Genomic DNA, 144179 nt, shown 5'->3' with positions numbered 1-144179 from the left:
CCCGCTGTGTAGCCAGCACGGTCTCTATGTCTCATGGTCCTGCAGACTACACGACACTGTGTGTGAGGCATCATCCCTATCTGCGCAGTGCTCACCTTCAGCCTCTGGAAGAGAGCACCTTTAGCCTCTGGGAAGAGGGCACCTTCAGCCTCTGGGGAGAGAGCACCTTCAGCCTCTGGGGAGAGAGCACCTTCAGCCTCTGGGAAGAGAGCACCTTCAGCCTCTGGGGAGAGAGCACCTTCAGCCTCTGGGAAGAGAGCACCTTCAGCCTCTGGGAAGAGGGCACCTTCAGCCTCTGGGAAGAGAGCAGCACAGCACATGTGCAGCCGCCCGGCTTCCTCTACATCCTGCCCCCGACGCCTGCTGTCTAAGGACACTGCTCCTCTCTTGGTTTGTCAGCACAGACGCCACCCCTTCGATGGCTCAGGTGACATTCCAACAGGAGGTAATGGCCACATTAAAATTACAGCCGCGTGATGGCCCACAGAAGTCCAGTGGAAACAAGGGACACGTAATTTTTAGAAAGACGAATAGACATTTGGTTGGCAGGTCGAGTGCCCTGCCAGGTGACAGGAGCATGAGGACGACGGGGAGTCTGCTCGGCTCGCCGGCTTTGCAATGACAGCATGCCAGTCTCGCTGGTATGTTAAGTGGGGGAGGACCCATCCCATTGGAGTGAGATTTTATGCATCTCTTCTATCCCATTACTTTTACTTTACACAATTTAAACACACAGAACAGAGATTTTCAACCTTTTTAATCTCCTGGCACATAAACTAATTACTAAAATTATATTTTTTGCCGATCTGACCAAAAAATTAGCTATAATTTTGATTCATTCATACTGGACGGCTATTGTTGTGTTGGCGGTTGTCATTTTTTATTTGACAATCTAAGGGAAAAGAGGTCAATGCCCCTCACTAAATAGTCAGGTATTGCATGTTTTAAAAAATCCCTGCAGCACACCGGTTGAAACTCGCTGACCTAGAAGCACACTGTGTGGGATGGCTTTTCCTTTGCAGCATAAAGGTGGTGAAAGCAAGTGAGGGGGTTCTGGGCAAAGTCTAAGGTAGCTTGGAACCAGACCCCAACGAGGATCCAAAATGGGTGGGAGGAGGCGTGGGTTCTGCCCAGGTAACACAGAGCGAGGGAGCCAGAGATGGGCCAGCAGCCCGGCTGAGTGCCCCCAGAGGAGCAGCCTCGCCTCCTGCCACCATCTCCCACCTGCAGTGGGGCCAGCAGGTGGCGCAAGAGGGGCTGGGCCCATCCCGCCATCTGCTCCCTGCCCAAGAGGGACCCCCGGCTGACGTCCAGTGGGGACATCTGCGTTTATATCACCCAGGACCACTACCATCCAAACAGAGGGGACCGAGGGAATGACCTGAGCAAGCTCGAGAACAATGGGCCAGGCAAGGCCCCTTCCCTCATGGCAATTTCACCGTTCTGAGCCCCGACAGGGAACGCTCTGTTCTGATGTCACCTGCAACAGCAGAGCCACTTTGCGTGCGACGTTGGCACCTTTAGGAGAGGTGCCTTCTGGTGAGCAGTAGAGGCAATTAGGGTCAAGCTGGGGGTGGGAGGCATACTAGAACACTCTGTTGTGAAGGGAGAGGGAGGGGCTGAGATCCGGAGATAGTTATTTGGAGGAATTGGCTCACACAGTTGTGAGGGCTGGCAAGTCGGAGACTCTCAGGGCAGGCCTGCAGGCTGGAGCTCTGGCAAGAGAGGGTGCTGCCGCTTGAGACTGGTGGCCGTCTGGAGGCAGCATTCCTTCCTGCTCGGGGAGGTCAGTCTTCACTCTTAATGCCTTCAACTGAATGGACGAGGCCCACCCACACCGTGGAGGGTGGTCCGTTTTACTCAGAGCTTACTGACTTCCCTGTTCATTCGTCTAAAAAATACCTCACAGCAACATCTAGACTGGGGTTTGATGAACACACTGGGCACCGGAGTCCAGCCACGTTGACACATAAAATTAAGCATCATGCCAAGCAAGCCACTTTAAATTTTAAATGGAGTGAGTCACATAGTCTCTGTCTGGATTTTCACAAAATTGGGAGGACGTGAGTAAAGAATTCTGGAAAGTACCAGAAGGGCTGGAGCACTTTAAGATGGGCTTGCTCCGGGCGGCGGCCTACTGCGGCCGTCCTCAGATTTCCATTTCCAGAGAGCGAAAATAATCCATTTGCATCTTATCCTGCACACCAGAAGGACGCTGCCACCCCCAGGGAATGAAAGGCCAGGCTCGGTTTTATTATGGTCACAAATCTATGCTGGCAGCCGAGGCCGAAATGCCTCTACTAAGGAGCTGGGAATGCTCTGCTGGGAGAGGGCTGCCCTGCAGTGGTCACAAAGAGTTTTTCCTCCTCTGAGCACACACACGAGGCTCTTGTGTCCAAGAAACACGCCGTCTGCAAGGCCTGGGTTGGCGATTCCTTCTGTCTCACTCCTCCTGCGGGCTAGAGTTCCTCCCCAGACACGAGGACCTCACGTCACAGGCAGTCCATTGGCCGATGCCTCCTTCTCCACTTACAGCTACAGTGACCGCAACGCAGGAAGGAAACTTTAGGAAAAACCTAACATCCTACCACTGCACACCTGTTAGAACCATGAACATCCAGAACACCGACACCACCAAATGCTGGCGAGGACGTGGAGCAACAGGAACTGTCCCCCACTGCTGTGGGGACGCGCAATGGCACGGCCTCTTGGGAAGACAGTCTGGTGGTTTTTTACCAAACTGAACACACTTTTACCATATGACTCAGCCATCACGCTTCTTGGTGTCTACTAGAAGGGGTTGAAAACTCATGTGCACACACACACACATGCACACGGGTGTCTGTAGCAGCTCTATTCATATATATATATGTTGAAGAGTGGGGGAAACCCAAGGGCTGAGTTGGAGGTCTTTGCAAACTTGGGCGTGCACGTTTTTCTCAGAAGTCATGGAAGGATCCAAATGAAAGGATCCCAAAGAAATGCCATGGAATGAGAGTCTCTGCAGGCCTGCCCTGAGAGTCTCCGACTTGCCAGCCCTCACAACTGTGTGAGCCAATTCCTCCAAATAACTATCTCCGCCCAGAAATAGGCTCAGAAATATATATATTTCTTTATTGATTTCAGAGAGGAAGGGAGAAGGAGAGAGAGAGAGAGATAGAAACATCAATGATGAGAGAGAATCATTAATTGGCTGCCTCCTGCATGCCCCTACTGGGGATCGAGCCCGCAACCCAGGCATGTGCCCTTGGCCGGAATCGAACCTGGGACCCTTCAGTCCGCAGGCTGATGCTCTATCCACTGAGCCAAGCCAGGTAGGACAGCAGCTCTATTCTTAATTGCCCCAACTTGGAAGCAACCAAGACGTCCCTCAGTAGGTGATGGGTAATTAAGCTGTGGTGCATCCAGATGAAGGAATTTTACTCGGCGCTAAAAGGAAATGAGCTATCAAGCCAAGAAAAGACAGGGAGGGAGCTTACATGCATATTTCTAAGTGAAAGAAGCCAATCTGAAAGGAATACTGTGTGATTCCAACTATATGACATTCTGGAAAAGGCAAAGCGATGGAGACAGTAAAAAGACAGTGGGGACGGGGACCGTGGTCTCTTCTTCCAGCTCCACACCGGCACCACTGTCGGCCTCATAAGAACGCTTTTAGATGGATGAAAGCGTGAACAGATGTGTAAAGTAGTAGCAAGTAGTTTTTTAAATTGTGTTAAAATAGACATAATCTAGAATTTACCAACTTAGCCATACTTAAGTTACAATTTGGTGGCCTTCAATCCATTCACCACCACCACCTCCCATGTCCAGAATTCTTCTCATCTTGCCAAACTGAAACTAGATTATCAACGTAGCATAAAATAATCCAAAATGTTTGGATTTTATTGTATAAATTACCACCCGCGTGATTTCCACCACCCCTTAAAGCAATATCAGGATTCATAGAGAATTGGTTTCAGCGTCACACGTGATATATCTAGAGCTACATGTAGTGGTTTCATAGTGAAACGTGTTCCTCCACCACCATGCTCAGGTGCTCAGAGAACTCTGCTTTCCCTGGGATGTTTCTGGGGTCAATGACAGGAACAGACAGTAGGAAAGCAATGCTGGCCTCACTGGGCAGTGCAGTCATGCAGCCACGCTACCTGCAAGAAACAACCGAACAAGGGGATTCTTTTGTATTTCCTCTTTCCTAAAAGCTCACAGCGCCGTGGCTGTCTCTGACAGGTGCAGCTGACAACCTACAAACCTGCACAGCTCAGGACAAAGTCACCTTTGGTCTCCAGGTGGAAGACCATGACCTGGACGGTGCCGCTCAGGAAAGCAGAAGGTTAGGCTTTAGGACAGTGGTTCTCAACCTTTCTAATGCTGCGACCCTTTAATACAGTTCCTCATGTTGCTACTTCATAACTGTAATTTTGCTACTGTTAATGAATCGTAATGTAAATATCTGTGTTTTCTGACGGTCTTAGGCAACCCTGCTAGCGGTTCTCAACCTGTGGGTCGTGAGAACCGCTGCTGTAGAGCCTAAGACCATCAGAAAACACAGATATTTACATTACGATTCATAACAGTAGCAAAATTACAGTTATGAAGTAGCAACGAAAATAATTTTATGGTTGGGGGTCACCACAACATGAGGAACTGTATTAAAGGGTCGCGGCATTAGAAAGGTTGAGAACCACTGCTTTAGGATCACTGGGTGGCAGCACCAAGTGCCAGACCCTGAACAAAGGGGAGCCTGTGTTCTTTAATATATTTATTGGGGGAGTGTTTCTAATTGTTGGCCCCTTTGCCGAGACCAATGGCAGAATCCATTAGCAACTTTGCCCAAGATCCAGATGGGGGGTGGGAGGGTGGTCTTGGCACAGAGACCCAGGGAAAAACGTGGGCTGCCTGTGCCGACAGGTGGCACTCGGGCTCCAGTCCGAGACTCTACTCATTCTCTATGAACTGGATGGGCTCTGTGGGTGCAGCATTGCTCTCCCGCCCAGAAATAGGCTCTGTGGGTGCAGCATTCTTAGTGAGACTGGGCTGGAGCGGGTGGTGGGGGGAGAGGGGATCTAAATTATGACCTAGTTTGGATCGCTGCTGGATTGCACTGCCGAGAGGCTGCACCGTGCCCATGAATCTCCCAGTGGCTTATTGTAGGAGGAGCCACACCCTTCAGGTTCACTTCTGTGCCGCCAGAGATGGGGATCGGCCTCAAGTCCTGTGAAAGAGCCCAGGTAGGAGACCAGGGTCCACAGGGGCCCCGGACAGACAGGCAGGAATAAGGACCACGTGGGCCTCAGAACAGGTCTCCCCGAGGCCTCCCTCAGCCCTGTCCCACACCCTGTTATCACCATCCCTCTGTACCGGTGAGCTCACCAAGCTTCCAGAAGCGTAGGACTTGGTCCAGTGGCTCAGGTGAATCCAAGCCTGTCCTCTTGACGATGAACATTCTCCTGAACAAAGGCGGGGGGAGGGGAGGGGGAGAACCACAACCAGGGCAATGCCAACAACAGCAGCGAACCCATGAGAACAAGCAATGGAGACCTCAGCCTGGGTGGTGAAAGGCTGGCTGATGGGAGCTAACCCCACCAGTCCCCACCAGCTTCCCCAGAGAAACTCCAGTCCACACCAGAAACAGCTAGAAACGAGGAGTGGGCTGCAAATACAGCGTCAGGCCAGTCACCCACCCAACCCTTCCAACCCATGCTCTGTCCCCAACCTCGGCAGTCACCCCTGGGCAGCAGGTGGATGGACCTGCCCCTGGAGTGGCAGCTGGCCCATAACTCACACGGCAAAGTGGACCCCATGGCTCACGCAGGCCAGGTATGAGTATAATCCTCCGTGCACGTGACGCGCATGCGTACATCCTCACAGCAAATTTCCAGGGACCCCGACAACGCACCTGCACAAACCCAGAGGCAGGAAACAAGCCCATTAATTGCCTCCCGGTTCTGTGGGTTCGAAGTCTGAGTCCAGCTGTAGGAGGTGAGAGTGGCCCCAGGCCGGAAGCAGGCTGTGGGAAGGGCTGTGAGCCTTTCTGGAGGCTGGGGAGAAATGAGCCCCACGCCCATTCAGGTTTTGGACCAATTCTGTATCTTACGGGACTGAGGTCCCCATTTCCCTGCTGGCTGCCGGCATCCTTCCGTGCTTTCCATGTGGCTCCCCCTCTAGCAGCTAGTGTTTTGAACTAGAAGAAAACGCAGGAGGCCATGTGGCTGCGCTTCCTCACTCGCAGGGTCTAGAACTGGCCTCTGTGGTGATGAAGTTACTGGTCCAGGCTAGCCTGCCAGGGAAGAAGGAGCCAGAATTAAACAGTCTGACTCAGGCCCAGCACTCTGCGTTCTAAGGGATGCACCGAGGTTTCTCAAGTTTTTAACCCAACCCCAGCAACCCTCTGTTCTCACAGATGCATGAGTTCTTTTTAAAAACTCTTGCTAAGATAAATTATGCTGACTTTCTGATAAGATCTGTATTCATTTTCCCTTGTTGTGTAACAGATTGACACACAGCGGCTTAAAACAGCACATTTATTATCTTGTCGGTTTTGTGAGTGATGGCTCAGCTGGGTTTCTGCTCAGGTGGCACCGGGCTGCACTCAGGGTGTGGCCGTACGTTCACGGCGCATTTCCACCTTCCCCGCTGTGTTGGCAGAATCCAGCACCAGGTGGCGGCAGCCCCGAGGCCCTGCATTTGTCCTGCTGGCTGTCAACCAGGGGTCACTGTCAGCCCTAGAGGCCTCCCTCGGGTCCTAGTGATGTGGCCGCTCACCTCGCAACTGTGCTTCTCTTCTGCAAGGCCAGCGGGCTCCACAGGTCAGGTCAGATAATCACAGGAGTGTTGTCCCTCATCTTGTCACACCGTGTAACCCCATCATAAGAGCAACAACCCTCCCTCCCCAGACCAGGCACATTCACTAGGAGGGGATTACACATGGGGTCTGCACCGGCGGCTGGAACCTTGGGGTCCCTCAGGGCTCTGCTCCCACACAACCTTGTACACATCTCATTTCCATGGCATTTCTTTGGGATCCTTTCATTTGGATCCTTCCATGACTTCTGAGAAAAACGTGCACGCCCAAGTTTGCAAAGACCTCCAACTCAGCCCTTGGGTTTCCCCCACTCTTCAACAGTATTTCATGCAGATATTCTGCAGACCCCACTTTAAACCTGGCTTTGCTGAGTATATTTACTCTCTGCTGGAAATGGTATGTTTGGAATGTGATTTTCGCTTTATATCATCCACATCCCACTGCCAGGCCAGCAGGGATATCTCCCTAGGCTGCCAAAGCTCCTATTTCCAACCCCTCCCACCTTTGCCTGAGCCCCCACCCTTCCAGGTCATGGGGGCTCCTCCTCGTGGGTGACCTCAACCCGCCTCCCTGGCGGCTGCCCTGAGCAGGAGGAAGATGCTTAGAATCAAAGAGCTTCTGAAAACTTATTTGTTCACTTTGATGTTCTGGAAATTCCATGATTAAAGAAGACAAAGTTCTTTTGTTTCCAGAGCCTTAATTAATGAAGACTCACTAGGAGGCTAACGGTGGGATTAAGTCAACAAATCCCCCTTCTCAGAAGCAGGTGCCTGGGCCACCTATTTATTTGTTCAGCACGTGGGGCTTGTTGGTGATTTGGTCCCATAAATGGCCTTGCGAGAGGGGAAATCCTCCTCTGAGAGGTTTCCATACAAGAGAAGGAAAGAAATGTCTGTTTGTCCAGGCCTTGATGGTGTTGCTTTGATGCCCTCCCTGTGGCTCCAGGTCCCACAGGTCTCTTTGTCCCGCAGGGCGCTGGCGCCTGACCTTCAGCTGATGACGAAACTTGTCACAGCAAACCTCCAGAGAGTATCTGAGGCCACAAACGACTACACTCCGGGGTGCGTGTGCTTATCTGTGTGAAGAAACAGTATTTCTCCATGAAAGAAAAATGGCCTTGTGCTAAAAGGTCGCCGTACCAGAAACTATCTCCAGATAAATTATCCGAATAATAAGGAATGCCTTTGGAAAGTTTAAGGGGTTGTGGGGGAAGCAGCTTCTACATATCCATACAAGAATGATCTTTACTTGCATAAATTTGGATTTATAATAAAATAAAACTCTGATTCTCAGACTGGGGATTTGATGTTCCGGTTAATTTAATTTTCTGGTTTCCTAAAAGCCAGGCTAAGTGCTAGTCTCAGCTCTTGTTGAAAATCTTTCTAAAATGTGATTGTCAGAAAACATGAGAATCCACTCTTGAAAGAGGAAATGTGGTTCATTTTAATGTCCCAGTAAGTGTATTGGGCTGAATAGAAGGCGCTCTAAGGACTTTTGTGATGGGTACATATGGGGATGTCTGCCCAGCTCAAGATGCCCCCTGAGACTGTCACACTCTGGAGAGCTCTGGCCACTTGTGTAAAATGGCCCTGCCCTGTTGGCCCCGACGGGAGGGCACCAGCCTAGGAGACTTTTCCCTGGGAGTTTGGGGTCAGTTTCTCCCAGGGGCTGGACTCAGGTGCTGGGAGCAGGCCTGGACTGAGAGAGAAAGCCAGTATATTATGGGAAAATAAAGGTGAAAGATGGAGTGTGGTCACCCTGGTCCCAGCTCTAACTCTTCCTGAGGCTCAACTGCATTTCTGCCTTGAGCTTCAAGGTCTCCCTGAAAGGCTCCTAGGAAATTGCCCGTTTCCTCATAGGCTAGCTCCAGCTGCCCCGCGTTACTTGCATCCCAAAGAAAAACACACTTCCAGTCCCTCAAGCCTTCATGCTGACCACAGTCCCCTGGTCTGGCCCCTGGGGTTAGCTCCTCCCTTCCTGCCCCTGCTGTTTTGTCCTGGTTTCCCCTCCTCATCACCTGGGCTTGGAACTTCCCGGCCTCCTTCAGTGTCTCTCTGTCTTGCAGCCAATCAGACGCCAGGACCTGTGGACTCCTCCTCCCTCAGGCTCTCCCTCTGACAACATTTTTTTGTTTAACAAACATTTGAGATCATTATATATTCATATGCAGTTGTAAAAATCAAACAGAAAGATCTCATAAACCTTTCACACCATTTCCCCAAAGGTAGCGTCATGCATAATTATAGTTCAAAATCACAGCCAGGAAAATGGCACAGAGACATACAGAGATAGAGAAGATGGCCTTGTGCAGACACAGGGGAGACTGGAGTGATGCGGCCACCAGCCAAGGAAGGCTGGAGCCACTGAGGCTGGAAGAGGCAGGAAGGACCCTCCCCTAGAGCTTTCAGGGGGAGCCTGGCCCTACTGACAGCTGGAATTTAGATTTGCCCTTCAGAGCATGAAGGAAGAAACGGCTGCTGCTTCAGCTGGGTGGTTGGTTTGTGGCCATCGGTCATGGCAGTCCTAGGAACCGAATGCCAACCTGACCCGGCTTTTGTCACTTGGGAAATGCAGCTACTTTAATGCCCCCATTAGTCTCTGGGCACGTCCTTCTTCCTGGCACTGTCGGGTGTCCCCGGCTGACCTTGGGCCCTCCCCGCTCCGGGCCTGGGTCCGCCACCTTTCCCTCTGGTGGAGAAAGGTATTTAGAAACCAAGGTCTGGGTGCTCTGTGCGCTCATTACAGTCGGATGTCATTGTTCCTTCAACTCTTCAATGGACAGAGATTCAAATATGTTTTTTAAAACATCATGAGTTCATCCTGACGATGCCTTCACCTCCAACCCAATATCAGGGGGCTTGTCCTCACAGTCCCATGCCTCCTGTGGGACCACCTCCTCCCACAGCAAGAATCTGGGCTTCCGACATTTGAATAGTGACTCATGTGCAAAAGAATACGCATAAAATAGTCTTATTATCACTACACCAATATCACTACTGAAAACAAACCTATTATGTACATTTCAACATTTCTTTGTCCTTAAAAATATATCCCACCAGAGGCAGTATGGTCCGTGTAACCTTTTCAAGCTCAAATTAACTGTTATTTTTCTATGTGATATGATATCAGTTTGACACAGAGTGAGACCCATCTGTTCCTGCCTGCGGTCTGTTGTGTTTGATGCCATATAAAGCATGTGCACAGCACGGGGACAGCGAAAAATATCACTCAGGAAATTAAAATGCAAGCTTTAATTAAACAAGATGTTCCTAAGCGATGTGGTGATGTAGGGTTGACTGGTCGTAGGGGATGGTGGCCATCAGCTGTTCCGTTGCTGCTCTTTGAAGCAATAGTCAGAGCCAGGACTTCCTGCACAGGCACAGCAAGCAAGGGCAAAGGTGAATTTCAGAGGCGGGAGCGGGTCCTGAGAGGCAATCACGAACCAACTGAGAAAGGAAAGGAACTTGCTGCTGACGGGAGGCAGAGGCACTGGGTGAGCTCAGTAGATGCCAGAGAAAATGAAAAGTTAGCAGCCGCTGGGAGGTCAGGCTTGCTGGACGCTTTTCTGAGTGTAAGTGGGGAGCAGTGATGGTAAGATGGAGCCACGGTGAGGACGGCCTGGTGGGACACGTGGAGGGCTTGGGCCACCTTTCACGGAATTCATTGGTGGTCCCACTGTTTCTTCTGGGGACACAGCTGCCATTTGACTTACAAACTGTTCTGATGGAAATCTGGCCGCTGAGTTGGTCCTTTAAATCAGGTTTTCCCCAAAGTGTACTTCATAATATTAATTAAAATTTCTATTCTCATGGGATTCACAAATGCCATAATTTTTAAAACTTAAATTGTGATCCAGGCAATGCTGACCTCCCCAAGGAGTCACTGGATGTCAGACTGAACAGGCACAAACATTAAATGTCAGATGTGAGTGAACTCTATACTTCTGCCTTAACAAATGGCTGAGTGCTTGCGTACTGTGAATTCAGACCTGCTCCCCTATGCCTCTCCTTAGAGTTACCTAGGAAAGCCTGGGTTTCCCTGGAAACCATTGATAAGGTTTCAAAACATTTCAAAACAATATAACCCTTCTCTTGAGATGTTTCCTTGGTTGCCGAGGAAACCCATCTTTTATTTTGACTCAGCCGTGAAAGCAGAGGTATGCCTATGCCGAGAGCTGACCGGTATCTGAACATTCTTGAAGGGAAGATCAGCCCTTAGTCTGGGGGTCCTCAGTTGTTTCCATCCCTCCACCCACTGTCCACCTCCCTCCTGTTGGGGGCCCTCAGGCCCCAGGATCGGGCAGGGAGAGATCTCGGCTCCCAAGGCCACATCCCTCATTCACAGCCTCCTCCGGCACAGCTGGTGGACGTTGGGAAATGAGTGTGTGGTAGTGTGGCCCTCACCCCTGTTTCTTGCTGCTGTCCAGATAATGAATAGACACCAAGCAAACCAGGTCCCACCCTGTCTTTCTGCCTCCCTGGCCGTGGGAAAGGCTCTGGGGTGGGAGGCAGAGAGTGGGCAATGCCACCGGGAGGAAGTGACCTCAACCAGCCTCTCCCACACCTGCCCCAGCTCCCCAGGGAGCCCTGAGGTGTCCTCTCCTCCGGTCTGTGAGATGGTGTAGTGAGGCTGCAGCGGGGGCTGGGGTGAGGCAAGTTCACCAGGGGAGTGGGATGGGAATGGGGCCGGGGACTGGGACGAGGGGGCAAGCGGAGGGAACGTATGGAGGCCTACCTGGCCTCCAGCATCCAGGACTGATTGGGCATGGCTGGGTGAGACCTGAGGTAGAGAGGTCAGTCCCCACTTGTGGAGGCTCCATGGGGGAGGGAGGAAGGAGGTGTTGAAGAGGGTGTTCCCAGGAATGTTCCAGAAGTTGTTGGAGGAATCAGGGTCCAGCGGCAGGGTGAAGAGCCTCCCCACAATGGGGAAGTCCACTTTTTGGAGAAATCACAAAGTTTTTCAGGAAAGTGAAGCAGTGTGTCCCTCGGGCTCAATTAGGAGGCCTGGGGTTGACTGGGGTTAGGAGTGATTCCTGGCCCCCACCCTCCGAGTGTCAGGGCCCTGTGGTCCAGTGAGGTGGTAGAGGGCTTTGGGAGCCTGGCTGCTTTGGCTGGATGTGACTGGAAGTGACCGGATGTGACTGAGTCCTCGGGAGACAGGGGCAGCAGGGGAGAGGTAGGAGGGGCAACAGGGGAGGTGGCTTTGGAGCTGAGCTGGAAATCATAGCTGTGGTTGGCCAGGAAGGAAGCTCCAGGTGCAGCATGCGTGCCTGGCTGTCTGAGCTCAGGGTTTGTGAAGGGGAAGAGGCAGGTGCGTCTGAGCAGGCCCAGGGAGACTCGGGGCCCTCTGCAGACAGGTGGCACCGCCCACAAATGGGCAGTGGCTTAACGGATGCCACCTAATCCCCCTTGGAAAAGTGGGCACCTTCCTCTCCCAGGAGAATGGGACAAAGGCAGGATGCTGAGGAGCCTGGGGCAGGTGGAGGGGACAGGGGGGTCTGTGGCTTTTCAAACCGCTCCAGGTGGGAAGCTGCCTCCTGGGTGAAGTGGGTGGTTGGTAAGCTGGGCCGCATGTGTGCACCGCTGACGTGTTAACTCCTGGCACCGGCGCTCTTCTTGCCGAAGACAACATGGTCAGGTGGGCTTAGGCTCCTGCAGGGGCCCTGGGAGGGGGAAGAACTTGTTTCTCCAAACAGGGAAACTCGTCTGGTGCTGGGTCACATTCCCTCTCCCTCCTGAAGGACGTCACTCCTGAATCCCCCATCCCCCCAACCCCGCCTTCCTCTCTCTAAAATCAATAAACTACTAAAAAAATACACCGAACTCCAAAGCATGTCCTTGATCAGTGCCTGTGGCTCCAGGGAGTCTCTCATGGGGGGTGGGGACGGAAAGGCGTGCCTTGTGCGTGTCCTGCGTGGTCCCCGGAGGGCTGGCCAGGCAGCTGTCACGTGGCGTTTCTCAAGGTGGCCTTGCCTGAGGAATGCCTGGGGAGATTTTCAACATTTTCACAGAGATACCTGGATTGTGAAAGTAGTCTTTACATTGTTTGCCTTGAAAAAAACATCTTTTGGAAAAACATTCTTTGGGGGCACCCTGCCCCTCTCCGAGGGTACGTCCTCATAGCTTCCTGTTACTGGGTAGGCGGGGGCAGATTCCTGCGGGTCAGGCTAACCTGTGCTCATCCTGGGATTCAGACAGATCTGGGCGTGTCTCTGTGGCCTCTGGGCTGACCCCACTGAGGAGTATTTGTTTGCAGCCTTTGGCTCTTCCTGGGAAATAACTCAGTCTAAGAGGAGGGAGAGTGGACAAGCACAGAGTGGCCCAAAGCCAATGACCCCACTTGGCAGGGGAGGAGCCTTAGTGACTCAGGACAGTGTCTGTGCCACAAACTGCTCATGGCTCAGCCCACATGGACTCACGTGTCTTAGGAAGAGGATCAGGACATTGAAAAGTGACTAGGATTGAGCAGACTTACTGCTGCACTTACCTTCCCCCATTCTGCAGCACTGGCCATGGTAGAGAAAGGATGTGCCATTGGGGGCTGTGCAGCCTGTCCACGGAGGTTTCACGGTGACCTGGGCCACTTTCTTGTAGAGCCAGTGGCTTCAGAAACATCACCGACCTCGCCATGCAAAGCAGTCGTTCCAGTGGGGAGCTGGAGTCAGGGCCCGGTGCCTGGTACCTAATGTGGCTTAGAATGTGGAGAGAATTCCTGGGCTGTGCATGGAGTAGTTTCTGCATCAAGCCATCCACAGAGCTCAATGAGACCGGCAAGACTAGGAGTGCACCAGAGATAACCGAGACCCGGTGAGGAGGCCTGGCAAGGAAGGAAGTGGACAGATGAATCAGAGAGGAATCCTGTGACTTGAGAAATAAGTAACAAGTTAACATTGACCAACTAGAATAGATAGGTCCAATTTATCAGCTACTGAGTTGGCAAAGACATTTTAAAATTACCACTCCAAGGGAGAGCTAAAGCCGTTAGGTGGAGTGTTGATGGGGAACGTTATAATCAGTGGATCAGGCTGACAACAGCTGATCCCTATCATCTTAATGTCGCTGAAGATGGGGCACCCAGACATGGGCCTCCTGCAGCTCCGAGACAGGAAGCCACAGCACTGCCTGTGACGTGTTACTATACCTCCAACCTGAACCTAATTGAGCCTCTATCAAGCATGTCAAATTCACAGCCAGCATGCCGAGAATTTAAATAAACGAGGCATGCAGCCCACCGGCCGCCAGTTTGACATGCTTGCTCTATATCTAACTACCGACACATAGGAAATAGGAGGCTTAGAGGAAATTTAGAGAACTCCTCAGTGGCCCAGTGGTTGAGCATCAACCTATGAACCAGGAGGTCACAGTTTGATTCCCGGTCGGGGCACAAGCCCAGGTTGTAGGTTTGATCCCCAGTAAGGGGTATGCAGGAGGCAGCCAATCAATGATTCTCTCTCATCATTTATGTTTCTATCTCTCTCCCTTTCCTTTCCTCTCTGAAATCAATAAAATATATATATATTTAAAATTAAATAAAAAATAAAGAACTCCTCTATGAAGTGAGACATTCTCTCAGGCAAATGACCTGGAAAGTCACTGGATTGTTTCCAACAAATACCTGCCCTGAAAAACCAGAGGAGAAGGCAGGAGAATGAAGAGACATATCAGCTAAAAGCGATGAGAGGAGCAAATGCACCAAAATGGCCAGTCCCAACTTCCTGAGACAATCAGGAAAAGAAGAGGAGGGATTGGTTAACAGGCAATAGGAATAAATTACTGCTAATCTTTGGGGTGTGATAATGGCATTGTGTGTGTGCACGCGTAAGCTTTAATCACTTATTTGTTAGAGATAAACCCTGGAGTATTTTGGAGTGAAATGATATGATATCTGAAACTTGTTTTAATTGCCCCACACAAAATAAAAAGAGTTTTGGAAGGACAAATGAAACTCAAAGAACAGAATGTGGGGGATTGTTGAAGTGGGGGATGGGTATTGGGAGTTCAGTATCCTATTCTCTATATTTTTGTATATGTTTAAATTTTTTTCATATTAAAATGTTCTTTTTAAAAAACCATGATAGTTCCCATGGATTGGCAAAGGTATGGAGAATTTTTATTATTTCAGATATTATATTATCCAGTTTAACAGTTTCCTTTGGTTTTACCTTCAGTGTCTCTCCTCATTAGGTTCTTGTTATCTTTAAAACTCTTGAGGGTAGGAGACTGTTTTAGAAAACAAAGTCTTTCTTGGCTAAGTCCATTATCTCTCCATCATCTGTATCTTTCCTGGGTCTGTCTCTGTGACTGGTTTTTGTCCCAGCTCCATGTTGCATCTTTCACATCTTCACATGTCTAGTAAATTTTGATGGCATATTAGACATTGTGAATATTACATTCTTGAGTGTCCAGATTTTGTTGTCTTCCTTTAATAGTATTGCAGGCTTTTTTTTTTTTTTTTTTTTGGCAGGCAGTGAAATTAATTTTGAATCAGGTTGATCTTTTTGAGCCTTGTTTTTAATGTGTTTTTTTTTTTTTTTTTTTGTAATGACAGGTTTAGACTAGCTTTTATTGTTGGGCTAGTTTTGTCTATGACTAAAGCATGACCTTTCTGAGTTCTTTTCTGCATGCTGTTTATGCAACAAGGTCTCTCCACTTGACTGGTGGGAACTGTGTGAGCTCTGGAAATTGTGAAACTTATAAATTCCAATAGTGGTTCTTTCCTTGACCTTGGAGAGTTGGTCCTATGCATGCACAGTGCAGTTTTCAACCAAAGACTCAAGACGGGAGGGGAGCTCTCAAAGGGCAATTCTTCTGTGTGGCTCATTCCACCCCATCCCTCTCCTTGGACTCCCTGACCCCTGATCTCTGCTCCTCAGCTCAAGGAGACCTCAGCTCAAGGAGGAATGCTGGGAATTCCTCTCCCTGTGCCATGGTCCAGAATTGGGGGCATATGGTAACATCAGAGGAGTTCACCTGATTTGCTTTCCTTCTCTCAGAATCCTGCACTGACCTTGGTCCGATGTCTAAAAACATTTGTTTCCTATACTTTGTCCAGTTTTCTAGTGTTCATGGTAGGTGGACAAGTTCAGTACTGGCTACACCTCATGGCTAGAAGCAAGAGTCCAACTTTCCCATTTATAAAAAAGAAAAAATCATTTCACTAAATGAACAAAGGCAGAGGTGAAGTTTGGACACACATAGGATCAGCGTTTTATGGTGAGTACGAGGGATACCTAGGGAACCCAGGACCGTGACTCCTTATATTATTTCTTCATGTGTTGTCTTTGCAGGAAGAAAAGGTTGGAAAAAATAGAGAAACAAAACAACAGTACACCAGAGTAGCAGAGGGAACTAGTCCCTATAGGCGTGAAAGACTTTGAAAGGAAATTTAATCCTTCGAGTGAATAACAAAAGAGCTAACTGGTAAGAAAACGGACCTCCCCAGCCCCAACCACCAGTGAGTCCAGAGGACCTGTCTGCTCCCCACACAGCACAGCATCGAGGCTCAGCACACGATAAACACGCACAGAGGGCTTTGAGCTCTGGCGACAGCACTCAAGTGGATAGGTGTTAGTATAAGACCACTTTCACTGAGCGTGTGAATTCAAAACTAAGGGGACTCTTCAAGAGCAGTGATCAGTTTGGAGAGAAGGGCAGTGAAACCCCACGCCTCTGCTCTTTAGAAACGGCCCACCCTATTCTCTCTCGCAGGCTCTCAGGAGCTGCTCCCCATGTAGTGGGGGCGTGGTAAGCTTGGTTGAGATCACATCGGATCTTGTAGGGTGGAAGGGGGAGTTCTGGGATGCAGGGCAGGGAGGGGGCTGGCCGGCTGCATCCATGCTCATTCAGGGACGCGGCTGCATCCCGGCGTTCTGAGCAGCCTCCTCCGTGACTCCCACCTGCCACTCTAAAAAGCCACTATTTTCCTTTGAGTGAGGTTCAGGCCGACCGCTCAGGGGTTAGACATTGTGTTGTTCCTTCTTCTTTGAACTCTAGATCTGAGTGCATAACTCAGGAAGAAAAAGCAGCAACAGAAAACATTTGTTGCAGAGCCAGAGGCAGGCAGTGCAGTTCAAGGCCCTACGTTTGCCCAGAAGACCAGAGGCGTTCCCGTGAGCTCCCAGGGGCCTGCGGCTGCCCTCCTTTGACGAAGCTGAGCTATAAAGCCACAGGTAATGATATTAGCACCCGGCGCCGGCAGGCAGTTTTCAGAAACCTACCATATATTCAGCTCTCAAGGTAGGAAATGGTTTGTAAAATATGATGGCAGTTTTGTTCCTTTAAGCGCCTCTAAGCGCCTTGGAAGACGCTGCTGAAGAGTGACATTAAGAACGATAAATGAGCAGCAAGGAGGAAATTCTCGCTTCAGGACCGGCAATGGCTGGCTGTTTGCATTTTGGACATAATAAAAGTGCCAGCAAAATAAATACGTGCTCAGCTCCTATTCGGAGCTCTGTGGGGTTGTCAGCCCAGACCCTCCCTGTGAGAATTTGGGTGACTTAGCAGTGTGACCCTCCTGTCCCCTGCCCTCTTTCCATTCTCCCCTCCCCTCCCCTCCCCTCCCCTCCCCTCCCCTCCCCTCCCCTCCCCTTCCCTTCCCTTCCCTTCCCTTCCCAGGGCAGGTGTTTGTTGTGCTGGCTACACTGGCCACCAGGGATGCAGTGGTGAGCAGAGCCAGACCAGGCAGCAGCCCAGAGTGTCCAGGGGAGGCAGATGTCCAGGAAAGAATCATATTAAAGATGGTGCAACCACAAAGTGAGAGGAACTCTCTGGAAGAAAGGCACAAGAACTTAGGGGTGTTTAACAACAGACAGGGATCAGAGGGCCCCCCCTAGAAAGAGCTGGAGGGGAAGTTACCCAGGAGAGGGCCAGGAAGGGCTGGGATGGAGGGAGCCATCTCCAAAGAGGGGCCCCTGGTGACAAGGAGGGGTCAGGGAGCGGGGAGCAGCCCAGATGTGATTTCTCAGGTCTCTGTTCATCCTGCCCTTAAGGAGGGCTCTGCTAAGGTGCAGGCCTGGCCAGGCTGCCAGGCAGTGTTTCAGTCCTCCCCCACCCAGGCAGATAAGAGCATCTGGCTCCCTCTTATCAGCAACTGGGGCGCAGGAGGAGGGCTGTGCCAGACACCAGCGAGCGTCTGCGGGCTGACCTCATCACCGCATTCACAGCTCCCCACATTTTTCACTGCATATCTCTCATTTTTCATGCTGCTCTCCCAGGGGTGGCTTCAAGCTGTCACAGAGGGCTCCACGGCTCTCTACGCAGTCAGACTAGCCGAATCTACCTCCCCAAACACTGCGGAACTGGGATGAACAAAGAATATTTATGTTAGAGAAACATGGGTTAAACTTTATCTTTGGGAACTCAGTGAAAGGGCTGGTATTTCCCCAAACTACAGCTGTTGAGTCACCTTACAGTTATTCCTTGGGGTGTGTAGAAACTATAAATCAAAGGGGTTTTGGACGATTTTAAAAGACGGTGTAACCTCGAGAGAGGAGGTACGATCCGAACGCATTTGCCAATCATCTCTCTAAAAGGCTGAGTGGCTATCTGGGTATTTTGAGCTTTCTCTTTTGGAAATGGAGAAAATCTCACTCTTTTTCTTAGTCTGTGGGTATTTCTGCGAGGACATACTTGATCGTTTTTTCCTTGTGCGTTAAATTCTGATCCAGACAAATCCACCCCGCTCAGAACACAACACCATTATGCTGTGGTAAACAGGAGGGAAATTGTGAAGACTATATTTTTCAGCAGCCTCCCCCTTAAATTACAAGGTTTTCAAATTCAACCTTCGGAGTTCATGCAAAGAAGCTGGGTCGTTTCCAAGGAAGTGGATGCTGTTAAGTTTATATTCATACTTAGTTTCTGGCAAAACGTTACTCTCAATTAGTGGGTTCTTGGCCTTCGGAGAAAGGCCACACTGCAAAAATGTCTTAGCTAAACGTCCCCAAACATGCTGCAGAGAAAAAGGCAGCTCGATCAAGGAATTCTCAAGCGGGTTGGGGGGTGCAGGTGGACTGTGGGCTGTCTGGGTTGTGTGTGACAGAGATGGGGGGAGCGTGGCATGACCCAGGACCCTGGCTAGTGTCCTATATATAAGTCAGCATTACTTCATTCAACACAAAGTCTGTGTAAAGAGGGATCTATTGCTCCTATGAGCAGTCGCACATTTACAGACCTGTTGTGTCAGTTGGTTCAGGAGTCTACATCTTGTCACCTCCAGTCCCTCTGTCTTCCACTGAAGGGCTTCCCTGGTGACCGGATCATTGGCTGCCACAGCCGGCGGCCTCGGGTCCCCTGCTGGGAGAAACCCATCCGAACCGCTCTGGTATCCGGTGGTGTCTGGGGAGAGAGCTCAGAGAAAGGCCTCCCATTGTTTCCACGTGGACTCCGTGAGCAGCAGCTCTGTGGCCAGGCTCCTGGGGTTTCCTGTGGGTGACGGAGGTGCCCTGAGTCCACTCGGGTTGGGACTTAGCCTGTGTCCCCGGGGAACCCCGCCCTGGGGCTGTTTCATTTATTCTTTTATTGCGTGTTGGTTTTATTAAAATAAATTTTGCATTCCACTTATATACATAGTAAACTCATAAACCTTAAATGTATACAGTGCTGTATGTCAATTGTATCTCAACAAAACTGAAAGAAAATGCATTCTCCTTTCACCAGGAATCCTTTGCCATGTATCAGAATTGCATGTGAAGAGTTTAAAAGCACATGATTATATTTGTCGTTGATTCCAATGGCACTGTGGATGCAGGTTTGCAAGTTAGAACCCTGGCTGCACTTCCACAGTAAGCGGACAGGCCAGTGTTTAGGCCCCAGCTCACCACAGAGAAATAGGTCCACATACACATGCTCCCACACACATGTGTGGGCCACTTGGGGCCACACAAGCTCCACTGGCCCCTACCCCTCCTCCTAACAGGAATTCTAGTTGGTTCACGGTTACATTGCAACCAACTAGGGGACAGAGAGCTCCCACTCACAAGCTCCCAGGTGACTGCAATAATTTCCGGCTAATGAAACAGTGGAATTCTATTGGGTGCAGTTGGCCAGGAAAGTTCTCCTTTGCCTTGTAAAAAGAGAGAGATTTAGCTGGCATACCCCACACCCCTTTTGCTCTCCCCTTCTTACTGCCCGGATAATGGTCCCAGCCCCTGGTGATGCCAGCCTGGCTGTGGGACAAAGCCACACCCTATAGATGGCTGTATAGGAGACAAGGGAGGCGGTCCCTGAGCGAGAGCATCACCCACCCTGGACGACTTGTCAGGTGAGAAAAATGAAGCCCTTCCTCAACAGGGCTGCTTGTGGCCCGTGTGCTGCTGCATGCAGACTAGCACAGTCCTGGCCGACAGGCAGAGGGACAGGCACGGTGCATCCGGGCAGGTGTGCCCTGGCACAGGCAGGCTGCATCTCATCACTGCCAGAGTGTCAGTCCCTCCCGCCCCCTCTGTTTACCTTTGTGCTGCAGGTCCCTCTCTAATGCTTGTTAAAGTTCTGAATAGCACAATCTTTTATACAAACACCACCTTTTTCAGAGCTCTAGGCTAGTGGCCGTTAAACTTTTGTGACTCATAAACCTGTATGAGAATCTATTAAAATGCTGGATAATCCCTTTAGAAGATGCACAGACCATAATAAACAAAAATTAGTGCACCATTGAGGGATTCATAGACCCCCCTAAGGCCTATCTGGGGGCCCTGGTGGAAACCTCCTATTCTGGGCACACAAATCCGTTGTGATTATTTGCCTGTATACGGCCATTTGGCTGATTAACAATATGCAAATTAGGTACTTGTTTTATTTTTAATTTTGCAAATGGGTATTCGTTCTGTTCCTTGGATACTTACAGCTAATTCTAAATTACTCTCATTTCATAAATTATTATCTGTAGCAAAATATATAGAGAGAATCATGAAACTATCACCAGCACAGAGCAAGAAATCCAACAGCACAAAAAGATACCCAAGGAAAACCGAGTCCTCCCCTCAATGCAGATTCCAGGCCCCAGCAACCCATGACCACGTGTCTTAGTGTCATTTTAGGAATGCTTTGTGCATGGCCCTGTTATTTAATCTTTTTTTAAAAAAAAATACTTTTATTGATTTCAGAGAGGAAGGGAGAGGGAAAGAGAGATAGAAACCTCAATGATGAGAGAGAATCATTGATCAGCTGCCTCCTGCACCCCCCACACTGGGGATTGAGTCCACAACCCAGACATATGGCCTGACCGGGAATTGAACTGTGACCTCCTGGTCCATAGGTCGATGCTCAACCACTGGGCCATGCCGGCCAGGCCTATTTTATCTTTTAACAAAATGGGAGATTTTATACGCAGTTCTAGTTTTTTCATTTACTATATCTTGAAGATCTTCTCACACCGACAATTAAGGATCTGCCTGTTCCTTTAATGGTTGAGCAGTGTTCCGCTGTGCAAATGAACTGCGATTTATCTGACTGCCCCGTTATTGATGGACATTCATGTTGCAGCAACTTTAAAAATCGTTCACGGTTCACCAGGCCTCTGTGCTATCTCCATGCCAGCTGCTGGAGTATGTGGAGAGCCTATGAGCTCATTATATCTGCTTGCCCAGAGGAAATTAAAAACGAAAAACCTATGGCAAATGGTCTCCACTTTTCAGCGTCTCCACATAAAACGTTCTCAAGGGAAAAGTACAGTTTTTGCTATTGGCCACTTTCAATTATGCAAGTCACCATTTCTATCTCTTGCTGGGGATTCTGACCCATAGAAAAAGGTCAGCTGGGTGAGGCAGGAATGTACAGCAAGGACCTTGGAGCCAGGCTGCCTGGGTTTGAACCTCAGCTCCACACTTTGTAGCTGTGTGACCTTAGGAAAGTTACCTAACCTCTCTGAGCCTTACTTCCTTATCTGGAAAACGTGGATAATGATTGTACCTATCTCACAGGGACCTCTTGAGGACTAAAGTCTTTAGGACCTTGTCAGGCATAGCGAAAGCGCTAGGTCAGTGTTGGCTAATCTTAGTCTAGATGGCCTTGGAATAAAACAGAGGAACCCTTTGCTTCTGTGGTGGTGGTGTTGTCCAAGGTAAGGAATACCAGGCCTGTCTCCTTGAGCTTTGATGCAGGCACACACATGCGCACTCCACACCCACCGCCCAGGTGCAGCTGAACCTATCAAGCTGCTCTGGTGTGCAGAGGGGCTCCATGAGGCGCTGCAAGGACAGCATTAAGCCAATGAGAGGACTGTGCCTCTGCCCAGGCAGGGCCCCCACGGGGACAGGAGGCAGCTGTAATCCCACAGCCCTGAAGACAGCACACTGGCGAGGCCCAGGACTGTGGAGCAGTGTCCAGGGGAGAGAAGCTACTCCTTCTGACCAGCAGGAAACCCCAGAGGCACAGGGTAGGTGGAGGCGTGCCTGTTGCTAAGCAACAACCAGCCCATTTACTCCTCTCCAAGGGAACGGACCAACAAGTCCCAGGGGCGCAGTGTGTATCAGAGAAGCCTCCTCGAAAACAATTGCCTGGATTTTAATTAAAGTTCAGCAGGAGGGACTGAAAGTGGGACAACGAGCAGGAGCCGGGAAGCACAGGAGAGGCGCTGTGGCTGCTGGAATATTTAGAAATCACGAAATAGAATCTACGCCCATCCCCTCCTACCTTGAAATGTAAGCCATTTATGTTTCTTTCCTGTCTAGTGTTTCACTGCAACATTAAAAATTGAGCTTGTCTTCACACTTCAGGGCACCCACGAATCAAGTGGGAAGCCTGGTAAGTGCAGGCGATTACATTTTTAAAAATGATCTTAAATAGCTGAAGTCTTTCACTTTTCTCAAGATTACTAGGCTGGTACCCATTTCACCTCCTCCAAGAGCTGTGGGTAGAGAAAATATATGGGAATCCAAAATAATAATGGTATTTCAACCAGAGTCGTGTTGTAATTTAACGGGCTTGCAAAATACCCAAATAAGAGTGAATATTATATACGTTTGAATGATGCAATGTAAAGTATTATATTTTGAAGGTATGTTGAAAATTATACTAATAAACGGCCTTATTTGAAGTGAGATACTTTGCAAAACTCATTTTGGGAGAGAAGGCTGCCTGACTATAGTAAGTGCCCAATATTTTAAACAGAATTTTTGTAAATGCTACATGTCATAGATGGAACGGGGAGTTAAGAGTTGCTTTCACTTGAGTATGCATTTCTGAATGCAAAACAAACGTATTCCTGTTTGGATAGTTTGAGATAACGTGTGCATAGTATAGTGACCCCAACTACCAGTATGTCTCTATGTGTTTTGCACAAACCTAATATTTGAAAAATGATAGCTATCTCCCAGGTCCTGGGAAGAATACATAAATCTCCAAGGTCTGTGTATATTATTTCTAACCAGGTCAAGTGTCCTGAGGCCCTCAATATGCATTAATCACCTTTTCTGTTTTTAGTTTCTCACCTCATCTGTCACATGGAAAATGTGATAATTAGGAATATAGAAAGGTGTTTTGCAAAACACCTTGGAGAACTGGACTCTGATTATTCAAAGAGGTTTTGAATCCGTAATTGTAGTCTTATGAATTCACTAGTTGCATGAAGCATACACCTTCATGTGGCACTTCCATTTGCACACACAGGTTGCATTTGTATATTTCAGTGTTACAAATAGCTGTGACTTGTCAGCATCGATTTTACCATAAATTCTTCATTCTGTAGATGTTGATTCTAACCAGGCTCAGAGTGAAGACTGAAAGTGACTCAATTGTCTAAACCCTTTCTCTTCTAGACAAGGACCATGGCCTGTGATTGCTGGCGTTGCCAGGTAAACACCCGCCTGCCCATCATCCTGCCTCCTGCTTTGCTCAGGGCACCAGGTGCCCTGGTGACTTTCCAAGGAGGCCTGTGACACCAAGACAGCTCACCTGAGGCTATAGATGCTCACCAAGTGTCTGCTATTCTCACGCAGGTGAGCATCTGCACCTTGGGTGTGAGTGTAGAAAAATAAGTGAATGTGTGAAAAATACAGCAAATACTTGTTATGCCAAAGTGTGAGCTTCAGCTGAACTAAACATATGTAAGAGTATAGTGGGGAGACCAGTGAACTAAAATGAGTAGAGATAGAACTTTCTAGGAAAAAAAATCTAGAATGGACTCCCCATAAAATGTGTATTTGATAAAAGAAAAATCACTCCAATTTCACACAAAGCTACTCAGGCACTTAGCCTCCATTCCCCTAAATGAACTGATCTGCAGTACGCGCTGGGAAGATGTTTATTCAGTCAGTCATCCATCCAGGAACTTATTGTGACTTAGCATGTATTAAGTGCGACTTTGAATGTATTGTGTGTTGGGTGTCTCCTTGCCCAGTTTAGTCTGGGGCACAGCTCTAGTAGAGAGATTTGGGTTATATTCGTGGTGAGGGCAGAGGGCTGCAGGAAAGCAAAGGAAGGGCCTTTTGCCCAGATGGAACGTCCAGAAAGACTTCCCAGAAGAGCCCGAGTATCGGGGCCAAATCCTGAAGGAATAAAAATAGTCAGAAATCAAGGTGCTTATTTGCAAGCAATGGAAATTAACAATGGCTCATTCTTCCAAAAAGGGACTTAATAAAGGATAATTAGGTAATTCAGCAGAGGGTTGAGAGATCTAAAGAACCATGTTCAATTCTGAGCTTCCAGGACTGGCTTGCTGAGGAACGTGTCATGGCATTGGGGAAATCGCCACGGTCCTGCGTGCCCCACTGAGACCACAGCCGGGCCTGGAGCTCTCCCTGCGACCAGTGCCACCCTGGGGGAAGATGCTTCTGCCACCAGCCTCTCCTCCTTCTGCAAGTGGGTGATCGAATCAGAGATCCATGAGGTGGAAGCTAGACACACCTGCATGTAGCTGCAAGGGAGGCTGCAAGTTTATGTTTTTGGGGGTTCAAAATATAGCCAGTGTTCTCAAGATTCGGAGTACCTACAAAACATGACAAAGCCACTATCTCAGTGAGGAGGGTGGTACAGGTAGAAACGCCACAAGTGGACCCGCTCAGTCCTAAACTGTATTGTGGAATTGGGATTGCCAGACCCAGGGGTGTGGGGCCAAAATAAAGGAAGCCACCCATCTGAACCCTTTGTGTGCTCTGGGCAACACTGATTCCTACTAGCCAGCGATGACGAAGACCCCTATGTTCCAAGAGCAATTACATTAATATCAAGAAAATAGATACCTGTTACCCAGTGGTCACACAGTCACTTAGGGGTGAGTGTTCGGGGAGGGAGCCATTGTTCTCTGTACAGATACTTACACGAAATTTTATTTAAAGTTTGGTTGGTATGGAAAAAAACACCCACACACTTAAGAGGTCAAAATATCCAAATAAAATTTACTGCAACTTCTGTAGAATTTAATTTGTGCTACAAGACATGTTGCATAGGAAACTATTTTAAGCCCCTGAGGAAAAATATCCATGGTTTAAGGTGCAACTGGTTTTGTTTCTTTTGGGGAGGGGGGGGGGAAGAGGAGAGAGGATCTCTGGAAAGAATGATGGTAGAGAGTTGAAAAGCTGAATTTAAGGTTATCTCGTGTGATGATTGGGGAATTGTGTGTCTCGGTTCTTGCAGCATAAAATACGTAGTGTTTTTATTTTTTGGTATCGTTGTTTTTTTCTAGCCAGTTGATCTTCAGTATCTGAATCAATAGATAGATAAGAATGTTTCAGCCCCATAAGGGACTATACATTGATTATAGTAGGTAATTATAGTGTTTCAAGAAAGCAGATTTAGAGAATGAGACTGGGATCCCAAGTGGCCCCACATGACTTCCTACGCGCCCGGCGCCCGTCCTGGCACATTCCTGGGGACTCCAGTTGTGCCCCTTGCTCCCTCTGAGATGCCACAACGACAGTGCAGTCGTAGAATTCAACCCAGCAAGTTGATCTGCAACCATAAAGGTGATCAATGCAACATTCCACCAGGCCCCAGACTGTATGTGGGAAGTATTTCATGTTCAGAAAATGTTCATCCTGCTTAGATAATCTCTATATTGTAAATAAACACAGTTTCCCCACACTATTCATGCCCAAGGAGACATGGGTATACCAAGAAGGGAGAGGGATCATGTGTGGGATGAAATGAAGCGGAGAGTTTGGCAAATGGCTGCCGGCACCTTGCACAGGCTGTCCTTGTGGCAAAGTTTCCTTCCTGACCACAGAGAGGGGGAGTTTTGCAGGGACCAGCTCGATAGGAACTGGAATTGCTCTTCTGAATGAGCAGGGGCCACAGAGAATGCCAACTTCCAGCTGCTTCCTCACCTCAAGGGCACCAGTCAGACTTAACTTTGCCCACAACATGGTCCACGTGCCCTGTGGCTGGTCACCTACTGCACCACAAGGTCAAGGTACAGGAGATAAGAAAGGAGTGGAGGAAAGGACCCAGGACGTTCTCAGAAAGAATGGGCTTGGGCGACACTCATTTACCTAAAACCACGGCTCCTATTTGATTTACGTTTGTACAGGTACGGAGTGAAAGAAGGTCCAACGCGCGAACAAGCGTCTTCCTGTTGAAATGTGAGTGTGTCTGGGAACAAGAAATGCCCCCGAGTACTTTTAAATACATATATACATCTGTAACATAATTTAAAAAGGTCTTCAGAGAACATAAAAACCTTAACAGCGTCTGCCCCTATAAGTTCTGTTTTTTCCTATATGGTCCATTAAAAAAATTAGACACCACGTTTCTCATATGTCCCCTCCTCCCCATACTTTAAAAAAGTGATTTTAAATTTGAATGTATACTTAACAAATAGAAAGCTATTTGATTGGCAATAACCTGCAGTAGAAATTCCCTTCAGGCCTCCCCTGCCCTGAGATGGAGGCGGCAGGTGGAGCACTGGGTGTGCTTGGTCCTCGGCGCGGGGCCATCGAGCGACCCTCATCTGTCTGAGCAGCCGGCCCTTCCTCCCTCCCCAGCAACACGTGGCTGCACAGGCATCTGGGCTAGATGGGGGCATACGGGGCAGACGAGGGCACGGGCCCCAGGGCAGCAGCAGGCCGGGGGCCTCCGTTCAAATCACAAAGTCGTCCTGGTCGGCAGGACTGAAGGCAGCCGCTCGCAGGATGTCCAGGGTGTTCACGAGGATGAGGGTGCCCGTGAGGTGCTTCCAGCGCTTGGTTATGGGGTTCTTCATCCTGTCCAGGCCGGTGTGTAGCTCCTGGATGACGTCCCGGTAGCTGTCCCCGATCTGGTGGCTCCAGGTCAGTAGAAAGTCGTACGCGGGCTTCCACATGGCCTGCATGGGGGAGTTGTCCGAAACGGAAGGAGGGAGAAAGGACAGAGTGAGGGACAGTCAGACTTTCGGCCGGGTCGCCAGCTACAGCTCCTCTGTGCGTTATTTACACTGCTTGGTAAGAGCAGAGCAAATCAGAGCCACAGGGGACAGTCTCAATCCTGGCCAGCATGTTGCAGAGGGAACTGCATTTTGTGCGAGTAGGACGTAGCCAGTGGTGTCTCAACTAACAGGAAGGATTTCTCTCCTTACACTCCCTGTAACACTTTCTATCGTGGCCATTTATTTAGAAATTCACCCTATTAATAATAAAGGACACCCTTACCCTAGCCGGTTTGGCTCAGTGGGTAGAGCGTCAGCTGGTGGACTGAAGGGTCCCGGGTTCGATTCTAGTCAAGGGCACATGACTGGATTGTGGGCTCAATCCCCAGTAGGGGGCGTGCAGAAGGCAGCTGATCAATGATTCTCATCACTGATGTTTCTATCTCTCCCTCTTCCTTCCTTTCTGAAATCAATAAAAATATATTGGAAAAAAAAATAAAGGACACCCTTATGCTTGGAACTTCCCCCATTCCTAGGTCTCAGGTAGCTTAAAGCGACCTCCATGAACAGGTGAGAAAACAGAACTTCTGAGCAGGAACCCAGCCCATGATGGCCCACGCCAGACATACAACATGCCAGGTATACGTGCAGCAGGGGCGGGTAGAGGCCCAGAGCAGAGCGGATCCCAAAGGGCCCAGTCACCCATCATTCCCTCTGACTGAAGGTCATTTAAGATCAGGATGAGCAAGGGACGGGCAGGCCTGCCAATGTCCCAATGCCCCAGAGCCCCACTTCACGGCAGTAAGGCCTTGCCAGCGTCAGAGCGGGAGTCACAACTAAAGACCCCAAGAAGGCGGAGACCTGCCCACTCAGTGAGGGCCTACTGTGTGCTGGGCACGTGCTTTCATGTCTAACTCATTTTATCCTCATAAAAACACTACAAAACAGACATTGCTGTGACTGAGTTTTTCAGGTTGAGAGAAGGGCTGCCCACTCACCTCGCTGTCCACGACCCCGTTCCTGTCCCGGTGGGGAGACTCATACGCGTCCATCTGCTGCTTGGACACCTTGGCGAGTTTCTCAGCCAGCTCCCTCCAGCGCTGTGCCACCTCGACGGCTGTGGTCAGGAGCACAAAGTCCTGGATGAGCCGGACCACCAGGCCCTGGCAGTCCATCTTCAGCAAGGCCTGGGGGAAGGAGCATAGCGTGAGGCAGAGGGCGGCTCAGGTGCCTGTCGGATGCAGACACAACCTGCTCTACCTGAACTTTTTAATGCCTGTAATACACCCCCTGAACCTTTGCATCGCGGCGACTCATGGGACAAAGAAAGTCGATGATGTGTGTGGGGTGGACGTCCCTCCAGAACCTCAGCATGTATCTGGGTTTAGAAGTAGGGTTTTTGCACATGTAATTAGGTAACTGAGGTCATTCTGGATTGCAATGGGCCTGCAGGTTCTGGAATATTGTCACAGAACCAATATGGACAAGCACACAGACACGTGGACAAGGGTGCACTTCCCAGAGTGCTGCAGTGGTTGGACAGAAGCTGCACACCTGTTCACAGACCAGGGACCCACGGCACCTTCCCAGGCTGAGCGCCGCAGGCCTCCACGGCAAGCACACGTGGCTGGGAGAGCAGCCTGTGGGACAGCCTGGGTGACAAAACCCTAGGGAACTGATCATAACCACAGCGCACACTCCGATGGAGGACCTACTTTCTGCCTTTGCTCTTCAGCACTGCAGAATCTCAATGCAAAAGAAGCATTCTCTGTCTTTACAAACAGAAAAATCAATGAGGAAGCAACAAAATCTGGGCGGAGCCAAGGCCACTGTGCAAACGAAGACCCTGAGGCTCTCAAGGTCAGTACTGATGGGCACGGGGCAGGAAACACAAGGAGCCTGTTCCCAGGGCTGCAGTGCAGGTGAGGGGGGAGGGAAGGGCTGCAGTGGCCCTGATTGCAAGGGGCCGCCAGACGTGAAATCAGATGCACAAGCTGTGAGGGTGTTCCCAGCCAGGCAGCCCTTTGGTTTGACCCATACCTCTTACCTTGCCTACTTGTCTTAACAAGAGTAAACCCGGGGGTGAGTATGAAAACAGGTCCTCACCCCCAGGCACCCTGGCATTCTGAAGGAGAGGCACTCAGAGCGGGCACTCCACTGCCTGCCACCTGAGTGACCCTGAGACTGAGAAGGGGCAAGGGGCAGGGACACACCTGACTTCACAAAGGGCAGGAAAGGGTCCACCTTGATTCCCCTCACTTCCACTGTGACTGAGTGATCACCCTCAATGCCCACAGGATATAGAGCAAGTGTTGTCTGGTCCAGGGGGCTCCAGGCCACTCTCCCTTTGCCCCATATACTATTATCTCTTGCCCCCGAGGCCTTGAATTCAACCTGGCCTCAGGCCTCTGCTCGACCCCATCCCATGCTCCTCTTCTCCCTGGCCCTGGCCCACAGTGTACCTAGGACCTGACAGTCCCTCCCCCTTGGCTGGCTCCTGCACCCCCTTTGGCATCCCCGTTTGCCTTCCCTTGGTCCACCCAGGCCAAGGAGGTCCTTTCCTTCAGGACCCGTTACAAGCCCACTCAGCTCTCCTAACTGTTCACCCGTCTTCCTCAAGTAACAGGCCCGAGTTCTTAAAAAGCCCAGCCCCCAGCATCCCCTTTAAGCACACAGCAGGCGCCCAAGAAATGTTTAATGCCTGTGAGTACCTGAGTACGTGGCTCTCCCTGGCTGTGTGTTAGAAGCTGCAGCCACGCACATACCACCAATTACCCGTCCTGCCTTTGACAACAGAATTTGACTTCAAAAACTCTTCAAATGTGTGGTACCCATTCCCTCATCTGCCTGACCCGTAAGTCCCACCAACACAGGGATCCCCAGGGGTCCATTCAGTGCCCTCCAACCCTCAGGGGCTCCATCCACTCTGCTGGGTCCGGCAGCACCACCCCTCCCCCGACTTTCAATATGGTCTGGGGGCCTCATCGAAATGGGATGATCACAGACAGGCATGGCTTCTGCTGGCGAGCTGGGTGGACTGGGGACAGGAGGGCCATTCTCTGTGGTCACACGCCGTGTGGATGACAAAGGGCAGGCAAAGTACCCCGGGAGGTCTGTGCACACAACACACCTCCCAGACCAGCTGAGGTGGAAAATATGCACCCAGAAGAGGGGCTGGAACAAAAGAACAGAAGCACGGTGGTCTGACCACAGGAGGCTGCATTAATTCACTCATCATTTATTCATTCATTCATTCACCACATGTCTGAGTGTTTCCTATGTGCCAGGTCCTTTCTCCTGTGGATTTTGTCTTCAATTAGGGCAACAAGACACAGGAACCCAAGTAAACAAGGCCATTTCAGATTCTGGAAAGCACCGTGGAGACAATATTACGGAGGACGAGGTGCAGTGACCCACAGGCACAAGGTGGCTTTATAGGGAGTTGTGGGAAAGCTCTTACAAGATGAGGTTTGGGCTGGTATCCGAAGGAGGTGAAAGCCCAGCCACGTGGAATCGGGGGAAAGAGAATTCCAGGCCGAGGAAACTACAGGTGCAAAATCTGAGCAGGGCAAGCTAGGTGTGTGCAGGATGCAGCGACAGGCCAGAGTGGCCAGCGAGCAAGAAGCATGCGTGCTCCCCAGCGATGTGAGATGGGGGGGACCAGGTCTTAAGGGCCTTGGGGGCGGAGGCAGGGGCCTGGACCCCATTCTGATGGTAGTGGACAGATGGACCTTTTTCCTTCCCATCTCCTGGCAAACCTGCTGTTCTAAACCTTCCTTCCTCCTAATTCATTTAATCATGACTTCCAAACCAAGGCACCATCACTAAACAAACTGTCTCACAAGGAGAGGGGTGAGGCGGGGGTGGTCTAGCTGTGAAGGGGGGCAGGTTAGATGCTTGGTTGATACTGTAGGAAATGCCACTGCTCAGCTATGTCTAAGTCCCTGGAAATGAAACACCTGGTTTGCAGAGACTCCTCCAACACCCCAACTCCTCCAACACCCCGGGATAAGCCAGCCTGTGGTTTCTAGAAGTCAGGCCAGCCATTCAGATCTGCTGCTCAGAGGTGAGGAGGGGAAACCGGTTTCACTTCAGCCCAAGCCAACCTCCCCACCGCGCCCCCCCCACCCCCCACCCCCCCCCCCCCCCCCCGTCCCGGGCACCTTACTGCCACTTCCTCTTCCTGGGACTCTGGGAGCCACGGGTGTGAGGTGGGGGGAGGGGAGGGTCCCAGACACACGGGCCCCATCTGCACACACACTAACCTCAGGAAGCCAACCGAAAAATCTATTCTGGGTTCCCCCGAGGTGAAAAAAAGGAGCCCTCACTTAAGTCTTCTGAAAAGCAATGAGGAAATGAGAGAAAAGCCACCTCCTCAGACAGGTTTCCACAGCCCGGAAGGAGCTGCCCAGGTCGGTTCATTTTCCTCCTGTGTCCCTGCCAGGCGAGCGCTTCTCAGCTGTCACTAAGACACAATCAATAGTTTATGCTCCATGAAAGCACATAATTCCCTGATCCATGGAGAATTCCAGCCTGAGGCTGGCGAGAGGGAAGCTCGGGCCCTGCCCACTGTGAGGTGGATTCAAGGAGGAGACGGGCAGCTCGAGCTGCCCGGGGACTGACTCTACAGGCGGGCCAGGGAGCTGTGCCCTGAGGGAGGGACATGGGCATCACCCACGGCCCATAGTGTACCCAGGACCTGACAGCCCCTCCCCCTTGGCTGGCTCCTGCACCCCCTTTGAGGGGAAGCTTCCCTGCAGCCACGCTCACCCTCAGCCACGACAACCGAATCCTCTCCACTAACGCTGCCAATGCCCAATGACCTTAGGGTTGCCAAGGTCGCCCCTCTACCTGCCACTTCCAGTTCCCGCTCGCTCCTGGGGGCAGTGCCAGGTTCCCATTCTGCCCCACGTGACCAGCACTTTATGCTATCGCGGGTCACTTGTCAGGGGTTCTGCGTCATGCCCCACTCCCTCTGCCGCTGCGGCCACAGCACTGTGGACTGTAACCCTTCTGTTCCCCGGCTCCAGGGGGCAGCAGAGAGACGTGTGTGCAATGAACCCATCTCAGTTGCACACTCATGTCAACGCGGGCAACTTCAGACACACCTGGTTCACCTGTTTCCAGAGGTACAGACACGGAATGGCAGGTGCTGTGGGGAAGGAGGGGGTAGAAGTGGCAGAAATGCCAGGAGTGCTGAGTCACACCTCACCAAAGTTAGGAGGTGAAAAGGCTGTATGGAGTCGGGGGAGCAAGGAAGAAAGGCATGTGACCAATCACACAGGTGTTCCCACAGGACATCACATCAGGGGGCCCGGGAGGGAACTGAGACGGCTCCTAGTACCCAAGGGAGTCAACAGGCAATGGCAGCACAGACTCGACGAGAGATGCCAAGAGCAAGATATTACTAAGCTTCTCCAAGGCCACTCCCAGAACTTATCCAACAGTGAAGAGGGGGGCTGCCTGTGGGGTGTGGGCTGGGGCTGAGCCCAGGCCTGCTGGTGCGCCGGTGTAACCCGTAGTGTGACACCAACTTCCCCCTTCTTACTTCTTCGTATTCCAATTCCTGGTTGTGCTGGCAAAACCAAGGCTGTCCTCACCCCCGACTCAAACGCACTCGAAAAGGAGGAAGAGGAAACAATACAAAGACATGGTGGAACCTTCAAGTCAGACACAGAGGGAAAAACTCATTAACATAAAGCCAGATTTGGGGGCAGTGGTTCCTAAAACATTGGAGTCAGGTGGCTCTCATAGGGAAGCTGATGAAAGCACAGACCTTCTCCCCAGAGGTTTATAGGGAGGTGGTTGGAGCATAGGCCCCGGGTGTCCACGTTCCACTGGGCATGTGGAGGTCCATTCTGAGACCTCTGAGGAGGCCCCAACTCAGAGGGAAAAGAGATCTGAGCTGTTTGGGGAATCCCACGGCCCCAGGTGAACACCTCTCTGCAGGTGCATTTCCTAAAACCCTGTCCTTGCACTTGAGGGAGCACAGATGAACCCAGTCGCTGGTCCAACGGTTCACTGAACCACGTGGCACTCACATGTGTGAGGAGAAGGCTAGCTTCTGCCCCACGCTCCCTAAATCCAAACCCGCCAGGACCTACCATCATGAGCTCCTTCTGGAAGGACTTCCGGTCTTTGTTCTCCGCATTGTTACAGTCTTCCTTCAGCTTCTCCAGGACAGACGCCACCCGCTCAGGCTCGCTGTCCAGCTCCGCTCGGCAGAAGAAGGTGAGCGGCAGGTTCCCGTAGCCCAGGGCGTCGGCGAAGGAGCGCCAGCTGCTGATGTTCTCCATGAGCAGTGTCCTGACGGAGGCGTAGATGTAGGTGAGGAACTTGCAGGGCCGCAGGATCTGCTCCAGCAGCACCGAGGTGCTGAGCTCGGGCCCTGCTAGGAGGCTGGGCCGGGCCTTGCCCACCACCAGCACGTTCTTGGCGTGCACCAGGCCCACCTTGCCCTGGTGGTAGCCTATGTACCACTCCTTGGTCCACAGCTGCCCCTTCAGCCGGATCTTCTCCTCGCTGAGCAGGGCGATGGCATCACCCTTCTTGTACTCCAGCAGGTAGTGGTTCTTGCTCTGCCGGACTACGGTCTTGAGCAGCTTGCCGAACTTGAGGCTGGACACGGGGCGGTCCTGAAAGGTCGGGTACTTGGTGGTGGCAGCAAACGGGGACAGAATGATTTTCCCGACCTCGTTCTTCTTGAGGAACCGTCTCTGCCCGGACGGCTTGATGGCACTTTTGGGGGGCGGCTGGGGAGTCTGGACACAAAACTGGGTGAGGATGGCCTCCTGGTCGTCCTTCACCTGGACCCTCAGGGTGAAGTCAGAGAGCTCGCTGGGGTTCTGGCAGGCGATGGGGAAGATGAGGCGGCTCACCTTGCCCAGCTTCATCTGGAACCCTCTCACGACTTTGGCCTGCTCGCCAGCTCTGACCTCGTAATTTGTCATGTTGGAAAACATGCAGACCTGGAGGTCCTGGGGCCTGGACAAGACGAACTGGTGCTTACCCCAGAGCTGCAGGGCCACGGGTGCGGGGCTAGGGGCCTGGCGGGTGACCTCGGTGACCAGGAGAGTCTTTGGGGCACAATCATGCCCAAAAATGGTTACCACTGTCTTGAAGGATGGGTGAATGTGTTTGGGGCCATAGAGACCCACTGTGACTTTTTTATTGATGAAGTCCCATACAGTGGAAGGGTAGAGAATGTTCGGTCCATGGGCCACAATGGCCAGGTACATACAGGGCTCCAGGTTGTCCAGGTGCACCTGGACCGTGTCCCCATAGCTGTAATTGAGTGGGATGGGGACATAGGGCCCTTCCTTTAGGTCGCTCCTCAGACACTGGAGGCCCACTGTGCTTTTGCTGAAAATGTCATTTTTCACCTCGGCTGAAACTTTCATCTCCAAGATGATGACGGTTTTCACCTCCAGGGTGCTCAGCTTCACCTCCAGCACCGGGCTGACCGTGCAGCAGCGGTCGCTGTTGAGTTCCAAGGGGGGGTCCAGCAGGGCTTTCATAGAGATCTGCTGAGTTTCCCCCTGGGCCACGTGGCCTTCCGGCACGTGGATGCTGATGCCGGTGTCGGGAAGCTGCACGGAGCCCCCGGAACTGTCCAGCTTGCACACGATGTTGGTCTCCACTGCTTGGGTCTGGCCCCACCCAGGGCTTTGGCCCAGCAAGTCCAGGTCGTGGCAAGACCGAGCCAGCTTCCGGTGGCTCAGCCAGGCTGCGCGGAAGTCCTCCCGGCTCTGGAACTGCTCAGGGGCCGGGGACTTCAAGCCCGTGAAATACCCCGATGAGTCAGGCGTATCGGACTTGGCTTGGAGGACGGAGAGTTCTGACAGACTGTAGGAACGTTTGCTCCGGAAGAATGGGTTGTCCCGCTTGACTGGCCCCTCGGCATGGAGCTGGTTTGTGGCCGGCAGCTCGTCAAGGATGTTGCCGGTGCTGTTCGTGGTGGCCGAGCTGGACTCTGTGAAGGAAGACGTGCCCGTGTCAAAGAGCAGCAAGTCCACAGTACTTCTGGGAGCCAGCTCGTCCACACTGGGCATCCCTGGCACCTTCCCATTCAGAAATGGGTTCGTTTGGACCCCATTCCAGAAAGGGTTATTACTGTAGGTTTTGCCCGATCCCTTCTTGTCATCTGTCCATCCTCCGAGCAAATCTAACTCCTTGGCTACTTCCTCTGGGCTGTCGGGAAGATTGTCGATCATCCCGCTGTCACTCAGCGTGGAGTTCCGGTAGTTGAGGGGCTGCACGTAGGAGGAGGGGATGTAGCCCATCTCCGTGGTGTTGTGAGCATACCACCACTCCCCACCGGACGTGTCCAAGACGTAGAGGTGGTCGCCCTTGGAGAACTTCAGGGTGGTGAAGTTGTTGGGGCAGTAGTCCTTGATTGCGATCACTTCCTTTGCATTTCCGAAAGGTGTGGGATTGTCTCCTAGCAAGGCACTGGGAGAAGGCACTGTAAGAAACAGAACAGAAGTTGAGGGCGAGGCCGTGGGCTGCAGAACACTGTCCAAGCTAGAGAGGGTGGCCCAAGAAACTAACACACCACATGCAGCCATAAGCCAGCAGCGTGATTCGCAGAAACAAACTAGAGTGGGTTTTGGTGTGTGATCAACACACCAATGAGGGTGCGACCGTTTCACCAGACTCAGTCACGTCCAGGTCCACACACACAGGCCACGATGGAAGTCGGTCCACCATCCACAAATGCAAATCAGCACCACGTCCCTGTGCCTCAAACATCTCATTTTGATTAAATTCTTTATCTAACTAACTGGCCAGAGAGCTGCTGGGCCACGAAGGGAGCAGACCAGGCGGTCTCAGAGTGTGCCGCTGCGGTCTGTGGACTACTCTGATTTGAAGACAATCAAGGTCCCAATGACTCAGGCAGAGCTTCTCACTTCTCTCTTCAGTGCTGCCAAGAACTTGGATGGAGAGACCGTCCCGGGAAGAGTTATCACCAGAGAACTACAGGAGGATGGGCCAGGCTGGTGGGCTGGGGGGGCTATGAAGGGAAGTTGCCTCCCAGTGTCTCTGCAGGGCAGGAAAATATTTGTTTATCAAGCATTTGCGCTCCCATCTTCCTGTGAACCGTATTCCCTCCCTCTGAAGCCCCAGTCCCCACCTCCTTCTTCCCAGCTCAGCATGGCTGCCTGACTGCCCTGGGTCTCAGTCTTATGGGGCTCCCATATGTATGCCATTAAATTGTTTTTTCTCCTGTTAATCTGTCTTACGTCTATTTAATTATCAGACCAGCCAAAGAACCTGGAAGGGCAGAGGAAAAATTGTCCTCCCCCAAAGTGGAAGGAGAAACTGAACGGGATTTGCTTAGAAAACAGAGATGCTCCGCGTTTAGGGGTCCCAGGGCATGTGATGAGGCGCGGGAAAGAAGAGCCTCCACGTTTGCCCTCAACATGAAAGACGTTCCCTTGACGCTCGGGCCCATGTCTTCCATTTCCAAGTTGAACCCATTCTTTTATATTTATTTACTTTTTTAATTAAAAAAAAATTTATGTTGACACTATTGCAGATAACCCCCATTTTCCCCTATGTTGCCCACCTCCACCTCCCCCTCCCTTGGCCTTCACCACACCATTGTCCCTGTGCATGGGGTATGCATATATGTTCTTTAGCCTATCCTTTCACCTTTCTTATCCAGTCACCCCACCCCCCTCCCCAGGCACCGCCAGTCTGTTCCATGTATCCATGCTTCTGGTTCCATTCTTTGTCAAACTGTTTATATGCCCTACGATTTTGAGGCCGGTTCTTTCTTTCAACCTCCTTGAACTGATCATTCAAAATAATACCATGGAAATGGTCTCTCCCACATACCATAAAAATCAAAGGTTTACATCTGGTGGAGCTCACATGGTTTCTGAAGCAGTCTGAAAAACCACGACACTCTAAACGGTGACTCAGCTGATGTGAGGTTCTTGGTATTCGGCAATTGGAACAGCAAAACGAAGTCATCTAAGCAAGCGGTGTGTGTTTTGAAAAAGAATAATCACACACCTAAGTGTTTTATCTGCCTCCTATACGTGACAAAGTATATTCCGCAGGAAGTGCTTTCTGAGGGAAACAAGCCCCACCCCCTGAACTGTGCCTTGTTTTACAGTGTGCTCATATTCTAACTTCCTGTAACAAACAATTGAAAGAAAGGAAACCCTTTTTAGGCTGTCTACGTAAACAAGCAAAGGACGGGCTAATTTTCTAGTTGAACTGCTCTAATATGTGATGAAGTCAACAGGCATTCTATTCTTTCCCATCGGCCCTCCAAAACACCCCACCTCCCACCCAGTTTCCCTTTCCTTTGAAAGGAAATAATGAAAATTAAATTGCATTTCCTTGGCTAAGTCTAAAGCAGGAGATTTCTGTTTTTTGGCATGAACCAGGTAACAGAGATGTGCTTGGGAGAAAGCACACCTGGGCCTCAAAGGCATGACCCACTGCCCTCCGTCTGGGTGCTGGGAGACCTGGCTCTGTATCATAGACCTCTGAAGCTGTCTGACCTCCAGAGCCCGAGATTCTTCATGATGGAGAAAAAGAATCTTTCTTCAATGGGCCCTGGTGAGGATTAAATGAAATTGTGCTCATAAAGGGCTTAGCAAAAATGTTTTGTTACAATCGACATCTGCAACCCCCTCCTAGTTTTATTTTTCTCTATAACACATATTACCAATCAATATATCAGACACGTTACACATCTGTTGAGGGTTCTTTGGGGGAGGGCTCCATCGACCATTAGCACCAGCCCCATTAGGGTCTGTCATGCTCATGGTGTCCCTGGAGAGAGCCTGGCACATAGCAGTTGCTCAATCTACATTCACTGAATTACTGTTCACCTGGTCTTGTCTGCTTACAACAGAGCGGGCATGTCCATGCTGGGTGATGGCCAACGTGAGGATTCCCCCTGGCTGTGCCCTTAACTGAATAAAAACAGCAGCATAAAAGGAAATGGCTTTGAAGGGGAGGTGGGGAGAAGGAAGAGGGGTCAGGCTGGGGTCAGAGATAATGTATGACCTTCTCTCCACTCTGTTGTCTGGTCATGGGCTCTAGTAATACAAACCACTTTTGTTTCCTTGACACATCTAATGAAAGTGTCAGATGAAAATTATAACCAAGTGAAAATTAAAGAAAGCCTTCAAGCTATTAAAATCTTGTTAGAATCCCTCCAAAGTTAAATTCCTGCCCTAGCCGGGTTGGCTCAGTGGATACTGTGTCGGCCTGCGAACTTGAAAGGTCCAAGGTTCGATTCTGGTCCAAGGTTCGATTCTGGTCAACCCACATGCCCGGGTTGTGGGCTGGATCCCCAGCGGGGGACATGCAAGAGGGACTCTCTCATCATGGATTTTCTATCTCTCTCTCCCTCTTCCTTCCTCTCTGAAATCAATAAAAATACACTTAAAAAAAAAAGTTAAATCCCTATAATGTTGCCCCAGAATAATTCCCTTACAGTGATATTTTTTAAATTAAAAGCCAAAGCTATTAGGTTGGCTTTGTACATAGCCTAAGAAAATGTATCAATGCAAATGATCAGTTCAAATTACCAGAATGGAGAATAAAAATGGTTTTGCTTAGCATTCCAAGCACTCTCCTTAGAAGGTTAGTGGTAACATTTCACTCAAGGGTCAGCTCCTTCCCATGGGGGCCTCATGGAAGTGGGCAGTGGTGTGAGCTCCCTTTCCTAAGGCCCTTCCATCAGTCAATCCCCACAGAGTGCCCTGGGACACCAGGCTGGGGCCCCATGCAATCGAATGCAGGAAAATCCCTATTGAATTCCAACCTAGTGAATTCTGGGGAGTGCTGCCCAGATTCCCAGCTACCTTGATTTTAATACAGACAAGCTCCCTGGGCGTCAGGAAGTCGGTGCACTAGGTAACACATTTCCTACCCTCCTGCCTCAGTTCCTCTGCAGGCAAAACACTCATCAGGAGCAGCAGCTTTCACAGCAGACAATTTGACTGGAATAAATTCCCACCTTGAAGTCTGCTCACCACGTGGATGCTGCCTCTGCCCCTGGAGAGTAGAGTCCAGAGGGTCTCTGACCCCACCCCCCACACACACGCGCGCACACACACACACACACACACACACACACACACACACGAGCTCACCAGTCCCTCCTCACATCCCAGACTTGTCTTGTCTACCTCCCCTCACTGTGCTATTCTTTTAGGAATAACAGCTCCTCCCAAATTATCATTATTTATTAAAATTCAGCTCTCTGTCCCTTGTTAAGAACCTGACCCAAACCCCACCGTTTATGCTCACACTTTCCAGCTCTCTCCGTGATTAGCTAAAGTAAGAAAATAATGCCCATTACCAATCTATGAAAAACGAATGGTTCAGTTATTTATAGCAACGCCCAATAACTCCGCTGCTCTTATGAATAAACTCTCAGGATTCCCTTTGCCAATCTTCTAAAGAATATTTGAAGCCATACTCAGAGCCGCCAGCCTAAAGCCCAGAGTGGAAGGAGAAGTGGAGGATGAAGTGGAAGAGAGCAGAGAACAGAAAGAGACACACATCCGCATGACTCTCAGTACTCAGTACATGGGGAGAGGGCCACGATTTTATCCGGGAGACAGCAGTTCAGTTGAGGATTGTTTATTTAGTGCTGGCTTTGTGCTGTGGGCTAAAGATATAAAGGCACAGATACAGCTCCCTGAATGGTGGGTGATTTCAACCGAAGGGAGTCACGGCAGTGGGATAGTTCATTCATGATGGTGATGGTGGGAGGGGGCACTCAGAACCAGGAGAGATGCTGACCATGGCCTATGACGTCAGGATGGGCTTCGCGGAAGAAGATGACCCACCAGTATCAACCTTGGGTCCAAAAGATAGGTTTTCTCATCAACCCAAGTGCAGGGTACTTAAACCCTACAGCAACCTGTAAACCAGGGTTCAGCAAACTATGGCCCCTGGGCCACATCTGCTGGTTGTTTTTGTAAATAAAGCTTTATTGAAACACAGCCACGTGCATTTGTTTGCTCTCTTCTATGAAGACTTTCAAGCTACAATGACAGGAGTGAGTGGTTGTGACAGATGTCATACGTCCTGCAAGGCTTAAAGTATTTCCTACACGACCCTCTGTGGAAAAGCTTGCTGACCCCATCCCAGACCACCCTTTCTCTTCTCTAGTGTTTCCAATAATTCATCCTTTTCCCCAGTTTTCTGTACCATCAAGTTTCCTACTGTAATGTCATCAAAACACACGAAAAGAGAAAACATATTCTGTATGGTTTCATTACTAAAGGGAAAATTCAAAACAACCTCCCAACACACCAGAGAAACAAAACAAGTTATTTATCGTGAATTCAGAACACGATGGAGATCAGAGAGCTAAAGTGTACTGGTCTGAATGAAGATGGCAGCTGACAGGCCTCAGACCCAGGTCTGTCCCCGGGAGCTCACCTTTGACATCATTAAAGCTCGTTTCCGAAAACCCTTCACTCAGGTCGATCAAGGTCCCCTCGGACTTGCACCGGGGGAGGCCGCTGGCGTTGGCGGCTCGGATCCGCTGAGCTGCCATCCTGACACTCTTCCTGGGTGAGCCGCTACGGTTCCATGTTCCTTCCTCCAGCTACTCCAGCGACTGCGGAAGCTTCTCCCTCAGGCAGCCATGCTGCCCGCAGTGCCCGCTGTGCAATGCTTCTTCCTGCAAGCAGAGGAAGAAAACATTTCCCTGAGCAGGTGAAACATGGGTTAAAAAGTAACTATGGGAGGTGGGAAGCCTCTTTCTTTCAGAGCCCATGCCCATAGAGTCTCTGTCATTTCCTCCGCCCGGGTCCCGTGCACCGGCCCAGCAGTGCTCTGGCCGCTGTGGGTCCCTCTCTTCCAGGGGACAGGGGGGTTTGTGAGGTTGGTTCTAGCACCTGGTTCACTAGTCAGAGGACAAAACGGATTTATGCAGTCCACACTGCTGGCTCCAGGGTTTGGGAGCGGAGGGTTAGATCTCCGGCTGCCCACAGTGGCTGGGTCCCTTGTCTGAACAGCCTCGGCAGTGACTCCGGCCCCTGGGGCAGGGCTTAGCACAGTGCCTCTGCCCACATTCTCCTTAGAGCCTCTCAGGACACTAAATAAACAGACTATCATAAGTAAAATATGCAAGTGACCACTCGTATACATAAGGTATTTTCATATAATCTACGCAGGAGAAACCCTCCATTTACTGAGCCGTGGTGTCGTTACTAAGGGAGCACAGGACGTTTCTGTGGGAAAGAGCACAGCCATCACCCCTGAGGCCTCGGCTTCTTTCGGGGAAGGCGCACACGGCTTTTAGGGAGTTCTGGAGACACATGAGATGTCTGGCATGAGCAGACCTTCTCCAGGACTCAGGAAAAGGAGCAGCTAGGAGCCTGTTTCAAAGAAGTAACTTTTAGCTGCTCTCCAACAGAAACAGGTAGACACACCACAGTGGACCACAGCTGGCCTGCATCCTGAGAGCATCCTGGGGGGAGGCGAATTGCATTCCAGTGTAACTGGGCTCATGCAACCCAGTCTGAGATCCCTTGTTTCTCTACCCCAGTGGTCGGCAAACTCATTGTCAATAGAGCCAAATATCAACAGTAAAACGATTGAAATTTCTTTTGAGAGTCAAATTTTTTAAACTTAAACTTCTTCTAACGCCACTTCTTCAAAATAGACTCACCCAGGCAGTGGTATTTTGTGGAAGAGCCACACTCAAGGGGCCAAAGAGCCGCATGTGGCTCACGAGCCACAGTTTGCCAACCACTGCTCTACCCAAAGACGCCCTTAAATGCAGCTTCTGACCCAGGGGTCACCTTTACTAATCAGAGGGAGCAAGAGGGGCCCGACACCACCCTCTGCAGCCTCTGGGCCATGGTGACAACTTAGTCCATTCCCTGGACCCCTTCCCCAAGGTTCTGCATGCGGTGGGTGCAGTGAGCAGCCCCAGGTTTGCATCCACACTGGGCATGACCTTGAGTTCAATATTTAGCTCCACTAAGCCTCAGTTTTCCTATCTGTAGCTTGGAACAAGGAGCTCCGTGGCTGTGGTCCCTGCAGCTGGGGCATCAGCAGCCCCAGTCTTGGTGTGGGGTTTAGTCTTTGCCCCGGAGACCCCGGGAGCCACAGAAGGTTCCTGATTGAGGAAGAGACCTTTGGCTACAGATGAGAGATATGGAAGCATCGATGCAGTTACCTTCGAAAATTACTGACACAGCTTAGGGGGTGGACTGCAGGTGGATGGCAAGGAGAGGAGACATTGGGAGCAGCCCCCCCACCCTCAAAGCCCACGCAGAGGGCCACGTCCTCAGCAGATGAGGTGGGTGAAGTCGGGGAGGGGGCGGGGGCTGAGTTACAGGGACTAGGAGAGTGCTGGCCGTAGCTCGCTGGGGCACCTCCAGACACCGAGGCAGCTTTTAGGGAGCACCAGGAAGAACCTGCAGGTCGGCAAGACGAAATGAGAGAAGCACTTCAGAGTGACCACATTCTTAGCTTCCTTATCACTCACTGCCCAGGAGGCAGCCTGGGTGGAATCAGGGTGAAGGGGTGGGCAGAACGAATCGCAGACCCCTGGCACTTTTGGAAACTGAGCATCGTTTTTGTTTGTTATTGATGGGAGGACAGAGTTATGACCCAGAGCCAGGGAGAGACAGAAAGTGTTAGCAGTTGTATAAAGAGATCTGCAGTCCTGTTTAAAACAAAGATACCCTCACAGAGGCTGCCATTCACGGCACAGATAAGCCACTGACTGTGCAGCCCTCGCCACTTATCAGCCAGAGCGCAGCCCAGGCACCAAGTCCGACTCCCTGGTGACCAGAAGCGCAGCGTGCACGCTGAGGTCAATGCAGCCATTCACACTGTCTTCCACGGGAGGGGCGTTTTTGTCCCGTGGTGCTCAATGCCCCGTGGGAAGTCCAGAAAGGCGACTTTTCCTCCAGTGGCAGTGGGGGACGGTCCTTAAACAGAATCCTGACACCCATCAGCACCTTCATGGTGAGCCTGGGGCACCATCACCATTTGGAGATTGTTGTTGTTGTTAATCCTCATTAGAGGATATTTTCCCATTGATTTTAGAGAGAGTGGAAGGGAGGGGGAGAGACAGAGAGAAACAGCAATGTGAGACACTTGATTGGTTGCCTCCCACACAGGGCTGTGGATGGAGCCTGCAACTGAGAATCGAACCCATGACCCTTCAGTCTGTAGGCCGATGCTCTATCTAGCTGGAGCCAAACCAGCGAGGGTCAGAGATAGGCACAGAAAGGGCGGCTGGCCCCGCTGGACCAAGCCTGGAAGGCTCCCTCTGCCTGGCACCTCCCCGACCAGATACAGTGAGATGAGGGTTCAGAGGGGAGCCCTGCACCTCCACCTACTTCAGAGCCAGGCGTGGAGGGAGCCTGGAGTCGCTTGCCCAGGTAAGGCTCCAGGAAGCGCTGCTGTTCTCCCGGGATCTCCCCAAGCCCACAGGGTCCACCCGAGCCCACAGGGTCCACCCGGCCTTCCTCATCTGCAGCCATGGGATCCCAGCGCCTTTCAGTCTCCAGTGAGGCCCCTACTTTCTGCAAAGCTCTCCTTTCCAGTCAGGTCATTCCCCGACTCAAACCCTCAGGGGATTGCCTGCTGCCTTTAAACCAGCAACGTTCAGCAGTTCAGGTGTGTGACCTCCACCCACAGCGAATCAAGGCCCACACTCACCTTCCACGGCTCAAACACCCAGACTCCAGCTCCTGCTCCGGACTCACGCCCTCATAGTACCTCCAGGAAAACCTCTCTCCGCCTCTTTCTGCTCCCCCCCCCCCCCCCCCCCCCCGCACAGCCCTGCAAACCACAGTGAATCACCTGCAGGCCTCAGCTCTGCAGTCAATGTCCCCGAGCCTCAAATTCAAGTCTCATGAGCTCATACCACACCCTTCGAATTAGTCCCCGCTTTATTAGAAAAGTAATGTCGGGAGAAATGACAGGATCTGCTTTATAAGGCGTTCATGAAGGTTCAATATACTGCATTTTACTAAACATCACACTATGACTACAAACATATTTATATGTATTTTTAAGTATCTAAATGCATCACTGTATTTACTATACATTATACTATTCCTATTTTCTTACTGTTTTCCTATATCATTATCTATTTTTATTGTTATCTTATTTTTACCATTTCCCTATTTCTGCACATGTTTTAAATATCTGCAATAAAATCTCTAAAAACTTTAAGTAATAGGAAACATTTGTCACCTGCCATCCCAGACATGTGTCAGGAGTGTGTGTGTGTGTGTGTGTGTGTGTGTGTGTGTGTCCCTTTGACTTGGGAAAACTCTAAGGAGCCATAAGCTCAGATGTCCAGGCAGCCTGAGCCCCCTCACAGCACACTTGGACATGGCGGGGGGGGGGGGGGGGCGCGGGAGGGAGGTGGTTCCTGCTCAATGGACACGTGACACCTGAACCTGGAACTCAGACCACTGAAGGCTCCCCTTCAAGACCTCCCAGGTCCCAACCCAACTCTGGAGTTTGCCCCAAACCTCCTTTTGTCATTTCCCCAAGAAAAAGCCAAGTCAGACAAAACGTAAAAGTGGAAGTGCTGAGACGATGCAGGGGCGGGTGGTGGGGGTCACTCTGCTGTCAGAACCCATCTCAGCAGCCCCCAAGGCCATGCACACCACCAAGCTCCCAGGTGTTTACATGAGTTTCCAGAATGTTCCTGCTGAGTCTGACTCCCAAAGAGCAAGTGGATCTGGAGATTTGGCTACGGAGACGCACAGCTCAATCTTCTAGTGACGCCTCAGCCACGGCGGCCGAGTGACGGGAGTCTCTGCAGTTAGCGAACGAGGAATGTGCACAGTGTTAGGGAGTAACTTTGTGGAGAGGAAAACTCAGATTGGTGAGTGGACTTCGGTTTAAAGCCATCAAATGGAGTTTAGAAATCCACCATAATAAAGACGGCTTAATAATTATAACGGAATCTTCACCATCCAGTTAACCAGGCCTAAAAAATCCAGCTATTTCTAGGAGCCCAAATCTTTGCCAAATTGACTTGAATCCTTCCATTTGTGTGGAGGTATTTTTCCTAGTGTAGACTTGGTCTCACAGCACTCGGCGTATAGTGGACAATACTGACCATCTACGTGCTCTGGACACTACCTGGGCGATTCTACAGGCCACATCAGGAGCATGTCTCTCTTCCTGCCAGAAGGAAGCTGTGTCCAGGTCAGTGGACTGTGTGTTAAATAAAATAAAAAACAAAAACAAAAAAACCCACTGATGGGTTTGCCTGGGTGGCCTGGCCTACAAGTTTGGCCACCCTCCATGAGAAACTGGACTTCATCTGCAGGACCCCGGGTTGGGTCACCTCTCCGGGACGGTGAGCAGCTGTACGCACCCTTGACCAGGGTGGCTGGCCAGCTCTGGAGCTCGGGACAGCTGAGAAGGGCAGGCTGTAGCATCCCCCATCCCCACCCCATCCCCACCTGCACCTCAACTTGCAGAAGCCACCTCTGCGCCCCTGGGGGTGGGAAACAGGTCTAGAACGATAGGAAGGGGCATTATAGCTTACTTCTATCTGACTCATTCCTAATGAGTTTTCCTTTTCTTGTAGAAAGGCCGATTCATTTAGAGAGAAAAGAGCCTGCGTCTGCTCCTCCCAGAACTGCGAGGCTGGCCTCTGAACAGACGCCATCGTTGTGCACAGACTTATTTTCAGATTCTGCTGCAACCTCGGGAACCGCACGCAGCCCCTCCTCAGACTCCAGGAGCACACACTACCCTGGTGGGCCTATCTGCCAACATCTGTCCCAGGAACAATGCAAGAACCAACCAACCAGGAAAAACAATAGGTCACGGGCATCTCTGGGGTGCAGACTACACCAGGAGGGACCGCAGGGTGTGCACCGGGACCAGCTAGCCTCTCCAGTGGCTCCGACCCACGACCCACGACCCACGTGGGTGCAGACGAAGGGCAGCCTGCAGGAGACAGGCGTGAGGAGTGGCGTGAAGACAGCTCTGGGTTCCCGCCCAGTTTAAGATGACTCATTCTCCTTGTTTGACTTCAATTTCTGGAGTAGGAGTGGCATGTTGATTAATCACATTTCCTCAGTGTTAAAAGAGCAGGCTTGAGTTTCGGCCCACTCTTGGTGATTTAAGTCACCAGGCTCTGTCGACAGAAACTCCATCATGCCTGCTTCCTCTCACTCACTCTCCAAAAGTGTGTCCCTGAGGACCCAAATCACCCAATGACACCCCTCCCCGGCTAACCTGTCATCCCTCGAGTAACTGCCTGAACCCCCAGGCACCAAGCTCCTGGCTGGCAACTCAGGCTGTGGGGGACAGCTGGCCTTCACGGAGTCACACTGAGACCGGAGGGAAGGAGGGTTGGTGGTCTCTAAATGTCTCAACACCCCTCCCCACACCCCCATGCAGACAGCCCTGGAGGAAGGCTGGTCCCGCAGCCTCCACAGCACCCCTGTTCCCCCCGCCTCTTGACCCTTGACCTGACTGGTCTGGGCAATAACCCAAGTGGAAGGCTCTCCCTCCCTCCCCTGGCAGGGAAAGCACAGGCTCCGGTTACGAGAGAGAACCAGTGCTGCACAGAGAAACTCAACCCTTCCCGGCCACCTCGGAGACTTCTCCTCCCAGCTGCCGAAGTCGCACCTCGAGACCCTGTCTGTGCCCCTGCCCTGTGTCCCCGAGGAGGGCACACCCCATCGAAGGTAACGAGGGTGCACTGGCCTCATTGACCAGGGTCGCCAGAGTGTATTTCACTTTGATTTAACACTGAGTTCAGTGTTTTTTTTTTTGTTTGTTTTTTTTTGGCGGGGGAGCACAGCAGCTGTCTGGGGCTCCCCAACGAGCTGTCTGGGTCAGTCATGAGGTGTGTGTGCAGGACCATGCACCCCGGTCCCTGAGTCTGAGAAAGGTGGGCGTCTCCCAGGCAGGTGCTGAGCATCCACCTCTAGAACAAGGCCCTGTTCTGACGGGGACACAAGACACGTGGAGCAGTCGTGGATGAAGGACCATGTCTGAGAGACTATAAAGCTCAGAGGGAATGAAGCTGTTGTGAGCCACACACGTCTAGTCATCTGCTGACCCAAAGCTGGTGGCTCGACACCTCCTATAGGCTCTACGGGACAGCGGGAGGGACCCTGGAGCTTTGGTGTGCACACGTGGTGGCCCTTCCTGCTGTTTTTACTGTAAAAAGTATGACGGCTGGCAGTGAGCACCATGACTCGAGATGTTTTCACCGGCCTGTGCAAGTAAGAAAGTCTGGGTCTGGAGAATCAGAGGGTTGTGGGTGGGGGCAGGGAGGGTTGGGAGGGTCTCTGGGGCCTGAGTGTCCTACCACCTGGCCTCCTCCCTGGACGCCCAGCTGTGGGATTGTTCCTCCTGGCGTGTGGGACCCATACCATCATCTCCTTGGGTAAAGCCACAGTCTCAGGCGCTTCGGAGGCTCCCCCATTCTGTAGAAGACTAACCCCCTCTCCACGTCTGCATCATGCTTTCTTTTGCATGCCCTGAGCTCTTGTCAAACCGAAGAACGCAGCCTTCTCCCAACTTCTGCCGAAACCTCACCATCCTGCCTTCTTCAAGACTCAAAAGGCCTCCCAATTTCTGCTACATTAAAGCCTACCATCTGAGAGGGACCCCACCTGAGAGGGACCTTGCCTGAGAGGGACCCCGTCAAATGTGCCTTTGAGTCCACTCCTTTCCAAGCTCTCCCGGTAGCACCTGGCATCTTCTCTGGGCATTGACTGCTTCGGTCCCAAGCATCAGGGCTGTGATTCTGCACGTGCTAGCTTAGCTCCCTAACTAAACAAAACATGTTTCCTTGAAGTCTGGACACTTGGCTTCTCTATCTTTATAATTCCCCAGCAGCTGAGTAGACAAATGTTTTATTCAAACAATCAGAACCAGAGCCGCAGGGACCACCAAAGACACAAGGCCACGCAGGACCCGTCCTTTCCCTCCACTGCTTGTCATCTGGCTGGAACAATAACATACATGACACCACCACGGAGAGGAGGGGCAGGGGTGGGGCTTCCACCATGTCTGTTGGGAGACTGGACGCCCAGGCATCTCGGCTGGCCTGGCACACCACGTGTGCTGTGGTGGGAGCTCCTCATCTGTCCTGCACCCTGCTGCTGAAAACGCCAAGGAGTTCAACCCAATGGGTGGCCAGTCGCCTGCTCGGCCAGCATGAGACCTGGATGGGGGGAGGGCGGCATCCATCACGATGGTGGCTTGTGGTCTGCTTCCCCGAGTCACATGGGAAGGCCGGCCCACCGTGAGACAGAGCTGGCAGCAGACAGGCTGTGAAGTGGGATCTTGTGATCAGCCCAGGCCAGAAATAGTTCTGGTCCCCAGCCAGTGACTGGAAAGAAAAAGCATGACTATCTGAAGAAGTTCTGACAGCCATGAGAAGGGAAGCCCATTCACTTAACCGGGCTGGGCAGGGGCAGCCCCGGATTGCTGGCCCGCCTGCCACATTCACCAAGGCTGCAAAGCATCAGCCCTCGAAGGATTTGTGGTTTCCAAACTTTAGTCACTGATACCCTGTGGTCCTTCAAAAAAATAAATAAATAAAATATTGTTTATCATTTCCTTTTCAGCCAACTTAAGTTTATTCAAGGCAGCTATTTTGAAGGCAGCTTTCCACCACTTTAAGGAGAAAGCTACTCCGTTGGCTAGAAAGACTGACGTCTTTTCTAGTACACATATAGTAACTCAAACTTTTTTTTAACAGTTCAGCTTAGATGCCACTCTGAGAAACACAGATCTCAGTTTCTGTAAAATAGCGGGTCCACCCATTTTATAGACGAAGAAACTGAGGCTTGTTTGGTTTTTATTGAAAGGGGTTTTCCCCAAGGTTCGTTTGTGAGACTCAGATTAAAACACGGGAGTCACACAAGCCTGAGTGGGGAGGCAGCTTCCATGTACAGTCTAATGCAGAATTGTTACTGGGCGAAAGGAGACTTGAGGAGGGACAGAAATGTGACCAGGCCACCTGGGCCTGATTTTCAGTTCTGCAAGGGGAGAGCACCCCAACCCTGCTTCTCCCAGCAGCTTCCAAATGTTGGCTGCTCTGCGTGGCAGGGCGGTGACCATCTTTACACCCATCTTCCCCAGCAATCTGGACTATTCTCAGGACTACCGAGCAGAGCAAGAAGCATGGACAAACACCTTTCCAGAACGTTGTAGCAATTTCTACTCTCAACAGCAGTGGGTCCACTTCCCACCCTTCCTTTACAGTCCACTTGTGGGAAACAGGTTATCAAAGTCTAAATTCACATTCCTTTGACCATTAACCAGCAATTTTTTCAAATATCTACCCTTCTTATTCCCTGCTTTGTGACTATCCTTTTGGATCCTTTGCTCAGTGACACTCTGAAATTCAACCTTATCAGCTGCCAATTCTCCACGCTAATCCATTTGCTAACCTGATAAAGTCTTAATTATGCAACCGTATCAACCTTTCCTTTGTGACTTCGCTGTCAAGTGCAGAGGGGACTCCGCTAATGCAAAATTTGATGGACAGTTACATCTGTTTTCCTTTATTTAAAAAAGTGGCTTGTGCACTGAGGTTAATGTACCAAGAATTTATGTTGCTGTTCAGTGAGGAACTTCACAAAATTAATTAGCAAAGAGCAGAGCAATGGCTCCCACATCATTCCTGACAAGCTGTCCCCCCCTGAGTGACGCGATGTCATCTACCCACACTGGAAATGTGTACGGACACCAGGGTTTGGATGGGGCCTCTTGGTGCCGTTTGTTGGCTATTTTTAGAACACCAGCCTTATTTAACTATAGTGGTCTGTGCCTGTTTGGCTCTGTGGAAGGACTAGTTTCTATGGCACATTCTGTTCAAAGTCTCCTATCATTTACTTTTTTCCTTCCAGAGGAACTTCAGGATAATTTAATAAAATGTCTTCCCACCTCTTCCTTCCTTAAAAAAAAATAACCCCACTAGGATTTTGGTGATGTGGCATTGGTAAGAAGGGACACCCTTATACTATTCTTTTTTCTTCCAGAAAAACAGTGGGTCTGTTTATGTAAGCGTGCGGGAGAGCAGGTGGGCAAGCGCTTTCTGTAAAGGGACAGAGAGCAAGTCAGGCTTTGGGAGCTTCCGTTCGCTGCCCTCACATCAGGCAGTTCCCGAAGACCCATCAATGCCACCCACCGCACAGTACATCCCACCTTGATCTTGGACTTTCAGCCCCAGAACGGTGAGGATGAACGCCTGTTGTTTTAAGCAACCCAGTTTGTGGTACTTTGTTGTGACAGCCCCCGTCTCACCCTCCCGTCAGACACGGGAACGGAGAGGTCTGGACGCAAGCTTGTCTTCTCAGAACCTCACCCGCCTCCTCTCCGCAGGTGTGGCCTCCTGCCTGCTGTTACACCTGTTCCCAGCTCTCTTTTCTGTCACATCTAATACAACCAGAACTCCAAGCAGCAAATGAAACAGAGGGTCAGGCCTCTATAGTAAAGTGGGATCTTGCTTCCATACTTCTGGAACATTCTTTCCTAATCTCTGCTCGCCACATTCCTGAAGGATGAGTGGGATGCTGGCAGGCAACGGGCAACTCTGCATCCAAAGCACTCTGCACAGGTCACCTCAGAGCCTTGCAAAGGCATTTCTTCGTGGCAACCAGGTAAAACTGGGGTTCCGCACAGACTCAGAGACGGAGTAGAGCCCCAGACACCAGGTTCCCGCTTGACGGCAGCGAGGATGCGATGGGACTAACTGCCTCGGCCTGGGCACTTGGGAGAGCTCAGGCCGGGAGGGCAGACAGAGGGGGCAGGCAGCCCGTTCCTTGGCTTTTAGGGCTTTAAAGTCTCTTCTGGCACAAACTGAATCTCACCCTCGGGGATTCTGGGACAATACTTCTGGGAAAAGACCAGGGAAGAAAAGGCTGTGTGGGGAACACAGGATGTTCCTGTGAGTAGACAGGTGCTGTCCTCTCCCCAGCAGGCCGACCCCCTCAGCAGCCTGGGAGCTAAGCGGGTCATTTCATCCCCGCACTGACAAAGACGAAGACACTGCCGGTCTGCATGCTCAGCATCCAGCCTCCAGTCCCCCTGCCGAGACACGGGAGGGCCAGCTCTGCTCCGACTCCCTGCCTGGTCTTCTGGCATGGCCCTCAGCGTCCTCATCTGATGCTCGGTAAATTATTAACATATCACCATCTTCTTCCTCCTCCTCAGGCTGCAGTGGGGACTGACCTGGGCAGATGACACAGCACAAAGAAGGAGACATGGGGTTTTGGAGTCAGATCTGAGCGCAAAGGCCAGCTGCGTGCTCTCGGACACGTTACTTAACCTCTCTGAGCCTCTGTTTATGCCACCTGAACCAGGAGGAAGTATAAGCAGCCAGATCAGGTGAGCACACCGTGCGCATGTCATGATCACGCCTCTTTACCGTCTTACTTGCAGAATGAGGACGCATGGGCACAGCACGGGTGTCCCCAAACAGCCGTGTGCCAGACTCAAACGAACCGAGGCCCCTACCAACCACACATGCTCTGCACTCCTGCTTGGAGGAGTCCACATTCATTCAGAACCAAAGACACCACCTTCTGGCTTAGATGCCCTCCTCTTCCGTCAACAGTGTCACTTTGCTCCAAGTTTGAAGCTCCTCAGATGGGCAAGTTATTCACCTGCGCGGCGCCTCCATGTCCTCACCTATCAAATGGGGACAACAATACTATCTACCTCTTCAAAGTGTGTGGACAGAACCCACTACCACACGCCCTGTGCTCAGTGAAGCACCAGCACCAGCTCCCAGGTCAGGGGTTCCCAGCATCGGCACCACGAACATCCTGGAGGGGATCGTTTTTGGTGGGGGCCGCCCTGTGCACTGAAGGGCGTTGGGCAGCACCCCTGGCCTCTGCCCACTAGAAGGCAGGGGCATCTCTGTTCCCAGATAACCCAAGCTGTCCCCAGCCATTGCCAAGTGTCCCCCGGGGGCAGAATGGCTCCTGCGGAGGACCACTGTCCTGGTGAGGGCCATTACCTGTGTTGTTATTCGCCCTTTAAACCTGAGCCGCTGGCTGGAGTGCCGCTGGACTCCCTGGCTCCTTTCCCTCCCATTTCCCGTCAGGGCCGGGTCAGTCTCCACCTCCCAGCCACACCCGCACGCCCATGCCCCAAAGGGCTGCCAAGGAACAGCTTCTCAACCTGGGTCTGATGTAACCATCTGGGGAAGTCTTTAAGCAATACTTTTACTTTTAAAAAGTTCTTGCATATCTCTCATTCAAAGACAGGACAGAGGATTACCGTGCAGGCTGGGCCCACTCAACCACCCACCGAGAATCTACCACCCCATTTAGAACCCAGGTCCCCTAGCCTCAGCGTAGACGGTGGTCCAAGACATCCCCCCACCTGACCTCCCCTAGACCCAACCAAACTCTCTCTGTGAGGCCTTGGCCCTTCTCCAAGGCCATCTAAACCCACCACTATCTGCATATTCTCATTCCTTGCAAAAAAGAAAATCCACTCATTCAGCAGCCAAACTGCCATCTGCTTCATCATTCCCACTGTCTCCCACCCAACCCCCAACTGCAATAGTCCTTATGTTCGCTGCTGCGGCACCGACCTAACCTCCCATCAGAAACCCAGACTCAGCACACTAGGCCAGGCCTGCTGCTCCCCTGGCCTGAGGGTTCTCTCTGCCCCGCCACGCCTGGCCAAACCCGTCCATCCTCCACCAACTCCCCCCACTGCTGTGCTGTCACTGACCCCTGACCCCAACCCCCACCACAAAACCATGAAAAGGGCAGCAGCACTTTCTGGATGTGACAGGAGCTCCTGAATCAGCACACCCACCACCCTAACTCTACAGGCCAAGTTCTTCTGTAGCCGCGCACCAAGCACACGCAGGACTCTCGAAGTGGCGAGTCCTCCATCGGCGCGGACTGAGTATGTGAGCTCTGCTCACCAATGGGCAACTTCGTCCCGAGTGAAGGCCTTGGAGGGATCCCCGGAGCCCATGCATGGCCTGGAAGGCCTTGGAGCTCAGGTCCTGGTGTGGTCACTGCTGCATGCAGAAAGGCCTCACTGCACGAGCCTAACTGAGGTCTCTCCTGGACGATTTACCAACTAGACCACCTGGGTACACAGCCGGCACCTGGAAACCTCGCCGTTATCAGGAGAGGCCCGGAGAACCCTGTGCAGAGCAACCCGTGGCACCTCGGCCGGGCCAGCTGGGCAGGGGAAGAAAACCTGAGCGTGGCTTGGGACGAGGCCAGGCCAGCAGCACACGGACCACTGGTTGTAAAAGAACACTCTTCTAGTGGAGTTGGTCACATGCCCCACTTAGAAACAGGAGGTGCAAATACATTGTGGAGCTTTCTTTGTGTAAGATACACACAGACAGACACATACAGACATACACAGTCATACACACACAGACACAGTCACAGTCACACAGGAGAGAACAATAACAAGGGGAAACCTGGCAGGGAACTCCACCTCAGCTCCCATTAAAAGACGTTCAGGGATTCCCCTATTCAACCGGCACAAACAGAGCCTCTTCCGATGAGCTGCCGCCTGTCTGGTGAGGACCCTGAGCCACTGGCTGAGGCCGTCAATCACTGAACTACACTATGACATGGGGGACCTCAGACGCACCCATCCCCAGAGGCCCAGGAGCCTCTATCCCCGCCTGCTCCCCCAGGTGCTCTCAGCAGCTGCCGATGCCTGTGACCCCATGCCCAGGCAGAGGGGAAGCTGCCAGTGTCCACGGATGTCCATCCTGACACCACTAAGGTCCCCTTTGAATCAGCACCATGTCTGTGGTCGACAGCCCTGGTGCCCCAAGGTCCCCACAACAAGACCTAACGACTGGACTGTGACTGCTTACTTAGCGTTGTCTCTCCAGCCAGGCCATACGCTTCGGGTCAGCAAGGACTTCAGTCTTTCAGCATCCCCGGCGTCCCCTGCAGTGCCTGGCACACAGAGACAATCACTCAATAAGTAGTGTTAAACCAAGGAAGGGCTCGGAGCAGCTCCGATCTCACTGTATGTGAATGAGGCTGCTTCTCCAAAGCAGGACTTCTTATGTTCGCAGCTTCCTCCTGCCCGTCTAGGGCAGGTGATCAGAAGTGGCATCTTCCTTAATTGAAGTCATTAACGACATAGGTACTGAGCGCTTGCCAAGCTCAGTTAGCTGCTGAAGAACACAAAGGAAAACAAGACCATTCCTGCTCCTTGCAGCTCACAGAAATGGAGACACAGACAGGAACGACAACAGAAACCCTCCCACAGGCAACACAGCAAGCACACCGCTGTTGTCAGGTGAGTGGTACCCCAATGACGCAATGCCTGCGAATTTGACCTTATTTGGAAGCAGGATCTTTGCAGATGTGATCAAGTTAAGATGAGGTCACACTGGACTCAGGGGAGGCTCTACATCTATACCTGTTGGACCCCGAGTGCACCAGGCACTATCCTAAGTGCTTTCCATGTGCTCATGAATTTCACTGTCACAGCCACCCTGTGAGACAGACACAATCATTAACTCCATTTTACACACTGAGGTGCGAGAGAAGCAGGTAACTTGTCCAAGGCTCCCAGCTGCTGAGTGGCAAGGCCGAGTGGCTCCAGGGCCTATAGCCGGAGCCCAGCTCCAGGACCAGATGGATCAGCTCCTATCTAGACAACTCCGAGGACACGAGTTGTCCCTCCACCTGTCTGGCTGGGCAAACGTCAGCCCAGCGGCGCCTGGAGACCAGGACCTGGGGGACCCCTAAGGTAGTGACCCTGTGGGAGAGCTGACAGGGCCCTCAGAACATTTGCCTCACTGTTTTTTTAAACCATCGCATAAATTAGCAAACCCTGGGTGAATCACCCTTCTGCTACAAGTCTGTACCAGGCAGAGATAAGATGGACTTGAACCGAAACGCCAGGTTTCCCACAGGACAGGGAGTGCAGCCTCCTGATAATTCGGTGTGTTTCCCTTCTGCCAGTGACGCCAGGAGATGCACGTGACAGGGAGCCAGTGTGACCTGGAGCCAGGGGGCACAGCCAGAACCCAGGACAATTGGGAGAGCCTTTGCTTCCACCTCCAACCACAAAGTGCCTGAGCACGATTATTTATTCAGAGAATGAGAACCAGGAAAAAAGAATTACCCACAAGTAAGAGAGGGGCGCCACCTGGAATGCTTTTTGTCCTCGGCTTCACGTTGCCATGGCTCACACCAGATGTCCCGCCCACTGTTAGTGACACCTGGTCTCAGGCCCCTCCTCCGCAGGAAGGCTGCGCTGTCTATCACCACAGTCTTGGCCTAGAAGTCAGCCGCCTGAGCTGGGGCCTCCTTCCCTGCAGGGCGGGCTGGCTCCCCAGAAGGGGGCTCGGGAGGAGGCTGGAAGCTGGGCTCCTTCCCTTCAGCTCCTAAGCATCCTCCTGTGGGCCGTCTTCCTCCGGCTAGGCCCTGACCCCAGCTCCCCTGGAAGACATGCTGTTCAGCCACACAACCTAAGGAGGAGTTCCTGTGTGGGTCTTACCTGGCAGCTTTCCAACCACTGACTGCTCTGTGGGTGTCTCTGCTGCACCCCCATGGCTGGTCCTTCCCGCCTTCCTTCAGAGATCTCTTGTCCTCGGCCTGCCTCGAGAGTCCAGTGTCCCCAGAGTCCGTCCTTGCTTTTCTGCTCCTCACTTGAGACATTCTCCTAGGGGCCGGGCCACAGTCGGGGCACCCTAGGGAACGGAGCTACAGGCTGCCTAGTCTCTGCAATGCCCAAGCCCAGGTCTCTAGGGGCAGTGCTGTCTCCCCAGCACCATGCACACAACATCTGACCCCAGGCATGGCCCCCAGACCCGGCCTCACCCCCCACCCAGCCTGCCCAAACTCCCACATCCCCATCCTAGCATAGGGCACCGCCCAGACCACTCATCCTCGATGCCTCCTTTCCCCTCACCAGTTAGTTCTCCAGCTGAAACAGCAAACTTCCCAGATAGCAAGCAGCATGTCGGAACCTTGGCACTGTTGACATTCGGGGACTGATCATCTTTCTGTGGGGGCCATTCTGTGTACCCCAGCCTCAATCTGCCAGCTGCCAGCAGCACCCCCAACCCCAGTCCTAATGACCAAAATGTCTCCAGACATGCCAGACGTCCCCTGCTGACGCCAAAGGGACAGACGGTGACTATTTTGGGCTGTGTGGGCCATTTGGCCTCTACTGGAACCAGTCGGCTCCGCCTTTGAAAGGCAAACCCAGCCACAGCAGGTGAGAGGCACAGCTGGGGTCCAATAAAACCTCACCTACAAAAGCCTGCAGCGCAGACCAGCCTCCCATCCTGGGCGGCTCACACCCTGCCTGGATGCTGGTCCACAGGAACCCAGGCCAACAGCCCTAGTGACAGTGTGGAGTGAGGTGGCCCGCAGCCGGGGTGTGTGGCTGGGAGCACCCTGCAGTCCTGGCTGCCCTCACCCACTGGCTTCCCTTTCTGGAATGTTTTTGTAACAGTTAAAAATCTACCACAACGAAAAGGGAATACATTTCCCATAAACATGTGACTCCACCGATTTCTGACTGATCCATTTTTACTAAGACCCATGAATTCAGGTATAATACCTCGAAGACAGCAAGTGGCCCTCCTGAGATTTTCTGAATATGAACAGATCCATCCCAAAAGGAGGAGGGAAGGAAGGAAAAACAGAAGGAAGGAAGGAAGGAAGGAAGGAAGGAAGGAAGGAAGGAAGGAAAAAAGGAAGGAAGGAAGGAAGGAGAAAGGAAGGAAGGAAGGAAGGAAGGAAGGAAGGAAGGAAAAAAGGAAGGAAGGAAGGAGAAAGGAAGGAAGGAAGGAAGGAAGGAGAAAGGAAGGAAGGAAGGAAGGAAGGAAGGAAGGAAGGAAGGAGAAAGGAAAGAAAAAAGGAAGGAAGTGGGGGAAGGAAAGAAAGAAGAAGGAAGGCCCTACTGGAACAAAGCAGAAGAGACAGGGACACCAGGCTGGGCTCCCGTGCCACCTGCTGTGCTTCCCTGTCCAGCCCTCAGTGGGAGGAGCCGGGCCAGCCCTCTGAGCCTGCAGGGGCAGCTTTCTCAGATTTCCTCCACGCCCGCAGCCCAGGACAGGATTAGAGGCTGGAGCCAGAGGCCTAGGTGTGAGCAGCTGCAGGGACTTGGTGGGCACTCGGCACCCCTCCCCCAACTCTCAGGGACAGAGGCAGGGGACACAGCCATGGGATTCCTAGCCCTGGAAGGCAGCTAAGTGGCTGGGCTCCAAGGGGCTCCAGGGTGAGTCGCCCTTCCAAAGCCAACAGGCTCTGTCTCTCCTCTCCCTTGCCACCCCCAAGTCTTGCCTGTAAGATGTGTGTTAAAGCTGCAGAACCCAGAGCCAGGAAGGTTCAGTAAACGTTTCTTGCTCTGACAGATGCTCCAAAAGGCAGAGGCAGGACAAGAGTGGTGGGCCCAGGTTCTGGACACAAGGAAGCAGAGAATGTCAGGGACCCACTGGCTGGTGGTCCCCCAGCTCAGCAGAGCTCGGGGCCTGTGGGGTGCAGGTTCCTGGCCCTGCAGTGGCATGTTCACTGGGTAGGGACAGGTTGAGCTGTCACTCAGAGTCACAACAGGAACGGGACCATGCCCTCAGATTAGCATCATTTTATAAGAGCTTAATAAAGGGGCAGTTTACAGAGGTGTGGATGGGGTGCAGGGCAGCAGGAGTGAAGGGAAGGGGGCAGTGGCGACCGGAGCCTGGGGAGACAGGGACCCTCAGTCAGGGGCAATGGAGAGTTCCAGGCTCCCCTGCAGGGAGAGCAGAGCCAGCCTGTTCTCTCCCTCCCTGGCCGATCCTATCAGGAGGCAAGGGAGCCCCACCTGCTACAGTCATTCAGCTCTACCCACAGCAGGTGAGGGACACAGGGACAGACCTACAGCAGCCAGCACAGAGGAGGCCCAGAGCCTGTTTTCTCAAAACAAGCCTCCCGTGTGATCCTGATGCAGGTGACCGAGGGGCCACACCTGGAGAAACACCTGGCCAGGTCTGCTGTGGACACCCCTCAGTGAGCAGCACTTCCCGCAGGTGACTCACTGTTCCTGGCATTGCTGTGTCAACATGCAGCCGAATGAATCCACAGAGACAACAGCAAGCTGGCCTCTGCGCGACAGTGACCCAAGCTGGTCCACACCAAGGGGGATGGCAACACCAGGTCAACACTGGCTTCTGGGGGTTTGAAAACACTGGGGACAGGCATGGGCGGGGAGGGGGGAGAGATAAAAAGCTAGGGGTCTCTCCAACAGCCCTTAGAATTAAAGTAGGACCCCAAAACACAACGAATCCTAGCCACACTATTCACAAGAGCCAGAAGGTGGAACCAGCCCACTGATGGGTCAGGAGACCAACAAAAGGCGGTCATGGCAGGATGTTACCATAAAAAGGAAGGAAATTCTGACCCACACTGCAACATGGATGAAGCCTGGAAACATGATTAGTAGAAGAAGAAAATCACAGAAGTCACGTATTGTATGACTCCATTTACAAGAAGGCTCTGCAACAGGCAAATCCATAGAGACAGAAGCAGGTGAGTGTTTGCCAGAGGGTGGGGCAGGCAGGGACACCGACTGCTCACAGGTCTCCTTTTGGAAGTAGGTGGAGGGCGTGGCTGCACAACTTTGTGAATATACTAAATCCCATTAATTGTGACACTTTAAAATGGTTAACTTTATGTTCAATAAAAAAAATTTTTAAAAAGAATCTTTATAAAGAAGCAAGGTCACAGGTGATATCCTAAGTTAGGCTGCATCCAGCGGAACCTACCTGGGGCTAAAATGCCGTGCATGTGCACTGTCTGAAAAGATAGCTTTATTTAAAAACTATATGCGCAGAGGCATATTATCGTTATAATCAGGTCAGAGAAGGAAGCCCACATGTAGTCAGCAGGGGAGCTGGTTCAGTAAGGGGAAGAAACCATAAAAGGCAGACGGTACCCCAGCCACGGCCAGGATGCAGTGGGTGGTCAGAGGTGCTGACCGAGACCTCAGGCACTGTGGCCCCTGGTGCAATTCACCTGGATAGAGACAGGTGCAGGCCACCTTGGCCCCCTGGAGCAATGCGCCTGGATAAAGACAGGTGCGGGCCACCATGAGTGGTTTTTTAAGACCCTAAAAGCTCAACTCAAACTCACTTAAGCACAAATGCAAACAGCCTGGGACACCCAAATCAAGGTGAGGGAAGGACGGGGGTGGGCCTGGGCCTGGAGCCATTTGGAGGCACAGTCAATGCTTCCAGCCTCTAGCCCCTGGTCACCATCCCTATGGGGTCAGCCCCATCACCCCTGATTCACTTCCCCACAACACAACAGCGCAGCTGCGCAGGTGCCACACTCATGGAACCACAGCTTCTCGCTCCCATTCTGCAGATAAGTACAGTAAGGCACAGCAAGGGTCGGTGAGCAGAGATACAGAAGTCCAGGCCACACCCCACCAGAAACACACAGGAGAAGTGGGAGAAAAAAGAAAAAGGATCCCCAAGGAAAGAGGGTCTTCTTGTCATCACCCAACTGAGGACCCTCATTTTGTTCTCAGCAACAACTGCCCCCCCGACCCCCCTCCCCTGCCATCAGTGCAGCCAGGATGCTCTATTTGCATCACCAAAGGATCTGCTTTTCTCAGATCCCATTGATAAACTGGATCTGCAGGATCTAGGCCCACCCTAGAGTCCAGTGTTTGAGGGCCAAACCATGGTTGGTCATGGGGCCCCAGCCCCAGGTTGCTCTTGGACCAGCCTCACGGAAGGACAGCCAGGGCAGGGCCACCCTGGTTCCTGCCACAGGGGCACACACCCTGTCCCCTCAGGACCTTACCGTGGGTGCCTCCCACAGGCATGCTCAGGTTCATTCAGAAGCCCACCCATGTGTGGTACCCTGAAGACTTTCCACAAAAACACAGCGTTCCCAACGTGGACAATATCCTGGACTTACAGGCAAACTGCCTCCTGACAAATGTTTGATGCCCAGTCAGATGGAGGCCGGTTCTCAAGTTACATCGAGTCCTTTTGAAAGTAAAGATCTGAGCGCAACAGAAACCTGGTGCTCAGCTGCCCGTGACTCCTTCCATGATGGAGAGTTCTAGAACCCTGCTTAGCCTCCCATCATCCCCCCTCAGGCCTTTGGCTCTGGGGAGCCCGTGTGAGGGTGCTGAGGTCCCGTCTGACCTCAGTTAATCACCGTTGAGTTTCTCTGAGGCACAAGCTCTCCCGTCTGTAAAACGAAGTACTAACTAAGATCTGGCTGGACCCACCACTCCCTAAGAAAATCAAGAACAAACCTAAGAGCGTTACACACTGTAAACCGCTGTGCAAAATGTCAAAAGAACGCACAGTTACAGAGGGGCTCGGCCAACACTGCAGGTGACATTTCTCTCCCGGAAGCTTCCTCTTTGTCAAATCCACGGCCCAAGAAGCTCGTGCACCATTCATTCAAGACCCCGCCCTCCTCTTGGAGAGCCCATTCATTAATTCCTCCTCCAATGCCACATCGAGACTTGACACCGTGCAGCCCGCACAATTCACAAGGACCCCTCTTTCCAGTCACCTACCCACAGACGGCCTGCTAGTCACCTGGAGCTGCCTGGTGCCCTGGACCCTCGGTTTCTATGAACCACCTGGCGAGCACCTTTGATTTTCAGGGCTCATTCAGAGTAGGTCCAAGTTCAATACAAATCCAAAGGAAACTTTCATAAGCTAGGTCTTCCCCACTCTGTAAATGAGCAAATGTTATTTGGACTTAACAAAAAACAGAATTATTGTATAGATAAAGGAAATAAAGAGGTTTCTGTCCAGGTCAACCTTGGTTTAAGCTGAGCACTCCAGCCTCGGGGAGATGTTCAGCCAGTCTCAGAGCCACCAGGTTCGCTTATGTCCAGGTCACCTTATCCCCACGCAGGTCTAGGCCTTCCTCCCAGTCAGGGCCTGTGAACAAATCCACTGAGGAACCTGGTAAGACCTACGGGTTTTGTCTTGAGAAAACCACCCTCACCTGTAAAGTTGTGCTGCAGACCCTCTCAAAGAACCCTGCCAGCCCTAGCCGGTTTGGCCCAGCCTGCAGACTGAAGGATCCCGGGTTCGATTCTGGTCAAGGGCACATACCTTGGTTGCAGGCTCCTCCCCAGCCCAGGTCCTGGTTGGGGCTCATGCAGGAGGCAACCAATTGATGTGTTTCTCTCACATCGTTATTTCTCTCTGTCTTTCCTTCTCTCTTCCACTCTTGCTAAAAATCAATGGAAAAATATCCTCAGGTGAGGATTAAAATAATAATAATAAATAAAATAAAAGGACCCTGCTAAGAGTCTACTAGGGTAAACACACTTATTCTGTTGTTGATAAAAATTATGTTCAACGGCAAGGCCCGGACCACTTCTCCATCAGAGGACATCCCAGGCCAACAGAGCATCCCAGGCCAAAGACCGGCGCTTTTCTAACTGCATCCAAACCAGGAGAAACGAGAGCACACATCCCAGCTCATATGTAGGCACAGTTAAGTGTAAACAGGATTTATGGGCAACGACAAAAGAGGAAAAAGAATTGAGCCGTGTTTACTGAGCGCGAAGTCCAAGGCGGCCTGGGATGGGGAGGCGGGAGAAGGAAAGGTATCCCCGTGCAGAGGAACCAGGCGAGGAGCACACCACACAGGCACAGCAAGGCAGACCCTGCCAGGCGCTGACGGCAGAGTGGGCCGACCCTGACCTGCTGGGTAGCGGATGGTGGCTTGTAATAGGAAGACACCGTGTGACCTCGGACAGCCACCAGCTCTTTAACTCGGCTTCCTCTGCTAAACGCACAGCTTGGCTCAGCGGCCTTTCAAGTCCCTCCGCACCCCTGAATCGAGTGGAGGGGGGTACTGGGTGCACCCACGTGTGACTCCAGGACCTCTGTCCGCCCCACAGGGATAGGAGCATCTCGCCGTGCCGTCCCTCCTGCAAACACCATCGGAGCACGCACGCCTGGAAGATCCTCATGCTCCTTCTGCCCAGCCCTCCCCGAGGGCAGATGTGCACCGCTAAGCAAGAGGGGCCCCGGGTAATTCACTCTGGCCAGTGGGTCGTGTTAATGCCTCTTTGGATCTTTGGGACCCCTGGGGCAACCTGAGGTCAGGAGGGCAATGTGCTTCAGAAATGGCAGGAGCCGAACTGTCAGGGCCAGGGCTGCCCCCTCAACCACATCACAAAGGAGCCACTGGACTACCATCTGGGGCCCTCAACAATGATACGAGACTAGGGTGTCCCAGAGAAGCTAAATGGCTTGCCCACAGTGATGGGGTTATGGGAAAATCAGAGGGAAGGAGGGAGCGAGGGAGGCAGGAGGGATGGAAAGCTTGCAATAAGCCCAGGTGGTTATGAGGCATGCCACCTCCTCCCTTAGCGGGAGAACCAATGACCATCACTCCCTCCTGCAGGGACACCCCCAGCCTGGACACCCAGGTGGCCCTGTCTCCTCCCCACAATCAATCAGCAAGGGACACAGATTTACAAATTGCCTGCGGACCCAGCACAACCCTCTTCTTCTGAGAGCTGGGAGCTGTAAGTACAAGTGATCCAGGGCTGCTGTGGCTGGGGCCGCAGGCCATTCCTGGGGCAGGTGCATGCTGGGTGAGCAGCAGTGGCCAGGTGACCAGGGAGAAGCACAATTCCTGAAGAGCAGCTTCATTTCTCAAATTCCAGGTCCTCCCCGGACTGCTGTGCTAGGTCTGAAGCTCTCCAGTAACCCTCCCATTTTCCTTTCTGGAGCAAGTCTGCATGCCTATCTAATTTCTTTTCATCCTTGAGAAACTTTTGAGACACTAGCTCCGTTTCTGCAGATGAGGAAACTGAGGTCCAGGAAATTAATTTATGCAAAGTGTGCCTATGTGCTCATAACTGAAATTCATTTAAAAGCAAGGCCAAAGCTTTAGGCTCTGTGCAGAGGCATTTTTTCTGACCCAAGGATGAAATGCATTCCCTCTGCCCTTCCTAAATCGCAGCCTGCCCAGTCAACTTTAAATAATGCACTAACAAAGGGGGGAAACTCCAGGCAGAGACAGGAAAACTGGGGTTTCTGATTAGACTGAAAATTTCTTTGTGAGTCTAAGCAGGTTTCAGTAAGAGACTGGAAGGCTCTTGAAATAAACAATGGTAGAATCTTTCTTCATTCACACCTTTTATCTCCAAAGCCTCAAGTATGCTAAAAATTTCTCATTGTCTTCATGACACAGCCTGCTTTAACAAGGATGAAAAGGCAGGGTAGCGACGAGCCCAAAACACAAGGCTTTTAAGAACAGAAATGCCATTTTTAGTGTAGCGTGTGGCTGGGGGCAGCTGGGGGTGCAGCTCAGGTTTCTGGTCTGTTCACATGCCCTGGGCTTCACTTCGGGGCTCATGACCTCAGTCATCCAATGGCAGCCCTTTACTTACTGAAGCAGCCACATGTGAGGCCTTTTAATGCAAAGGTTGGGAAAGGGGCTAGTAATGCCTCAGGTTCGTGCATGGCTGCAGGGTTCCCCTCTCTCAGGTCTTGGGGAGGTCGGACCTGGGAACCACAAAGGGATTCCAAAGGGCGATCTGATCTTAAATTCCTAACGGGACAGGTCATGGTGGGTAGTCATGCCCCTGGCATATAACTTCCAAATGGTTTACCCTGGCCGGAAGCCAGCCCTGTCCATTGTTTCTGTGCATCTAGGTTAACTCACTTTTGAAATAAGCTGTAACCATCAATCTGAAACCCAATCTGGCCTTGCTTTCTCCCACCTTCAAGAACTCTTCCTTAAGTTCTCTCCCAAATGCCTTAATTCTAAATGCGTAAAAGAAACTGCACACTGACATTCTAATGAAGCATTTTTCTCAGTCTGTTGAGATCTTGCTCCCAGCTGTGTCCTCTGTTTGGCTCCAATAGATTTTCATAAAGCTTCTCTACAGGTTTGGACATGCTACATCAACAGAACTGACCCCAAGCAGGGCCCAGGCAGACCTTGGCAGGTGCCGGATTGGTGCTTCTAGGTCACCTAGCCAGTGACACAGTCCACGCAGGCCTGGATGTCACCATGCCAAGAACACTGGCGTTAGCTGCTCAGTTCCCAGGACATCTGAAAGCTGGGATGTCTCCCACATACAGACCAGAGTAAAAGTGACGCCAAGGAATGAGGGGAGAGTGCCCTGGGAGTAATGAATGGCTATGGGAGTCCTTTTGGGGTGATGAAAAACGCGATGGTGGTGGATACAACACTGTGAACGCACTAAATGCCAACAAATCATACATCTCAAAATGATTAATTGGAAATATTATGTGAAATTCACATAAACAAAACAAAACAAAACAAAACACACAATCAGGAAAGTTTGGAGGTCCCCAGTCTGAAAACCCCAGAAGAGCAAAAGTTTGTTAGTTCTCCCTGTGGTCCAGACAGGGTGCCCAGCCAGCCACCCCTTCAGAGTGGGGACAAGTCTTAATCAAGTATCCTTGATTTTCAAGTAAACTTACAGTTCTGAGAACAAAAATGAATTTCATATGTTTATCTTTAGTCTAAAAGTTAGCTGTGTGGCTCACGTTTGTGGCTCAGAATTGATTTCTGTTGGCCGATGCTGGCCTTGGGGACACTGCCCACATAGCTCATGTGTCCTCCTAGGTGCTAGGTAAGGGAGGCAGCAAAGGAGTAGCTTGGGGCACACCTACTCGAGCTCTAGGCCTGGACTTTGCTACTCATTGTAATAATCCTCTGATCTTGAACTCGCTGAGCCTCATTTGTTATCTGTAAAATGGGCAGGATGCACAATATCCCAGGGCTGGAGTAGATACGACATGCAGCCAGCAGGTGCTTAGCTGGAGCGTCCTGAGCTGGAGCTCCCACCTTCACGGACAACCGCAGAGCCGTGGGAATGAGCCAGGGTCTCCCCCAAATAGCTCTCAGGGCAAGTTGTGTTATTTCCAGTTACATCGGTCACTGATACTGGTCTTAAAGTGCAGGGCACTGGAGTCGGCTACTTCCAGCTCCCTCACCTGGTTCGGCATCCCGAGCAGCAGCCGTGGACACGTGAACTAGAACACCTAAACCAACGTTGCGGAATTACATGCCAATCACAAACTGGGGACCAGCAAAACTCTGGACAGAGAAACTGAAACCCTGGGAAGCTCCATCTCACAGTGAACTTGAGACAAATCAGATCTTGACTATTAAGCACAGAGAAAGCATGGCATTTATGTTTCTGGGAGGAAAAGCCACCAATGTTGGCCAAATGTGTCAAGACGACGTTTTTTGCCATAACAAGGGATGGTCTCTTTGCATGCTGAGACACCCGTCCACTCTGCCAACTCCAAGGCGGGTAAAGGTGAACCTCCCTCTCCAGGCTCCCGGAGCCCTTTATGCTCAGGTAGAGACAGAGGGCACCGGTCTGGCTCATCTCCAGACGGCCAGGCCCCATTCTCACCCTCCTGTTTCCTCTTCTCAGAAGTCTTGCTGCTCTGGTTCGTCTGGCTCAGCGCCAGAGAAGGCAAACCACATAAATGACAGCCCGGGAGCTGTTGGAGCCAGGAAGGGGTCCCAGGCAGGGTCCCCATGAACCTCTTCCTGTCCAGTCCAAGAGGGGACCTGCTTTGGACAAGCTGTGCCTCAATGAGACCATGTGGGGTGAGACAGGAGGTCATACTGCATAACCCACTGGTATCTCTCGAGTATATCTAGAAAGTCATGCTGCATACTTGTGTTTGATTTTAAAAACCCCAGCAATCTCACCAATGCCAGGCCAGAAGAATGCGAGGAATGTGGATGCCTTTCACTGGGTTTCACCACCACCCAAACAGCCCGCAGCCTCGGGCCAAGGGGCTGCACTTATAAGGACAGGCCTGCTGGAGGCTGCTTCCTGGGCAGAAGTATTTTAAGTCCCTGGGACCTCAGTGGCAGGTCCTGGGCCCAGAATACTCCCAAATTCTTCACTAATAAAAGCCCCCCAGGCCGTAACCTGAAGACGTCCCTAACATTCTTTCTGTCCCTAATATTCTTTCTATCCTAAAGCACAGGCCGTAAGGCAAACAAAGACCAGTGATTAAAAGTGGGGAGAAGAATATGGGGGCAAAATCACCTCCCCCAGCTGAATGGAGGGTTGTGTGCTTAAAGGAAAACCTGAAATAATTCAGGCGTCCGCTTGACTGGGAGAGGATTTTAGTCTTCGAACAGGACTCTGAAAGGAAGCTCCCAGGACTGTTCCCTCTCAACTTTCCGCCACTGCCCAGGATTATGCAAATGTGCATTTGATTCTGTCCAATCCCTTCACCCAGGGAGGAAGGACTCTGTCGTTGTTTTGGCACGTTAGCTGGACGATCCCACCCCACTGGCTTTACAAAAGATGGTTTCCTTCTATTGCCCAGAGAATAAAAAGTGCAGCCAAGAAAAAACCCCAGAACATTCTACCAGGGGAAGGGTAGCAGTTTCTCTTTCTTTTCTGCTGGGAGTGCCAACTGCCTCCAGCTCTGCCTCATGAACCTGGCTCCTGCTTCCTTTTAACATTTTCTGCTATTGTATTCTCAGAGGGGGGAGGGGGGACCCGGAACCACAGGGCCACATGGAGCTCTCTGGCCATTGTTTGGGAGAGCATAATCTCTTACGTTATAAGAATAACTCCTTTGTGCAAATACAACAGGACAGCCAACCTGGGCTGTCTCATTCCGGGTAGAGCGAGAACATTCCATCGGTGGCAACAGAGGGGAAGTCGCAGAAAGTAAAGAGAAATGAGGGGCTGTTCTAGGAACTCTGCGGTGCCAGGCCCACAGGTGATGTCTGGCCTTCCTGTGAAGACAGAGCAGTACCCTGAAATGCCAAGGGCCGCCGGAAGCTTCCGGAAGCTGCTTCTCCCTCCAGAGCTGCACGTGCGCAGGGCTCCTCTCCCCACACGGGTCTGTGCACCTTGGCTAGGACACAGCTGCCTCCACACAGTGGGTGCAGGGACAGTGGCTCATTCAAATACCCTGTGTGCATGGCTTACTGCTTACCTGCCACAGGCCACCAGCTCCCGGCGTCAGAGGTGGAGTCCCAGGACCCGGCCTTCCATCCAGAGAGGAAGGGAGATGCTGCAAGACAAAAGGGAACCGTGACCAAGATTCAGTCTCTCAGCCCCAAACCCACATCTCTATTTTCCTTCCAAGACTCTCCCGAATCTAGAGCAGCTGCATTTACGTGGTCAGGCAGGGCAGTGGTAGACACAGCGAGGTGGCGCCCAGGTGCCCGTTCCATGCCAGCTGCTGGGAGTATGGCTGGTGGGACCCTTTCCTAGAACTGCCCTGTCCCAGGGAGAGAAGGCAGACCCTCACCTGCTCTCAACTCCTGAGAATCTAGGACCTCCCAGGTTGGAGCTCCTTGGGTCTCGAAGGGCTTTGCTGAGACCGAAGGGCAGCCTGCTCCCCTCTGCCCACACCTCCCGCTCAGAGCTGGTCCCTACGGTGTCCACACAGACCGAGCCCAGTCAGAGACATGGGCTTTTATTTTTCCCCACTGGTGTGCCTTCCTTCCCCTGCTGTTACTTCTGCTGCAAAGACTGGCCGTGTTCACTCAGCAGAAGAATCTTATCAGCTGAACCCTAAAGACACACTCCAATCACCTGCCAGCAGTGGGGCTCCCTCCCCGCGTGGTGGGGTCACCAGGAGGTGGTCCCGTTGCGGAGCACTAACGTGTTAAGTACACAGCCCACGCCTGTGGCAGGTTCCATAAACAAGTGTAACGATGACAGAGAGAGCGGGATTGAAGGTCACCACCCTGAGTCCCCCTTAGTTCCCTGCATCCAGGCCGACGTCTGGACCGGGCCACAGAGGCTCTGGGATTTCGAGGAGCCCTGGACCTGGCCAGGCTGTGAAAGGGGAGGCGGATTCCCTCTGCACACCTTCCCTCAATCAAGGCCTCACAGCCTGCAAACCGTGCCCGCCCCCAAGAATAGACAGCCCAGAGTAGCCCCCCTCCTTATACATATTTCACATGCAATTAAAATGAGTATCGTGAGCAGGCGAGGATTATCCTGTGAGGCTGGGACAGCTGGCTAGTTTTCAGGACACCATTTCCCCCCGGGGCTTCAGCAGTAAAATGAATTCCAGATGTACAGAATGACGGGCGGGCGTGCGGGCAGGAAATCAGCCAGAAGGAAAGACCATCTCGCACGGACACAGTGCATCTCGAGGTAGAGACAGACCTCCCAAAGGTCCAGCAATGAGAGAAATCCCACAGGCGAAGAGGACAGGCTTATCCCAGCCAGTGAACTCCACGGAAAAGGCAACAACGTGAGAAAACATACTCTAACCGGACAAGAGAGTAGATCCCCAAGGAGATGGAGAAATGGGGGTGGGAACAGGATGTTCAAGACACGGAAACAAGGGGCCATTGTCCACACGTCGATTTATTTTGGACATGTTCACCGTACTGCTCACAGGTCCAAAGAAGACTCGGATTATTCTGAGAACCTCAGTCTATGCGCCCAAGTGCTTGCGGGAGTCCGAGGATTTATGTCCGGACAGAGCTGTTGGGAACCTCATCGTGTTAAAAGGGGAGAAGGAAGTTAAAAACACACAAGAGGAAGTGAAAACCCGAACAGAGGGTCCTCTTGGAAGTGAATTTATGGGTGTTTTCCTCTTCCTCAGACTTCAGTGCTTCCAATTTGTTCGACAGTGAGGGAGAGTATGTTTCTTTTTTTTTCTCTTCTGACTTTTAAGAGTGACTCCTCAAAAGTCACTACACCAGCCTGAGAACTTCGGGAAAACTGGAAAACTGCTAAGCCTATTCCTTAAGTTTCCAAGCCACCATGATGGACGTGTATGGATCCCTTGGCCAAAGGGTCCCCACACCCTGCATCTGCTAATTTTAGGGGTGGAGTCTCTCCAGGCAGGAAGTGGTCCTCCCTGCTCCCTGCCTCCACCACGGCCATGCCCGAAAGCGCCACAGCAGTGGAACTAGAGGGGGAAGTGGAACCTTTAAATCCTTGATCTATTCTAGAAGCAAACTTTGGCTTGTGTGCCAAATCCATCCAATGTGTCAACTGTCTTTGTAAGGCCCATGAACAAAGAATGTTCTATTTTTTTTTTTTTAATAATTGGGGAGAAACTCAAAATAAGAATATTTCGTGATGTGAAAATTATAGGAAATTCAAATCGCAGTGTCTGTAAGTCAAGTTACGGGGAACACAGACAGCCACATCCGTGTGTTCACCTTCTGTCCACAGTTCTTTTGTGCATCAAGAACACAAAGCTGAAAATATTTTGTCTGGCCTTTTCCAGAAAAAGTGTGCCACCCAGGTTCTCTACCAACCCTGCTTATGCACTGGGGCAAAAGGCCTGGCCACGGTGGGCACACAGGGCTGTGGGCAGGCACCCATGGGTGCATGGTTGGACACCAAGTCCTGGCCTAGTTGGCAGATGGCATGAAGGATGGCAAGAGGGAAGGAAAGAAAACAACAGGAAGGTGTGAGGTGTGGCTAGAAAAGGAGACAGAGGTGGCCCCAAAGGGAAAACTTCATCAAGTCAAAACTGTTGTCCAGAGCTGGCTCCAAGGTCAACAGGGAAGTGCTCCTGTCCTGGGGGCCCCACCCCCATACCTGATAAGGATCAGTCCTTATGCACGTAATGCTCAAGACATTGATCTCTTGGCCTCGCCATGGACCCCAAGTTCTTCACTGTTTATGGAAGAAACTCTAAGACAACCCACTTAGAAAACCGAGAAAGTAACACTGGGGCAGACTGGCGATGGCCTTTCTAGTTAATGCTATCCAAACCAACACCTTGGAAGCTCTTCGTGGAAACAGTATTTCGGCAGGTGGAGATGACACAGCCAAGTGAGTGTTTGACATCTAACCCTATTCATGTGGTGAAATTTTCTTACGCAGAATACAGAACTGGTTTGTTTACCTTCCCTACAGTTACTTAACATTTCAAATTTCACAGGGGATGAGATAAGAAATACCCTTTCCTCTCGCCTATACTGAGTATGAAGCACAAGAGGGAGGGATTTATTGAGACAAACAATCAGACACCACAATGGATTCTTTATGTGTCTGTCCATTCACTTTACACACCTGCGGGTTCCTACCTGGCACCTGACACCTATCCAGTCAGTGGTGAAGTTCACGGACTATCCTTCCTCCTTGGGTGAGGTTTCTGTTTGCCTGTGTGGGAGACGGGAGGCCCTAGGTGTTACCTGGGCCCTCTCTCAGTTATGTGGACCCCCACAGACACCTGTGGCCAGAAGGTAGCTTTCTCCTCCTCCTTCTCCTTTGGGCTTGTGCTCCTTCTGGTTGGACCTGGTGGGCCTGGGCACAGAAATATTTATGCATTTAACTTACATAAATGATGGACACAAGTGAGGTGAGAGCAGCTGCTACGACAACCCACATGGAACAGTTCAGAAAGACTCCACAAGGTGCAACGCTAAAAAGGGGCCAGCAAACTGGGCCGCATTGAACACTGGAGGAAAGAAGAATAAAACTCTAGAACTCTGGATTCAGACGGTTTAACTAGCATCTTTAAGCGGTTGCTGGATTTTAACTTAAAAATCAGAGGACCATGCTTGTTAGTTCACATAAGACACTACTGTCCAACGACACTCAGAAACTACCTTCCCCCAATGTTAGGAAGATAAACTCCCATTAGCCTGCTTCCCACATTTAAAAAAAAAACAACCTCTTCTTCCAGGCTTTGACTAGCTTTTCCAACTCGCTGACCAGCTAATCTAGGAGTTTTTCAGCCAGACCTGGGCGGGAGGTTCAAGTCCAGGGTCGTGACCATCGCCAATTAGAAGCTGATGAAGGAGACCTTCCCGGGGGAGTCCTCAGACCTTCGCTCTGACCCATCACCTTCTCCCATGAATCAATGGCGGAGATGGCACAAGTCAGGGAACTGTGTGCGTGACTCAGGGTGGTGGGAGGCGGGCTGCAAACACAGGACTTCGGAGATGTCCCCGCATCATACCGTCTCAGCTCTGCCCTTACTGCCCTTTGCTAAATCGCTTACCTGGACTCCAGGCCTGTTTCCTCAAAGGAAAACAGGGCAGTCCATAATACCATGTGAGAGTACCCCCACTCAATGTAGCTTTGTCTCTTCTGTGCAGATCACATTGAGAGCAGAGACTGCCTTTTTCTTCGACACATAAAAGACCCTCTATTTAGTGCCAAATACATAGTAAAAACCTCGAAAAACTTCTTCTGCTTAAATAAGGCAGTGGTGCTCAACAGTGGCGCGATCCGACTCCTGGCCTGGAGCGCTTACTAAAACAGAAGGCTCGTCTCCACCCCCAGAGGCCCAGGGGTAAGGGCCAGGCCTGAGAATCTGCATTTCTAACTCACTCCAAGCAATGGCGATGCTGTTGGTCCCTGGACCACACCTTGAAAGACAGTGGTATGGACATTTTGGCAAATGAAAGAACTAAGGCTCGAGGTTTCAATGGCTGACCGAGATCAAGAAATGGGAAGCTGGGAGCACACACCAATGTAGTGGGCAAAGCCGGCACCGATACACAGAACCATGGTCAAGTACAAAGCCACAAAGGACACCAGGCAGGTGGCGGTGAGACAGGATGTCTCCGAGGGCGGGCCTAAAACGCTGGGCAGGGTCCCAATGTCGCACTTCCTTCTTCCTTTCCTTCTTCCATGACTGACGTTATGAAACTTTCCAAGTCTGTTCAAGTGGGAAGAAGTTGCGTGTCCTGCTTGGGCCCGAGGCAGGGAGTTTCTGTGTGAGTCTGGGGAGCGCACACAGAGTAAGCAGCCCCCAACACACGCTAAGGAGCTGCGAACATTTAGGGCAAGTTAGTGTGGTGAAGCCCAGAACCTCTTTGAACTGGACTCCAACCCTGGCTCCGCCACTGAATGTGTGACCACCCATATCCCCGGCGCTGGGAGGGTGGGCGACGCTACGATCCGATGCTGTTCCCATCATCCCACACATGTGGTGCTCAACAGCTGGTCCCTTTCTTCCAGAGTCCCCAGCTAACCCTTCCTCAGGGTGTCCTCGCGGGAAGAGCTGGCCCCCGAGGAGGAATGCCAACCTTCTGACCTCTTGGATTCTCCTTGCTGGGGGTCAAATCTTCACCCTGGCAACCTCTCACCTAGCAACAGTGAAAAGGGCAAGAGAAGGAAAAACGCAGCCTGGAGCGGCCCACGTCAGCCCCTGCAATTCCCTTCCACGCCTGTCTCATCCCGGACTGAGGCCCTCAAGAGCCCCCTCCCCTGTCCAGCTTTGCAAAAGGGGTACGGGGCTTCCGTCTGCCTTACGGTCAGGATCGTGGTAACCGTCACAGTTTAGAAAACGTGGCCAGCGGTGAAGTCAAGGGCGGAACACTGATTTGTAAGAGCACCAAATAACTCACAGTTTGTGAATCTGAGTACATATCACACACCAGCCGCTCAGCAAGGCTGGGCAAAGGCCACCACGGCTGCATGGAAAGGCATTTCCCTCCGGATCCCCCGAGCTCCTGAGCACAGGTGGGAATATGCTTGGAATCCGGACCCGGTCAGAACACAGCAGTCCAGGAAGTATTTAAGGGAGAGGAGAGGTAGGTTCTCACTTCCCACCAGGGCCAGCTGACCCTCCCTGGTCAGCCTCTCCACCCAGTGACTGCTCCAGATACTGACTTATTCTCACCTTCGGCACAGGCCACTGTCAGCGGGCCAGAAAGGTTCACGCAGCTAGAAACGCAGCACACACTCTGGGCTGGTGCTCGTCCAGCTCGGAGGGGACACGAGGCTGGCACCAGCAGGCACCCATCATCTCACAGATCGCCCTCGGGCTCTGCTCCTTGTGAACTAGAGGGACTGGCAAGATAACGAAAACCCTGAGCCCTGCCCTCCGGAACGGAAGGAAGAAGAAGAAGGTGCCTACCTGTAAGACAAGGCTGGAAACGAAGACGCTGCGATACAAAGCTGCTCCTATGGGTACAGAACAAGATGGAGAGGGAACGCCTAGATGGAGAAGGAGCTTGTCGGACCCGGAAGGAGCTTGGCTGACCGGGCTCACGCAGGTGTCAAGAGAGGATGCCACACACAGGAGTCAGCTCCCTCTGCGTTGGTCTCCGAGCTCCCCGCATCCCGCCAACACAGTGGAACTTCCTCTGATGATCTGAGCACCTTCTGCCTCGCGGATGGTAGACAGTCATGAAGACAGACTTGCTGCCTGAACTCGCTGGGTGGGGCTGCGGTGTCTGCCTTGCTCGTGACTCCAGGGAACAGGGAAGCCTGGACTTCTTGAAGACCACATGTATGGAACCCAGGTATGGCAGTGAGCCCCTCCCTGTCCTATCCAACACTCTTTAAGAGGGTGGCTGCAGTCTGCGATGCCCAGGGCAGCCCTGGGCTCAGTGCCCAGTCTCCCGTCCTGCCGAGGGATGATTCTCAGAGGGACCCCAGCAATCACGGGGACCATGATGAGCTCAGTCCCCCACCTGGCCCTTGCTTTCCCCCTTCCCCATCGCACTCTCCCAGTTCTCCACTCCTGCTTCGGGAGGCATCTCCCCTGCAAAATCAGCCCCCTTGCCTCAGGCTCAGCACTCGGGGGTCCCAGACCAGAGAAGAGGACAATATGAATCTGGCACCAGATGCTGGGCCTTTCGGCCAAGACACACACAGGGCTGGTGATATAAACAAGCACGTTCTCGGTCAGTTCCGCCCAAAGCCAGTGGGCTATTTTACCGTGTTAGAAATGCCCGATTTAGAAAGCCAAGGAAGTATTTTGTTCCATCAATAAAATACATTTACACTCTACTAAATCTGGAGAAAAGCAAAGGATATTTATACCGCAACTGACATTTTTACATTAAAAATACTATATAAATGCACTGTGGCTCACTTCCAGGATAGAGGCCATCGGAGCTCATGGTTCCCAAGGAATTCCTGATGCTCCACTGGGCCTGGATCCCAGTTCCGGCCCCACGGGCCCAGCCCAGTGTCAGCAGGAAGCCCACTAACCTCCTGAGAGTACCACGAGTTACGACCTCAAAGTCACTTACATGTAGGGGCTCTGCTCAAATGTCACCTCCTCAAATCCCCAAACCCCCATGTTGCTTCCCCAGAGTGGCTGCTATAACAGAATGCCAGCAACTTGGTGAATTAAAACAAATTTATTCTCCTATAGCCTGGAGTCAGAACTCTGAAACCAGTGTCAAGGAATAGGCAGGTCTGGTTCCTTCTAGAGGTTCCAAAGGTAGAATCCATCTACCTGCCTTTTTCAGCTTCTAGCAGCACCCGGATTCCTGCCCTGTGGTCCTTCCCTCCACCTGCAAAGCACATCACTCTAATCTCTGTCTCCATCATCTCATGGACTTCTCCTCGTAGTCAGATCTCCCTTTGCCTGGCTTTTAAAATGACACCTGTCAGGCCCTAGCCAGGCAGCTCAGTTGGTTAGAGCATTGTCCTGACACGCCAAGGTTGCAGGTTCGATCCCCTGTCAGGGCACATACAAGAAGCAACCAATGAATGCATGAATAAGTGGAACAACAAATTGATGTTTCTCTCTCTCTCTAAAAATCAACAAATAAAAATATTTTTTAAATTATACATCATTACATTATATTAATAGTCACAGGTCCTAGAGATTAGGGTGTGTATATCTTTGAGGGCCATCATTCAGCCCAACACATTCCCCACTTAAACCAGCACACCTTTCACTCCCCCACTCCCTCACCGGCTTCACGCATCACTCCTGACATTCTTTGTCTGTCGCTTGTTATTTCCTTTCTCTTCCACTAGAATAAGTGCTCTATGAAGGCAGGTGGCTCCCCTAGACTACCTGGAACAGAGCAGGCATTCAGTAAATGGCCATGGCACCCCCATGCAATCGTGAGGAACTCACCTGTCTCATTCACGGTTGTATCCCAGCTCCCAGGCCTGCACTGGGCACACAGTAGGATGCTCCATTAGTAAGACCCGTTCCTGAACATAAAACAAAGTCCCCAGGTGCCTGTGATCTGCACATCCGTTTGCCTCCCATGTGGTCCCAGGTGCATCTCTCCCCCAAGCCCACTGCCCTGCAAGCTCCCCTTCAGCGCATCCCTCTCTGCTCACCAACACAAACTGCCTGCTTCCTCCTGCCACCTGCCCATTTCAGGGCTCTCCCCAATCTGGCCTATCCCATCTCCAGCCTCCTTAGCCCCTCCTGCCCATTTCCTTCACTCTGGTCAGGTCAGCTGCCCACCCTAACCCTGCACACAACATCCCACTTCCTCCTGTAGGGAGGAAATGCCGCCTCGGTACCCTCCTTCCAAGCCCAGCTCCCACCCCCATGACTCCAGGCGTCGGTGACACCTCTGCCACCCCACTAAAGGACAGCACTTCTGGGCAGGCCGACCGACAGGTGAGCTCACAACCTCCGGTTCCCTGGGGCTAAGTCTCTGATGAGCACTTGCGCTCCCTGAGGAAGATGCCCTTACATTTCTCCAGTGCCCTCCAGCTCCTGGGCCTTGCGTCAGATGGACCAGGAGGTCAGGCCCTGACCAGGCACAGGACGTCCATGACTGCATGGCCACAGTCTCCACGCCAGGAAGACCAGCCGCCCAGCGTCAGCGTGATGACGGGTCCAAACACAGAAGTGAACAAACCTAGCGAAGCCACAGGTCTGCCCACAAGTACCACCAGCCCATAGGAGCAGGCGATGCTCCTCCTCACCTGAGAGGGCCCAGGCACCACAGGAAACCAAAATCCAAGTATAGCCGGGGGTGCGGGGGGATTAGGGTCTCTGGTAATCAGAAATCCAGGGCACCCAGTGAATTTGAATTTCAGATACACAACAGTTTTATTAGTGTATGTCTGCCCCATATGGTCAAATGTTCCTGGGCGTCCTACAGTTTTATTTGCTAAACCTGGCACCCCAAGGGGGGCTACAGGGGTGGCCCCCCAGATTGCCATTCAGAGAGGTTTCCCAAGACTTGCAGCCTTTAGGGGAGAGATGGGAGATGGCCTAGCCAGGGGCAGGGTGACCAGGAGCCAAGCTCACCACGGGGCTAACGTCCACTCCTTCCAGAGTTCACTAACTAAAAGGTGCTCTCCGTGAGATTTCCTTCTCATTAAAGAGCTTTTTAAAAATAAAATCTTTCTTGCCAGCTGTAAAAAGGGGTTGTTTCAATACTATTTTTCCATTCCGGCATAATTCTTCAAGAATTCACAAACAAAGCAGCGGCCCTCCAACAACAAAGATCGCCATGGAGACAGATCACCTCCATCATGACTTCACCTCCCATTCCACCAGAACCTACTGCAGATTGTTACCAGAAGAATCCTTGTGAAAACAAACACAAGCCCACGGCATGGCAGGAAATGTAGCAGCTCTTTCTAATTTTAACTTTCTCCAGGAATGCATTCGCGCTGAACGGCTGGGCACATTCTCTCCAGGCGCCACGTTCCTTCAGGAAAGCGGTCACCCCCAGAGTTCACAGCTGCTGGCAGGAGGGATGAGCCCAAGCTGGTCTCTCCAAAATGACTAAGAGGCCAAAACATGGTATTTGAACAGGAAAGCACTCCCCGACCAGAGGGTGAGCCACAGAGGGGGACACAGGGAGCTGACTCGCCACAGGAAGGCAGTGTCCAATAATTACCATAAGCAGGAGCCAGTTTCCCAGGCCCGGTGCCAAGGCGAGGGGACCACGGGCCAGAAGTGAGAACACCTCACAAACAATCCTGAGATTACCAGCCTGGGACAGAATTCGGAACAAGCCTCATTGGATTTTTGAAGCCCATGTGGCCAGGGGACAAACAGGGAGGCAACATTTGCAATGCTTACAGCCAAGAAAGGCTTATTTTCCAGAAAATTCCGAAGGACTACAATTCAAGAAGAAAAATGGGCAAACACCATGAAAAGGATCTTTGCATGAGAAGAAACCAGAATAACCAATAAGCATTAGTTTATGGCTAATGATAAGGAACGCATAAATTAAAATCGAGTCAGATACCTTCTCATATCCACCAGTCCAGACATCCCCCCCAAAGGAAGTCCGCTGAGGGCCCAGCTCCCTGACACCTGGGGCTCTCTATGTGGCTGCTTGCTTCTTCCAAGCCAGCAAGACAGAAAGTCTGTCATCAACAAGCCGGACTTTCACAGGCCTCTGGTGTAATCTAATCATGGGCATGGCCTCCATCACTTTTGATGGATCGATCCTATCAGTTAGAAGCAGGTTGCCAGGCCAGCCCCATCTGGGCAGGATCACCCGGGGTGTAAATACGGAGAGGTGGGGGTCACTAGGGGTCATGTGAGAGCTGGCCAGCCACAAACAGCACAGTTCCATTCACCTAGAGATTAAAAACAGTTTTAAGAAATGGCATTGCATAGGGACACATGTTTATTGCTATACAGCAAAATTACAAATAAAGTGAATGATAACCACAAAATTCAAGACAGGACTACCTTAAATGCTTAACGCATATTAAAGACATTCTGGGGAGGCAGGTGAGAAGAACATAGGGTTAGGCGGGGGCATCAGAACTTCAAAGTTAAGGGTCAAGTTCCACTTCTTGGCCTGGGTAGTGGCTATCCAAGTCTATAGGAGTGTTCATGGTTTTTGTGATTTTCTATTCATCTCTAATATGTTCAAGTATTATTAATATATCTCAAGACTTAGGAACCACAGGGCTTGGCCCCGGGGCACCCCATGGAATAGTCAGGACAGGTGCCCTGCGCACTTGTGGGGCCTCGGAAATGCCCCGCCTCCCTGCAAGGAAACAGGCCAGCCCCAACCTGGAAGCATGGCTCCACCTGAAGTCCCTCTCTTGCCAAACCAAATCCAGAGGCCTCCAGCGTTACCTGGCAGCCTTCTCCTCCCAGGCTGGGTTAGGACTTCCAAAACTCGCCCCACCCCTTGCAGCTCCTGCCCCTGTCAGTGAGATGTGGGCCTTGGACTCTGCAGACCTCAGCCTCCTCATTGGTCCAGGGCTGCCCTCCAAGGCCTCCAAGCGCCCTGGTGGTAGGGGCTTTGTCCCTCTCCAGGCATCTGAAAACAAGAGCCATCAGAGGCTGGAAGTGGGGAGCCACCCAGACCACATCCTGTTTGGCTGCGGCATCGGTTCAGTCATGCCAATATTGCGGAACAAAAGAACGTTCCGCACAGGCTTCAGGGAGAGACGCCACAGCAGGGAAGGAACCCAACAGGGCTCTGGCCAGGGGAACAACGGCCCAAGCACACGCCAGCTCAGCCCACACTCAGCCCACGGCTGACAGCCGGTTGGTGCCCAGGGCCCTGCGTTTGCCCACCCTCTACCCCTAACGGCTCAGGCTTTCAAATGTTGGTGAGTGAATGATTGACCATGTGCTTCTGAGCGGGATGAGGACACGACAGTGTAGATGAGTCTTGAGTGACGGGGAGTTGCTGGGAGCACAGGAGAGCAAACCCCCGTGGGGCCCGGCAGCAGTGAAGGGGCTGCTCTCTAGGGGGCGTCTTAAGCAGGAATAAAGACCCCCTGGCAGTCTAGCACCCAAAAACCTGGCCTCTTCTAGAAAAACGCTCCACAAACCAGCATAGCCGGCTCCACCTGAAGAGCTGAGGAAGGGCCCGGAGGTGTGACTTCTCCAACATCCCTGAAGCACTTCGATGGGGCATGTAGTGGGTTTTGACTGAAATGGGCTATGAGTCTCAGTCAGGGAGCAGATCTGCATGCCTGGGATTGAGAAGCAGAGCAATGAGGTGAAGAACCTTCTGGAAAGCCCAGGCAGCAGGGAAGGGGCTTGTGAGTGGCCCCTGGTGCTGTCAGGACACCAAAGTGACCATCTGGCTCTTTGTCACATCACGGGAGAAGGGCGACACCGGATGTTCACAGGCCTCTGGTGCCCACCCATCAGGACTGTAAGCTCTGGTCCGAAGAGTTAACCCATCAGCTGGGAAATGCCACCTGTCCCGCCCAAGCAGCTGCAGGTGCGGTGCTAACGCACTGTCTCTGGACTGCATGGGTCAGAAGCCCAGCTCCGACCCTCTCCTACCACCGGGCCTTGGGCAGGCAGCAGACCTGCCTCATCTCTACCAGGGGCCATTGTGGGGTGTGAGTAACATGCTGGAAGCTCTCACAAAGCTCCAGGTCCACATTCACCGTCGTTTCTTTCTGATGGTGAACCAGACGTGCACACAGATTACCGTCCACTCCCAACTCGACTGCTCCTCCCACCAGCCACACCCTTGTCACTTTCCAGCTGAATCTCCCTCCTTCACTCACATTCAGGCGTATCTTCTAATTTATCCACCTGACAAAATTCCAGCTCCAGCTCCCCAGGAACAAAGCATGAGCCCTAGTCCTCCCAGAGCCCCCCCACCTGCCCGCCCAGATCACACCCCTGATGATCATGGAGCACCTAGCTACTCAAAGTGCCATCCCGGACCAGCAGCCTCTTCCCCAGGCCGGAACCTGCACATTCGAGAGACTCCAGGCGATTCCTGTGCACACAGATTTGAGCTGGGCTGTGCGGGAACACGGCAGATGCAGTGGAGTCCTGCATTTGTTGTCCGCTCTCCTGAGCTGGGTCCTGTAAGAAAGCCTTCTCCTCTAAGATGACTAACCCAGGTGCAGGGCTGGTGCCTTCGGGCGAGTGTGACTTCCTGGGGTGGGTGTGTAACTGTGCCTGCTCCCTGTGCCAGCTCGTGGCATGAGGAGAAGACAGCTAAAGGAGCAGATGGCTCAGCATGGCCACGTATGCTCTGCACATGCTTTATTCAGCCATCTTCGGAGGAGATGTTTCCCATGCATCAATCCTGGGCCCCGTGTGGGTAACAGGACTAGCGGGGCCCTGGGCCACCACCATGAACACCTGGCCCCGCCCCCCAAGCGTAATTCCCCGGCCTCTGCATTTCGGAGCAGTTTATAAAGGGGCCCATTGTCCCCGGCTCTGCTCCCTTTCTCAGGTTCACCTGGCAGCGACGATGGCATTTGTGTTTGGAAACCCGCTCCCTCACCGGCCGGGAGAGCAGCTCACCTGTAAACGTCTGGTCCAGGAGAGAACAAAGAACGCGCTGTGGGCAAGAGACAGGCCCCGGCCTGACCCCGAGTGGGCTGGGCCCCCAGCGCCCGGCTTTGAGGAACTGGGCAGCTGCTGGCCAGGGTGTGGAAGCCCTGGGCTTCTCCCTGACAGGGGGCACCCGGATCCCGACACCAGCCGTGGTCACTGCATGAAGCAGACATGGGTGCAGAGGGCCACGCCGGCCCCAGAGCCGTATCATGAAACCCCGCCACCCACTGGCCTTCCCTGCCACTCTAAATAAAACCCTTTTAGAATAGAGTTAGAGTCATAGAAAAGTTGTAGTGAAAATGGCCTATTTGTATGTATCACATTTAGACAAACCAAATGGTAATCACAAAACAAAAATCCAGAGCTGAGACATGAAACATAAAAAAGAGGGAACTGAGAAATATGATACAAAAGTTGTGAAGATAACAGTTTTGAGCAGGTATTTGTAAGTGCCCTTCAACTGGATGTGCCCGATGTTTGATGGTTTTCTCAGGGTTACTCTGGGGTGGTGGATTTTGGGGAGAAAGACCACAAAGTGAGGTACCCTTCTCATCTCTTCAAATCAAGGGCACACACTTGATACAACCTACCACGGCTGATGCTGACCTTGGACACCTGGCCTCCTTCTCTTAACCTCTTTCTCCGGGCCCCACCTCCCTCTCTGCTGGAAGATTTCCCCACCTCCACCGCCAGCCGGAGGGTACAAACACAAGCTCCTCTCTTTTTAAGAAAACAAGCAAAGAAAAGTGCGCAGCACAAGCCCGAGAGGACAGAGCCCTGGCTTAGCTGCAGGCAGCTCTACGCGAAACATAGAGCAACCTCTTTACCACATACACACACTCCCTGTTCCCTCATAAGGACTGAGGCTAGAGAGAGACACAGACCAGCAGGAGTTTAAAACTGAGTGGCTGGATAAATAAAGCTGATGACCTGGCCTTGTTTATAAAAAGGCAATTTCTACGAGAGCCCAGAGACCAGCTGCCCTGCTCAGGCTCCTGACACACCTGGCCAGGTGAGCTGGTGCTGAGTGAATGCGTTACCTGATAAGGTCCCACAAGTCTATGGTGTCCTTCACAAGGGTCACCAGAGGCGAGCCCCGAACCCTAGGGGAGGCAGGCACATAGAAAGGATATGTAGGTCCCAGGCCCCACACTCAGCTGAGAACCCCTCACGAGTCATCATTCCCTTCAGAGAGCTCAGTGTCTGTGTGGGACTTGAAACACTGGGCTGAGGACACGTGCAGATGGAGGTGGGGGGCGAGGGGGCAGTGAGGGGAGGAGAAACAAGGGGGTTATCATGGAATGCTCCAGGTCAGACCACGTTTGTTCAATTTCTGACCTTCAAAGCTTAGGTGAACTGCTCTCTGCCTCGGTTTCCCCATATGTTCAATAAAGATGCTCACAGAGGGGTGAGTTCCCCAGGCAGGGGTAGATGAAAGCTCTGTTACCCCATGGAATTCAGGGGCCAGGTGTCTGGGTTCAGTGCTGCACTGTGACGTCAGCAGGTGACTGACTTCCCTGGGGAAGTTGTCCCACTTGCAAGAGGGAGAAGGGCAGCACGTGGGCACGCTCAGCACTGCCCCACACCCACTGAGAACCGCGATGGAGCCGCTGTCACCGCCGCCATCACTGGGAGGCCGGAGGATTCAGTCTTGGCACAACTAACTACCCAGCCAGAACCCAGCGCTTTGTCTGCCTGCCAAGGAGCCCCCAACCCAAAGCTGCCGCCTCCACTGGGAACAAAGGCTCGGCCCCTGCACCACACCAGTTCAGAGACATCCAATCCCCACCAGCCTTCACCCTTCTGGTCCCCGAGCCTTGAGAAGTACCAGGCAGCTGCTTGCTGGGCCCTGCTCGCCAGCGCCCAGGGGCAGGGCCAGGCACATGTCACACGCCTGTCATCAGGGTAAGTTTTATGATTATCCCCATTACAAATCGCCACATGTCCCGGTGGCCCCCCCCCCCCCCCCCGTGTGGGCACATTGCCTGCCTCAGACCCCCCCTCACTCCTCCCTGTCTTCTCACCATAGCCAACACCAGCTGGTGAATGGCAGGGCGCCGAGGGGAGAGGGGAGGAGAGGGGAGCGGGGAGCTGGGCCTGGCAGGGAGCCCCTTGCTGTGTCTGAGGAAGAAAGCTCCTCCATGGAGCGAGAGGAAACCCCCAGGTGCCGGGCAGCTGAAGGCCCTGGGCAGCAGGTCCAGCCACCAATGCAGAAGCCTCAAGGCCGGTAAAGCTAAAGATTCCAGAAGTTGCCGGGCTCCAAGGGGGCCCAGCATACCCTGAACTGTAACTCAGGACATCAGTGTTAGCTGAGGGTTGAGTGTCCACAGGTGAGGCCCTCCCCCATGCCCCGCCCCACTTCACCCAATGCAGCGTTTGAGGGACAGCAAAGTGGGTCAAGTTCAGGATCCTCACGAAACCTTACATGACCGTTTTCCCACGGCTGGAAAGAAGCGGACCCGCTGAGATAAGTGAACACATTCCTTCTCCAAGGTTCAGGCACTTGTGATGGGCTCAGCCCACATGGGCAGTGGCACCTACAGCCCTCCCTGCCCCCAGGCTTGAGAGGGGAGGGGCCTCAGGCAGCCTGCACCCAACAGCAGAGGAAAGCAAGAGAAAGCACTCCGGGTCTGTCCCCAGGGTCTTCACTGTGCACTCCTCCCAGAAGCTGGGTCCCTTCCACACTGGTGCCTGCCACATAATGCCAACAGATTCGGGCTGCAAGGGGAGCTGTCTGCCTTGCTGGGGGTGCTTGCTGAAATCCCATCTGAGACGTAGGACTAGAAGGAAAACATTAAACTGGAGTGCACAGGAGTGACAAGTATGTGGGCTCCCATCAATGCCAGGGTGTGAGGAAGTGAAGATGGCATTACTCCTGGCAGGCATAGCTAAGGAGCTGGATGGCACACCAGTGACCTCAGTGTGGCCTGCCCCCCTCGACTGCCGGGTGAAGTGGCAGGTTGTGGGGGAGAGCACAAATGACCCCATTTCTGAAAAAAAAAAAAACACCCACGTGACTTATCTCACAACAGAGAGTTACAGGTCGTTACATGACTTTTAATTTCTCCTACAGGGTCTATTTTCAGAATCTATGATAAGCATGGATTACTCATAAACCAAGAGAAAACACAATCAATGGGCAATCTTTAGGGTCACTGGGTGGCTTCTCTTCTCAAATTGCACGCTTACAGGGCGATGATGGTGTTTTCTATGTGTTATTCATGACAATGGACTTGAACGCCATCGACCCTTTAAACAGTGTGCAGGGGGAAGGCGGCTTTCTGGGAGTCATGCCAGAGGAGACTTGTTCCCAATTTCACGGAAGGAAATCCTCCTTCTAAATGGTCTGTTAGAAATAAGCTCCCCAGGCACATGTGAAATGGGAGAAACCCACGATGTCTGAAACAATTCAGTGGAGTTTTCATTTTTACCACAAGCAGATTTTGTACCTAAGAATCGTCAAAAACACTTCACAGACAATCAAAGTCAATAAATAGTTTGAAAAGGGCAGGCCGACCAACAAGCACGTGAAGAGATGCTTGATGTCACTCATCATTAGGGAATGCAAGTCAAAACCACAATGCGACATCACCGGCCACCCACAAGGATGAGGACCCTCAAATAACCCTATGCACTGCCAGTGGGAGCGTAAACCGCTATGGCTGCTGTGGAAAACAGTATGGAGGTTTCAAAAAAAAAAAAAAAAAAGAATTATCATATGATAAAGTAATCCCATCTCTGGGTGTGGACGAAAGGGGCCACATGCTAACCTGACAAGCTCAGGGGAGGCCTGCATGGCGGTCTTGCAAACTCAGAGACCTAAAGTAACCACAAAGGATGGTCTGAAATTAAACTTTAACTAAAAGCAGTTATGGTGGGCAGTTACATCCTAGGCTGGTATCTTCCCTGACAAGGAGCCTACGTGTCTTTTTGCATCTATAATAACATACCCTTTGAAATGTCTGGGTAACTTGTAACTTCCCTTTTTCTGGACCCCTTGGGCCACAACCTAATGTGCTGGGCAGCCAGGACAGATACCACAAATTCCTTCATTATTATTATGTTAATTGTTCCTGCACCCACCTAAGTATGTGTCTATCATTTTACTTTTTATCCAATCCCAGGGTTCTCCCCACTACCCGCTGCCCGCTTTGCTTTCTCCTGCCTCTCTAGTCTATCACCAATGGATTTCATGTAATCCACCTATGTCCCTTCCTTTCTCCAGAGAATTATCTCAATTCGTTGAGGTCCTGCTTCCTGGCATATGTTGACAGTTTGGCTCAAATAAACTCACAAAAATTCGTTACAGGTTTCAGTGGTTTTTTATGTTAACAGGGTATATATCTAAAAGAACTGAAAGCGGGGTCTCAAGGAGATATTTGCACACCCAGGTCCACAGCAGCTCTATTCACAACAGCCAAGAGGTGCAGACCAAAGGCCTATGGACACATAAGCGAAATGTGGTCTAGACACACAAGGGACTAGTATTCAGCCTTGAAGAAGAGGAACTCTTAACAGAGGTTGCAACATGGATGAACGCTGAGGACATTATGCTAAGTGAAATACACCAGTCAAAAAGACAAATACTGTATGATCCTACTTATACAAGCTATCTAGAATAGTCAAATTCACAGAAACAGAAAACAGAAAGGTGATGGTGACCATGGGTGGGGGTGGGGATGGGAGAGGGAGTGGGGTGGAGGTGGGGGAGGCGATGCTGTTTAATGGCAAGACAGTTTTGCAAGATGAAAACATTCTGAACATCTGTTGCACAGCAAAGTGAATACACTTCATACTACTGAACTGCATACTTCACTAATGGGACAGTGTAAACCCTGAGAAAGAAGACACCTACTAAGAAAGGCTCCTGGTGGCTAGCTGAACTCCAATTTGATAGATCCTCCCTTCCTCCAACTGATGAATGGAGTATGACGCAACCTGCACCTGCGGCCTGGACATTCCTGAGCACCTAACCAGGCACCTTATATGAACTATACATCGAATCACCAATCAGCACCTGCCAAATACCCTAAGCTCTTGATTCCTAAGTACCTAAGTGCCTAATCATGTGCCTTATATGAACCACCAATCAGCGAGTGCCGAGTACCCTAAGCCCCATCCCTTCCCATTCCTCCCCTCAAAAGGCGTGTTCCCCTCTGCACGTGTTGCTACTCTCCCCTTGCGAGACAGCCCGGCAGGGGTCCTTCTCCTCTAATAAAGCCTGTAGTCCTGGTTTTCGGCCCTCTGTCTCATCTTTCACAATTAAAATAAAATAAAATAAAATAAAATAAAATGGAGCCTAGTGGCCATTTGTACACAGGGGCCTCTCAAGCAAACTGCACTTCAGGGAGAAGCCTGAACTGCCTGCCTGCACTGTGTCTCTGTCATCTGAGCCAGCCCTTATAAAGGAGTTCCTGGAGTTCTATTTCAACCAATAGGACTGAGGCTTTTCCCATAAAATTGGAACTTCACAGTTCTGACCAACCAGAGCAGTTCTATTCTGACCAATCAGGACAGTCTCTTTTGGGCCAATCAAACTTTGAGGGTTTGGAGTCCTCATTTGTATAAGGACAGACCTCGCAGGGACCAGGTGCAGCGACTTCTTTCCATAAAAGCTGGCTCCCTGGTGGCTGTAAGAGGGCACGTTCCACCCGAGACTGCATTCCCCTGCTAGAGCTGGAACACCAAAGATGTCTCACTGGACCAGAGCCAAGCAGATCAGCACAGGGCAAAGTGGACCACCCATGGAGGAGTGGAGCAGAGTAGAGCTGTCTAGCCTGAGAGGGGCCTGGCCCCAGGGAACTGGCCCAAGGGCTGCCTCCTCACACTCCGGTGGTGGCTGTATCACAGCTGAGCTGTTTGCACTGAATAAAGTTTCCTTCTTCACCACACCTCAAACTGGGGATTTTTGTTGGTGTTGAATTAGTGACAATGACCATCAGTTGACAATGGTAAATCTTGTATTATGTGATTTCTTTTTTAAACACAATTAAAAATAAATAATTAAAAATCCTTAAAAAGAGAGGGCGGTCGTAAACAGTTGCTTATCCTGTGTTCTTCCAGTAGTTTCTGGCAGCACCTTGCAGCAACACACATGTAAACAAGCTTCAATTCGGGCCTGGTGCCCCAGAAGACAGATGTAAAGCAGTTTATAAAGACAAACAATCCTGTCTGCAATTGCTTGTAGAGGCAAAAAGTGATCCTGATCCCCAAAGCCAGCCATTTTCAACCTTTTTATCTCGTGGCACACATTAGCTAATTACTAAAATTTTGCGGCACACCAAAAAAAAAAAAAAAAAAAAATATATATATATATATATATATATATATATATATATATATATATATATATATATATTTGCCATTCTGACAAAAATAAACAGGTACAATTTTGATTGATTTAAAAAGTAATAATAGTAATTATCTACCCTTTTTGCTCCAAAGTGACTTTTAAAAAAAACCAGGTGCCTTTACTTATGTATAAGGATTTCTTATATACTAATAATTAACCAATCAGACACAACCTTATTATGAGGGGTGACCAATAAGATGCAACTCTATTACATAACCTATATATTTATGGTTGAAGACAGGGCATTCACACTGGATGGCTATTGCTGTGTTGGCTGTTGTCATTTTTAAATTTGACAATCTAAGGGGAAAAGAAGTCAGTGCCCCCGACTAAATAGTCAGGTATTGCATGCTTTAAAAATTATTGTGGCACACCGGTTGAAAATCGCCACCCAAAGCTAATAAACAGAAAAGGGAACATGGAAACCTACATGACACAGTGTGCAGAAGACTACCACACAGCCAGTGGAATCAGCCCAGAAGTCAAGGCCAGAGGTGAAGGCTGGGAGGTCAGGCCGGCTTCCGAGGAGAGCAGTAAGAACCCCAGATAGCCACTCCAGTGGGACGAGTGACTCACTTTTCACTTTGCAATGCCTGTCATGCTTGGAATTGTTGCAAAAGCACTCAGTATCCTTATAACTAAAAAATTTAGGCAAACCTAAAGTTTAAAACAGCCATCATCTCAGGAATGATACCATTCAAGACACGGATTCCAATGAGGTCAACTCAGAGCTGGTGATTTTCATTCTGGCTGGACAGAATCACCTAGGATGCTTTTAAAATTAGGAATGCTGGGGCTCCAGCCCCAAGCCAACTGACTCTCCAGGGGTGGAACCCGAGCAATACCTGTGAGTAACCCTCATGGGTCAATGAGGAGAATGAGAGAAGCCCTGCTGAGACTGCCCTTAAGCTCAGGAGTCATGTAAGGATGCCCTCCAGGCCAGTCCCAGTCCCATTGTCCTCAGTACCACTGCTTGTACCTGGGCTCTGACCAGCGCAGTGGGCACTGAGACAGGCAGGCCGGAGGCCACAGAATGAAGACCCAGGATTGTAAAGTGACAAAAAAATCCAACTATATCCTACAGAAAGAACAGAGATGAAGAAAACTGTTCGTGCTGATCCAGAGAGAAAATGACGAAACCAGTTGTGTTGGGAACCCTGCATCCAGCTACTGAAATCTGACAGCCCAGCAGACAAGCATATGGCACACAACAAAGAGCAGAGCATAATCAATGAGCATAGTGTCATTGATCCATATTGAACCCCATGTCCTGGAGAAGATGCCGCAGAAGGATCCAAGGATGCTCACCAGCCAACATGGGAAGCATTCTTGACACCTCAATAACATCAAAAGTAGAAATCTGTGTGGACATCCACTGGTCCCAAGGCAATGATACCCGAAGTTAACTAGAAAATCAGGTTAGAAAGAGAGAAAAATAGAAAAGGACAGCACTGATCACTGTGGCTCAGGGGTTGAGCATCGACCCATGAATCAAGAGGTCACCGGTTTGATTCTAAGTCAGGGCACATGCCTGGGTGGTGGGCTTGATCCCCAGCAGGTGGCGTGCAGGAGGCAGCTGATTGATGTTGCTGTTTCTCTCTCATCAATGTTTCTATCTCTCCCTCTTTCTATCTCTCTAAAAATCAACTAAAACATATTTTAAAAAATAAAAAAAATGAAAAGGACAAAATTAAATACTTAAAAAAACCCACTTGGGTTAAAGAAGATATTAAAATAAAAACTAGAGACTCCTTAGGAATTACAAAGACTCCTGGGGCCCACCTGGCTATAGGCACTCACCAGGTGATTCTTTGGAGCACACAGTTAGGGAAACACAACTGTAACCACACACACACACACACACACACACACACACACACACACACACACACACTATGGTTCTAGTGATGCTGTTACTTCCAAATAGGCCCTCTGAGTTCAAACATCCAAAGAGGCTATTCTAGAACTTTCCATCTGTCCATCACAGTTATCACCAGGCTGGCCTGAGTGCCGGATCTCCTGGTGGACTAGAGCTCAGCTGGTCCCCACCCACCATTCATTCCATCAGTTTTGATGGACAGGCCATAGAGGACCCAGGGGCCCTGGGCATAGTCACCCTCACTGGATGGAGGGAAAGCCTGTGGGTGGAAGAAAAACTGGAGGCACTTTGACCTTCTAAGTGGGGAGCTTCGCATATGGCACTAATTCTTCATTTAATGTAAAACGTCAAATCAGGAAAGCACCATAAAATGGAGATATTTGAGGGCAGGTTCCTAGATATGAAGATACTAGAGGCCCAGTACATGAAAATTCATGCACTGGAGGCAGGGGTTCCTCAGCCCGGCCTGCCCCCTCTCATAGTCCAGGAACCCTCAGGGGCGGGAGGTGACCCGGCGATCAGGGGAAGGCGATGCCCCCATCACACCTCTGCTGCTGCCACTGCCGGCAGCACAAGCCCCGGCCGGCCCTGGTTACCTGAGCCTCAGGCGGCCCTGGGCGGCTGGGCAGCCGATATTCGAGGCTTGCCTGCACCTCGGGCTGGCCCTGAGCAGCTGGGGGGCTGAGGGGACTAGAGGACTCCAGAGGCAGGCATGCGGAGTGGCCAGACCCGCCTGGGGGCGGGCCCGGCCATGTCGCCTGCCTGCCGCCCCAGCAGGGCTGTGGGGACTGGGCACCGCCATCTTGTGGCTGTGGGTGCTGCCATCTTTGAGGGCGTGGCAGTCAATTAGCATATTCCCTCCTTATTGGCTGTGGGCACCACCATCTTTGTGAGGGCGTGACAGTCAATTTGCATATTCCCTCTTTATTAGATAGGATATCTCTAATACATCTACCAGTCTGTGGTGAAGATCTGTAATTCTAGATTATCCTGACGAGTGTCCTGTCTGGTGCCTGGCATGGCGCAGACCTTGATTGATGACAGTTTTGATGTAGACAGCGCCACACCTCACCACAGCAGGGCTCATGTGTGCTTGCTAAGTATGAGGGGCAGTGGGGGAGGAAATGGAGCTTCCTCCTGCCCAGCTCCCACCCTCCCAGCATTAGGGCCTCTCCCCATCCTCAGCCTTGGCTCCTGATGGTGGACAGGAACTGTCCCCCTCAGACTACCCACCTTGCTGTTACCTGCCCATCCTCATCTCACCTGAGACCACACCTTTCCCCTAGCCCTGCCCCACGCTGCTCCCTGGTCTGGTGGGAAGCTCCTTGTTCACTCCGGGACGTCCCGACCCTGGGGAAGACCTGGCAGCCAATGAGGGGCAGATCAGTCTAAGAGTTGAGGAGCCTGGACTCAAATCCTGGCTGCTGCACCCACAGCTCCTCTGGTGCCTCAGTCTCCCCATCTGTTACACAGACACCACCAGAGTCCCTTGCCTCACAGGACCTGTAAAGATGGAGAGTTGACAGGTAAAGTGCAAAGACACTGGATGTCACAGAGCAAATGCTACCGACATCCTAGCTGTTACCATCAGAAGCAGAATGTATCTGTTAGATTCCGTATTTCCTGATACTTCTATTACCAAATGCAGGATTAGCTTAATTAAGCAGAGTGGTTATACGCTCTCTGCCATCAGTTTGACACCAGGACTATTTGCCAGGACTTCATTTCCAAGGTTTCTGAGTATCCTTATTATTCAAAGGAACTACGGGAGTCGAAGGCACAGGCATCTTCCATAGTAGGATGGGAAGTCAGCATAACGTTCAAAACACGATACCGTGTCTGAAACACATGTCACAGGGGATGGAGGTGGGAGTTCCTCCATGGCAGCATTGACCCGAGAAACGCTCATGAAGGATGCCCGTCAGTGAAACGCCTGGTTTCCTGTCATTTTTAATGACCTGAGTGGTTCCACCTCCTAGACCATGTATGCACCATGGTGCCACTGCCCGTGGAAGCCTAGCACTCGAGGTTTGGGGTAAAGACCCCCTAAATTAGTATCCAGGAATAAGCTCCACGTGAACAGTTTACTCCCTGGTATTTTCCACACTCACCTTGTCCATGGACATGTTAAACCATCCTCTTGGCTTCAGCTTCACCATTGACGTGAACAAGGCCACTTACCACCTGCTTTTCATGAGGGTCACCAAAGCCAAGGGACCCAGTATAGTGACTGCCTGTGGGCGCTTTACAAGTATTAGCTGTCATTTCTCCTCTTTTCTCCCCAAACAGTTAAAATTTACAGTTTACTGTGTTTTGTTACAGTCAATATAGAGGGTGGGGGTGGAAGATGGGGGGCGGGAGACACCGCCCAAACCTTGCCTGCCAATTTTCACACCCAAATAACAAGGCCATTTCTGTTGACCATCTATTTGCAATTCCCAGCAACAAAATCTGAAGGCAAAGGAAAACCACAAGAAACCTGACACATTCAAAGTCACGACTCAAGTTTTCCCGTAGAGCCTAATGTACCATCATCTAAGCCGTAAATCAGAGTCTGTCCTGAACGCCTTACCTGTTCCTGCAGCCTCCCACCCACCGCTCCCCAAGGAATCACTGCTATTCTCTCCCTTTCCCTGCTCATCGAAATAACCCCGCTTTTTCCCAGAATAATCATCAGTCTCCCAATTTAATCAGCAGCCAGTTCCTTGACATTTTCTCTAATGACAATAGAGTGTGCTTATGACATCATTTTCCAGCTCGGAGCTATGTCCTTTTAACCATGTCGTAATGATTCTACTCTGAGGACAGCTGGTTGTCCTCCCACAGCAGAGGTTCTACTGAAGTGGACATGGGATTAGCAGGTTCATGTGGGTTAAACACAGAAATCCGCTGGCCGGCCGGCAAAGCTGCCACCTCTCAGCAGCTCGAGGGGGGTCGAGGGGGGGTGGGCAGGATAGAACCACCGCCCAGCCTGGTGAGTTTCAGAACCTGACAAGGAACGCCAGGACTCATCCAGGCTGCTGCCCCATGTGCTGTGGCCTGGGGTTAGCCTCAAAGATAGTCAGGAGCTCCGGTGACCAGGGAGAGGCACTCTGATCCATCACACTGGGTCCCTCCGACATTGTTTTAACTGGAAATCTCCATATCTTTAATTATTATTATCTTTAATACCTTTCTAAAACATAAAAATGCTTTGACTCCCTTAATAATCTGACAGGTGGCTCAGTTTCCAAAGTGTCATTTTTAAATAAAGGTAACTCTTAAAACTGTGCAGAGGGGTCATTTAATCAGATGACTTCACAAGCCTCTCACAACAGGCCACGAGGGAGAAGCATCACTGTGAGACACATAGTGGGGTCCTGGGACCCCAAAGCGCCGGGGGTGTCAGACTGTGAGGAGGGGACCCAGTCAGAATGAGGTGTGGTGCATCAGGTCCCCTCCCTGGCCCCTTCCAAATCATGCTGGCACATTTCATCAAGGCTCCCCAGTGCCCTGAGATGCAAGTTCAAAGCCAACTGCAGCCCAGAGGACCTGCCATCCAGCCACCTAACTGTCCCATGGCCACAGGTGCTCCAGAAAGTGGTCACCTCTTCAGGGCCCCTGAACTTACCCAATCACTCGTCATGCCCAAGACCCCTGCCTGCACCACACAATTTCTTCACGTCCCCCCACTTAGTGGGGCTATTTTGGAGAGCCTGCCCTAACCTCCCCCCCAGCACACCCCCTGAACCCTGACCTCCCCAGTCAGAGGCTGTCTCTAGTGGTTTCTCCATCCCCCCACCTGACACACAGCGGCTCAGCGAGGGTGACGGAATAAAGGAGTTCAAGTCACATAAGAGCTAATCAGAAAGAGGAGAAGAGGACCAGGGTAGTGTCCTAGAGAGTTACAAAAGGGCTCAGCAATCAGGCCTAGTCTAGGGGCTCCAGCCCCCCAAACTCCGTGAGGTGGGCCTGGCACTCCAGAACAAATAACCAGAGCGAATGGGCAATCTCCTGGTGTCCTGATGGCCCCCAAAGTGCTGTCTCATGTGCCAATAGGTGCACAATGACTCAGGATGCCGCTGGTGCCAAGACCACACTCAGGAGACAGGCCCGAAGATCTTCCGCCCGTAATTGAGTTCCCCTCCTGCCAGAACGAAGACGTCCTGTGACACCAGACCGCAATGAGAAATAAAAATCACAACCTTGTTACCAGCGGGAGGTATTGAGCACTTTTCTCGTCACGAACCTGCAGGCTCTGAAAATCCAGTCTACGCCATTGCCCCGTGCCAGCTGAAACTGCAGTCCACAGTCACAGCCGATCAGGGACACAGCCCCACAGGTCACTCTTGCGGTCCACAGGGACATGACCTGGGAGCTGGCAATGACCGTTCCTGATGCTGAAACCACTCATGTCTTCCCAGGAGGAAGGGGGCCCTGAGGACCTGCCAACAGAAACAGTTCCCGTGTTCTAAAACACATGTTTCCCCCATGTTTCAATGTTCCTGAAACTGGAGTGTATATGTGCCTCCTAAAATTGAGGGGTGCACTCCCAACCCCACCCAAAAACTCACACTGCAGACAGAGCGTGTTAGGATTTAGACAATCAGAAATGAATTCCCCCAGTGAGTCCAAGACTCATGTACAAGTTCACCAAAGTTTATTCAAGATATGAAAAAACTCCCCACATCACTCCTTGGGCAGGGCGGGGGAGGGCTTTCCTGAGTAGTGAATATACACTCACCCAACAGTCCATATAATTAATTCTGTACAGATTTTAAGCCCAATAAAAGAAATTGTGTGTGTGTGTGTGCGCGCGCGTGCGCTCATGTGTGAGTATCATTCAAAGAAGAAACTTACAGGCATGGAAAGATATTGCAAGATGGTCACTGCAGTGCTATTTATAATTTCACTAGAGGCCCGGTGCACGAAATTCATGCATGGCGGAGGGGTGTCCCTCAGCCCAGCCTGCACCCTTTCCAATCTGGGACCCCTCAAGGGATGTCTGACTGCCCGTTTAGGCCCGATCCCGGTAGGTAGGATTCGGCCTAAACGGGCAGTCGGACATCCCTCTCACAATCCAGGACTGCTGGCTCCCAACTGCTCTCCTGCCTGCCTTCCTGATTGCCCCTAACCGCTTCTGCCTGCCAGCCTGATCACCCCCTAACCACTCCCCTGCCAGCCTGATTGATGCCTACCTGCTCCCCTGCCAGCCCGATTACCCCTAACTTCCCTCCCCTGCTGGCCTGGTCACCCCTAACTGCCCTCCCCTGCGGGCCTGGTCCCCCCCAACTGCTCTCCCCTGCAGGCCTGGGTCCCCCCACAACTGCCCTTCCCTGCAGGCCCAGTCACCCCCAACTTCCCTCCTCTGCCGGCCTGGTCACCCCTCACTGCCCTCCCCTGCAGGCTTGATCGCCCCCAACTGCCCTCCTTCGCAGGCCTGGTCCCTCCCAACTGCCCTCCCCTGCTGGCCCAATCGCCCACAACTGCCCTCCCTTGCAGGCCTGGTCCCTCCCCTGCTGGCCATCTTGTGGCGGCCATCTTGTGCCCACATGGGAGCAGCCATCTTGTGTGTTGGAATGACGGTAAATTTGCATATTACTCATTTATTAGGTTATTAGATAGGATAGAGGCCTGGTGCATGGGTGGGGGCTGGCTGGTTTGCCCTGAAGGGTGTCCCGGATCAGGGTGGGGGTTCCCTTGGGGCTTGGGGCGGCCTGGGTGAGGGGCCTGTGGTGGTTTGCAGGCCGGCCATACCACCCAGCGACCCAAGCGGAGGCCCTGGTATCTGGGATTTATTTATCTTCTATAATTGAAACTTTGTAGCCTTGAGTGGAGGCCAGGAAGTTTGGCTTCCTCCATTGCCAGGGAAACCCAAGCCTCCTGCTCTCTCCAGCTCCATGGCTGCCGCCATTTTTGTTGGGATTTATTTATCCTCTATAATTGAAACTTTGTAGCCTTGAGTGGAGTCCATGGCTGGCCAGGGTGTGCAGGAAGCTTGGCTTCCTCCATTGCCGGGGAAACCCAAGCCTCCTGCTCACTCCATGGCCGCAGCCATCTTGGTTGGGTTAATTTGCATACTCGCTCTTGATTGGCTGGTGGGCGTGGCTTGTGGGCGTGGTGGAGGTGTAGTCAATGTTCATATTACTCTTTTATTAGATAGGATAGTAACTGGAAACTGTCCATGAACAAGGACTTCTTAAATAAGGAGGGTGCATCCCCTACAAGCCTGACAGGAAGTCTGAACTTACTCACCTGGAAATATGTTAGCAGCAATTTGAGGTAAAAAGCAGTTTTTGAAAAGTGTAATATTCACTGGACAAATACTTATTGAAGGACTCCGGGCCAAGTGCACAAGGTCCTCACCACCCTGGCTTTATCTGGAAAGTCTAGATTTACATGTCAAATGTCCGAAGTGGTTATTGTGGGCAGCAGAGTTTCACTGATACAAACTTTTTTCCCTTTTGCATTTGCTAATGTTTCTAAAATGACTATTTCTTCAATAGTTAAAAATAAAAAAGACTTAAGTGGACAGGATTTAAAGAAAAGAAGTCATAAGAAACTAGTCCCCAAACAATGCATATACCTAGAAAGTACTTCTATTGACCACAACATGCTTCTCACCTCCCTCCCCCACCCTACCCTACTCCCAAGGGCAAACCAGGTCTCCTTGCACACAGAGGCCTCCAGTGAGGGGCTGGCTACTGGTCCCCACCATGCTACCAGCCAGAGCCACACCCCATCCCAGGTCTAGGGCTGGGACACACCTTGCTTACTCCATTCCCACACCTCTCCTGCTCCCAGGACTTGGAGAAACGGGGCAAGGATTGGGGATCCTAACCCCTATTTAGACACCATGCTGCATCATGCTGCTAGTCTGCGCCTGTACACTTTTTAAAGTCAAACGGAACACCTAAAAATATCCAAGTCCTGCACTCCTGTTTAATTCAGATGGCACCACATTAAAAACATAATAGTTACTCAACACTTAAGAATAATCTGCAGTGCGCACAAGGCTCAGAAGAGGCCACAGTGACGAGGGGCTCCCTGGATAAGCAGGGGTGGTGTGGTGAAGTCCATGGTCCCCAGAGTCCATCTCCCGGCCCGGAGGTAAGCAGCACCATCACCATTTCAGAGATCAGAAAGCTGAGCTTGGAGAAGCCCAAAAACTTGCCCCAGGTCAAAACCAGAAGTAAACAGAAGCACAGGTGCAAACACAGACAGGTGTGTGGCACTGAGAAGCCCTCGATGCCACCAGAAAGAAAACAGGTCCTAAGGATGAGCCACAGGAGACACCACTAAGAAAAGGAATTTCCCCGCAGTCCAGCTTGTGACAACTTTGTTCCAGCTCTGTCTGTTCCCTAACAATGGCCTGGATATAAAACACAATGTTGGAAGAACATAATGGGTGATGAGTCACTTAATTCTTAATTAGGACTTTCCTTGAATCAAATATGATGACTTTCAGTTGTGCACACGGGGTTGTTTCATATTTGACTGGCTGAAAAGAAAGAGCCATTTACAGAAGCCTCGGGCACACGGACACAGAGCAAAAGTCCAGTCAACATGTGAAGCCACAGAAACGTCCCTGTGAAAAGGTGAAGGTGAGCCAAAACCGGTTTGGCTCAGTGGATAGAGCGTCAGCCTGCGGACTGAAAGGTCCCAGGTTCGATTCCGGTCAAGGGCATGTAACTTGGTTGCGGGCACATCCCCAGTAGGAGGTGTGCAGGAGGCAGCTGATCGATGTTTCTCTCTCATCGATGTTTCTGACTATCTATCCCTCTTCCTTCCTCTCTGTAAAAAATCAATAAAATATATTTAAAAAAAAAAAAAAAAAAAGAAAAGGTGAAGGTGAATATTTCAGGTGTATATCCCCAAATAGTAACTATATTTGAGAGATTAGCATCTATCTAAATGCCAAATTATCTGAAACATGACTTTCTCAGACTCTTGAAATATTTAAGAATAAAATGTAAGTAAGGAGACAGACGAGTCCCTGGTTCCGCCTGGAGAATATGAACTCCTGGCAGCCGTCCCCTCCCCAGGACTGACTGTTGCAGCCCTGGCTGTGGAGCCGAGAAGGTTCTACACTAAACAGGCTCCGGTCTGTCTCTGGGAACGTATACTTACTTCTCCCCTAATGAACAGGCCCAAATCATGGGTGGTTATAACAAAATATAAGCCAAAAAAAAAAGAGGAGGGGGCACTAAGTAGAATCATTTTTTATATCCAGCCAGTGACAGATCTCCTGTGATGTCACTCAGACATAGTCCTGAAATGTGACCAAAATTCAAAATTCTGGTTTCCTATAAAGGTGAGCTTCCCAGCGGCTGCCAACCAGTACAAGAGCCAAATAGGGCTTTCTCCTGCGAACACCTGAAGCACCGATTTCTGAAAGCACAGGGAAAAAGAAACCCCACAGCCTCTGCCTGGGGATGTTTGGTACGGGGTAATGGGGAGGGAAAGTGAGACCAGACCACAGCAGACTACTGTCTTCACTCCCCACCACCATCCGCACACTACTCTGGTCACAGGTCCTGGACCCAACATGTCACAGAAATGACCTCTAACGAGCACTTCCAGTTCAGGCTGAACACAGTACCTTTCTTTCCCATTTACGTGCAGGACACGTGCAAATATCTGGCACCACCAGTCATTTCTTTTTGTTTGTTTGTTTGTTAATCCTCACCCAGGGATTTTTTTCCCATTGATTTTTGGAGAGAATAAAAGAGGGGGAGAGACAGAGAGAGAAACATGGATGTGAAAGACACGATTGGTTGCCTCCAGCTCCAATCAGGTCCAGGGATCAAGCCTGAAACCGAGGTACTCGCCCTTGACCAGAATGGAATCCAGGACCTTTCAGTCTGCAGGCTGACACTCTAACTGCTATGCCAAACTGGCTAGGGCAGTGGTCAGCAAACTCATTAGTCAACAAAGCCAAATATCAACAGTACAACGATTGAAATTTCTTTTGAGAGCCAAATTTTTTAAACTTAAACTTCTTCTAATGCCACTTCTTCAAAACAGACTCACCCAGGCCGTGGTATTTTGTGGAAGAGCCACACTCAAGGGGCCAAAGAGCCGCATGTGGCTCGCGAGCCGCGGTTTGCCAACCACGGGGCTAGGGCAACCACCGGTAATTTCAAAATGTTTAAAAGTACGTGCATTTTTAGACATTCCATTTCCTTCTTTGTATCCTAAACCTATTAAAATTTCAAATGCTTTCAAAAAGAGCAAAAGCGAAAAGGTGGGTAAAGGAAGCTGGGTAAGCTTGGCTGAATGAAAAATTAAATGACACAGAAGCATGGGACAGCCCCTTGACAGCAGTTCCAAGTAAGCTGATGATTATTCATAGGCCAGAAATTACGTATTGTAAGTTTTAAACTGTTAGGATGTCTAAGAAGAAAATATTAGCGCTGTTGCTGTAGGGTTCTTTGGGGAGTTGCCGCCCTAAGCTGTCACCTTGGCCAGCCCCTCTTCCCCTGTCAGCACCTTCATTCATGAGACAAGCTGTCTGCACTGAGGACTCGGAGGTAAAGGACATGCAGCGCCTGCCTGGGGGGCGACAGGCATGCAGGGAAGCAGTGGTTAGCCCTTGACCTGGGGGAACTGGGAAAGGGTTCCCCGACAGGGAGCATTAGGGAACTGGCTCTCAGGAACAAACAAGGCTCCCAGCTAGCATCCCACAAAGGGTGCCGAAAACAAGTGGCAGATGTACAACTTGAAAAGGCATTTGGGGAAGGCCTTAAACCAGTTCCTGAGGACAACCACTCACACCCATCTCTGGTCACCCACCCAGTCAGCGGGTCCATCCCAACCCTGGTCCCTCCTGGACCCTCAAATGACAACCTTACTTCTTTTATCACTAACATTCTTCTCTGTGGCCTATGCTGTGTTCTCTACTTTTTCTAGAAGCTTCCCACTCCCGCAATCACGCAGTTCTAACAATCAAACCGCAGTGGTCTCCAGTGTCTGATCATTCAGTACCCAGAACTGTCTATCTGTGTCGGGCTCCCACCCACAACCTTCTCCTCCTTGGCCTCGGGGACACACCTCCAGCTGCTTCATTCCTCCTGCCCCATCTCCAGGGGCTGACCAGAGTGTGCTCCCAGGCCCATTGTTCACACTCACATCTCCAGTGCGCTCTTCCATACTGCCGGGTCCAACTCTGAGGGGATGAGCCCTGAGTACACTCTCTCTCCATCGGTTCCTCCCTGACCAGACAGGCAGCCCCTGCATGTGTACACCTTCTTAAGTTCTGCACCCCAGGGGCCTCACTTGCCTCTTCCTAGTCCTAGATCTGTCAACGTATTGTCACTTCTTACTGCTCGGAAGTTCAATGACTCTCGCTTCCCATGTGCGCCCTGCCTCCAAAGAAAGCTTTCATATTTTAAAATAATGTTACTGCTAATTATGCAGAGAAAAAATAATCAGCTTGTGTGTGCCACCAAGCTGAAGGACTGTTACAAAAAGTCCTTAGTGTCGAGTTCCTCCTCTCTTCACTTGGGAGTTCTGGGGGGCTCCTCTAGACTCTGGCTCTCTGCTTTAACATCCAAGATCAGCCAAGCCCACCCAAGAAGCCATCTATTTGCTTCATCCAGACCCCTTCTTCCACCAAGACCCTTCTCCGTGCTAGATCAGCAGCTGCAACCGAGGCACAGCAAGTACGTGGACCAGCAGCGTGGAGGGAAAGGGCCACTGGAGTAAGACTGACAACTGGCAACTGGGAAGATCCATGTCTCTGCCTGCCTAGTCCTCAAACTCAAAGCTGGAACATGCTCCCAGGCTCCATGAGGGAAATTTCAACTTCTTGGTGTCAAATACAGGGCCTGCCATGCCTGGCCCCAAACTACCTCTTGTGAACCGAAAAAAGAGCTGTGTAATATATCTGGCCAAACTATAACCTCACAGGTTTCTCTGATCATAAACTCCTAACTGGCCAGGTCATAGTGGGTAGTCACTAACTGGCCAGGTAATGGTAGGTAGTTACATCCCAGGCATATAGAAAGCCCTTAAGCAAGCCCTGTCCATTGTTTCTGTGCATCTAGGTTAACACATTGTCAACTGATGGTCATTAGTGCCAATTCACCAACAGGAATCTCCAACTTGGGGTGCAATGAAGAAGGAAACGTATAAAGCTTCAGTCCTATTGGCTGAAACAGGACTCCAGGAAACCTTTGTAAGGGCTGGCTCAGATGACAGGAACAAGGTGCAGGCAGGCAGTCGCCTCTCCCTGAAGTGCAGTTTGCGTGAGAGGCCCCTGTGCAGAAATGGCTGCTTTGTTAAAACTGAGCCCAGTTAGCCAACAGGAGCCCTTCTTAGTGTGTCTCCCCACCCCCCACCCCCATCAGAGTTCACAACACCTTTGAAATGCCTCTTCTTTGGATCCCTGGAAGCGTAACCACCCTCAAGAGAGCACATAATCATCGTAACTATCCTGTAATCCAATCCCTGCCTTGCTTTCTTCCACCTCCACATAATCTTCCTTCCATTCCTTCCTTACTTCCAAATGTGTAAAAGATACTGCAAACTTATTATTCTCCAGAGCATCTGAGATGGTGGTCCCTGGCAATGTCCTCAGTTTGGCTCCAATAAATTCTTATAAAAACTCTTTATAGTTTGGATACTTCTTACGTTGACACTTACCCAAATTTCCTGTCAGTGGAGTTCAACCCTGGATAGACATAAGAATGGTGATTCTACCAGGGAGCTTTTGTTTTTATTATTATCATTTTTAATCCTCCAAGAATATATAATTTTTTTTAGATTTTAGAGTGGGGCTGGGGGGTGGGGGTGAGGGGGTGAGAGAGAAGCATCAATCAGTTGCCTCGCACACCAGGGACAGAACCTACAATACAACCTAGATATGTGCCCTGACCAGGAATCTGAACCCTGGTATATGGGTTAATGCTCCCAATAACTGAGCCACCAGGCCAGGGCTCTACTGGGGAGCTTTTAAATACTACTCATGTCTGAGCCCCACCCTCAGAAATTCTGATTCAAAGGGGAAGGAGGCAGCAAAGGTTTAAAATTTTTTATTTTAATTCCTAGGTGATTTTAATGTGTGCTCTGAGTTTTAAACCACTTTACTCTTGTTGGCCAAAACAGGCTACTCAATGACATCCAAATTCTCTCTCCTCTCGCACAACTAGGCTGACATGGTCCAAGCAGAAGCCAGACAACCATTTCATTAATTACATGAGGGGGCTTGGGCAGGTGGGCTAGGTCCAAGAAAGGTAAACTGAATCAGCTCTTATTGGCTCACACAGATTGTTGCATATTTAGTAATGTGCAGCCCCAGCACTGGTAGCTTGAAGTCAGCCATGGTGGGAGTATTTACACCCAGTAATTGGCAGATGCTACAATCAAGGCTCTTTGTCTTTTCCCCTCCAAGAGCAGGTTTCTCTGCAGTGGCACACGGCAGGCTCAGGACCTCCCACATTGGAGAAGCTAGAAAAGGAAACATTTGTATTCCATTCAGCCCTGCAGACTTTAGTGAGCTTCCATGTTCTGAAGAACCCAGCAGGCTTTTCCTAAATCGCACAGACTATTGAGACAGGGAAGAGCGGAAAAGGACATAAAAATTCGGAACCACAGAACCGTTTTTGCAGAAAGTATTCTTTTCAATCAGTTCAGAAGAGTTGGGCTAACAGGCTTCAGCAGAGTTCCCCGGAGACTAGTTTTTACTGAGCAGATAAGAATAATCTCAGTAATAAGTCATTTCTGAAATTGTAAAGGGGAAGGCGGAACACTTATCTTACATTTACTTATCAACCTTCCCATAATCTTATTCTAGTGACCTCATCTGCCCAGAATAACACTTTTCACGGTGCAAGGAAAAACTTCATAGCAGGTGCTGAGTTATCCCAACTTCAAAACCACAGTCTTCCAAAAAAAAAAAAAAAAAAAAAAAAAATCAAGCTTTACCCTGCAGACAGGGTGAGCACCAGCCCCCAGGAACAAAGGTTGTAAACTGGCTGTCTTCCATTCAGGCTGAAAAAATTTCACAGATTTTAAAGATTTCATCTAGCTTTAAAAAAAAAAAAAATCATGGTGTAAGGGAAGCAGGCACTCTGCCCCTTTCATGCCTAAATGCTACCAAAATATGTGATAGATAGCTGCTTGTTTAGTTTCAGCTCACTGGAAGACGTGAGCTGAGAGATCAAGCTGGCTCAGGGGTTCGTGTCCCAGCTCAAGCACTTACTGAATGGACTGTTACCTTGGAGAAGCGACTTAAATTCTCATTGTTTTGGGGAGGCTTTCAACGCGTGCACATAGGGCCTGGTACATCGTAAACCCTTACTTAGCAAGCGATACTGATTTCTTCCCCTTAAAACACCCCAAATCTCTATTTAAATTAGGCAAACTTAGTCCACCATTCTCTCCCTCAAATCACTACTGATGTTTGGGAAGGTATATGCTCACCTGATGGTCCAGAAGCTGTGCACACATATGGGACTTCACCATTCCCTCCCTGAAACACACCACACACACCCTTCATTTCTGAAACACCTTCTGCATCCTCTTGCCTTCTTCTAAAGGCTGAAGAATGACATCCTTTCCTATGAGCCGCTGGTCCTGCCCGCACCAGGTGCTGTTATATAACAGGGAAGCCCTGGGGCCCATGGAGCAGCAGACTCAGGCTACCGGGAAGATCCTGAGTCAGTAGCTGGATTGTTCCCTGGGTTTGTGGGGATTTGAATTACTTTTCTGTCACCCCTCCAGAGGGTAGTGGCAGAACATGGGGCTTCTATTGTGCGAATAGCTAGGGCCCAGGAGACCGGAGTGTCAACCCTGGAGAGCCGGGGCCAAGCAGGTCTGTGCACGCTTCTAGGAAGTCTGTTTCCCTGCTCAGCGACCTTTCCCAATCTTTGGTTGTCAGGCGGCGGCCTCGGGACAAAGAAGTCCTAGTGCCCATCTCCAGGGCCTTAGGAAATAAAATATCCCACAGACTGGGCTCCAGTTCTCAGAAGAAAAATGGCAACACGGCCCAGTTCAGGTGTCGAATTTGAAAATAACAAAGCTAAGGGAAACCCACATGGCTGGCCCAAGGCCCACTTGCTAAACAGCAGCTTCTCCTCAGTCAAAACAAGGCTGGAACCTCAAACAGGGAGCCAGGGAGGCTTGCCCTGAGCGGGGATGAGGTCATCAGGGGTGAACTGGTAGCTCTCATGCTTGTTTGGTGGAGGCCAGGGGCGGGGAGGGAGGGGTTCCTCCCCAGGAAGAAGAGTGAACACACACACCTCCCACACTTAAGTGGCAGGGATCCAAGGATTAAAACCCCACGCACCATTAGCATATCTTATTATCAGACTAGAAACCAACATTAGAATAAGAAAGAGGTCTGTTCAAGCAGCCTGCAGGAAAACAATTCCAGGCTGCCAGACCAGAAAGCAAGTTCACAAACAACAGCAAAGGAAAAAATTCCAGCCAGCCTCCCCTTCCTCCCCACACCGAGATAAGGAAGAGCACAGTACCAGACAATGAGCTTGGCTAAGGACACTATCAGCAACTTGTCCAACCCCTTCCAGGGTCCTTCCGGAAACCCCCTGTATCTGAGCTTGGATAAGCTACTAGACCTTGGGCAGATCAAAGTGCTGGTCGGAGCGACAATAAAAAAATGAAACTATCAAATGACAAACTGGAGCCCGTGAGATGTTCACAGAAAGAGGATCTCCCATCTTCCACCGTGGTTTCTGTTCTAGGGGAACAAAAGGCAACCTGTGCGGCACCCCTCCCCACTCCGGCTTCTCATACCTGAAATTAACTAATGGCAAGAGGCCCTTCTAATTGTTATAAGAGGTCACTGAAGTGTGGTGCTCTTGACTTTGGACAACAGGAAAAATATTAGAGCTCACAGAAGCTTCTCCAGCAAGGCAGAGCTGAGGTGGTCATTGTTCATTAAGTAAACAAGTGAGCCATAAAGCAAACCCTTAGGAAGTCAGGTTTGTGCACTTTCGAAGTCTCTCTCCCAGAACTAACTGTTCCCTCTCCTGCCAGGGTGGCCTCAGCAATGCACAGATGGACAGGCTTCAGGCCTGTGCAACTTGGGGCTGTTTTAGTATCAATGACCCCTCATCCTCTCCCCATTTGCCCATATGCAGAAGAAAGCAGAGGGGAGATGGGTTTGAGTGTGCTGTCTCTGTCCAAGGCCCCCATTTTCTGGGGTAGCAGGATGGTTCTCCAGGACCCAATGGACATTCCTGGAGTCTGTCTCCAGATCAGGATGGCCAGGTGGGAGGCAAACTGCTTTATTTGATGATGATGGCAACACAGAACAGCAAGCAAAATGCTCCCTAGCTCCTTAAAGTACAGCCGCTGTCCATCCAAGAATGGCAATATGCTTTGCAAACCACCCATTAATTTTTATGGTGGCCTGAGAAGCAGATTGAGAATCATTACCTTCATTTTTACAAGGCAAGGAACCAAAACCACAGGGGAGGGGAGAGGCACAAGGCCAATCCTGTCTGAGCCAGTGTTCCAAGCTGACCACTCCTCTCTCCATCTCAGGCCTCCAAGAAGGCAGGGAGCACACCGCCCATTGGAAAGGGAGCTGCGCCAGCTGAGCAGGAAACAAGGCCCATCAACCCAAACTCCGGTGTTCAGAGACCATCACATTTTGAAGGGTTCGGAGGGAAGAGCTACAAAGAGTGATTACTTTTGATTTAGGGTAGAGAGGCTCTAGTTGTAACTTATTGATGAAATCTGCAAACATGTGACCCCAATAAAGATGAATAAATATTAAAGGCTGGAAGAACTAAGGGTTGGTTTCTGTTTTATATGTCTTTATTTCCATGTTTTCTACCGAAAGCATTTATTGTTTTTGTGATCAGAACAAAAGTTGTCCTAACTTATTACTACTGATAAGCACACGGTACCAAGTTGCTGCACTAACTTGGAAAGAATCAGCACGAATAAAATCCAGCCCAGGGTTCCCTTTTTACAATCTCACCGATCCGCGAGACTCCACAATGCTCTCCGCACGTAGAGAGCCCGAGCCCGGCCGCTCCTCGGGCCAACCAACACCGCGGGGAAGGGCCAGAGAGGGCTGGACCCCCGGCTGCAGGGCCAGCCCAGGGCTAGGAGCCACCAGACTCCGAGGCTAGGATCCTACGGACCACCAATCCGCGCCGCGGAGCGGGCTTCCCCGGAAACATCACTAGAGAACAACGTGCCTCTCCCATCTGTCCCCACCCGCCAGCCGCCAGCGTTGTCAACTCGCGGCTGCTCGGTCACCGCACGGCTAGCTGAAAACCCGGGTTTTCATTTCCACCCTAAAACGAGGGATCTCCGAACTTGAAATATGCATTGTCACCAGCAAGTTTAAACCAGGACCGCGCGCCCTCCCCTCCACCCAGAGTACGCGCGAGAGGGCGCCCCGACCCTCCAGCCCTCGGGGCGCCCTATGGCCACGGGAGGTGAATGAGCAGCCCCCACATTCTAAGTAGGTAGGCCACCCCTCAGGGCCGCCCCACAAAGCGTCTGGGCCGGGAGAACTGGGATCTGCCGGGCGACGGCGGGGGCTCCGAGTGCGTCTCGGCTCCCGGAACCCCGACCCGCCTGACCTGTGCGGGTGATTCCGGGAGCCCGGGGAAGCTCCAAAATGTGCGCGAGGCTTCCCGAAGCCTCCAGGCGCCATCCCCGCCAGGGCACACGGACCCCGAACTCAGGCGGCGGGGAAACGATCAGCGCTCGAGAGGAGCGCAAACCCGCCGAGCCCCGAGCAGGCACCGCGGGAGCGAGGCCGGGCGCGGGGTTGGAGCGCCTGCAGGGGACCGCCTGGCGCGCCGCCTGCCAGCCTACCTGGCTCGCATCGCGATCCACCGGCTCTCCTCGTGGTCTGCGAGCTCGTCCGGCCGGGGACGCGCGCGGCTCCGCGGGAATCAACGCGCGGCGAAGGCGAGAGGACGGGACCTCCGAGAGTGCCCACAACGTTCGGTCCACGCCTCCGCGGGCTGAGGGTGGTCCCCGAGTCAGGGCGGGGCTCCGCGGCGAGGGCAGGGCTTGCGAGGCGGTACTCCGGGCGGGAATAGGCGGGAGCCAGCGGCAGGAGTGGTCTCCCGCAGGGGCGGGGTCGCTGGCCGGGGCGGAGCCTGACCCGAGGCCTTATGGAGGCATCGGGGCGGGCGAGAGGACCGGGAATGCGGCTTCGGAGTGAGCGGGACTGTGCGGTGGCCGCCCAGATGCTAGGGCAGGGTGTGGACCAAGCTGAGCGCGGGGCCGGACGATCGAAGAGGGCGGGGCCGAGAAGAGGGAGGTCGAAGGCGGGGCGAGAGTGGAGGGCGGGGCCTAACTCAGAGGCCGGGGGCAGGGTGTGAGCAAGAAGGGGGGCGGGACGATCGCAAAAGGGGCGGGGGTGAGCCTAGGAGGCCCGGAGTCCAGGGGCGAGGTCGAGGTGCTGCCTCCTGGAGGCCGGGGCCGGGCGTGTTACCTGGAGCAAGGCGGTGGCACTTTGCCGCCGGGAGCCAGTTGGCGCCTGGTCTCAGGATTCCCGCGGGATCCCGCCTGGGCACCTCATTCTTTTCCTCTTCCCGGCGCCGCCGACCAGGGAGCGGGCTTCAGGACGCAGGGCGCCCCTGGAATCGTGGTCCCTGGCTGTTTCATGGAGACCTTTTGGCCACACTCCCGTGCCTACGGCATCCCCATTTTCTCACCTCTTCTCCGAGGTCCCCGGAGTGAGATTCGGATCTCCAAGCGGGATCTCCAAGCGGGCGTCGGCCCGGCCTCAGAGGGTAGAGCCTAATTTTGAGACCACTCACAGCACTCTCTGTTGAGGACTGTGCAAGGCAGGCAGGTGCAGGGCTGTGGGGGCAAATGCAAAGTTAAAAGGTAAGACAAGAAAAAAGGCAGGCATTGAAAATTACAAAGGAGAACTTGCTGCTGAGCAGGATGCAGATGGAATACATACCGTCACAACCATTTACACTTGGTATGGCCGGTGCACCACTGGGTCCGCATGCCAAGAACATGCCTAACACGTAGTAGGTGCTCAATAAATGCTCAGTAAATGAACGCACCACTTACTGGGTGGTAAGCACTTTCCATGGACTGACACACTTAATCCTCAGAAAATCCCGTACTTGGCTACTCTCATTAGCCCATTTTGCACTTCAGTAGACTGAACCTTGGAGGGTTGATTCGAGGGCAGCAAAGTGATGGAACCAGAATTTGACCCAAGGCCACTCCAGAGGTTGTGCTCCAACCATTTTGGGACTGAGGTACCCCTGCAGGACCCGGGCCGCCCTGCACACTGAAACCAGGGGGAAGCACAGGTCTTTGGGGGAGAAAAGCTAACAATTGTTATGCCAGGTCCAGAGCTAGATGCCCTTTGAGTCTTTCCTCACCTTACCTCCTAAAGCAGATATTCACATGTTACAGGTTACTTTAGACCTCAGGTACTGTGTCATGATCTCATGGAACGTGTGAATCTAAATTCAAACCTCTATTTTCAGGCTCCCTCTGCCTTGGAAGCACACCTCCCTTTACCTGAGGAATCTTGCTTCCTAACTCGAATTGAAGTCGTATAATTTTCAGGAGACACGGGGAGACAGAGACATGGGTCTAGAAGAGTGGAGAATGGTGATCTGATTCTGGTGTCATCTATGTGCGGACCATTGAATTCCTGAAAATGGATATAATTAGCCCTGCTGACCTAAAAATAAAGGGGCCTTTCACAGTGAGGCACCAAGTATGTATTTGAAATCAATAAGAATAGCTATTTGGGGCCACACTGACTCAGACAGAAGCCCAGATAGTGTTCTGATTAGGAGACAGGCAATGAGTATGTATGAACAAGAGAAGAGGAACAATTACATCAAGAGAAGACAGACGTTTCTATTAGTGCAGATAACATAGCATAGTGATGTTAATTCTAAACAAATTTTTAAAAAGTTTCCAGTCCAGTACTCATCAGCCCACTGGTCATAATAATAACTTCCTTATCTTTGCAAACAGTTCTTTGGAATACGGCGTTGCTTTAGGCTCAGTCCAAAGGTTATTTTGTCATGTTTAACATTCCAAAGATTTGAGGCATCTGGCTCCATTTAAAAATGGCTCTGATCATAGTATTTTGACAGCCCTAAAATGTATACTGCAGGTTTTAAAAGGAGACAGTGCCCCTGAAGGGGCAGGTAAAGAAGCCTCAGAGAAGAGGAAGGTGTCTGGGGAGCATGTTGAGGCCCAGGGGTCCTAGGTTGTACAGGGGCACAGGAGGAGCACTGAATTGGGAGCACTGGTCTGGAATGTCTGACAAGTTATTTTGCCCCTGTGACGCAGTTTCCTACATCAGTATGAAAGATTAATGCAGCATGTGAGTGCTCAGAGGGCCTGGCACAGACTGGTGTTCAAGAAGTTTTAGCTACTAGTATTGCTACTGTTCCAAATGACTAACATCCTCACTGTTTTAAAAAAATGCTGATAAAGCATTGCAGAGGACAAGCCATAGAAAATGGACAAAGGTATGAAAAGACAATTCTCAGAGGCACCACGAGTGTTCCAAAGCATGCAAAGCTCCGCGGGCAGGCACACTGGTGCAGAGAGCAAGGGCAAAGAACAAAAATAGTCAAAGACAGAGCCCAGCCTGGAAAAAGCTGAGTTCACTGAGGGAGGGAGGAGGTGGCATTCAAATCACAAAGAACAAAGTGCTGTGGGAATGCAGGGCACAATGTGAATAAACGAAGCTCCTACCAGGTGTGAAGGGTTGGGGGGCAGAGAGTATGCCTTCTGGTGTCCACAAGTGTATGAACAATACTAGGTATCGTGGTGCCACGAGCTTCTTCAAACCAGCCAGCCCACTTCCTAGGAAAGGAATTTATGGAGGTCAGAATGGTTAAAAAGAGAAGAAAAAAAAAGCATAGACATCTACTAGTATGTTATACTCTTACTACAATAGCTCAATTGCACTTGAAGCCGGTAAGAGCTGGGAGACAGCCTGGCATGTTGAAGTGGATGTTGTTCATGGACCATTTTGTCTTCTGTGTTCTGGAAGGCAAGGAGGCCTCGAGATGCTTCCTGTTGATGGTATGGTTTCTCCTTCCGCCGGTTTTCATTAACTACCCTTCTAAAGACAGAAGGAAAAACATGAGCTACTCATAACATTCACAACATTCAGTTACTCAGTAAGCATGTCTAGTGGGAACATGTACAGCAAAATCAATAACTTGGTTTTTCAGGTACACATATAATGCATGTTTGTTTCAAAGGATCCAAATGATGAGAGAAGTGTGTAAAGGATTAAGTAAACATCGACCCCAATTTCATACCCTCTTGCAAGAGTTCATGGTTAACAGTGTGTTATATGTCTATCTAAAACCTCGTTCTTAGCATATTAAGTGTGTGTGTGCATGTGTGTATGATATGTATGTGTGTGACATGAGTGTGTGCATATATACACATATATACATACACGTGCACAAATAAAGACAGATTGGGTTCAAGGCCAGCTCTACCACTTAAGGTTGGATGTTTTCTCATCTTAGAACGGGTGCAATATTTGCAAGGATTTAATGAGGTAATGCTTGCAGATTGCTCAGTGTAGTGCTGGGCACGCAGTACATACATACATTTATAAATATAAGCTGTTGTCATTATTGTTTGCACATACACACACTTATACGGTGTTCTTTGGTTCACATAAAACCCAAGAGAATGGCCCTAGCTTTATACCAGCCATACGCAGGAATGTCCTTTTTCAAGCCACAGTAGTTACCAAGAGACTGCCCACACTGCCCTGAGGGAAAAGGGTGGATGAGACAGCACAAGGACGTGAACTTCAGACTTCACAAATTCCACTTGCCCAATCTTGCCATGAGCGTGGGCTCCTCTCTAGTGGTGTCTACCCTACACATAGGACAAATGACATTTTAGGGAACCTCCTGTGCGTAGGCAATAAAATGCAGGGGGAAGTCAGAGGAAGGGCGGGGGGTGGTTTTGGACTGTCAACTTGTTACCTCTGTTATAAAAATCAGCAATAGTTGAAGTTTCATCCACACCACTCACCACCACTAATGATTCATTCTGGAGGCTTCTCAAAATAGACACAACACTCCCAGAACAGCGGCTCAGACAGGAATAACTCTCCATGAACTCTACCAAATCTGCGAATACGGAACGGCATTTTGGACATCTATAAGGTACACTTCACAACAGAAAGTAACTACTCAGAAATCTCATGGGGGGGCTTCATAAACGGGTCTCTGGACATACAAGGGCATCCTCAACATGAAAATAAAAGGAGAAATGTTCCTTTGGTGAAGTGAGATCCGTAATGGACAAAATGCCCCTGTCAAGGGGGAAACAGAACAAGAAGATACAAAACACAGCCAAGGGAAAGGGAAGAGCATCGGGCACGAGGCATTTTTCCACTGGAATCTGCACAATAGTCACTGAATCATCAACATGGACAAGTGGAATTTCAAATGTGTTGTTCCCGTCTCAGAATGTGAAGAGGGGGCCGTTGTGAAACCCTAGCTTGGATAAATACACTCCACGGGTTTCAGTTGCAAGAGAAGGTGCTTTCCGCGTGATTCACAAGCCTGAAGAGTGACATCATGTCGGTGCACTCGAGAAATACTGGGCGGCTGCTGTGCGCCAGACCCTGGCGGCCCTGCGACATGAGGCTGGGCGGGACAGAATGAGCCCCACCCGCGTGGTGCTGCGACTCAGGTGGTGGTAGGAGAAAGAGAGGGTCAAGCCTGCCCCTGGCAAGTGCTCTAAAGGAAACCACAGGCGCCGGAATGGAAGATCACCAGAGGCACCTACCTGCCTTGGGTTTGACCCAGAGAGGGCCCTCCGGGGAGGTGATGGCAGTGTTTCTCAGGGAGTCTGAGTCAGGAGCAGCTGGCAGGCCAGGGAACAGCTTGAGTGAAGACCTTGAGGCCAGAAAGAGCGTCCACCCTACGGAACTGTGAGGACAGCAAGCAGCGTGGCTGGAGTGAAAAGAGGGGGTGGGGAACGGAGAAAGGTGAGGACAGAGAGATTCACAGGCGGGGGCCCCAAGGCCCGGTGACTGTGCAGAGCAAACGAGAAACACAGGCATTGAGACTCTGTTCCGTCCTCTGCCACTGACTGGCAGCTGAGAAAGCTGCTTTGCCTCGAATCCAATAAGACACTGCCTCTAAGAGCCTCTGTTTTAGTCAAAAGATGTTGGGGGATGTGTGTGTCGTTCTGGGAACCCCCTATCCTTCCCATCCCAGAATGCTGTGACACTGAGCCCTTTATCTTGCTGGCTGTCCTTAGTCACACACACAGGGGAGCTTAACTGGGGTGTCACGGGACCAAGTATTCTCCCATGCATTATAAACTAAAGTCTCACAGATGGGGCCAGGGCATCGTCTGGGACAGTGGTTGGCAAACTCATTAGTCAACAGAGCCAACTATCAACAGTACGATTGAAATTTCTTTCGAGAGCCAAATTTTTTAAACTTAGACTTCTAACGCCACTTCTTCAAAATAGACTCGCCCAGGCTGGGGTATTTTGTGGAAGAGCCACACTCAAGGGGCCAAAGAGCCGCATGTGGCTCGCGAGCAGCAGTTTGCTGATCACTGGTCTGGGAGAAGGCTAGGCAGTGAGAAGTTCTTTTAGCAGCAACAAGAGCACTTGTTCTGGATGTCTGGATCAAGCACTGTACCTCTAAAAGTGTATCAGGGTGTGCTGCACTGCGGAAGGCCCCCCGGGCGTCTGATACCAATTTCTGGTTTGTCCTCACGGCGGCTGTGGTGCGGAGCCTACACAGCGGGATGCTGCTTTCTGGGCTGCTTCCTAGTCCTCTGTCAACCTGATCTGCTTCTTTGGCACAGGGACCCCATGACGAGGTCCCTGTCACCGTGTCTCAGAGATGAGGACTGGCAGGCCCAAGTGATTGACACTGTTTACGCACTTGCTTAAAATAGGAGCTCTTCCTGCTCTTTATTCTGCTCTGCGCCTCCCAGGGGGCCTACCCAGCCTGAGCTTGGAGACGCTGACCCCTCGCCTTCCTGTCCAGGTCCTGGGCAGCTGCAGAAGGAGCCAGTCAGAGGCACACATTGTCTCTGTCCTCTTAGGATCCCACACCTACTCTCCAGGGGAGCACCTTCCCCCAGAAACACTGAGTCAAACTTAACTAACAAACAGTTCTCGGATGTAGTGCTGTGTGCTTTACCTCAATTATTTTCATGTCTACAAAACGTATTCTCAGGGATTACATACGTTTGCTCAAGGTCACACATAGCCCAGGAGTGGCACACGTCAGCCTTGAACCGTGGTCTCTGCAGCGTCAGAGGTTCTTCACCAGCAACCCTTGCACCTGCTGCTGCTGCTTCCTAACAAGGGAGGCCTGTGGAGCCTTAGGTGTGCACATGCTGTCTGTGGAACCCTGAACAGGTCATATTTCTTCTCAAAGTTTGGGTCAAATAAGCTGATGGGCTAGATCATCTCTGAAGTCCCCTCAAGCCCCATGATTCCAGATTCATTATTCATTTAGCAAATATGTCAAAGTTGGTAGGGCCTGTATTGTGTGTCCTCCCTCCTCCCACCCTAAGCCCTAACTTCCAAGGTGACTGCATTTGGAGAAGGGGCCTTTAGAGGGTAACTGAGGTTAAACGAGGTCATCAGGATGGGGCCCCATTCCAATGGGGTTGGCATCCTTAAAAGGAAGAGACACCAGGAAGCTCTCTTCACACCAAGAGAGGAAGGGCCATGTGGGGACGCAGTGAGAAGATGCTGTCTGCAAGCCAAGAAGAGATCTCTCGCTAGAAACCAAATTTTCTGGCATCTTCATCTTGGACTTCCAACCTGTGAGAAAATAATTGTCTGTTGTTTAAGCTCCCCTCACCCCCGAGTCTGTGCTATTTTGCTAAGGCAGCCCTAGAAAATGAATAGGTGTCAAGCAGTGTTGTAGCCATGAGAAAGATAGCCCTGGGCATGCTCCCACAGGATTTAAAATCTGGTAGAAGACACAGACATTAAATAACCATATAAAAAAGTCCAGATAAGTCATTTTCTTTCTCCTTTCCACAAACCTGACAGCCACTGCAAAAGACGATCATCACGGGTTCGGAGGGAGGAAAGAGCCATTCGCCGGGGCCGGGGGGGGGGGGTGGGGGGGGGTGGGGGGTGGGGAGGCGGGGCGGGCTGTTGTCATAAACCGAGACACCCTGGGCGGCAGGTAAGCTCCAGCAAGAGGTGGGACACACCTGGAAAGATGTGCCAGAAAGAAGGGAGGTAGGTCTTCCTTCAGGCTTATTTTTTTCATGCCCACGTGGCTCTAAGAGGATTTAGACATAGTTAAGAGCCATAAAGCCATTAAAGGGAAAATAAATGTTTAAGAGCCTCATAATATGCATTAAGGATGGAACTTTTTTTTCCCCCTGGCCCAAACTGGACTGGTCAGAGTGCTCCAGACCGGAACTCTGAGCTCCCTGGCAGCCAAAGAGAAGGAAAAAAAGAATAAGTTATGAATAAATGTATTATCACGTCATCAAGAGAGCCCGTGTGTGCCCGCCTGAGGTGCTCAGCTCACCTTACGGGAATGCTTGGTCATCTCTTTCAATGTACTCATACAGGAAGCTTCTCTGTGTGCCCACGGTTGTGAAGATTCTCGCGCTATGGTTCTATTTTTGTTTATTATAACTTGTGTTAGATAATTTAACAGCCTTTGCAACCTGTCTTTAAGCTGTGGAAAATTTTCCTGACTTAAAAAAATATATAAATTGAGAAACACCTTGTCCTTCCATTTTATAAAACTTTATAAAACTTCTTTTATTTGCATATTTGACCTCCTGGATGGATGCCCTGTTTTCCTTACCTTTTTCCTCCTCCATGTTCTCTTTCTCTGTCCTTTGTCGTGTGTGTGTGTGTGTGTGTGTGTGTGTGTTCCTTTTGGCCATCTTCTTTTAAAGAAATCCTTTGAGAATGCTGTCATCAACTCTAAACCCTTTCACCACCTTTCAATTGCCTGCATCCCTGTGTTTGCTTCCCAAAGATTGAACTTTCACATGCATTTCAGTTTCCGAAGATTTTGGAATTTCTTCAGCTTTGTTGAGTAAGTTAGGATTCCCAAAACAAAGAATTAAAATAGATTCACCATTTTGTTACTAACTGAAGATGCTTCTCCTCTTGGTGGAAGAACGGCTCCTCTTGGTACCATTTACAGAAACACTTTGGCTTCCTTAAATATTTATTAATGAAATATTTTTATCAGCAAGCATGCCTTCTAAATATTTATTTCTAAGGGATTCTTTGCTAAGTTCTGTTTATGAAATTTCCTGGAGAAAGTGAGAGCAACTATTACTTCACAGGACTAGAGTGATTTTGGCAACAACAGTGAAGGTTTGTTTGGCTACGTTGGCTTTGCTGCTATTTGATGAATGAATTTGGTTCTGTCGCGTTTAGAAACACTTACCCAGAAATAGATGCAGGCAAAGTATCTGCAGGAGGAGCTTGTCTCTCAGTCCCAAAGACAAGAGGGGAGCTGAGAGTCAGGAGTGGGGCATCCCATCTTGGGTCCACAGCAGTGCAAGCAGAAGGATACAATCCAATGCCACCTCGCTTGGCACCAGAACACACACACCTCGTGCTCACCCAGACAGGGCGGCTCCTCGGGTTTTTCTCTGCCTTTCTAGAACGTCTCTGATCCCTATGGTCCCCTTCATCCCCATCTGGGCTGAGCAGCACAGTCTCCCCTTGCCTGGCTTCCTGCCACTTCTTAGATCTTACAGGTTCGCCTTGAATTGAAATATTCAGTCCTTTTGTTGTATCATAAATCAGTGGATGGGATACAAGATGCCTTAATGAGCCAATTAATTAGGAGTCATTTATTACACACAGCCCAGGGGGAGGTGTCTCTTCCAAATCTCTGAGCAACACATATAGGAAATTTCCCATATTTATACTTTTCGAGCTTCTTTGTTTGCAGATATTACAAAGGGCTCTGTGTGAGTTATTGTTACAGACAGTTGTAACCTTGAATACATAACGAGTTAGTACTTGGCATAAGAATATGGGAATTATTATCAGTATTAGTCCATATTAATCTATTACATTGGATGGCTAGCTTGCAAGGTCAGACAGTTAAGTTTTTCTTTTTCTATTATTTGAACTAAAAACGAAGTCATTTTATAGAATAACAGACTGTCTTAAAGTGACAGAGTTTACAACAACAGAGTTTACAGGACAAGGGATTATCTAACAATAGCAGAGAATTTCAAACAGCAGTTTTTTATACAAGATGGAGGTTACTATGCTTCATGTTTTCTGATGGCACATAGCAGATTTGTTCCATTGTTTGGTTTGGAAAATGTGGTCCTCCATAACTAGGTGCCTTCCAGAATGTGACTCGGTAAGAGAGAATGGGTTTTCTTAAGCCTGCCTCCACCCAACTCTCCAAGGAGATTTGGAGCTTAAGTTTGGTATATGTAGCTGCTGGAATTTTTTCCAAAAATGCTCCCGGCTCTTTCCTTTCTTTTGAAGGTAAAGGAGGCAGTTCTGGGAAAGACCCTTGACGTCTGATTGGAAATGAGAACTTTGAGGCAGAGCGAAGGAAAGAGTTTATTACAAGATCCATACTTGCATAAGCTTCCATGTACTTTATGAAACTAAATTATTTGTGCTAATGGAGGAGGTAATGAGAAGAAAACACAAAATGGACATCAAGCCTAATGGTCTTTATTTTTAGCCTAAAGTGTATCTCTGTGACTCCGATCAATGGGTCCGCCGGTTGTTTTCTTAGGCTGCATTGCGCTGTGAGTACACGTTTCCATTCATGGTGAGCAAGCCCTCGCTAATCACAGGAAATGTTTCCTAGATGGCTGTAGAGGCAAGCCTGCAGTTGAATATTTATTCTAGAAACACACAAATTGGATAATCTACATCCCTTTAGGTGGGTGTTGCTTAAAAAAACAAACAGAAACCAACACGTCATCTGAGGAAACAGAAATGTAATGACTTATCTACTAATAAAAGAGAAACACGCAAATTAACCATCACTCTGCTACACCCACAAGCCACACCCACCAGCCAATCAGGAGTGAGTATGCAAATTAACTCAACCAAGATGGCGGCTGGCCACGGAGCTGGAGCAAGCAGGAGGCTTGGTGATGGAGGAAGCCAACTTTCTACCTGCCCTGGCTGGCTGGCCCTGGCCTCCACTCAAGGTTACAAAGTTTCAATTATAGAAGATAAATAAATCCCAACAAAAATGGCGGCAGCCACAAAGTTGGAGGCTTGGGTTGCCCCCGGCGATGGAGGAAGCCAAGCTTCCTGTCTGCCCTGGCCAGCTCTGGCCTCCACTCAAGGCTACAAAGTTTCAATTATAGAAGATAAATAAATCCCAGATACCAGGGCCTCTGCTTGGGTGGTTGGGGGCATGGCCAGCCTGAAAACCACCACAGGCCCCTCACCCAGGCTGCCCCACACCCCAAGGGAACCCCCACCCTGATCCAGGACACCCTTCAGGGCAAACCAGCTGGCCCCCACCCATGCACCAGGCCTCAATCCTATCTAATAAAAGTGTAATATGCAAATTGACCATCACTGTAACACAAGATGGCTGTCCCCATGTGGTCAAAGATGGTTGTCCCCATGTGGACACAAGATGGCCGCCAGAAGATGGCCAGCAGGGGAGGGCAGTTAGGAGAGACCAGGCCTGCAAGGGAGGGCAGTTGTGGGTGATCAGGCCAGCAGGGGAGGGCAGTTGGGGGTGACCAGGCCTGAAGGGAAGGGCACTTGGGGGGAACCCAGGCCTGCAGGGGAGGGCAGTTAAGGGTGACTAGGCCTTCAGGGGAGGGCAGTTAGGGGTGACCAGGCCTGCAGGGGAGGGAAGTTAGGGGCAATCAGGCTGGCAGGGGAGCAGTTAGGCATAAATCAGGCTGGCAGGCAGAAGCGGTTAGGGGCAATCAGGAAGGCAGGCAGGTGAGCAGTTGGGAGCCAGCAGTCTTGGATTGGGAGAGGGATGTCCGACTTCCCATTAAATGGGCAGTCAGACATCTCTCGAGTGGTCCCAGATTGGAGAGGGTGCAGGCTGGGCTGAGGGACACCTTCCCGCCCCTGTACACAAATTTCGTGCACCAGGCCTCTAGTCAATAATAATGAGTAAGGTACCAAGATTTAGTGAAACTGACCACTGTTAAAATGATTCTTAAACTACATGCTGTTGAAAAGTATGTTTTCAAGATGTCTGTGGGATTTTATCTGTAATGCCATGTTCTACAAACAGCACTATTATCTTTAAAATGGACCTAGCAGTTATTGAACTGCCTTATGGTATCCACCCAATTGTCATCTTTAGCTGCTATTTAGAATTTTAATTATTCAAGTTTCTGCAGACTTCTTTTTCATCTTTTTAATGATAAGGACTGTGTCTTTTACTAACTGGAACCCTCTGACGTGCTGAGAACTGTCTACTCAGAATAGAGTTCCAGGAAATGTTCATTTGATTTGCCTCTCTCATCTCAGAGCCACGGAGTAGATTTTAAGATCTTGTGTTCAGAGACCTCGTGGGGGCTGTCCTCACATTCTGGGTTCAGGGGATTAGGACTTTGCACATGCATTTTGAGAGGACACAAGCGGGCCCGTAACAAGTGCAGAGTGTGAATGCTCCTGGACACGCTGGAAGTAGTCAGTCAAGGTTAAATACCATCACTACCTCCCTATGGACAGGGCTTACCCTTGGACTGGGGGCTCTGAGAGCGTCACCTCATGACTGCATCACCACCCACAGGACAGCACTGGGCTGATGGAGACCTACTGTTGTTGGTGCTGTTGTTTTAGCTCCAGCTGCTCTGATGGTGTCGCTGAGGAACTTGGGTGCATTCAGGCCTCATGGACCAGTGGGAGGCCCAGCACCGCTGCTGTTTCCCTGGCTCACCCCCAGCAGTTCACGTCCCTTTCTTGGCCTGTTTGTCTCTGAACAAGGGTGAGCCATGCAGTTTCACTGTGAAATGCGTTGTGCAGTGACGGGCTCTTCTCTCTGCCGTGGATCTAGGTTTGCTATGAACAGGCCCTGCTGTTGGATGAAAGGGCTGGTTTGTCCTGAGTGGCCCTTCCATGGCTCACGCTTCCTTGGGCTTTATGGGTATTTCTGCAGGGAAAGGCAAATAATGTTGAACACTTTCTTGTGCCAGAATGGCCTCCCAGATCTGGCATGAGACTCTTGGACCGGTTCCTCAGCCCTCAGCTCAGTCCTAGGGGCTGAGTATGGGAACCTGTGAGGCCGCCAGCAGATGCCTGAGGCCTTCATGGCCTGCTTTTCCCAGTCTTCTTTTTAATTCCCCAGTGACAAAGCTCATACAGGTGAGTGCATTTCCTAGAAGACTAGAAAGTAAATCAGGCACAAATTACAAAACGCTTGGGGTTCCTCAATCTTTGTGTCCTAAAATAGGCTGAGAATAAAACTACATACAGTGGAATCTTGCTGTTTTAGTAAAGACTTTATGATCGGAATTATGTTGAGAAGCAAGTTTTAAATATGGGTCCCCTGGTACTTCCAAGAATCTGCCTCTGACATAGATGTGGACTGCATATCCCCATCCTGTTCTCTGTGGGTGGCTCTGAGTGAGCGCTGAAGAGTGCTAACACTGCACTCCCCGTTGTGTGAGATTTAAAATCCTACAAATGTGTTTGATGTGCAATCTGAGTGCATGGCCATTTGTATCTTGCTAAAATGCATTGTCAAAATGATGTACTACTCACTCAGCTGTGTATCCAGGATTTGATATCAAATGTCACAGTCCAATTATAAGGAACCTCAGAAAAGGCAGGTGTGGCTGGTGGTGCTACATTGCCATAGAAACTGGAAGCTTTTGACTAACAGAGAGTAAGATCATTAGGATCATGTTATCCCGGAAACCTGAAAATGTAATATTCTTAAGGAATGTCTGTCTGCCTGTCTCTCTGTCATAATTTTATCTGCTTAATGACCAGGACTAGAATTATTCTCAGAAAGGCAGCTATTTAAGAAAAGATCCATAAGCTACTTAATAAAAATCTAAAACCCTGGGGATACAGAGACACAAAAAGATAGCTATTCTGCTCCATTCTACAGAAATATGCAGGAAAATGGTGAGAGTAAGAAGAGGAGATGGAGGGTGTAGATGAAGGACTTCTAAGAACTGGAGTGTTGGCTGGAGGCTCGGTTCCTCCCACAGGTCCTCGACCTGTGGATCACCTGGGTGTCGACTCAGGACTCTCCACACCTGAAGTTCTTGACAGCTGGACGGAGTTGAGCTCTGTGACAAGGAGCCAACTTTCTGTGTGGACCATGACTTATGCAAAGGGACTTATGGTTCCAGTGATTTCTCTCAGCCAAATCTTGTTCAAGACTTAGGGAACCTGGGAGCCAACACTAGGGGAGCCACTGAGAACCCATTGCAAAGACTGCCTGCTTACTATCCCATCCTCCATGCCACAAAGACTGCCACGTTTTACTTGGGGGTAGGAAACATAGATCCTCAGCTTGAATCTGAGCTTTGTTCGCCTATAGCTGGACACTCAGCTACAGATCACCAGAGACACTAGAGTCTGTATGTGGTCTCCGTGAGATTTCCCTGGGGATGCCCAGTAATGACTAGGGGCTAAGGAGGGCGTGGATGGGAAGAAGGCTTGGTAACTGACACAGTAGATAGTGACTGAAACAAAACCAAAAAATTCTGTGAGTGATCATTATTGTGATCATAAACTTATCCCCAGGTGATGTTACCGGGACCTCTTACCACTTGTAGCTCTTTCAATTTACAAGGTACCTTTCATTCTGAATTGTCTGCCATACCATAATGAACACGTGCCAGAAAGCCCACATCAACACATTTTTTTTGCATCAACAAGGAATACTCTAAGTATGATACCTAAATCCGAGACCAAAACAGCATCAAAAGAAATAGAAAATGGTCACTAAAAGGGAAGAACAACTCAGAGGTCGAGGCCAGGCTTCCTCTGGTGATGGCTGTAGATTTATTTCAAGTGGAATTTGAGTTGGAGGGACTGCCATTAATCCAAGTAGAAATATGCACTCCCCCCAGAACCAGAAAATGAAACATCTGCTCATTCCTCTACTTAATCACTCCTTCTCTATGGAAGATTTAGGGACTGTTAACAGGAAGTGGGTTATAAAATATTTACAGGTCTTAGGTCCAGGATTTTATTGGCTCTGGGGACCATTTAAACTTATGACAGTGAACTTTCCCACATAAGATGTGATTTTTCTGAGGTTAGTGAATATGCTGAAAATGTGACTCTCCTTAAAGGGCTGTTTAAAATATATTTCATGTTGATTCATGAAACAAAGTGAGAGGCATAAAAAATGCAGGCCTCACATTTGAACTGAATATGGAAGTGATTGGACATTTTCTCATGGAAGAAAATGAAAGAAGCCAGGATATAATTCTCTCTGAAGACCATGGGAACATTACTGTGGGTTTGGGGCTTGTTTATACTCCTCCCCACATCTGTGTGTTGCCTTAATTTCTGACCAAGGGTGGCCCTGGCAATGACAGGGATCCACGCCACTGTCACCTTGGGACACACCAAGGTGGCTGTTTTAGTCCTTTGTGTGTCTTGAGGGCAGAACTGCACAGAGCCCTTCCTCACACCCACACCCTGTGTCTCTCATTTATTGCCTCTGGGCATCCTGTTGTCACCAAGGATTGACCATATAGGACCCCGTGCACACCCAGCCCAGAAGTACAGGGCCCCAATGCTTGGGTGAGCGAGCTGTGACCAACTGGAGTGGAAGCCAGAGGATCCACTCTTCTCCTCTGGTCCCACTGGGTGGGTAGTTTAGATTTTGTCACTTCAGAGAGTTCCTCTAAAGCTGTCCTGCAAGATAAGAACTAGCTTCTTCCCAACTGGTGGCCCACTGGTGACATGTTCTTCACACTCACACCCTTCCTTTCCTGCTGAGTTGAATCTGGGCCTTCAAATACTCAACAAGATTTGCAAATAGCTAACTTTAAAAATTTTTATAGGTATTTGGAACATTTCACTGTTAGCTGTTCTGAATATTTATTCATACATATAAATATATTTTGACTATATTTATGCACATGTATACATCTATATATATAAAAGTCTAATATGCTAAGTGTCCAACCATTCAACCATTCGACCAGTCGCTATGACACACACTGACCACCAGGGGACAGATGCTCCAACCAGTAAGTTAGCTTGCTGCTGGGGTCCAGCTGATGGGAACTGGGCGAGATGGGCTGGATACAGCCCGGAGCCCTCCTGTGGTCCCTCTCTGGCCTCGATCATGCACCGGTGGGGTCCCTCAGCCTGGCCTTCACCCTCTCTCAATCTAGGACCCCTTGGGGGATGTTAGAGAGCTGGTTTTGGCCCAATGCCAGCAGGCAAGCCCGAGGGACCCCACCAATGCACGAATCTGTGCACCGGGCCTCTAGTATGTGTATAATCCAAATGAATGGACTTCAGTTTGCCAACTCAGCTATACCTTCTCCTTCATTTCAAATTAAAGTTTGCAAGGGCTGTTACATCTGTTGCTTACTTGATTGACTAATAACTTGTGGGTCAGGATGGCTCCTCTGTCTCCTGTGGGGTAATTGCATTAAAACCTCTTCTCTGGACATTGTCCCTACTGACCACTGAAGCTTGATGCATAAGCCATGCTCCCTCTTCCCACGTACCCCTTTAAGTGATCACAGTCTGATTGCTTATCCTGGCATTTTTATGGGTAAAAATAATTTGCAGTAGTACCAATTTTCCACAACCCACAGAATTGTACTATAGTTCAAAGACAGTGGACAGGGACCCTGGAAAGGTATGCCAGACAAAACACAGTAATATTTTTATTTTACCTTTTTTCCCACTTCAAAGTCTTCCATCATTTTTCCCAATAGTAGTAGGAACTGATGGTGTGATTTAAGAATTGAGAGTCTACAGTAACAGTTTTTTAAATAAAAATTTCTTGGTGATTGTCTCCTCTTGATATATGCACTATTCACTCATCTACCAAAAATCTGATTTTAAAAGCAATTAAGTATGGGAACAAATCCTAATTAATACCACCTTTGCTCCCTGTTTTTTACAACAGGACTTTTTTATAGTTATGCTGGGTGAAATAAAATGATTTTATGGCCTTGGGGAAATGACCTCACTCCAATCTTATTTCCTATGTTGGTTCCCACCTTTTCTTTTGCCCAGTCTCAAGGACCCTCTTCTTTCCTCAGCTGAAGTTTCAGGGACATTCCTTCCTCCCTTTTCCTTCTTGGACAAATATTTAAACTCAGCCAGACCAACCCCGAGAGGCTGAGCAACGTTCCCCCTTTGCAACTAGCCCAAGTCCGATGGGGTGGGTCCTCTTTTATTTCCGAGCCCTGAGACACTGTAGCCATCGAAGGTCTGAGTGATTCTGCCAGGACATTGGCTTTGGTCCTTATTTTCAATCCTAGAATGGGTCTGGTGTCTGCCCCACCACCATCCCTGGCTCTGCCCTGCTGGGGCTGGGTGTGTCCATCCCAGGGGCTGAAATCTAACACATCCATGCGCTCATTCCCTCCAACCATTCCAGTGTCAATTTCTTGCCTGATGTCTGAGCATTTCCCATTTTACACCCACAAGCCTCCCTTTGTGATCTTTTTATGTATTATTGATTTTTGAAGAGAGAGGAAGGGAGAAGGAAAGAGAGGGAGAGGGAGGGAGGGAGGAAGAGAGAAAGAGAAGGAGGGACAGAGGGACGGAGGGAGGGAGGGAGGGAGGGAGGGAGGGAAGGAGGGAGGGAGAGAGAGAGAGAGAAACATACATCAATGTGAGAGAAACATTGATCAGCTATATGCCCCCCGGTGATAGATCCTGCAACCTGGGTATGTGCCCTGACCAGGAATCAACCAGAAACCTTTTGGTACACAGGATGATGCCCAACCAACTGAGCCACACCGGTGAGGGCTCCCTCTGTGATCTTGCTGGTAGATTTCCCGAGCCATGGTGGCTAACTTTTCGTCCTTCCACAGGTTGGTTCCCACTGGAAGGAGCATCTCTGTAAGTTTGCCCAGCAGCTGCCCCAGTGCAGGGTCTATTGCCAAAACCAAGGGCTTCTCTCCTGCAGAAGTGGCCATGAGCAGTAAGCTTACAATCCCACACATAGATCGTGCTATTTGTCAAAAACTGTCATGAAAACAGAGGACTCGTACACATGTTTTCTTTAGCATTCCTGAAACAGATCTTTAACAAGCACCTATTATGTGCCTGTTAGACAGACATGAGCAGAGCAAGGACAATGGACCGGGACAGAAAGCTCTGAATGCCTAGCAAGGGACAAAACTGGGAAAACAAAAACCTCACCCCCAGGGTAACCTTTCCTCCCCTAGCATATTACTGGCCATGTGGTTTGGACCCCTGATCTTTCATATCACTGGTCAGATGGTTTAGACCCCCTGACCTTCTTCTCCCTAAAGATAACATCTAGGCCTTAGTTATATTTCAATTCCAGGACCAGAAAAGTAGCAAAACCAGATAAGAGGCACCATGGCTGCCTCAGGATCAGCTATAGTGACTAATGACCTCCTGCCTTGGCACTGACCTATCAGTGGAGACTAAGACCCTGAAAGGGCACACCTGGAAAGATGCTGAATGTTCTATTGAGACCCTCCCATGAAACCTCCCCTAAGATTCCCACCTGCAAGAGAGAGATAAATACGCTCAGGACAAAGGATCCAGCTTATGCTCTCCCTCCAAGGAGCACGCCCAGTGGTATTTCCTCTCCCCTCTTCTTCCTCCACAGGCACGTATCCCCTAACCTCTAAGGGACCTCATGAGACTTGCAACTACGGGAGCAATGGGCAATAGCAGCTTGTCCTGGGCTAACCCCCTGAACCTGTCTCCAAGGCCCCCTTTTCTCTGATTTCTCAGTGAGCCAAAGCAGCCCAGCTTAGACTCTCATGTTGATTCTTCTATGTCTTTTCTTGTTTCACTGTCCTAAGTATATTTTTGCTGCCATCATGGACCCTATACCTTTTGACTCAGTGCTGTGTAGCCCTTCCCTTTGGGTATCCCCATCCCCCATCTCCTCTGTTAAATACATTTAATTTTTCTTTATTTACTGTCTGAGATGCCTATTTAGGCTGCTGGCACATCACTGACTTTCACCTTTCGGTGCCTTAACTCTTAGGCTTGTTATCCTTAACCCTTAGGACGTAGAGGTGTTGAGTATGGTGTGAATTTAGACCAGTTGCTGAAGTACAGTACACGGAACACCAGCAGTGTGACATGGCATGGTCAGGATTTTTTTTTTTAATTTTAGAAAAAGTTATGTAATTCAAATTATTCACTAGTCTACAAGTATTGGTAGTCTGGCTATTTTTATGAAGAGTCAGCTCTTTTTATAAAATTCTTCAATCTATCTCAGCGATTTTCAACTAGTGTGCTTCTTGCAATATCCAACTCTTTAGTCAGGGGCACTGACCTCTTTTCCCTTAGATTGTCAAATAAAATAATGACAATGACCAACACAACAATAGCATCTGGTGTAAATGAATCAAAATTATACTTATTTTTTTTTTGCCAGATCGCCCAAAAATGTATTTTCTGGCGTGCTGCAGAAGTTTAGTAATTAGTTTATGTGTGCCCTGAGATGGAAAAGGTTGAAAATCGCTCTTCTAGCTCAATGGCAGAACAACACAGTGAAAATAGTAACTATCAACTATGATAATAACAATCCTATCTAATAAAAGAGTAATATGCAAATTAAACATCACTCTGTTACACCCACAAGCCACACCCACCAGCCAATCAGGAGCGAGTATGCAAATTAACCCAACCAAGATGGCTGCAGCCACACAGTGAGCAGGAGGCTTGGGTATCCCCCGCAATGGAGGAAGCCAAGCTTTCCACACACCCTGGCAGGCCCAGGCTTCCACTCAAGGCTACAAAGTTTCAATTATAGAAGATAAATAAATCCCAGATACCCAGGCCTCCACTTGGATCGCCGGGGGGGTATGGCCAGCCTGAAAACCACCACAGGCCCCTTGCCCAGGCCACCCCACAGCCCAAGGGAACCCCCACCCTGATCCGGGACACCCTTCAGGGCAAACCAGCTGGCCCCCACCTGTGCACCAGGCCTCTATCCTATCTAATAATCCTATCTAATAAAAGAGTAATATGCAAATTGTCCATCACTCCAACACACACACAAGGTGGCTGCCCCCATGTGGACACAACTTGGCTGCCACAAGATGGCCAGCAGGGGAGGGCAGTTAGGAGGGACCAGGCCTGCAAGGGAGGGCAGTTGTGGGCGATCAGGCCAGCAGGGGAGGGCAGTTGGGAGGGACCAGGCTGGTAGAGGAGGGCAGTTGGGGGTGACCGGGCCTGCAGGAAAGGGCAATTGGGGGGGGGGACCCAGGCTTGCAGTGGAGAGCAGTTGGGGTGACCAGGCCTGCAGGGGAGGGCAGTTAAGGGTGACCAGGCCTGCAGGGGAGGGCAGTTAGGGGTGACCAGGCCTGCAGGGGAGGGCAGTTAGGGGCAAACAGGCTGGCAGGGGAGTGGTTAGGGGGTGATCAGGCTGACAGGCCGAAACGGTTAGGGGCAATCAGGAAGGCAGGCAGGCGAGCAGTTGGGAGCCAGCAGTCCTGGATTGTGAGAGGGATGTCCTATTGGGATCGGGCCTAAACGGGCAGTCAAACATCCTCAAGGGGTCCCAGATTGGAGAGGGTGCAGGCTGGGCTGAGGGACACCGAATTTTGTGCACTGGGCCTCTAGTATTAGTAATAAAACCTTGAGATGAGCTGCTAGAGGAGAGCAAAGGAGGGACGAAGGTGAGTGATTTTAGGCCTTGGAGTCTGCATGGCTCAGAGGGGGACATGGACACTCTGTGAATGAAGAGTTTGGGAGGCAGAAGAAAATGACCTTGGCCAGAGTTAGCTGCTCTAAGGGGTAACCTCCCTGCTCTACCAGACTCAAGAAGAGTTCACATCTGTACTGATCCTGCTTCCTCTAGAGAGCGCTTATTTAGCAAATCAGACACATTTCAGATGCAATCCAGAAATTCTGCTCTAGAGAGCACCTTTGAAGGTGGCAAGTGAAACACTTTTGTGTGTGGCTTGTCTGTTATTTCCAAGACCAAGTGTTATTTCCAGAGAGTTTGTCTATGAAGTAGAGATGGCGCTCTGCGGGGGAAGCCTAGGACAGGAGCAGACTGCAATAACCTATTGGATTGAAAGAGAACAGTCATTTTTATTAAAAAACAAAGAACTACACCATTTTTAAAAACTAAAATCTAGGGTGGTAATTATCTCAGTTTAGTTAAAGCTAGGATAAAATTAGTACCCCTTTCTTTAGCATAGTGTTCTAGTGAGAGTGTGGCTTTGGTAAGGATGACTTAGAAAAAAGTGTGCTATAATTTTATCTGGGCCTCTATTATTTACTATATAAATTTATGAAATGGTGGCCAATGGGGGTGGTTTCTAAGCTATTTCCTTTTAATACTGACTTATGAAGTCTGTTGTTAAATATAAAGGCACTTAGCACAGTTAATGGCAAATAAAAATAAGTTATTTTTAGGTTCACTGGCTATTTGTCCTGAAATCTAGTTAAATGTTTATTGCTAGTTTAAATTAGTAACGGTAGCAAAAAACGTTTAGCTCTGTGTTATATAAAAGAAGTGATGCTTTAGGTGCAGAGACCAAAACTAGTGGCTTTCACTTCTGTGCATGTAGAGGACATGGCTAATTGAACTAGCACCAGCTCCCTGACCGGCATTTGGCAAAGCCACCGGCTCACCCGCTCATCCTTTCAGAGGTCCCTGGTGACCTCCCAAGAGCATGAGCACTATTTTGTCTCTGGGCCAAGCAGAAAAAAGCTGTCGGATTTCAAACAGGTGCCCCCCTCCCCCCCCCGCCAAGTTCCTAGCACAGTGCTTGGCGTATAGGGCCCTCAGAGCAATGGGACAATGGTTATTCTCTATCATCCATCATCTGTTCCCATGACAAAACATATGGAAGAAAGCACAGCCTCTCTTTCCTTCTGCTCCACACTCCAGAGGTGAAGCAAGCAGGTCCCTGCCCTCCTGGGTCTCTCTGTGACCTTGACCTTCCACCATCACTAGCCTTCTTCCTGAAGTTGCATCCTTGGCCCCTCACAGTTCCCCTCCTGACACCCCCTTCCTTTGGACTCCCATTCCCGCTTCTCTCAAAAAGCAGGTCTTCTCCTAAACTTGCAAATAGCCAGCCTGCAGGCCACCCAGGATCTTACCTGGAAGGTAAGGCCTATTCATCATGTGTGTGTATTTTTTTGGGGGTGGGGGGGGTCATCTATAGTTTTTCTTTTGTCAATTGTTTGGTGTCATTATCTCTACACAGTTTACTTTTGGGGGCACTTGGAAAAATATTTACAAACTTTTTTTGACACAGCCAATGTCCCTGTGGACAGGGTGTCTGGCACTGGTACAGGGGTGTCCACTCCTGAGGAACAGCTGACTAATGTCAGGTTCCTGGAAAAAAACGGCTGCTCACCTCTTGTCCACGTCCCTGAAACAAAAGGTGATGGTGTCCCTACATGAGGATGGTGTGTGTGTCGTGCTGATGATGAGGCTGGGGAGAGCTGCCACTCCTGAGTGGGCAGGACTAGGTGACACGAGTGCCTTTATGCAGAAAAATGCAGATTGATCAAGCCCTACTTCGTGGACAGTATGAACTACATACACTCTTGCATATTAAAGTACAATTTCTTGGTTGGATTGCGTGCCCATTTTCTTGTTTCTTTGTGTGTACAAATTCTTGAATCTGGACCTCTTTTCAGATTAATGTGACATTCACAATCCCACATGGTGGCCGAGGAGCATGTCCCAATACTGATTAATTTATAGTCTCTGTCTCCATATAGTATATGTGTACATGCATGTGCCTCCATTTCTTTATATTGGCAACAAGGACAGTGAATGTTGTACTTGTAAATAGTGTTATTTTTATTAAAGTATCTTGTGAGATTTAATAAAATAAATTTAAAAGTTCAGCTCTGTATAAATAATTGGATTTAAAATCCTGATAGCCATTAATTTAAATGTTGTCTTTTTTTAGTAGGTCATCTTAGATATTTTGGAAGAAAGGTATTATTTAAACTCATGAAAACAATTTTAGATTTCTTATCGTCATTCAATCTATGTTTCTGAGGAAAATAATTCAAATGTATATATTTGTTGTATGATTTACCAAATATGGCTGGCTCAGCAACAGAACACTCAAACACAACACAATCATTAAAGTCAGTCTTTGGTATTTTGCCACTTCCAATCATATAAAAACCATAGCCTTATACAATTTTTTTTTTTTTTTTTGCTTTTGTGGTTGGTTATGACAATATATTTGTCAAGTTAGAGGATAAAACAGATTTCATTTAACAATGTGCTCAGACCTGAATGAGTAGCTCAGTTGGTTAGAGGGTTGTACCAATATACCAAGGTTGTGGGTTCCATCCCCAGTCAGGGCACATGCAAGAATCAACCAAGGAATGCAAAAATAAATAGAACAATTAATCGATGTTTCTCATTCTCTCTTCTCCTCTCCCCTTCTTAAATAAATAAATAAAATTAACAATGTGTTATCTTGACTTACAACTTCTGGATATTTTCATATGTGATATGGGGGCCACCATTTGCCCTGTCCTGGTAAATAACTGGCAGTCCTGGTCAAAACCATCCCATTGACATGTCTGTCTTTGGAGTTGAGCTAAGTCCTGATTTCACCTTGATGTAATATAAACCTTTAACCAGTATTTTTTCTATCATATGTATGGCTTTATATAAATCCTTAATCTGTCTGAAATTCTTTTTTAGTTTAAGATGAAAGTAAGGTCTTAATTCTGTCTCCCATTTTTTTTTTAGCTAATTGTATAATATAAATTTCTTAAAAAAAATCTCTCATTTCCTCACTAATTTGTCATTTTACCTTTATAATATTCTGCATTTACTTACAACACATGTGTTTGTCATTTCCACTTGGTTTGTTCAGGGGCCATCACGGTACTGTTTTAATTTTTGTGTGTCTTTGTTGTTTTTTATTTTTCTTTATAATATTTTTTATTCTTACTTGATTATCTTTATTTTTCAAAAATTTATTTGATATTTATTTCAAACATAAATTCTACAATGTTTGGCAAGTAAAATACAATTTTCTTCTTTGTTAAAACAAGAACAAAATCTTTATAACATTTTGGGGATAAAAGAGAAAGCCAAGTCATTTACCTATTATAGCACTAGAACAGTAGTCACGGACCACCAGCTGGTGGTCTGTGAGGTCTGAAAGGTTGGCAACCGCTGGTTTAAGGAAACCTTTGGTGCAGCGGTTGCCAACCCGTGGTCCACAGACTACTGGTGGTCCGTGAGGCCCGAAAAGTTGGCGACCGCTGCACTAGAGGCCCCGTGCATGGGTTGGGTCCCTAGAGGCTGCCTGCTGCCAGCTGCCGGCCGGGACCTCCCTTCGTTCTGCACCGCCCACTGGTGATCAGTGCACATCATAGTGAGCAAATGAACTCCCAGTCAGTCGAACTCCTGAGGGGACACTTTACATATTAGGCTTATATATATATAGACTAGAGGTCCAGTGCATGAATTTGTGCATAGGTGGGATCTGGCTGGACCCTCTTCCCCCGCCCCCAAGGGGGCTGATCAGGCCAGGCCAGTTGTGGGAGGGAACATGGGAGGTTGGCTGGCTGGTTCCACCCCCAATCTGGCTGGGGACTGGCGGGGGGGGGGGGGGGGGAGGGGCCTCCCCCCAATCTGGCTGGTTGGCTTTTATATATAGATTATTTGAAATGTTTCTTTCTTTCATGCTCTGGAGATGATGGAAACACATTCTTGCATATTGATGAGGTCTGTTCTGTCTTGCTTTACAGAAGAGCCTGCTGGTCAGGGGTCGAGCTCCCTGGAGGGCCCAGGGACCCTCATCAATGTCAACTGGTGAGAAATCAAAGCAAGAAGCACAGTGGGAGCCTGCTCTGACAGCCTCCTCAGAGCAATGAAAGATTCTTCGAGAAACCACTAACAAAAAGTTGGTAATGCATGCTGTGTGTCAGGGATTTGTCTTTCTAAGGGAAGGGGGTTGGAAAGAGAGAGGAGGGGGAAGCCAGGGGACCAAGATGGGCCTAAATCCTGGGAGAGTCTAAGGCAGAAGTTAAGCCAACGTGAACTCCAGACAGTGTCTGTGGGCAGAAATGGGGGACGGGGGAGACGACTGTGATGCACTGCCTTGTGGGGTATGCAGGGGACCAGGGCTGCCATGGGAACTGGAATCCTGGAGTTTATCTTTCTACAGACCTGGCGAGTGTTTCTGAGTCCCCAGTAAGAGTTGAAATGCCCCCCCCCACACACACACACACACCAACTTCCTAGAGAATTTCTTTTTGTTCAATCTTCTCTTTTTGCCATTGGAAATTTAAAAAAACATACATACTTTTGCATATTGATGAAACACCACTTTTGAGGCTGGCTGCCTAGAAACTCTTCCAAAGAGATGGATGGACTATAGGGCCTCTACTGGCTTCCTTCCATGCAAACCAAGAGGGAACTTCAGCAATACCCTGTCGGAACGTCACCTGCATGTCCTTTCTGGGTGGGCCTGCCATCACAGTGCAAAGTGTGTGCAACTGTCTCCACACCCAGTGGTTAAAGACGTGAGGGTATGGATTTCATTTTTCTTTTTAAAAATCTATCTTTATTGTTGAAAGTATTACAGATGTCCCCTTGGTCCCCATTGACCCCTTCTAGCCCTCACTCCACCCCTTTCACCACACTATTGTCTGTGTCCATGGGCTTTGCATATATGAATACAAAGTTCTTTGGTTAATTTCTTCCCACCCAGCCATCCCACCTTCCCTCTAAGATTTGACAGTCTGTTCCATGCTTTGATGTCTCTGGATCTATTTTGTTCATCAGTTTATTTTATTCATTAGATTCTACATATGAGTGAGATCATGTGATACTTGTCTTTCTCTGACTGGCTTGTTTTGCTTAGCATAATACTCTCCAGGCCTCTCCATGCTGTCTCAAATGCTTAGAGATCCTTCTTTTTTATTGCTGCATAGTATTCCACAGTATAAATGTACCAAAGCTTTTTTATCCACTCGTCTACTGATGGGCACTTGGGCTGCGAGGGTATGGGTTTTAGAAAGTGCTCCTCTCCAGACAGAACTGGCCATTTATGTGCATGGCCTAGCACAGAGCACTAAACTTGCACAGCCTGAGTTCAGAGTCCTGCATGGCTGCGAGGGTCGCACCCAGGAAGGTGTTTCTAGACAGCATGTGAGGCAGCTGCGTACATTGTGAACAGAAGCTCAGTCTACATTCCAGCTCTTCCTCTTCTTACCTACGTGACTTCCAGAAAGTTCCCAAACCTTCTCTTTCTCTCTCTTTCTTAAATCCAGCTAAAAAACATATGTGAGACACAGTTTGTTCAGAGCCCCTCCACACTGCGGTGTCCAGACCCCCATCCCTCCTGTGTTCGCTGTGTGAGTGTCCGCCGCTCTTTTCACAGGGCGCCTTCTCCTTGCCACCTTTGTTCAGTTCCACCTGAGCTGTTTCAACTGGGACTCTCCAAACGTTTAGTCTTGGTTAATTATTATTCATCTCACAATCTCAAACTTTCAAACATTAGTAAGGAGGCACCAAATATAGTTCAAGGACAAGTGTGGTGCAGGATGTAGGCTGCGTGGTCTCTGGGTCACCAGGGCCTGTGCGATGGCTGGAGACCGGAAGTTGGGGGAATGTCACTTGGAAAGAGGATTTCTATCTGTACAGCCGCTTCCCACAGCTGCCTCCAGTTCCAGGCTCGCTCTCTTTGGGTCCTTTCAGAAGGAGAGAGAAGAAAGCAGAATGAATCAGCACAGGGTGGGTAAGAAATTAATTATTAAACAAAAGGACAAGACTATATTTGAATGAATAACCAGGAAAATAGATGTATTTTTGTCCCATTAGAATATTTGAAATTCAAGATAACTGATGTTTATACATATTAATAGCATCTGTTATATATCTTAGTCACCCATTCGATTTGGAAAGACATGTGTTATGAAACTAGATATAAGTTCAAAGTGATTGACAATGGACCTGAAGTCACACACCTGCTCCCACTCCCACAGTCCTGCCTGGACTGGGGACCCGCTGTACCTGCCTTCCCATCCTTCTCAGCCGTGCCCATCTGCCCACTGGATGCCAAACTTGTATTTGACACCACTTGTGCAGGGTGGCCAGGGAAAGTCCTCTGGGCGTTACAATCTGGCCATGGCCAATCCACAAGGTTGAGAAAACACCCATAAATAATGTCACTCAGAGGTGTGCGAGGAGCCTATCTGTTAAGCAATAAAGATTACTCTTTCCAATTCATATTTTTACCTTTAAAAACAAACTTATTTCTCTTATGACAGTGTCAACATTTTTTTATGGCTTCTTGTGGCAGTCACTGAGAGAAAATTTATTTTATTTTAGTGTACTTGTGCTGGTTGGGCAATCTGTAAAAATTAGGTAATTTCCCCCCAGTGGAGTCATTGAACTTTCTGTACTTTCCCAATGTTTTCAACTCATATGATTTGTAGAGACCCTGTTGATTTTCGTCTTCTTGCATGCTGGAGGCGAGAAGAGTATGTTCAGAAAAGAACCACATTTCACATAACATTTTTGCAGCCAATAACTTTATAGGTTGTGTGCTCGTCCACCTCTATGGATCACAGACTTGCAGTTAAGGAACGCCATTCCCCTCAGCTAAACCAAGGCCCAGTATTGGCAGCACCAATTTCTGTAAAATTTTTGTTGTTTTTCAAAAACAACTTCCCCAGGTAATTAATTTCTTTGGAACATGTTGTATGGCTCCCTTCCATATGGAACGTGGCGAGGGCTCCTAGTGAGAATGATACTGATGTTTCTTGTATGAAGTTGGCAGACCACACAGCTTCTACCCAGCAGGGAAATTCTGTCGCTGAGGGTGACTGGCAGCTGACGGTGGACAAAGACATAGATCTTGATGTTGACTCCGTCAATGCTCTGCTCTCCTGATGCTCACGCCCTGATGTCCCTGGAGATTTTTCTATTCCCCCAGCATCTGTCCCAACACCACTAGGCATAGCCACTGAGCAACCCCTGGACTTACTCAGCTCTGCTCATTCTCTGGAACCTGCCCTGGGTGTTGCCAGGAGATGAGAATCAAAACGCCCTCATGGATCATTGCCAGTGGTTGGCAAACTCATTAGTCAACAGAGCCAACTATCAACAGTACAACCATTGAAATTTCTTTTGAGAGCCAAATTTTTTAAACTTAAACTTCTTCTAACGCCACTTCTTCAAAATAGACTCGCCCAGGCCGTGGTATTTTGTGGAAGAGCCACACTCAAGGGGCCAAAGAGCCGCATGTGGCTCGTGAGCCACGGTTTGCTGACCACTGGTTATTGCCATCTCTTCTGGGCCACCTCTGGCCCCACCATCTTTTCTCTCCCTTTCTCTCTCCTTATAAGGACTGCCTGAGAAAACTGCAGATGTTCTTGCTCTAAGGATACCCAGAGAACATCCACACTGGGCTACTGCCCATGGTCACGTCCATACCACAGACAAAGACTTTCAGCCTTACAGGGATAACAGACTATTTGAAAACTTTGACCGAAGAGGGTTTTCTGGATCTGACATTTCTGCAAGAACTTTCAGTTCTATAAGAATTAGGAATGTTCCGAAGCGAAAGAGTAGTAGGAGCAAGTTGAGGGAAAGCAGTGGACGCTGGGAATTAAAGGCACAGGCTCTGGAATTAGATGGGCCCAGGTCAAGGCCATTTCCCAGCTCAGTGACCTTTAGCAGGTCAGGCCGCTACACCAAAGCTGTATTTTATCTTAGAAACAAAGATAATGGTAGGCGACCCATCGCATGTTGGCTGCTGTGAGGATGAAGTGTGATTATACCTGAGGGATCCTTTGCCTGGCACACTCACCAAGAGTATAACTGTTCTTGTTTGGACTTTAAGGAAATAAAAGCATGTACTTTACTCTCCCTGTGAGATAGGACTCATCAGAGCTTTTCTTCCATCCAGCCACTATCTGGGGGAGGTGGACAGCATGGAGGTCAACAATGCACACCCTGCGAGAGCCCCTCCATTAGAATGTCACCAGCTGTTGACCAGATGGGACCTGTTGGCAGCTGGTCCCTGCAGGGCTGAGGGCACAAAGCTGCCTTCTGGTTCATCTGTCCACTGCCAGGAAAATGCTGTTACGGGCTGAATTATGTTTCCCTCAAGTTCAACCTGGGGTCCCTCAGATTGTGACTGTATTTAAAGATCGGGTCTTCATAAAACTTATCTACATGGAACATATAAACAAATGTTAATTAAATATTTTCAAGTGCAACTGTATAAAAATATAAAATAGGTATTTAGAGTAAATGCATGATCTTGTATAACTATATAAATATAGAAATAGGATATATAGAGACATACTAATAGAAAAGTATATCATACACATAAATAAATTTTCACAACCTCATTTTTTTTACAAATGAAAAACTGAATTTGTCTTAACTCAGGAAGGGAAGGGTATGAAATGCTATTTCTATGTTAAATCACATTTCCATATATGCACATGTCTATTCTGAATTCTCTATTTTGTTCTGTTCATGCATGTTCTTTCTTATGTCAATACTAGAGGCCCGATGCACAAAATTCATGCAAGGGCCTTGGCCCCAGCCCCCTGCCCGCCTGCTGCCACTGCGGCTGTGGCCAGGGGCCTCTGCTGCCTCTGCTGCAGCCCCCGCCTGCCGCGCCTTTGTCGGGAAGGATGTCCGGTCTAATTAGCATATTATGCTTTTATTATTATAGATCACACTATCTTAACATGTTCTGGTACTTGGTAAGATAATCTCCTCATTCATTTTGTTTTATAAATTTCATTGCTGTTCTTGAATATTTTCTTTGAAAATCAAGGTTCAATAAATTTCTGCTGAAATTTTTATGGGAATGACATTGAATTTATAGATTAATTTTGGTGAAAATGGATGTCACTATGATAATAAAGAGTCCCTTCCAGGAACATCCTGTTTGTCTTTTTGGGTCTTTAGGTTTTTCAGGTAGGTGTTACAGATTTCCTTAGATAGGTACAGCACATTTCTTGGAAGGTTTAATCTAAGGGTTTTTGGTATTTTAAATGGGATACTTAAAAAGAAAAACCTTTTTATAGTGAAAAGTTTCAAAAGTATAAACAACACGAGAAAGTAAGGGACCCTTAGGTACTCAAACCCAAACTTCAACAATTATTAACTCATGCCTGGTCTCTTCCTCTCTACCCCACCTACCCACCCCTCCCCCCCCCCCCGCCCCGACTCAGTTATTTTGAAGCAGATCCTGGATTTCATATCATCTTTGCCATTTACTTTAAATGTTGATTTGGTGGCTGACAATTTATTTAATTTTATTAGTTTTAATAACAAGTCAGTAATTTCCATTGCTTTTTTAAGTGGAAACCCTTATTATTTTATCTCTCCAGTCCGGAAGCAGAACACAGGGTTAGGTCATTAATTCATGGTTGGTCAAATAGAAATTCGTTTCTAACTGCCATCATTTTATCGCTCTGCTGGCTGCAGGCTCCATGGAGGCCATTTAAACCCCTAGTCCCAGCACAGGGCTGCCTTAAACTCACCCTCAGGTGTAGCAGGGCAATACCAGCCTCCCATGCTCTTTAACATCCCATAGACCAGCCGTGGGCAAACTCCATCCTGCGGGCCGGATCCGGCCTGTTCGGCTGTTTTATCCAGCCCGCGGAGCGGAAAGAGCGGAGGGTTCTCTTGCTCTCCCCTCTGCTCCTTTACTTTGAATTTATATTAGTTCACACAAACACTCCATCCATGCTTTTGTTCCGGCCCTCCGGTCCAGTTTAAGAACCCATTGTGGCCCTCGAGTCAAAAAGTTTGCCCACCCCTGCCATAGACGATGCGCCCCTTTGGCCATCGGGAGAAACACTCTATAGTTCAGACCAGGCTCCCCTCAGCTCCTCCGCACCCCCAGGTCTCAGTGCTCAGAGGTGCCTGTACCTTGGGTTCATTCTCAGAGACGAGCAGCAGCAAAGTGGGCCAAGGCTCGCCTGAGCACAGCCTGGCTGATCTTTACTGTAGGGTTCCTGCTGCTCAGAACCTGCATCCATTATTCAGCCTTGACACAGGACTGAAATATGCAAATGGAGCCCCCGACCTGCGCGCACACACGGCACACGGCTCTGGCCACTGCTAGGCCCACTGGAGTTTTAGAAATAGAGAGAGGCCTCATTTCTTCTGCCAGCAAATAAACTGAACGAGGTGCAGCTCAGCCATGGCCTGGGCTCGCCTTACACACGAGCGCAGGGCCAGTGGTCTCTCGGCAGACCTGACCTGCAGGGATCGCTCAGCCGCAGAGGAACAAGACCTGTCCCCCGAGGCCTCTGTGTGCCAGCCCGAGGTTACCTGAGAGAGGTGCACTGCTCTTTGATGTCAGCGTCAAGTGCAAGAACGTGCCTTTCTCAGTCCCATCCTCTGTAAAATAATCTCTATGGATGACATTTTGGGTTATCTTCTGCTATTTACTGGGTACAGACCCGTTTTCCTTACTCTGATGTTGACCTCAATCAGGTAAATTTGCCGAGGGGTGCTCTGTGCTTGCTGTATCCAGCACATCCCGATTTTAGGGTCTCGTCCATAGCACAGCCTCCAGAGTTCTTCCTTTGAAAAGCTGGCGCTAAGGGCAACTCGCACACCTCCCCAGGGTGGCTCTCAGGGCGGCTTTCTTTGGTTCTCTGATCTGAAAGGGAAACGGGCTTGGTAGTGAGCCCCCCACTGGGGAGATTTACTGTCGTTTCAAAAGCAGCTGTTGCCTAAAGTTGAATTTGAGAGTTGAATTTGAAGTCCCAGAATACGGGTTCAAGGCCTGCGTGTGCAGCCCTGGTGGAGTGTGTTTGTAGTCTGGAGCCTCCACTGGCGGCTTCTGTGATGTGGGCAGGCAGATATCTCATCTTTCAGGAGAATGAGGTAGGTGGATGGGCGGGGAAGGATGTGGCAAGGTGTGCTGTGTAGGCTAACATCACTGGAGCTGTGTATGGCTGACATGCCTGGGGAGGGAGGCAGTACTGGTTGTTAAAATGGTGCAAACAGCCGCCCTCCCAAGCCCCCTTGTCCTACCCGCCTGGGGCTCCTCCTTGCTCTGACTGCCCCAAACTCGGGTCTCCCCCGTCCTCCACATTCTTATTATCCAGCAATGAAAGCGTTAATGCCGGGCACTCGTCAGTCTTCTGCCTTTGGCTCCAAGTAACCAAACACATTTATTTTCAGCTTTTACTAGAGCTTAGCCCCAGTGCTAAAAATCAGAAAACACAGGAATTAAAATTGGCTACTTAGGCACATTCTCTCTCTCCCTCTCTCTGAAAGTATGAATTACTACTTTTACCTTCTGGGTAAGATGAACGGAATACAAGAGCCCTGATCTCGTTTGCTCCAATAGAATATGTCTATGGTAGAGGAAAGCTAAATTATGTGTTCTGAAATTCCCTGAGGCTGCAATTCAAGAAACTATAATTAAGCCCCGGTATTATCAAGGAGTCGAAAATATTTTTCTTCCAAGTTTCCTATGGTTTAACAACCATTCAGGGTTTGGACTTTTCTGACAGCAGTGTAGATAACACATCCAAACTCTAAGAACAACTGTTAAATAGTGAACAGAAGTCAACGAATATTCTTATTTTGCTTGTATGTTTTATTAGATTCCTAAGGTTGCTGTAACAAATGGCCAAAAAAGTGGTGGCTTATAAACAGCAGACATTTATTATTTTGTCATTTTGGAGGTCAGAAGACCAAACCCCAGAGGCGGGCAGGGCTCTGGGGAGGGAGGGGCCCTTCCTGCCTCGCCCAGCTCCTGTGGCTCCAGGTGATCCTGGGCAGGTGGTGGCGTCACTCCAGCCTCTGCCCGCACCTTCACCTGACCATGTGCTTTGTGTCTGTTTCAAATCTTCGTCTGCCCTTTTCTTCTCTTAAAAGGACATCTGCCTTTGGACTTAAGGGCCACTGTAAACCCAGGATAATCTCATCTTGAGATGTTTAACTTAATTATATTGCAAAGACCCTTTTTCCACATAAGGTCACACTCACAGGTACTGTGGGTTAGGTAGGACTTGGACACATTTTGGGGGCCACAATTTAATTGCCTACAAGTATATACTTAAAACCCTCAGGAAAAATACCAAAGGGATTAATAATAGTGGTTTATCTACTTGGAAAAAGTGGTGGGATTTGGAGAGAAGGTAACAGGGAGAATTTGCCTCTGTTTTATTTTTAAACTATTTAAAGTTTGAGCTGAGGAAATCAGATACTTATTAATCTTGAATAAACAAACCCAATTTAAAAATGATACAATAGAGGTGCTATCAATTAGGATGTCAATGTAGATCTTCAACACATTTAAAGCTTGAAGATAATATATGTGAATTCCTGACCATAGTGATGAAACAACATTAAGATTTTTTAAATAAAAGGAAGGTGAAGGTTTTAAAAGTTGATATTCATTTTTACATATCATAAGTGCACAAATGTCAGAAAAAAGATGTAGAAAAATGAAGTGACATTGGTCTGATTTTTTTATGACCCTCGTCATTTGTTCATGTGTGCACATATGTGCATGGGTGTTTGTACATGCCCACTCACCCTCTTAATATTTATTGAGCAGCTACTGTGTGCCAGCAGCCACTCTCATTATTTGGATATAAAATTAATACGATGGACAATAAGCCCTTCCCAAATGGACTTTATCATCTCATTTAATTCTCATAATGACTCTGAAAGTGGCCATTTATTGAAAATTTCATCTTACCAATAAGGAAATAGGCTAATGCAGATTTTTTTTCCTGAAGGTCTAATAGCTAGAAAGTGGCAGACCTGTAATTTGAATCAAGAGCCATTTGACTTCAGAAATGCACCCTCTTAATTATCATTCTTTATTTCATGAGCGGTTAAATTACAATTATAAAGTTACTTATCAAGTGTGGAATTATATTGATGAGATGTACTGGATTCTTGGAAGAAATTTATTAATTTTTAAAATCAAAGCTTAAAATACATTAAAAACTTTTAATTATAAAATAAAAAATAGAAAAAACTCTTACTCCTATAGTCCAGAGGTAAATGTCTTGTAACTTTATGGACTTTGCTCTACTCATATAAGCAAATAAATAAATATTTATACATTCAATATACTGGCAATGTTACTATGATCATCTTGATATGAACACTGCTAAAATATTCTTTTACAAACATACTTGTTATTGCCTGAAAGGAAATATCATCCAAATGATGTAATCTGTTTAGCCAATCCTGTATTGTTAGACATTTAGGTTATTTGTAAATTTTCGCTATTTTAAATAACTCAGAAAGAACATCCTGATATATATTTATGTCAGTTGGATCATCTAAGAACTACTATCCTTGTTTCATTTCATCTCCATCTGCCTAAGCAGAGAAATTGCTATTTGAGCAGGTTTCACCTCACCTAAAAGTGCTAAGAACATTAACATACTCTTTCTTGGGGTTCATTTATCTAAACTTCTTTTGCTCCAATATGATTGTACTGACAACAACCATTTACCTTAATTGTTTATCAGACTCTTAGCTGCAGGGAACAGAGAGTTACGGTAATTATGCCAAGTGATGAGAGAGGCAGTAGGAGGGCAAGTGTGGTAATAAGTAAAATTTCAGCCATATGCCCAGACCTCATGCCAAGTGCAGAGACTGTGGTAGAGCTCAGACCACACAGACGTGGAAATGGGAGGTCATGAGAAGCTAAGGAAAATCCTAGATACTCAGGTGCAGAGGTTTGTGAATACTCTTTACTGGACTTTGTGGCTCAGATATGTTCTTCCTCTGCTTCCTCTCCTGGTACTTAGTGACTGAGCCTCCCCTCAGTAGTTCAGCTCTGTTCCCATTTTTAATGGAGAGAATCTGATTGGCTGGGCTAACTTGGTCCTTCTCACTGAGGAGCAGGGCCACTGTCCTGGATGCATGGCCCGTGCCGTCAATCAGGGACCCTATGCTCAAAGGTCTCTGGGCTGGTTCAATGCTTTGCTACCGAAATCGTTAACAATTTTGTTTGAACTTGTGTTTTGTAAGAGAAACCCACTGAGACAATGGAGCCCGTGTGTAAGCAGAGGAGATACAACTTGTGTGTCCTCGTTCACATGGAGCCTCTATAATGCCCCAAACATAGAATCCCCTCAGACTCGTGGGATGTGGGAGTTCCATGAGACTCAGTGTTAAAGGTGAGTGATAACTCTGTATGTCTATGACTGAGGAAGGGGGGAGACAGAGGTGACCCCACAAGGCCACACTTCCCATGAGATCCAGATATTGCTCCGAGCACAGGGAAAAGACAGTGACAACACAAATGACCAGGGAATCCTACTGTATCCTTTCTTGCTCATGTTACTTCCCTGTAGTAGTCAACCACTTACACACAGAGGGTGACAAAGAGGGAAAGGGCATAAGCCTTTTCTTTTTTTTCAGTCTTTTCTTATCAGTAAGCCCAAGGTAGAGAGTGTGAGTAGAAATGTGCCTATCATGAAATGACATAACAGCTGTGTTAACGATGTGCAGCTTTGTCCATGTTCTGGCAAGAAGAAAACATAGATGCATGTATGAGCTACAAAATAGAAATTGTGTGATTTTGGTTAATCAGCATATGAGTTAAATCCTCTGACACTGCATTGAAACAGGAATTGCACAATATAAAGAATGATAAAATTCATGGTAAAAAATTAAAGTTTTGTTTTTTCCTTACTTAAAATTACATTGAATAGCAAATAAAACACCTCCAGAGACTGGAAGAAAGGGAAAAGCTTTATATTTTATTACATTTAATGGCATGTTTCCCCTGCTTTCTGAATAAGAGAACCCATATTTTTATTTTGAATGAAAATTGTGTAAACCTTCTTCCCCCCACTCCAACCCCTACCCATTACAGATTTCTCAATTTGTGGGGGGTGGGGAAGCCATCTCTGGTCCAATCAGCTGTAGGCTGAGGGGTCACATGACAGAAAACATGGCTGCCTTTGCATGAATCTGAGACAACTTAAAAAAAATTTTATTGATTGGCTTTTAGAGAGATATATATTTGTTGTTCCACTTATTTATGAATTCATTGGTTGATTCTTGTATGTATCCTGAACAGGGATCAAATCTCCAATCTTGGCGTATCGGGGTGATGCTCTAACCAAGAGAGCTACCGGGCCAGGCAACTTTTTTGGGTAGTTTTCCTTAGAAAAGAATACTATATTGTAGTTTCCCCCACCTCCTCTCATCCATGGGTGCTCTGCTACTTTTTATTTTTATTTATTTATTTATTTATTTATTTATTTATTTATTTATTTAATCCTCACCCGAGGATATTTTTCCATTGATTTTCAGAGAGAGTGAAAAAAGAGGGAAATACAGAGAGAAATATCGATGTGAGAGAAACATATTGACTGGTTGCCTCCTGCACGCGCCCTGACCAGGGACCAGGCCATGGAGGTGTCTGCAACTGAAGTACATGCCCTTGACCAGAATTGAACCCAGGACCCTTCGGTACACAGGCTGACGTTCTACCCACTGAGCCAAACCAGCTAGGGCATGTTTTAAACAACATCATTACACGTTTGGGGCATCCTGTGTCTTCAGCATATTACACTTAAGAATGTCATTTTTAAACTGCTTTTGAGAAACTGTTAACATGATGCCACCTCCCTTTTTATTGGCCTGAACTACACCTTTCATGTACTAGGGTTCACGTTAATTAGAATGTAACTGATTATTTTTTGAGTAAAGGCAAACATGAAATGGCTTGAGGATATGTAAGCATTTCAGGTGAAGCTCAGCACAATTAATCATTCCAACCACAGAGCTTCCATGCAGTCTCTGGAGAAAAACGAGTCTGGATGAAATATTAGGAATGCAAGTCTCTTTCACCTTTGCTTATTCTGACATGCATGTCTGTGAACCCTCCCTCTCTGGCTGTTCCCTGGTGTTGCTGCACAGGGTTGCCCCTCTCTGGGAAGTCAAGGACACCCATGTCAGGTTGTGTAAGTCTGTGCACTTACCCAGGCACCCCCTGCACCCACCTGCCCACCTGCACACTCAATACTCCCCTCAAGCAGAACTGCAGTCAGGGACTGTGGTCCAAATTCTCAGAACAGAACAGAAAGCCCAAAGCTTGCAAGGAATGTGGAATTTCTTCTTCCACGAAGTTCTCCTGGAACAGATTTTTTAGAAGACTCACCATCCCAGAGGCTCCACAGCTCATGACAACCTGTCTTCTTTCAGGGGAAAAGTACAAACCTGGACTCATGATGTTCTCTACCAGGTTCCACCAGAAGTTCATAGCAGCTTTGCTGGCAGGGTGGGGAGGAGGGAAAGACTGGGTGACTTTCTGGTAATCCCAAGGTTTCCTTGCTTTGCCTGATTTTCATAGCTTGTCCTCAACTCTTTGAACTGCATCCAAGCACCTGGTTCATGACATCATACTTGCTCACCCGGGTCAAGGTTGGAGATCTGATCTTGTATCATAAAGTGCAGTGCTCCTGGGTACCACATAATAGCTCTACTGAGACGCACCTTACATCAGCTATGATTCATTCCTTCAATCTGGTCCTAGGCCAGCATCTGATAACATGAACCAAATGCTTCGTTAAGATGCTTAAGTGGGGAAAAAAAACCACACCCACATTGGATATATATATATATATATATATATATATATATATATATATATAGTCCTAAATACTCCACATGGCTTTTAAACAATAATGACAACAAAAAGCCAAACAAAACAACCCCTCCCCAAATCTTCAAGGGAGCAGTATCTAAACTCTAAACTCTATTTATCATGCTGAACTCAGATGGACCTCAGGGTCCTCAGCAAGCTGTGCCAAGAAGCAATGAAATCCATGAGATAAGCTTTGATGCATATTAGCTGGCTGACCTTAGGCAATGGCTCAAACTCTCTGAGATGAAGTTTCCTTAAGGATAGCAGTGCCTCTCTCACAATTTCTTGTGAGGATTAAAATAAATAATAAAGACTCCTTACTCAGTGCCCAGAACACAATCGGGCCACTACATGGTGGTCTTTTTTGCCTTTCCAACCACGGAAATCTAAGGCGGCCCACAGAGCAGGTTCCCAGTGGCCATGCCTGGCCATCTCTCTCCTTGTGCAGCAGCCAGGTGTGGTTGAGATGGACTCCTCTGGCGCTCTAGGGGCGGGTCTTGACTGACCTCAGCCAATTACAGTTATTTGTTCCTTCTCTTTCCAGTGTCATTGGCTCTTGAAACAGCGGTTCAAAGCCAATCAGCATGTGGGATTTATGATGTGGCCATGGGGATTGGTTCAGGGGTGGTGCAATCAGCTCACAGCACAGTGATTTATTTTTCGATGTCTGGATGTGGGCAAAACCACTGAAGCTGCGGTTGCTGTGGGAGCCGTCTAGAGACCTTGAGAGAAGCCAGCAGGAGGATAAAACTGGAGACCGCAAAAGGTGGAACAGAAGGAATCTGGTAAGCCCGGGCTGGACTTACCATTCCGCACCCTTCGACGCACCAACCACCTATCTGAGTTTTTGTGAGAAGAGAGAGTCCTTGGTGCTCCCCTCGGGGTTTTGATCCAGAACTACCACTAGGCGAGAATGCAGCGGCGGGTGCTCTCCCAGCATTTCCTCCAATGGAATCTTTTCTCATGGATTTTTAAGACCGAATCCTCCACACCGGCTGCACAAGTGGAACTTCCACGATTCGACAGTACTCAGTTGTATGTCGTTTTCTTTTCCCCTGATGGAGGAACCCCCTGCAGAATGCCGCACCTCTGCCGTCACCCCTGACCAGGAGAGTAGAGAGCACACCATTTAAGCCTGTAATCTAACTTCTGGATCAGTGGTTTTTCATCTTACGGAACACATAATCTAATTACTAAAATTCTGTGGCACACCAAAAAATGTATTATATTTTTTTCTGATCTGACAAAGAAAAATAGGTATAATTTTGATGAATTCATAGCAGACGGCTATGGTTGGGTTGGGACAGCAGTTGAAAATTACTGTTCTGGGTACATCCCCTGAGACACAGCCCTAAAGAAGAAAATCAGTTTATGTGACTGTTATTGCAGCATTATAATAGGGTGTCCCCCCAAATGTATACATACACTTTGAATAATGATAAAGGCAGTGTTTATTAAAATACATTTCATTTTCAAAATTGAGCTATCAGCTGTTAAAGCGTGTACACATTTTTAGGACACCCAGTATATTTATATATTTTAATTAAAAATGGAAAAGCATTCCATTTAGTTGTAAAAACTCTGGTACTAGGAAAAGAATGAAGTGAAATATATTAGCACATTCCTGCCACATGACCTTCCTCTCTGATATACTCAGGGGTAACGACTGTCAATAGTATCATCCTAAAAGTTTTATTTACAAAAATAAGTATATTGAGAAATCTTGGTAAAAGCCAATTTGTGTTTTGAAAATATTTAAGGGAACACTGAAATAATAAGGAGATCCATGAGGTCATGCTTCAAGCAAACACCAACCAAGCAACGACTCCTGAAGCAACCTAAATGCCCTCAAGATGGAAGCAGGTAAGTGAATGTGATGTCATCCAATGGGATGCTATCCATACAGAAAAAAGAGTGAAGGAGACCTTCGTGAACTGAAATGGAATGATGTCTAAGGTATGCCATTAAGTGAAAAAAGCAAGCTATAAAATAGTATGTAAATAGTATCACTTTTTTTGCACAATCATATAGTATTGTACACAATGCTATTACTTAACATTGTCTCCTACAAAGTCCCTATGATCAATTATTATTTCCAGGAGTTTTTTTTGTCTGTCTTTCAGATTTTCTACACAAATGTTCACATCATTTATAAACAAAGGCAGTTTTGTGTCTCCCTTCCCAGTCTCTGTACCTTATATTTCCTTTTCTTGCCTTATTGCATTAGCAAGGACTTCCAGTATGGTGTTGAAAAGAAGAGGTGAGAGAGGACATACATGCCTTGCCTGGTTGGAATCTTAGCTGGAAAGCTTCTAGTTTCTAACCATTAAGTATGATGTTAGCTGTA

General features: G+C 49.7%; 1 protein-coding gene across 1 annotated transcript; it reads right to left on the bottom strand.

Annotated features, from left to right (window-relative positions):
- Window positions 1-25110: 25110 nt before the first annotated feature.
- Window positions 25111-105106, bottom strand: SH3BP4 (SH3 domain binding protein 4). Its single transcript, XM_080670383.1, has 6 exons — window positions 104954-105106; window positions 66990-67067; window positions 40502-40745; window positions 33184-35543; window positions 28078-28266; window positions 25111-27040 (listed from the first exon to the last, which is right to left on the bottom strand). Exons 3-6 carry the CDS (start codon window positions 40617-40619, stop codon window positions 26816-26818), a joined length of 2892 nt encoding a protein of 963 aa, XP_080526509.1. The 5' UTR covers window positions 40620-40745; window positions 66990-67067; window positions 104954-105106; the 3' UTR covers window positions 25111-26815.
- Window positions 105107-144179: the final 39073 nt, after the last annotated feature.

Source organism: Plecotus auritus (genome assembly GCF_963455305.1).
Source record: "Plecotus auritus genome assembly, chromosome: 5".
NCBI classification, from domain to species: domain Eukaryota; kingdom Metazoa; phylum Chordata; class Mammalia; order Chiroptera; family Vespertilionidae; genus Plecotus; species Plecotus auritus.
Note: the sequence above shows the minus strand (reverse complement) of the source record. Positions and strands in the feature narration are given on the sequence as shown.

Coding starts and splice junctions, on each gene's coding strand:
- SH3BP4 (XM_080670383.1), bottom strand. CDS start 40,619: ATGGCAGCTCAGCGGATCCGAGCCGCCAACGCCAGCGGCCTCCCCCGG. Junction 28,267..33,183: donor TCCAGAAGGAGCTCATGATG/GTAGGTCCTGGC, acceptor TCCTTCCCCCAG/GCCTTGCTGAAGATGGACTG. Junction 27,041..28,077: donor ACGGGGTCGTGGACAGCGAG/GTGAGTGGGCAG, acceptor TCCCCCATGCAG/GCCATGTGGAAGCCCGCGTA.